Raw genomic sequence first — 111,300 nt, 5'->3', positions numbered from 1 at the left:
GTCAGATTTATGAACAGATTTCTTCTCAATATTACTGACACTTGAGAAAAATTGGAAACCAACTAAAGTCCAACAAAAGGAAAAATTGATGATGAACCGCGTGTGCAGCGGAATACCATTTGTCTATTTCAATCAGGATTTTAAAGGACCTGTTCACTCACTGAGTCGTGTCCAGCTCTTTGCCACCCCATGGACAACAGCACAGCAGTGTTCCTTGTCCTTCATTATCTCCTGGAATTTGCTCAAACTCACGTCCAGTGAGTCAGTCATGCCATCCAACCATCTCATCCTTTGTCGTCCCCTTCTCCTCCTGCCTTCAATCTTTCCCCAAATCAGGGTATTTTCTAGTGAGTCAGCTCTTCCCATGAGGTGGCCAAAGTACTGAAGCTTCAGCTTCAGCATCAGTCCTTCCAATGAATATTCAGGGTTGATTTCTTTTAGGATGGACTGATTCAATCCCCTTGTACTCCAAGGAACTGTCAAAAGTCTTCTCCAGCCTTTGTTCTCAGTTGCTCAGTCGTATCTGACTCTTTGCAACCCCATGGACTGTAGCCCACCAGGGTCCTCTGTCCATAGTATTTTCCTGGCAAGAATACTGGGGTCAGTTGCCATAGTTTAAAAACTTCTCCGTTCTTTAAAAGACTTTTTGATGAAAGTTAAAGTGAAAAAAAAGCAGGATGCAAAAATCTATAAAGGTATTACTCTGGATATGATTATTTAAAGAAAAAAAACATTTGTAGAAAAAGAAATAGATATCAAAGTATTTACAGTGACAATTTTTAAAACTATTTACTTGGAAGTGATGAAATTATAGTTTCTTTTTAAAGCATTATCTCTTTCACTTTTCCAGATTTTCTAGAACGAATTTATATTACTTCTATAACCAGAAAAAAATACGGTTCTGCTCTAGGGTAATGGCCAAAAATTCCTCCAGTTTTTAAGTACACGTAGAAGACACATTGTTTTCATTTTCACCAAAGACTTTATTGAATAATATATTCACCATTTTGTCCCACTGCCTTCTGCCATTTTTCAGGCAGCTTCATAATTCCATCTGCCCAAAACTTTTTATCTTTTGAGCCAAGAATTGTTCCAGGTGCCTCTTACAATCTTCCAGGGAATTAAAATCTTTTTCCATTAAGAGAATTTTGTAAAGATGGAATAGATGGACATCCAAAGGTGTGATGGCTGGTGAGTACAGAGGATGAATCAGAACTTCCCAGCAGAGCTGTAACGGGTTTTGTCTGGTCGTCAGAGAAGCACGCACTCTTGGTTATTCTGAGAGAAGATTATGCGTTTTCTGCTGGCCATCTCTGGAGGCTTTTCATCAAGTGCTGCTTTCAGTGGTCTAATTGGGGTTGGCGCTTGTTTGAATTAATTGTTTGGTTTTCTGGAAGGACCTCATAGCAGAAGACTCCTTCCAATCCCACCACATACACAGCATCACCTTCTGGATGAAGACCGGCCTTGGTGTTTGGTGATGGTTCGTCTCGCCTGCCCCCGATCTCTTCTGCTCCACGACAGTGTACAGTATCCACTTTTATCACTCATCACAATTGAAGAATGGAACATTTTCATTACGTTTTGAGTAGAGAATCACATGTAGAAATATGGTCAAGAAGGTTTTTGCTTACCTTGTATGGAACCCAGACGTCAATATGAGAATGTCACCCAGCTGGTGCAGATGATTTTCAGCGCCTGATGTGCATATTTTGAGTATGGCACTGTCTCCTGTGTGGTACAATGTTGATTGTTTTTTTATTAATATCTTGATGGGATTGCTATCAGCTTTAGGTGGTCTACACGACGTGGAGCACTGTCCAGGGAGAAGCCTCCAGCACGAACTTCACAAACTGCCTTTGACACGTTCCATCAGTCAGAGTGGCAGCCCCCACACTGCACAAGTCAGATACTGCGTCTCAGTTCCATTTTTACCTTTCATGAAATAACAAAGCGTAGTGTGCCAGAAACGTTGCTTTTTTCCTTCCATCTTTGATATTAAAATAGCTACGCAAAAATGCCCAAATTTTTATTTTTTTTTAATGCATGCTGGTATGATAGCTGTCACACTACAGCCTATCAAAATTGCTTCGACTGAAATTAGAGACAACTAAGCCCTACTAACAGAGAAGGCAATGGCGCCCCACACCAGTGCTCTCGCCTGGAGAATCCCATGGATGGAGGAGCCTGGTGGGCTGCGGTCCATGGGGTCGCTAAGGGTCGGACACGAACGACTTCACTTTCACTTTTCACTTTCATGCATTGGAGAAGGAAATGGCAACCCACTCCAGTGTTCTTGCCTGGAGAATCCCAGGGACTGGGGAGGCTGGTGGGCTGCCATCTATGGGGTCGCACAGAGTCGGACACGACTGAAGCGACTTAGCAGCAGCAGCAGCAAGCCCTACTAGAGCCATCTTACAGGAAAAAACAAATGACCATTTTGGTCAACCCAGTATGTCTGATTGTGCAATTTAGTGTGTTATTTTTGAAATAGCTTTTTAAAGTGGTACAAAAGTTACTGTTCTTACTGTCCAAAGTATCAGAAAGTACAGACAAGTATAAAAAAAGGAAGGACATTCATAACTACACCATTTCTAACATTTCTTGCTATATGACGAAAACGGAAGACTGAACTGCTTTGGAGCCTTTTTTTAAAAATGTGACTAAAGGTGCATGATATGAAATTGCTGTGATTTTGTGGTGCTAAGTGATTTCACATTGTGGGGCAACCCTCAGCACCATCTATTTTCAGATTTTGTCTTCTTTCCAGGCTGAGACTCTGCCCTCACTGGACACTGGCTGCACCTCCCTGCCCCCAGCCCCGGGAAGCCCCCGCTGCACGCACCTGCCTGCTTCAGGCACCGCGTTTGAGGGGAACCGCACAGTATTTCTCATCTAGTGACTGGCTCACTTCACTCGGCGTAATGTCCTTAGGTTCAGCTACGTTGTCACGTGTGTCAGAACTGCCTTCCTTGTCACAGCTGTATAATATTTCATCGTGTGTATAGATCACATTGTTGTTCTATTCGTCCATCAGGGGACACCTGGGGGTGCTTCTGGAGCGTTTTAAAACCAGCAATAGACATATGCTTCTTCCTATGCCAATAACGAAGCTTTCAAATTGTGGTGCTAGAGAAGACTTTTGAGAGTCGCTTGGACAGCAAGGAGATCCAACACATCCATCCTAAAGGAAATCAACCCTGAGTGCTCTTTGGAAGGACTGTTGCTGAAGCTGAAGCTCAAATACTTTGGCCACCTGATGTGAAGAACTGATTCTTCAGAATCAGAACTGGAAAAGACCCTGATGCTGGGAAAGATTGAAGGTGAGAGAAGGGGATGACAGAGGATGAAACGGTTAGGTGGTATCACTGACTCAATGGACATGAATTTGAGCAAATTTGGGGAAATAGTGGAGGAAAAAGGAGCCTGACACACTGCAGTGGGGTCACAAAGAGTCAGATCTGACTCAGCGACTGAACAACAGCAATGGCAGGTTGGCAGCCGTCATTTACAGGAACTGCCTTCTCTTCCCTACAAGTGGCTGCATCATAATTTATTTAGCAGATCCATTCCTGAAGGACATTTATGTGGTTTCCAGGTTTTCACAATCCTATTAGCTCGCTTCAGTTGCTCACCTGTGTCCAACTCTTTGTGACCCCATGGACTGCAGCACGCCAGGATTCCCTGTCCATCACCAACTCCCGGAGTTTACTCAAACTCATGTCCATCGAGTCTGTGATGCCATCCAACCATCTCATCCTCTGTCATCCCCTTCTCCTCCCGCTTTCAATCTTTCCCAGCACTAGGGTCTTTGCTAATGAGTCAGTTCTTTGCATCAGGTGGCCAAAGGACTGGAGTTTCAGCTTCAGCATCTGTCCTTCCAGTGAATATTCAGGACTGATTTGCTTTAGGATGGACTGGTTGGATCTCCTTGCTGTCCAAGCGACTCTCAAAAGTCTTCTCCAACACCACAGTTCAGAAGTGTCACTTCCTTGGTGCTCAGCTTTCTCTATAATTCAACTCTTACCATTCTATACAAAACTGCAACAAATCTCCCCAGTGGGCACATGTTTGTCTCCTTATTCTACAACTTCTTACAAATAAATGTGGAAAGTGAGGTATCTCAGTCAAAGGGTGTCATTAATTTGATATTCGTGGCCAACTCATTCTCCGGAGGCTGTGATCGGGTGGGAGCCCTGCCATCAGAAAGCCCTGTATCTTTCTCAGCATCGAGTTACGGTATCACTTTATAAAAAGTGATGCATTCTGGGGTCAGTTTTTGACAGGGATAGTTTTTTTTTTTTTTTTTCCCCAAAAGCGCCATTGCCCTAGCCTGTGCCCTCTGCATTCCTAGCACAGTTGAGTGTGTTTGGTGGTTTGATTGTTTCCCACTGGCAGGTGCGATTCTTTGTGCTCTGCCCGCTTCTGCCCTCCACTCTTGGGACCACACCACGCTGCTTCCTCCTGGCGGGTGTGCACGCACGTGTGTGCAGGGTGTGGATCCTGTGGTCACGGTGTGAACGCACGTGTGTGCAGGTATATGGATCCGTGGTCATGGGTGTGGCTGCCGTGGCCTGGAGATGCTGTCACGGACCCTGCCTTTGGTGGTGTGCTCTTGGGTGCTGGACACAGACTTTCCCAGGTCACCTCCCTGCACAGTCCCAGCCCAGTGTTTCCACTGGCCTCTTTATTCCGATGGAGACGCGTGAGGAGGAGCCCCCGGTGCCTGCTCCTGCCCTGTGGGCCTGGGCACTCTCAATCCACCTGTGGGAAGAGAACTCTCCTTCTCTGATGGGTGAGCCTGTCCCAGAGGGCGTTGCCTTCAGAAGAGGATTCCGGAGAAGCTACCAGGCAAGGGGTCAGACGGGGCCATTTTGGGCAGTGCTGCTGGCCCAGGTAACAGACGAGCCGTCCTGAGATGGGGAGCCAGAATCGATGGCCTCCCCACGGGAGCCCCACCACAGTCTGCGCTGAGTGATCACGGGAGTCCCGCCCGCGGTCTGCACTGAGCAGTCAGCAGAGCACCGCCCCCCGCCCCGAGGTCTGCACTGAGCCGTCAGCAGCTGTCTGCCCTGAGCAGTCAGTGGAGCACCCCCCCCAACCGAGGTCTGCGCTGAACCATCAGCAGAGCAGCCTCGAGGTCTGCACTGAGCAGTCACTGGAGCCCCGCTGAGGTCTGCGCTGAGCAGTCAGCAGAACCCCGCATGCGGTCTGCGCTGAGCAGTTACCAGCGTCCGATTGCAGAGCCAGGCCCCAGCAGGCCGGGGCACTGCGGCCTTAACTTCTCAGGTCGAGGGCCTCCTGGCCCATCTCAGCGAACTGATGGCCGGGATGGTGGGGAGGGCACCTGGGGCCCAGGTGGGCAAGGGGGCTGCGGTGTGGCCCCAAGGGTAGAGTGTGGCAGGCACCCTGGGAATGCACCCTGTCCAGCAGCACACGCAGCCACGTGTTGGACATGCTGTGTGCCCGGGGATGTGCAGTGAGCCGCAGAGCGGCGGGCCACAGTCCAGCCTGAGATGTCACTTTCCTTTTGGGCTTCTCTGGTGGCTCAGATGGTAAGAAAATCTGCCTGCAACACAGGAGACCCAGGTTTGGGCTGGTTCAGGAAGATCCCCTGAAGAAGGGAATGGCTACCCACTCCATTTTTCTATACTGGCAACAATCAGAAATTGACGTAGAACACCATTTATAGTCAGAAAAAAATACTAAACCTAAAAGTAAATCGAAGAGGCTAAAAACTGCAAAACAATTTTAGAGAAATGAATGAAAGAAAGGGAAAGCGGAGTTGTTCAGTCGTGTCCGACTCTCAGCAACCCCACGGACTGCAGCCCACCAGGCTCCTCAACGAAGACCCAAGTAAACAGAGAGATACTCTCTGTCATCGGTCGGAAGACTAGACACTGTAACATTTGTCCCCAGATTGATCCACAGAGTCAATGCAGTCTCACTCAGCTTCCCAGCCGGCTTTTCGTGGGCACTGGCTAGTTCCAGCATGCGTGTGGGAAGACCCCAGAGCTGGAGCTGAAAGCAGCTTCGGGGGCGGCATCGGGGCCTGCAGCTGCCTGGCTGCCAGCTCCTTCACGCGCTCCATTTCCCTCCTTACATCCTCCGTGGTGTACTACCTGTTCAAATCTGTGTCCAGCTTGTAAAAATTAGACTTCCGTTGTCTTTACTCCTTTGAGTTCTGAGCACAGCGGCAAGGCTGTGTCACGTGTTCAAGCCAGGCCCCAGGCCTTGGTCGTTGAGGCCCCCATGAGGCAGATGGCCAGGGGAGATGTGACTGCCTGGGCTGCTGTTAGCCCTTCTACTGTTTGAATTTTAAAAACAATGCCCTAACGTGTACAGTGAGAACATGTATGTGTGTGCGTGTCGCCCTTGTGTGCACTGTGTTTATGTATGTGCACGCACGCATGTCTACCTGTGGGGGCTGCGTGTGTATGTGTGCATTGTATGCCTACATGCGTGCACATGTGTGTGTGGAGGGGAAGGACCCCCACAAAGCCGCTGGCTGTAAGAGATGCAGCCAGGTGGCTCAATGGTAAAGAAACCACCTGCCGATGCCGAAGACATGGGTTTGATCCTTGGGTCGGAAAGATCCCCAGGAGAAGGGAACGGCCACCCACTCCAGTACTCTTGCCTGGGAAATCTTATGGACAGGGAAGCCTGGCAGGCTGCAGTCCATGAGGTCACAGAGAGTCGGACGCGACTGAGCGACTCACACTTTCACTTTTCACTTTCATGAAAAGGTACAGCGAGGTCGGAACAGAGGGTGCAGCTCTGAGACGTTGCCTCGACCAAGGAGGCAGGTCTCGCTCCTGGGAGGGCGCGCCAGAGGACACAGACCGGGGGCCGCGTGCCGTGGAGACGGTCGCTGTCCGGTGAAGGCTGAGAGCCGGGAGAAGCCAGGGGAACCTGGTCCTGGGAGCCTCGCTCTCCCTCCGGCTAGGCTCCAGCCAGGGAGTGTGGCTTAATCACTGATGCTGAGACGCGAGTCAACGTCTTCTTACGGACAGAGTCCAGCCAACACACGTGGAGCAGCGGGAGAAGACGAGGCGAGCCCCAGAGCCATGCAGCACACGTGCCCCTAGGGGGGCTGTGGCCCCAGCTGCCGTGGTCCTTCCCTAGCACGGGGGACACGCATGGTCTTGGGGTGCAGGGGGCTGGGTGACGGGCTGATGAGCAGGTGGGTTAACACAGCCCCCCGTCCTGGCCCGCTAAGGACCAGGACTTCCGGGAGCCCCTGCTGTCCTGAGGGTGCCTCCCGTCCCTCGATCCTGTCCTTCTGTGAAGACGCGCATTCCTGCAGCTCCTATCAGCCTGCAGGGCTGCCCTGCCATCCAGACACCCACCACCCTGAACGCAGCCCGTGGGCACACACGTCGGGGGGCGGGTAGCCGCGGATGGGCCTTGGGCAATCGTTCCAACTCCAACACTGTCGAAACTGTTGCGTTTCACAGGCATGGCCTCTGTGATGTCTCGGGGGGGCTTGTGTCATCAAGCACTGAAGCGTTGCTATCAACTCTCTGGACACTGAAGCGAATGCATTTTAAAACAGAAGAGAAGGGTGGAGGGAGGAGGAACGTCGACAGAGGCTCCCGGGAACAAAAAGACAGAGCGAGAATCTGTGGGTCCGTACAAAACCCTGGATCTGAGTCTGGTTCCTTTCCTGACACTGGTCCCCAGGCTTTCTTGCTCACCGCTTGCCACACACCCACTGCGTGCAGTTACCTTTGCACCAAGGCCCCCGGTCTGGTTTCACACCCAGAGAAGCCAAGTCCAGCCCGACAACCTGTTAGTGGGCCTTCGGGGGTGGCTTGCACTCCCTCCTGGCGGGGGCGGGGAAGAGATGTGGGTATCGGTCCGTCCTCCCAGGGCCAGAGAGCCTCGAACCCAGGGCAGGGACCGCGGGAGTCCTGGAGGTCCCCTGGGTGAGGCAGTGACCCTGCGTGGACCGGCACAGTGGGAACCCGGGAGCCCAGCATCAGCCCTCGGGGCTGAGGGTCCTTTCTGGGGACCCCTCCGAGGTCTCACAGTAGCCAAGATGCCTCATCCTCCCCCAGTCCCTCCACAAGGACCCCACCTCCCTCCTGCCACGCTCAACTCCCCACCCCTGCCTGCGTCCTGCTCAGCCCCATCCGGGACCCCTCACCTCTTGGAGCTTCTGCCTGGAGGTCCGGCCCCGGCCACAGCCGCTCTCTCAGAAAGCGGCCGCTTCCCTCAAGGTCACAGCAGGCCCGTGTTGGAACCCTGTGTTTCATCATGCACATAACCTTGGTCTCACACCAGCCGCCTACTTAAACATAGTTTTTTTTTTTTTTAAACATATTTACATAAAAGAAAAAGCCAGGGACTTCCCTGGACGTCCAGTGGTTAAAACTCTGCTTTTCACAGTTCCAGCCCTGGTAGGGGGAACTCACATGTCACATGTGGCATGTCTCACATGCAACAGGAGTCAGTCAAAAATTTTCTTCTAAAAGTCAGGATAAGGAAATGCCACAGGTCTCCCATAAATAGAAAACAGTGCTTTCCTAATAGACTGTAATATAAATAGGTAGCTATTAAAATGTAGAGGACCCCCTCCAAGGACCACTTGCCATCAGGACGCTTCTTCCCAGCACCAGTTTAGACCACACGTTCATCTCTAGGCATCTGTGTGAAACGCTGTGAACCCTCAGCCTTGTGAGGGTGAAGTAGCATGAGGGATGAAACACACCGAAGAGGGGAAAACGGTTTAGGAAGGGAGATGCCCCTGAGATGACATAAAGGACCACAGAAGACGAGGCAGTCGCCCTGCCTCACTGCCGGCAGCTTCTCCGCCGCTGGTCTGGGTTTCCGTCTGAGTTTTGAGTGGGAGATCTTTCTTTAAAATAATTGCTATTTATTTATTTATTGTTCTGAGGCTGCATCAGGTCCTGGCTGTGGCGTCCAGGCTCTCTGGTTGTGGCAATTGGGCTTAGCTGCCCTGTGGCCCTGGGATCCATTAATGGTTCCCCAACGAGGGCTCGAACCCTCCACTCCCCGGGATTGGCAGGAGGATTCTTAACCCCTGGACCGCCAGGGACGCCCCCCGTGGTCAGCTCCTTCTCGTGTTGGTCTCTCGTCACGGATGTCAACTCCTCTAGGGCAGGGGCTTTTCTGTCTGTTTTCACGGCTGGAGATGGAGAGTTGCTGCCTGGATGAATGTGGCGGGTTTTGTTTCTCTTCCTGTGTCGGCGAGAAGTTGGACGACCTCCTCGGTCCGTTTCTAAAGGGAAGATCTGTTTGTATTTATTGACACAATGAAGTTTTGAAATTTTTCTGGTCAAACCCGTTACCTTTTCCGTATTGTTTTAATCTCTGGTTTCATGTGTATTAAGTTCTTCATCACCCCCAAGATCACACAAATATTCACTGAAATACACATCTAGTGTTTGCTTGGCTTCATCTTACAGTCGAATCTTTAATCCGTCTAGAAACGCAGAACAGGAATCTTATTTTATTTCATTTCAAGGGGTTGGCCGTTTGCCCAAACTGTTTATTGAAAATGGCGCTGTCTTTCCCTGCTGATTCGAAAGGTCATCTTTCCATGCGTGAAATGATTGTGTAACTTCAGGCTGATCTGTAGATTTTTACATGGCTTTCCACTCCATTCTTCCATCAGGAGTTCAAGGTTTAAACGATTTTCATTTTCATCTCTGACGATCCCACCCACTTGCTTTCCTTTTCAAGTATTTCTGCTACAAAATGGACATTTGAAAAATAGCATGTCTTTCTCCCCAGGGCCATGCCTTTCTCCCCGTCGACTCGGTGAGTTTTATTTCTCAGGTGAGAGCGGGCGTCTCCTGTCCTGTGTGTTTCCTGGTTTCGTTTCTTCCTGGGATTCCTAATTTTTCATTGAATTGTGAATGGGATCTTTTCTCCAACATATGTTGTTATAGTTATTTTGGGGAGCTGGGCAAGCCGCAGGCTTGGTGTATTTATTTTGTAACTGGCTACTGGACTGAATTCTCTTTTCCACGGAACGGCCTCTCTCCAGCGGCTCCCCTGGGAGGCCACAGCCGGGCAGTGAGGATGGCCCTGGCCCTCGGAGGGCCCTGGCTTGGCCGTCAGCACCAAGGGGTCCGTCTCCAAGCAAAACGTTTTGTCTGTGAGGAAGCTTCTGTTACGTCAGTTGGTATTTCGGTCAGGAATCAGAGTGTACTTTGCGACAAGCTCAAAGCCCAGCGCTCTCTAAAACCAGGCCTTTTCCAGCAAGACTAGCAACAACGTGTTACTTTTCTCACACCTTGGACATGCAGGAAAATGTGTGTGCAGGGAGCTGGCCGCGTGCCCGCCTGGGGAAGGTGCCAGGCGAGATGAATGCGCTGGGCAGGGGCTGCACCGCGTCTTGTTTGCTGGACTCAGAAAAGCTGCTAAGAGTCCCTCCAAACCCCACGGGCGCCTGGGGCCTGGAGGGCGCTAGCCAGCTTCTCCCCAGACGGAGGGGCCTGGGAGAGGCCGAGCCCCACACGTTTCCCCGCTGGGTGTGCCAGCCGCCGTGTTCCATCTGTCTCACGTGCCCAGTGGGCACCAGAGGTAGGCTCCACTTTGCCCGTCTTGAGAAGAGGAGCCTCAGGCCCTCGTGGTAGGTATCTGCTCCTAGACGTTCAGAGACAGATCCTGGGTCAGAATGCAGTTTAAACAGGTGATTCTCAAACATCTTGGTCTCCAGATCCCTTTTTAAATGAATTAATTGGCTCCCTCAGTGGCTCAGGCTGTGAAGAATCCACCTGTGATGCGGGAGACCCGGGTTCCATCCCTGGGTCGAGAAGATCCCCTGGAGAAGGAAATGGCAGCCCACTCCCATATCCTTGCTTAGAAAATCCCACGGACGGAGGAGCCTGGTGGGCTACAGTCAGGGTCGCAAAAAGTCGGACATGACTGAGCGACTGAAACACACGATTTTCATGAAAAAGATTTTGAAGCGCAAGGAGACACGGCTCCATCGGCTGTTGGCGCTGAGCCTACACGTCAGCCTGGAGATGCTGGGGAGATCTCAGCAGAGGACCAGAGAGGAGGACAGCCTCCTGGCACCGCCATGAGCGTGGTTATCACCCCAAAGACCCCCCAAAGGAGGCTCGGGGCTGGAGCTCTCTGGACCAACCGCGAGGACCTCCGCGAGCAAGACCAGCCGCAGGCAGTCTCTGAACGGCTGAGGAGGGCCTCCGTGAGCACTGATGGAGAGGCTGGGCTCTGGCCCCGGGAGTCCGGGTTGGGGAGTCCACCGTGATGAGGGCCCGGGAGGAGAAGGGCTGGGGACCAGGGGAGCACGCATGCTTGCTGAGTGCCCCCTGCCACTGCCTCCAGTAACCCTGCCCCGGAGACAGCAGGACAACCGCTGCTTACCGCGAGGAGAGGAGAGACTGACTGGACAGTGATGCGCTGGAATGCCTGCCCAGGAGAAGCCCCACCCGGGGCCCTGGCTGATGATTGGCTGACTGAGCAGGAACCGCACTCCCCGCCCGCCCGCTTCCAGCAGCTCCACGTTAATCACAGAGCCTCCACGCATCACCGTTCAGGTTAGCCCGGGGGTCACAGAGCCCCAGCTGGATGAGACCTGCAGTGGACAGGTGGACGTCTCCCTGTTCTCTGACTTTGGGACTGGCCTCCGCTACCCACTGTCTGCCTGCTGCGTGAATCTAAGGTCCATCCAGTGCCCCCCAAAGAGTTCCCCGGGCCGGAGCTGCCCTGCCACCCGCCCCAACATTCCCCAGCTCCCCAAGGCCACCCTCAGACACTCAGCAGAGCCTGCACCCAAGCGGCCAGGGCCAGCAGGCCTGGGAATGGACCGCCTTCTCCACTTCAGCCCTGCTCCGCCCTGGAACGAGGCCACAGCTGTGCCCTCAGCCAGGGCTCCTCCTGCCCCCCACCTCCCTGTCCATCTGGAGCCACGATGGACTCAGGGCTTCTCTCCTGTTCTCGCTGCCACGGTCTCCAGTAGGGCGGTGGCCGGCCAGGTGGACCCCCACCCACAGGCAGGACTCGGGCCCTGTTGTTGGGGAAGGCATGGCTCAGCTGGGAAGCAAGACCACCACCCCACAACCAAAGGCAAATGGGACAGCACACCCAGGTCCCACCCAGCTAAGGCAGATGTGAGTATCAGGCAATCAAAGCTCCCCTGAACAAGCCAGGGCTTTGCAAAGGCCCCTACTGCTCTGATGATGCTCTAATGAAGGGTACAAGCTCCTTCATCTCTGAGCCTGTCTCCCCATCTGTAGAATGGGAGTAACAGCAAAATCCACGGTGGGCCTGCGGGGCACGATTCCCCGTGCTTAGGCCATCTGGGGCGGTCACTGCTCCGTGGGCCCAGGGCACCGCGGTGCTGGGTGCGACCGGTGAGCTCCCGCGGGTTCCAGAAGAGGAGGGCTCACGCGCTCCTCTCCTCCAGCGCAGGCCTGCGCCCAGCCACGCAGAGCCTCCTTGTCCCTCCGTTTAATCACTAACTCTGCGCCCGGCCCGCCCTCCCCCGCTCTGAGGACTGTTATGAATGGAATGTTCCGACTCCAGCCCGAGCGCGCAGGAATGCACCGACCTCCCCAGGGCGGGAGACGCTCCGCCCAGACTGACAGCGCAGGGCGGGCGAGGGGCGCCACTGCGGGTGGGGCTGAGCGCGCGCTGGGGGTTGGGATGGGGATGGGCGCGCGCTCTCGAACGCACTAAGGATACCGGCAGACCCTACAGGTGCGACGCACAGAGGTCTATACCATCCCCACCGTGCTCCCCACAAATACAGAGAGCAAGGGTGCTCGCACACACAGCCATGCACTCACGGGAAAGAGGCTTGCACACACGTGCACACACGCACTGCAGTGGAGGGCTCACGGAGACCCCCGCAAGCACACTTGGAGGGAGGCCTGGCCTGAGCAGCCTGTCTCCTGCGCAGACAAGCCAAAGGCAGCGGGCCCTGAAGTCCTGGACACAGAGGACACAGCCAGCGCCCCCAGACGAGGGCACCCCAGTTCCTCTCTGACCCAGCCCAGCCCTTGCCCCTCTGGCCTGGACTCGGGGGCCCCAGGCCTCCTGGGGAGAGCTGCACCAGAGGGGGTTGGGGGCCAGGCTTCTCAGGGGCTGCAGTAACTGAGGTTTTTGTGCTTGTGTTGAACCGTGATGGGGGGTTAAGGAGAGGCAGCCACTACCTGAAATGGAGAAACGGAGCGTCGGGGGCCCGGGTCCGAGCCCAGGGCTCCGACCTCCTGCCCAGCCTCTCACTGCCTGGCTGGCGGCCAGCCCTCAGGCCCTGCAGCTCCAGCGCCTCCGTGAACACGGCTCCGGCTGGACACCGTGTTCTCCCACGGGACATAGGGTAAACAACCTCTGGGCCCATGGGAACCGGGCATCCTGCCAAACCCTCACTCACCCGTCCGTCACCCATCCATTCATCCCCCCATTCATCCACCCATCCAGGAGTACTTGCTGAGTGCCTGGTCATGCTGGGCACCCCGCCCCTTCACTCGGGACACCCCAGCCCCCACCCCCCTCTGCAATGGTCCAGCTCCCAGACAGGCTGTGTTTGGCCTTGCTGTGGTTTTCAAACCTTTGATTTCCTAGAAAAACCCAGATTTCTGCCTTTTTGGAAAATGGGTAAAGTGTGAGGTAAAGCCCGCCCAGGCGCACCCTTCTGACAGCGCGGGGGGTGCAGGCCCCCCAGCAGAGGCAGGGACACCCCCGCAGTCAGAGCAGGGACATGTCCCCCGCAGTCAGGGCAGGGACAGCCCCCGGTCGCTGGAGGGACCGGACAGACGCCCCTAATTTGGAACTCTGGGCAGACGTGTTTTCACCGTGAGGCAGGCAGGGAGCCCACGTGCTTCGGGAGAGAAGCCAGTGGGAATCACGAGCCTCGGATTCTTCACAAATGACTGCAGCGTGAGACATCTCAGGCGCTGAGCTCGCGTGAAGCCACACGGGAACGCTGCCTTCTGCCGTCAGTGACGCTCCCCAGGGCCGCCGCACAGCCAGGCTTCAGATGAGGGGCATCCACCCCAGCGGCTCCAATCCCACGGAGCCCCGGGCACCGCCTGCCTGAGTTGCTGACGACACCTGCCCACATTTCTGTATTTCAGGTCATCCTCTGTTTTCATCAGGGGACGTCTGATGCAGGCTGAGGTCCGGAGCCCGAGTGAGTGACCCAGACACGTACCCCAGTGGTTCAGGCCCAGCACCTTCACGTCCGCTCGTCTCTTTGTTCTGATGATTGGAAAAAGTGCTACCAGAGGTCTGGACGCCTGCACAGCTGTCCTGCCCGCGGTCAGTGTGATGCAGCTGGGTGGGTCGGCTACGTCCCTCTCTCGCAATACAGCACCTGAAGAAGTCTGCCAGTTTCCCTCACGCCCCATGTCTGTGTCCTCACGCCTGGGCCACAGGCCCCTTGGAAAGTGGACGCGCGTCCCAGACGCCTGTGGTCCCCTCCCTCCCTTGGCCCTAGGGCAGGCCTGCCCCTCTGCCTATCTCATGATGCTCATGGGTGGTGTGAGACCACAGTCACGCACGCGTGCATCTTGGCCTCCAGGTTTCCTGAACCCACAGTCAGCGCCAGGATGAACATGGTGCTGACTCCCTCCCAACACACAGGGGATGGAGGAGGCCCCAGGAAGGGGAGGCGTGTTCCTGAACTGACGAGGATTCTGAGTAAGTTCCATCTGCTCAGAGCTTTGGTCTTCCCAGGAGTCACGTGTGGATGTGAGAGTTGGACCATAACGAAGGCTGAGAGCTGAAGAATTGATGCTTCTGAACTGTGGTGTTGGAGAAGACTCTTGAGAGTCCCTTGGACAGCAAGGAGATCCAACCAGTCCATCCTAGGGGAGATCAGTCTTGAATATTCATTGGAAGGACTGATGCTAAAGCTGAAACTCCAATCCTTTGGCCACCTGATGCAAAGAACTGGCTCATTGGCAAAGACCCTGATGCTGGGAAAGATTGAAGGTGGGAGGAGAAGGGGACGATAGAAGATGAGAAGGTTAGATGGCATCGCTGACTCAATGGACGTGAATTTGAGCAAGCTCTAGGAGACGACAGAGGAGGACAGAGGAGCCTGGTGGGCTGCAACCCGTGGGGTCCCAGAGTCTGACACAACTTAGCGACTGAACAACAACGATGGGAAGGGTAGAGTTTGCCTGATGAATCCCACTGAAGACCTGTGCTTCCTTGTGGACTAAGCTTCGTCCTGAACACGTGGACTTATCTCTAACTTTTCATTCCATCAAAACCTTGCTGATTTCACTTCTTTTACAGCACTGTACTCTCAAGCTTCACTCCTAATTTCAGCCTGGGGAGCTCAGCCCGCCCTCTGCACAGGCCCTTCTCTGCTCGGAGACTCTAGGGTTGGAGCGGGGACTGGCCGGGCAGCAGTGCAGGAGGAGGCAGTGGCCACAGGCACCGTGAGGCCAAAGCGAGGGCTGGGACATCTCAGGTCCGTGCTCCTGGCAGGAGGGTCTCCTCGGACCGCTCCCCCGCTGCCCCTCAAGCCTGGGAGACAGCCGAGAAAGCCCTGGAAATGCTGGTTCTCTTCTGGCCAGGCCCTGAGGTGATGTAACCTGTCTCTGTTGTGCAATGGGATGACAGGGCCTCCAGGGAGGGCAAGACATGCACGGTCCATCTGTCGGTCTGTCGAACGGGGCCAAGCCGTCAAACTCACTTGCAGGCGATGAGGCTCTGAGAGCCCAGGAGAGCGTGGCTGGGGAGGAGAGGGGGCACCCTCCTGAGTGCCCCTCCTGAGTGCTCCCCCTGAGCGTTCCCTGTAAGTGCTCCTCCTGAGTCCTCCTCTTGAGTCCTCCTACTGAGTGCTCCCCTGAGTGCTCCCCTGAGTGCCCCTCCTGAGTGCTCCCCCTGCGTGTTCCCTGTAAGTGCTCCTCCTGAGTCCTCTTCTTGAGTCCTCCTACTGAGTGCTCCCCTGAGTGCTCCTCCTGAGTGCTCCTCTCTGTCCACCACTATCTCTGGTGGAGCAAGTGCGGGCAGTGCCAGCTGGTCTCCAGCAGCAGGTCTCCATCCTGGGGGATCTGGGGGCCCCCCAGGGGCTCCCCTATGCTGGGTGGCACGCTGACCCATCGCAGAGGCATGTGCTGACTGAGCCAGGCCAGCCACTCGCAGGTGTCTTCCGTGGGACCTTGGACCTGTCCGCCCAGACCCTGGAACGTGACCCTGGGGGCACTGCCTCCCTCCCAGAGGTTTCCAGCAGAGCCAGATTCCGGAGGGTCTGCTGGGCGCCACTGCCCCCTTCTGGCCAGTCCGCCCGCAGGTCTGGCTCTGGTCCGGTCTGCAAGTGAGGGCGCGGGGCCTTCCCCGCGAAGGGATGAGGCCAGGGTGGCTTGTACCCCTCCGTTGTTATTTCTACGAGGGTCTTCGCAGGGGAGGCCCGTGCCCCACGCCCTCTCCCCTGAGCGCTCTCTGCCTTTCTCCTTCACCAGGACCGTTCTTGTGCTGTCCCGTGTCCCTGCAGTGTCTGGCGCTGAGGCCTCCCAGGGCGTTTCTCCATCTGTAACCTGGAGCTCCAGGAGTTGGTGATGGACAGGCAGGCCTGGCGTGCTGTAGTCCATGTGGTCGCCAAGAGTTGGACACGACTGAGCGACTGAACTGAGCTAAACCTGGAGCTCTTGGGCCGGGAAATTCTGAGCTCTTCTGCTGCTGCTGCTGCTGCTAAGTCGCTTCAGTTGTGTCCAACTCTGTGCAACCCCATAGACGGCAGCCCACCAGGCTCCCCTGTCCCTGGGATTTTCCAGGCAAGAGTACTGGAGTGGGGTGCCATTGCCTTCTCTGGAGCTCTTCTAGACGCTGAGATTCAGGGCAGTTGAAGAACCTTCCCGGCCTCCAGGAAAAGTTACACTGATGGGGTCTCTTCCGTTTCTGGAGGCTGGGAAGGACAAAGACAGAAAGGTTGATCCGTGTGGACAGGTGGTGAGGCAGAGCACGTGGGCAAGAGCCCCACGAAACCCACCACTCAGCCGGCCCCATCCCCTGGGGGTCAGAGCTTGCGTTCAGCGGCCTGGGCCCTGGATCCCCCGCTTTGTCTCAGCCCAGCCCCCCTCCTCCTCTCTGCTGAGCCTCCATCCCCACATGCGGGTCATCAGTCACCACTGTCTCTCCATCCACGCTGGCCATTCGCGCGAGTCACGGGACTGATCCCTCCCTGGAGCCAGAAGGTCCTACAGAGAAGCAGGGCCTGCACTTCACGAAAAGCATCCCTCTCGGGACAGTGGTTATAGCCATGGGGCCAGGGACAGGAGGCCACTGGTGACAGGCCACGTGCTGAGCCACAGAAGTGGCCACGCCTCACCCCTGACGAGTGTGGCCCCGAGATCCGGCAGCTGCTCTGAGTGGGGTGGGCTGGGAGCCTTGGCTTTAAACCTTCCAGGCAGTTACTCCCTGCTAGACCGAGGCCAGCTGAGGGCTGGAGCTGCCCAGGACCGAGGTGCTAAACTCCAGGTCGAGTGCTGTCTGCACCCCAGGCTGCCTCTGGCTCTGGGAGGACCCTCAGGGTCACCAGCATTCCTCAGCTCCCCAGACGGCTGCAGCCACCATGAGGTGTGCAGAGGCTCCAGAGGGCTTGAGTGAAAGCTTCAGTGAAAGCTGAGCGCCGAAGAATGGATGCTTTTGAACTGTGGTGTTGGAGGAGACTCTTGAGAGTCCCTTGCACTGCAAGGAGATCCAACCAGTCCATCCTAAAGGAAACCAGTCCTGAATATTCACTGGAAGGACTGATGCTGAAGCTGAAACTCCAATCCTTTGGCCACCTGATGCAAAGAACTGACTCGTTGGAAAAGAACCTGATGCTGGGAAAGATTGAAGGCAGAAGGAGAAGGGGACGACGGAGAATGAGATGGTTGGATGGCATCACCGACTTGACAGACATGAGTTTGAGTGAACTCCAGGAGTTGGTGACGGACAGGGAGGCCTGGCAGGCTGCAGTCCGTGGGGTCGCAAAGAGTCGGACAGGACTGAGCAGCTGGACTGAACGTGCACGCTTTTATTTAGTTTTATTTACTTTTATTTATAGTTTCTTTGTATCGTTGCTCAAAGAGACGTTTGTCCAGGTGTAAGCACTGCAGGAAGGGGTCCCAGGTGCCACCCGTCATGAGGACTCCTCAGGTGCTGTCTCAGCGGGAGGCACGGTTTGGGAGGGGGTGATCTGCAGAGAGGAGGGCAGAGGCAGGGGGCTCCTCACCCCGCCAGCTCCGGAGCCCCGCAGGGGAGTGGGTCCTGGACCCACGAGGTCTGCAGGCTCACGGGGCAGCCCCGGCGGGGACCTTGGCCTCATGGGAGAGCACCCCCACCAGGGCTCCAGCGAGGCGGGGGAAGCCGCCCCGACAGCCTGCTCTCCACCATCCTGGAAGCCAGCCCCAGCTGACCCAAGCCCCCGGAAGCCTGGAAGATATTTTTCTATCCTCCTCTTCTTTTTTTTCCCCGCTGTTCTGGGTCTTAGTTGCTACAATCAGGCTTTCTCTGGTTGTGGCGATCAGGGACTACTCTTTGCTGCGGCGCACAGACTCCTCATCGCAACAGTTGTCACTGTTGCAGAGCACAGGCTCTATGGTGTTCAGGCTTCAGTGGTCGCAGCTCCCGGGGGCTAGAGGACGAGGTAAATAGTTGTGGCACACAGGCTTAGCTGTGGCATGTGTGATCTTCGCTGCTCGGGGATCGAACCTGTGTCCCCTGCGTTGGCGGGTGGACCCTTAACTCCTGCGCCCCCAGGGAAGCCCTGCTGGCTTACTGTTTCTGGCCTGTGATCACGCTTACATGGCATCATCATCTTTTTGATGACTGATATGTGAGTTTTTATACCTAAATGCCACCAAGTCCCTGTATTAGTTTCCTGGGTGGGTGAGAACAACAGAAATGACCTGTCTCCGTCCTGAGACTAGAAATCTGAGGTCAACGTGCTGGCGGGGCCTGCGCCCTCCTCGCCTCTTCCTGCTGCAGGCAGGTGGCCGGCGACCTTTGGCCTTCCATGGCTGGAAGATGCAGCGCCCTGACCTTCCATCAGGCTGTGTGTACGCAAGCTGCTCCTCCGCGTGTCTGTCTCAGCATCCCATTTTCTTCTTTATAAGAACCCCAGGTGTGGGACTGGAGCCGGCCCTGTGACTTCACTTTAACTAGATTGCCCCTGTACAGAGCCCGTTTCCAAGCCAGGCCACGCCGTGCGGTGCTGAGGGTCACGCCCTCCGCGTGTGGGGCGACGCAGCCCAGGCACCGCACGCGGCAGTGTTGGTGCTGGTTGTGAGTTTTTTCACCAGTGACTTCGTCCTCTTTTAAGATTTGTGGTACTTTTTAGTGTGAAAATTCACAGTTTCTATAGTTAAATCTGTTTTTCCTTTCTGACTTCTGAGGCATGAAATGCTTTTCACTCTGTTTTTAGAACGATTACTGTACTTTCTGCTGTTGTTAAGTCATTAAGTCCTGCACAACTCTGGACTGCTGCTCACTAGGCTCCCCTGTCCTCCACTGTCTCCCGGAGTTTGTTCACACTCATGTCCATGGAATCAGTGATGCTGTCTATCCATCGCAACCTCTGCTGTCCTCTTGTCCTTCTGCCTTCAGTCTTTCCCAGCATCAGGGCATTTTCCAATAAGCTGGCTCTTCTCTTCAGGTGGCCAAAGTATTGCAGCTTCAGCATCAGTGTTTCCAATGAGTACTCACGGTTGATTTCCTACAGGATTGATGACTGGTTTGATTACTGTGTATCTTATTGAAATTATGTCTTAGTTTGTTGTGTTTAAACACGCAATCCTTCTAGAAATGAATGTGTGCATGGTACAGAAGTAGCTCTTGGCTAAGCATAGTCGCACACTTCATGACCAATGTCAGTTCTTGCCACCCTGAGGAAGGAAGCGGCTCCTAACTGCCTCTTAATTAGCAAGGAGACGGCCCCTCCAGGGACCCAGTAAATCTCACTATTATCTCGCCTGGTCTTTTCCTGCTTCCCTTTCAGGCTTCACAGCTGAGAAAGTGCCCACAGACCCCTTCCTCTGCAGGCGGCTCCCTTGGCAACGCAGGGGAAGCCTGAGAAATGAGCAGTCCAGAAAGCAGTGCATCGGTCAGCCAAGGGCCGCTACTGTCCTCGGCCTCCATCTGGGAGAGGAGGAAGGACGCTCCCATTCTCACAAGTGTTCACAGACACACACCCATGTGCACACGCATGTTACAGTCATAGATGAAACACCAAATTTAAAAAGTGCAACTGAAATCCATCTGCACGCTCTTATTGCTTTAAACGGACAATGGATAGAATGACACGTCCGTCTCCTTCCTGGCCCAAGGTTTTGCCTCTTTTCTTTGTCTCTTTGCATTATCTGAAATTTTGTGGGCAATGTTGATTGACAGCACTGGTCTTCAATACTGTATCTGCCAAGAATCTTCAAGTCTTACATAGGTCTGTGGCACACTCTTGGGGAAGCAAACCCTGACCTGAGCTCATGTCAGCTGTTCACACGCCTCAGGCGCACACCTGGGTGAGCACACCTGCCCGCTGAGGTTCCCATGTGCTTGATTTCGGGGTGTCCTGCCCCCCAGGGGTGCATCCTGACACGTGTGCACACAAGGTGGCCTTGAAGAACCAGGAGAGCTGCTCCCGAGGGTCTCGGCCAAGGGCCTCTGCACTCTCAGCTCATCACATGCCCAGGCTCTCTGGCTGGAGAGAGGAGCCTCAGCAGTCAGTGGCAAAAATTGGGTTGGGTTCTGGAATAAGGCTACTTGTCACTGAGCACTAACTCTGAAACTGAGCTTTCGTCTCTCTCCAGATAATCCCATCTCTAGAGCTGTGTCTTGCACAGGAGCTATTTCTGGCAGCATCTTTAGCTTTTTATCGTCTTTACGTTCTGGAGAGCAGCATGCTTCCTCCTGCATGCCTCTATCACTATTTCACACTCCAAATCCACCTGGTTCACGCTACAAATCCACCTAAAACGTACGGGTTTTGCGTGCTTGCTGAATTCCAGAGTTGCTCATCTCCAGCTACCTCCTGATCCCTTCAACCTAGAAGGTCTGATGCTGGAGACAGATGCCCCCCCTCCCCTAGCAGTGCAGCTGGTGAGCTGGATCTGCCTTACCCCACAGGGATGCAAGTTCTGCAGCTGTGCCCCACACTCGCTTTTCCAGAAAATGAAGAGAAATAACCTACACCATTTGGAAACCTCAAGACCATTTTGGAGGTTTGGCGACACATCTTGAGGTCTTTCTAGAGCTTTAAAAAAAACGTACTACGCTTCAGACACATTACCTTACTTGATATTCCTTTTTAAAAATATTTTACTTCTTGGTTGTGCTGGGTCTTCACTGCTGTGCACAGGCTTGCTCTGGCTGTGGCGCGTGCAGGCTCCTCTTGTCATGAAGCGCGGGCTCTAGAGGTGGGGGACAGTGCTTGTGGCGCACAGGCTCAGCTGCCCCACGGCACGTGGGATCTTCCCAGACATCAAACCAAGATCCCTGCACTGGCAGGCAGATTCTTATCCACTGCGCCAGCAGGGAAGTCCTTATTTGATACTCTTGATAGTCGTCTGACCTTGTAGCACCACCATGCCCACGGCGCAGGTGAGGAAGCTGGAGCACCCGGAGGCAGAGTATTGGTGATGTCTCACTGCTGGCCAGCAGGGGGACTGGCCATTGCTTCTGTTCACGGGCCAGAGCTGGTCACCGGCTTCTGCTGAGGACAAGAGGGCAGGAGTGGCTGTGGTTGGCAGAATGCGCAAATCCCATGTGGCAGGGTGATGAAGTTTTACACGTGCGTGGAGAGTTATGTGATGGACATTGGTGTGAGGGCACCCGGATCCAGGCACACAACCACCACCCAGGTGCCTGCACCAAGGGAACGGACCCAAACGTCCACTCCAGTCCACGCTGTGTAGATGAGTTCTGCTTGGCTTTGTATTTTCTTTAATGGGCTCCACAGCTGTTCTCACATAAGTGAGAATTCAAGACTATGCCTGTGTGTGAGTGCTCAGTCGTGTCCGACTCTTTGCGACCCCCTGGACTGTAGCCCAGGCTCCTCTGTCTGTGGGATTCTTCAGGCAAGAACACTGAAGTGGGTTGCCATTTCCTTCTCCAGGGGATCTTCTGGACCCAGGAATCAAACCAGCGTCTCTTGAGTCTCCTGCACTGGCAAGCGGGCTCTTTAACACTAGCACCACCAGAGGCTGACCACGCCTGTGAGGTCCACCCATGCAGAAAGGAGGAAGGGAGCGGCCTGGCCTGCAGAGCTCATCAGGGAAGGAGACGGCACCTCACAGGCCCAAGCGTCCCAGCCACTGAGGGCCCCGGGGATGGAATCTCTCCAGGACCCACAAAGGCCTTTCCCCTGTGGCTTAGACTCTGGAGCTCCCAGGCAGGAAGGCGCATGTCCTGGGAGACAGCCCTTTTGAAATTGGGGCAAAATGACTTTGGCTGTAGGCCCGGAAGCTCAGCCACATGGTGTGCAGGCAGACAGGATGGCGGGGAGCACGGAGTCGGGGGCTGGGCAGGGGGAGGTGCGGGCTCCGATGTGTGTGAGGGGTCATCGCAGTGGCCGGAGAAGTGGGCAATCCTCAGTCCCAGAGCAGGCATGCCTTGAAGGAGCCCTGGTCTCCAGGGGGCAGACTGTGGCAGGTGGTTTTGGGGGGCCAGCTGGGCCCCTCCCCCAGCCGCCCCACGTTTCCGGCCCCATTGTTTTTGCAGCAGGACAAGCAGGCTGTCCTCGGCCCCTCTGGGAGGGCGGCCGCGGAGGACCGGCCAGGGAAGCAGGACTCTCCTGCATTCAGATGAGCACAGAGCAGCTCGGCCAAGTCCTGCGTGAGTCTCAGCCCCAAGTGTGACTCCAGGCTGGGTTTTCGGGGCTGGGGGAGGAGCGCCGGGGTGGGGTGGGTGGCGCACGGCAGAGCCCCGGTGCTCCATGTGCCCTCTCCCCCTTTAATTAAGGTTTTGGAGGAGATTATAGGTTTACAAAGTTCAGAATCCAAAGGATAAGCGTGTGCACTTGCGAGGCCTGTTCCTCTGCGCCCCCTGCGGGCCCGTGATCGGCTCTGCAGTTCGTCCTGACAGGTGCCCACTGTCCTCCTGGTTCCCTGGGCGTGGGGGTGGGGAGAAACACCTCCGGCCCTGAGTGTGTCCACTGTGTTTTGCAGAAACAAACGCTGCACCTCAGGGGCGTATCCTACCGCACAGGAGAGCTAGTGTCGGGGCGCTGCGCGCACACGTCCTGCTGGAAGGGGGAGGGGCGGGCAACGCTGAGGTCTACCCTGGACTCCGGGAAGAGGGACCAGTCCTGGGGACTCCTGTGGCTCAAGGTCTGGGATGGTTAGGGTCAGGGTCAAGGAGGGCCAGAGGAGCTGTGGTGGGGAGGAGTTTTAACTCTTCAGATTGTTTCGAGTTCGTGCTGAACACATATTACTTCCGTGGTGAACTTGTAGCCTTTGTGTGACTTCTGTACAGATCTTCTGCGCCCAGTTTGATGGGGCTTGACAATTGCACAACCTGTGTAGCTGCCATTCCAGAGAATTAGGATGTTTCTATCATTCTAGAAAAGCCCCCCAGTGCCCTTCCTGCCAGTGCACCTCATCCCAGGCAGCCACTGTCTGACTGACCAGCAGAGGCTACAGTCCATGGGGTCTCAGAATTGGACCCCACTGAGCGACTGAGCGCGCACGCACGTGTGGCTGACACCGACGTCGGGACAGGAGGAACCATGCGCACCGGCCCTGTCCTGGTCCACCTGGCCTGCGGGTGGTGTCTCCCTGTCTGCTGCCGTCCGGGGCCTCACCGTGTCCCGTCTGTACTCTCAGCCACCCTGGTGCCCTCGTACCTGTGGCTGCCCATTCGGCTTCCTCCACTGTGCCCACTGGGCTCTCTCCTGACTGGCCCGGACCTGCTCACCTGCTGGGCTCCCCACCCTCCTCCTTCCCTCGCTGCTCTGGAGTCAGACCCGGAAAGACTGCATCCAGCGGCCTCTTGGCCCTGACCTACGGTCACCCAACCCGCAGAGTGCTGGAGGGAGATGGAGCATGTGAGGAGAGTGGCTGGATTCTCCAGGCAAGGATACTGGAGTGGGCAGCCATTCCCTTCTCCAGGGGATCTTCCAGACCCAGGGGTGGAATCCGGGTCTCCTGCATTGCAGGCAGACTCTGTACTGTCTGAGCCACCAGGGAAGCCCTTAGAAAAGAATTAATCCTGGTCAAATAACCCACAATGTACCATCTTAACCACTTTTAAGCATCCAGATCAGCGGCATTAAGCACGTTCACATTGTTGGGCAGTCACAAGCACCATCCAGCCCAATTAACGCTGCACTTTGTAAGACAGTCACTTTGTCCCCATTGAACCAGCTCCCGCTCGGCTCCCCCAGCCCTGGCCCCCGCCATGCAGCTTCCTGTCACTACGAATCTGCATGCTCCTGGGGCCTCGTGTAAGTGAGATCACGCCCTGCCTGTCCTTCCGTGACTGACTTATTGCACTACTGAGCATGGTGTCTTCAAGGTTCCTCCATGTCGTGGCATGTCGGGGCTTCCTTCCTTTTTAAACCTGAATAGTATTCTGGGAAATTGATTATTTTTCAGATGTTCTTACTTTGCAAAATAAAGAGTTAGCCACCCAATGTCAGTTGCCCAAATGCCAATGAAATGGTCCAGCCACCACTGGACCAAGGGGTAAACAGACTCCCCTTGTGTGTAGCTTCTAAGGGATCAGCCACCACAGGCGAGTCACGCTTCCTCACGCTTCCTGGAGACCACCTCGCCTCTATGCCCCGCCCCACGCCCCGCCCACATGCCCCGCCCCACTCCCCGCCCACACGCCCCGCCCACACACAGGCCTCGCCCCCACATGTACCATTTATCCCACACTCGAGCCCCACCCACACCCCTCATCTGCACTCTTACTTGTCTCTCCATCTGGAGCCTTGCTCTGCTTCTCTAACTGAACTCCCCCAAGTCCTGCCAGACCTTGTGCCCCCTGAAGACCCCAAGGGCCCCCGGCCCCTCTCCTGACCTTCTCCCCCCTCATCACAGCAACCCCCAGCTTTCGGTTTCTGTTCCCATCACTGGACCGACAGCACCTCCAGGAGGGACCCTGCGCCCCACCCCGCAAGCTGCCCAAGTTCTCATTTGTTCCCTGTGATGAGCCCTGGGGTGGGGGATGCACCTGCTGGCCGGGCCCTGTCCCAGACCCGGAATCTGACTCTCCAGAAGGGTCAAGAGGCCCCCATGCAAGGCCTTCGCAGGAGAACAGCTGTGCACTCTGCGTGCCTCGGCCCACTCTACAGAAACACCTGATTGCATTTCCAGGTCGCTGGGTGGATCCTGGTTCAAGCCTAGAGCTGTATGAAGGCTCCCTCCGATGTCATCTCTCTGTGCTATGGTTGAAGGGCTGTTTCCCGCTCCCCCAGTTCATATGTTGACTCCTAACCACAACTGAGGTTGTTTAAGCAGGGGGCCTTCAGGAAGTGACCAGGTCATAGAGTGGAGCCCTCAGAGTGGGATCAGCGCCCTCATATAAGGACCCCAGAGCCCCCTCGCTGCCTCTGCCATGTGAGGACACAGAAAAGGGCCCTCACAGGACCAGGCTGGCACCCTGACCACAGACCTCCAGGCCCCCGGCAATGAATGGATGCTGTTGTAAGCTGCCTAGCCTGTGGCATTGTGTCCCCAGCCTGAATAAGGCAACATGTAAAATCATACATTGCCCATCCCAAGGGAATATCGTGGGAAGCCATCCTGAATTATCGGTTGCCACTGGGGGCTGGCATCTGGTGCCACTGTGAGTAACTCACAAGTAGAAGCAGGGCTGGGAGAGGGGAAGGCAGAGGGGAGCCACAGCACGCCCCTGAGCAGGAGACCTTAGGACCCGGCCAGAGGGAGCAGCGGCCTGAGCTGGAAGGGAAACGGGTCACGCGGCTACCGTCCAAGGCCACACACCCTCCGAGTTAATGTTTCCTCCCAACACACACACGGCACTGGCTCCCGAATTCCTAGAGGACAGCTGAATCATCCTTACACAACAGAAAGAGCCTCCATCAGGCCACCCGTCCACCTGACTTGAGCCAGACTCTCCCTCTAAGCTGCCCCCAGACTGCCCCTCCCCCACAACGAAGGCTGAGACAGCCCTCACTGTACTATCCGTGCCCCCGACCATCCCTCCCGCCCCGGCCACCGCGGGCTGAGCGTCATCCATCTACGCTCACCGCTCTTAGATGCAAGCCCTACTTAGGGTTTGGGGTACACAGCTGAGACCCTGTCTCCACCTCAGGGATCTTCCTGTTGTGAAGAGAGACAAGCCTATGGATAAGTGCGTTATGGTGTGATCTGTGCTAACATTTAAAAAAAAGCTAGGATCATGGCATCTGGTCCCATCACTTCATGGCAAACAGATGGAAAAAAAGTGGAAGCAACAGATTTTATTTTCTTGAGCTCCAAAATCATTGCAGACAGTGACTACAGCCCTGAAATTAAAAATTGCTTGCTCCTTGGAAGGAAAGCTATGACAAATCTAGACAGCGTTATAGAAGCAGAGACATTAATTTTCCAACAAAAGTCTGTCTAGTCAAACCTATGGTTTTTCCAATAGTCATATATGGATGTGAGAGTTGGCTCATAAAGAAGCTGAAACTGAAAGCTGCTTAGTGTGTCTGACTCTCTGCGACCCCATGGACTGTAGCCCGCCAGGCTCCTCTGTCCATGGGATTCTCCAGCCCAGAACACTGGAGCGGGTAGCAGTTCCCTTCTCCAGGGGATCTTCCCAACGCAGGGATTGAACCCAGGTCTCCTGCATTGCAAGTGGATTCTTTACTGTCTGAGCCACCAGGGAAGCCTCAAGAAGGCTGGGCGCCAAAGAATTGATAACTTTGAAACTGTGGTGCTGGAGAAGACTCTTGAGAGTCCCCTGGACTGCAAGGAGATCAAACCAGTCCATCCTAAAGGAGATCAACCTTGAATATTCACTGGAAGGACTGATGCTGAAGCTGAAGCTCCAAAACTTAGATCACCTGATGCCAAGAGCTGACTCATTGGCAAAGACCCTGATGCTGGGAAAGATTGAAGGTGGGAGGAGAAGGGGGTGACAGAGGAAGAGATGGTTGGATGGTATCACCAACTCAATGGACATGAATTTGAGCAAACTCCAGGAGATAGTGGAGAACAAAGGAGCCTGGTGTGCTGCAGTTCATGGGGTCGCAAAGAGCCAGACAGGGCTTAGCAACTGAATAAGAACAGGAAACACCAGGCACTGGGAGCTGGGGATTCCTGTGGACTGTGCAGCGGGGAAGATGGTGGTCAGGTCATCTCTGAGCCTGGGATAAGCCTGTGGCTGAGAGGGTGCAGAAGCACCCTGAAGCTCTCTGTGGTCACGTGGTGAGGGGGGGGGTCTGTCTTAGTGGGTGTGTGGTTGGGGAAAGCTTCCCTTAGGATGTGACCTTGAAGTACAGGCCTCCCGAGGTACAGGGGGTCTCCCCAGAAAGACATGACAGCTCTGTGCAAAGTTTCCAGGCCACTGAGTGAACTTACGGCCTCTGCGGGCCACTGTCCTTGGATCAAGTCAGCCCTGCAGAGAACCGCGGCAGGCCCTTTTAGAGCCCGTGACTCCTGGAAGGGTCCTCCCTCCCCCTCCCCCTCGTCCCCGCACCCCCGCCCCCACCCCGTGGCTTCCCGCCAGCCCCGCGCCCCTCCCCTCTGGGGTTCTGGCCTTGGCCGGGGCTCCGGGACTGGCGGGGACCAGCCCCACCTCTCCCCACCGCCCAGGCCGGGTCAGCGCCAACGCCGTCCCCTGCCCGGACCTGGACTCAGAGGTCCCTCTGGACAGTCAGGCCTGCGCTCCTCCGTGGTGAGTCCCCTGGAGGGAGGCAGGGAGGCTGCCCTGGCTCTGCTCTCGCTCTGGGGCGGGGAGCGAGGTGGGATTCCGCTGGGGGCTGCGGAGTCTCCCAGCCTGGCTGGGGGTCCTTTGGCCGAAGGAAGGCAAGGCGGGGGGCGGGGGGAGGCGGGGATCGCGCAGGAGGGAGGGCGAGGAGAGAAAAGCGCTTCCCGAAGCCGCACAGTGGGCCGTGGGCGTCATCAGGGCCGTGGAGGCTGGAGGGGGGAGGTGACCAGAGGGTCCTGCCGCCTCCTAAGGCCCTCACCCCATTCTCGGGACTGGGGATGGTCCTACCTGATTGGCCAGAGCTGGGGGGCCCAGGCACAAGGACCTCTCGTGATTGGACAGCTCCAGTCCACCTGCCCTTGTCCTTCCCCACGGGGAGGGGACGGGACCCCAGACCCTAGCCGGGGTGAGGGTAGCCCCCTTTCTGGTCTGGGTGTTGCGTTACTCAAGCTGCTCACAGCCCATGCCCTTCCAGGGTCTGTCAGGACCCCTCACCTGCCACCTGCCTCGGGGAGGCAAGCACCCTGACCAGGTACCCCAGTTCTCCTGCGCCCTCAATTTTCCAGAAATCAGGCAACTTTCTTAAGCCCTGAATCTTAGTTTCTTGGGCTAAAATTGATAGGTGGTATAATAATAGCCCTCAGCGGCTGAGGCTGATTCTGAAAATCTGGGGCCTCTGCCTGCCACTGGCCGCGGACCCTCTGCAAATCTCCCCTCTGTGAACCTTCCCGATGGCGCTGGGAGATGCCCCTGTCCCTTTAGGAGACAAGGAAATCTTGAACCCAGGGCAGCTATGCGGTGGCCCATCCCCTTGCCCAGGACCGTGGGAAGGGTCGCGGATGGAGTGTGACCCCACAGGCTGATGGGGTCACGAGCATGTGGACCACCAGGTGCCCAGCTGGAATGACTGCAGGCACGAGATGGCTCTGGGCCAGCAAAGGGCAGCTGGGGACCGACGCCTGTGGCTGATTGCCCAGCTCAAGGGCCTTCCAACTGCAGCTCGGAACAGGGGCCCTGAGCAGGGCCTGGCCACTGGGCAGGGGGCCTGGGGAGCCCGAAGGTCCCCCTGCTGCAGGCGCAGCCTCACAGTGTCCCTGAGCCCTGCGGGAGGAGGGAACCGAGGTGCCACCAGGGGAGGAGGCCCCCTAGGGGCCGTGGGTCTCCTCCCTCCTCCACTTGCCGCCCCCCAACCTGACCTTCCCTGCACCAAAGCTCAAGGTGGGCTGCCCCACCCAGGGCTCCTGCCCACCAGCTCCACAGTGGCTTTCCTGACCCTGCCTCCCTGCTTTGTCCTCTTAATTTTCCACGAGTAATATACACCCAATATTTTCAAAAACAACATTCTGGTAAGAAAAAGATAATTAGAGCTATCAAAAGACTTCCAAACCCCCAAACCCTGCCTGGTGACTCTTAATATTTCTGTGCGGGTCCTTCTAGGCTTTACTCTGCCAAACACATGTGTGCAAATACATGTACCACACACACAGCACATACACCGTACACACAGATACACCGCCCATACACCACACACACATACCTCCCACACACACACCATTCTCACTCATTTGACAGCGTCTCAAGCGGAGTTTTTAATCTTGATGATGTCCAGCTTATTTTTCTCTTTTTAAATCATGCCTTTGTTGTTGAATCTGGAAAGCACCACATGCTGGGTGGTCTCCTCTGTTGTCCCCTAGAAGTTTCGTAGTCTGCATTTTACATTCACATCTGTGGTGCATTTTCGGTTACTTTTTGTGAAGACTGTTGATGTGTGTCTGGCTCGTCTTTCGCGTGTGGGTGTCTAGCAGTTCCAGGAACATTTGTAGAGGAGACTGCCTTTGCTCCTCTGTCAGACAACCGGAAGGTGAAGAGAAGGTGTGCAGGAACTTGGAGGAGGCAACGATTTCTTAAACAGGATACAAAGCCCATTCAGCATAAAGGGGGACTTTGGTGCGGGGTACTGTGCTCAGTTTAAGAACTTGGGTTCATCCAAAGGCTCCGTGGAGCGGACAGGCCCCAAGTCCGCAGCCCCGCGCTGCTTCCTGCTTGGGGAGCGCCCGGCCTGCTGCTGGAAGCCTTTGAGGAGCAGCTTCCTCATCAGCAAATGAGGAGACGGAAGCTGATGTGACCTGACTGAGGTCGCAGGGCTGGTTAGTTGCAGAGATGCGCTCGGATGACCCGGGAGGACACGGCGGCACACAGCGCTGGGTGCTGGGCTGGGGGCTCTGGGCATCGGGCGGGGCGTCCAGGGTCTGTGATCACACCCCGCTCAGCCCTGTGGCCTCCCCTTCCGCCCCTCAGGTGGACCACTCCCCGCAGTAGCTGGCCACCCAGGGTGCCCAGAGCTGGGCCCGGGGGTGGGGTGGAGCAGGCGGGCTGCGCCCTTGGGCCAGCGCGCCCCGTGGGACGCTGTGTCCCTTTTGCGCAGGTCCCCGCCGGCCGCTGCCATGAAGATCGCAGTGATCGGACAGAGCCTGTTCGGCCAGGAGGTCTACTGCCGCCTGCGGGAGGAGGGCCATGAGGTGGTGGGCGTGTTCACCGTGCCCGACAAGGACGGGAAGGCAGACCCCCTCGGTGAGTGGTGCCTGGCGGGCGGCGGTGGCAGTGGGACCTGCGGGCCTTGTGTGGGCGTCCCCGGCCTGAAGTGATCACACGCGGTCCACCCTGGGTCCTGCTCAGGGCCCACTGACCGCCACGCTTTTCTGGAACAAAGCATATCACAGCGAAGGGTGGTGGAGAAGGCTGGCCTGCACCCAGGACCCCACAGTCTGAACACCCCCAGCTCCCCTCTCCCTTCACCCAGGCTCCGAAAGGGCTGCCGGGTGGGAATCACCGCAGTCGGGTTCTTGGATGTGAGCGAGCCCTGCACCCCGTCTCCGGCAGGGGCAGCTATTGAGCAGAGTCCCCTGCCCCCCAACGCCCGGCCCCGGAGTTTCTGCCCCCAGGATGGGATGGGGCCTGGGAGTCTGCATTTCCAACAAGCTCCCAGAGACACACCACTTCTCCAGAAGGAAAATGGTGTGAGAATCGCTGCTGAGCTGGGGCCTCAGCTCAAGGGCTGGGCCTTCAGGCCCCCAGGTCCTCCTCAGGGCTGAATGTTTCAGAACGCGGGACCTGGCTCCGAAGGAAGAGGGTGCTCCCACGATGGAGCATCACAGGCCGAGGCACCACTGCTCCGCTCCTGCCCCAGTGCGGCCTGTGACAGTGACCCTTGCCTGGGGCTGCTGTTCGACCTGGCCTCAGAGGGTCACTGTCTAGACCACTCACGCCGACCCGCCTCCCTGCACACAGGGCAGAGGCCGAGGGTCACCAGGGTGACGCGGCAGCTGTGTGTGACGGAGCTGTCACACTTGCCACACCTGTCCCCAGACCTGCCAGGGAGCAGCTGACAGGTGCAGGCCGTGGAGAGAGCCCAGGGCTCGTGCCCGCAGGGGGCAGGGGGCGGTGGGGCAGACTCGGGGGGGCTACATCCTCAAACCTGGAGACGTGGGGACCGCGCATCGGAGCCAGGGGGCAGGGAGACACACTCATGGGGCCTGTAGGTAAAGAGGTCACAGGCCACATGGTGTCTGGGAAACAGAGGCGCTCAGAGGTCCTGGCAGTTGGCAGGGTCAGTCCAGGCAAAGGCATCCCAGAGGCTGGCCCTGGCTGGGGCCATGGCTCCATGCTGCCCAGCAGAGCCCGGCTGGGCAGTGGGGGTGCTGTGAGGGACAGGCCTGGAGAGGGGTGCAGGAGCCCCCCACCCCGCAGGCAGGGGCTCGGAGGCTGGGGGCGGACTCTCACCCGCTGTCCCGCAGGCCTGCAGGCTGAGCAGGACGGCGTGCCAGTGTTCAAGTTCCCCCGCTGGCGGGCCAAGGGGCGGGCCCTGCCCGACGTGGTGGCGCAGTACCAGGCCCTGGGAGCTGAGCTGAACGTGCTGCCCTTCTGCAGCCAGTTCATCCCCATGGAGGTCATCAGCGCCCCCCGGCACGGCTCCATCATCTACCACCCGAGCCTGCTGCCGCGCCACCGGGGCGCCTCTGCCATCAACTGGTGAGACAGGCCGGCCGCCCCGGGCTCCGTGGCTGCGCTCCGGGGCCCCCGAGGGCTCAGCACTGCCAGACGCCGTCCACCCCCGCCCGCCCACCTGGAGAGAGAGAGAGACGGACTAGAGACACCTGGAGCAGATAGCTCTAGATGAGAGGGCGAGAGTCTGCAGGGTGGAGCTGTTGGAGGCACCATCAGGGAGGCAGGCATCTGAGCCGGAAGAGAGGGCGGGCTTGTAGCTGGACCAGTTGGGACTCAGCCCCCTGACCTCCAGACACATCTCCTCGCTTCACTGGGCCTCAGTCTCCGCATCTGTAGAAGGGGCGTGCGAGGCTGTTACACGGCAGGAAGGATAAAGGAAGAAGCATGAGGGCTTCTTCCACCTGATACCTGGCACGCGGTCGCATCAGTAAACGCCATTTTCCCTCTTGCGTCCTCCCTGGGGAGGCGGGAGGGGCCCTAGCCCCAGGCCCCCTTTTCTATGGTCCTTCCTTCCGGACTCAGGCGTCAGTCTTCCGTCCCTAGGACCCTCATCCACGGGGACAAGAAAGGGGGGTTTACCATCTTCTGGGCGGACGACGGTCTGGACACCGGGGACCTTCTGCTCCAGAAGGAGTGTGAGGTCCTCCCAGATGACACTGTCAGCTCCCTCTACAACCGCTTTCTCTTCCCGGAAGGCGTCAAAGGCATGGTAAGGGCAGGGCCGCACACTTACCCCAGGGCTCCCCAGCGCCAGCTACTGCCCAGAGCTGGCTAGGATTCTGCAGGTGGGAGGGACTCTCAGTTCAGGGTTTCACAGAGGCAGGGTTAGAACATGTAATTGATGCTCTCGAACTGTGGTGTTGGAGAAGACTCTTGAGAGTCCCTTGGACTGCAAGGAGATCCAACCAGTCCATCCTAAAGGAAATCAGTCCTGAATATTCATTGGAAGGACTGATGCTGAAGCTTCAATCCTTTGGCTGCCTGATGCCAAGAGCCGACGCATTGGAAAAGACCCTGATGCTGGGAAAGATTGAAGGCAAAAGGAGAACAGGGCAACAGAGGATGAGATACTTGGATGGCATCACTGACTCAATAGACATGAATCAGAGAAAACTCTGGGAGATAGTGATGGACAGGGAGGCCTGGTGTGCTGCAGTCCATGGGGGTCACAAGAAGTCAGACACGACTGAGTGACTGAACGACAACACTGTTCTCTTAAACGGGACCTGCTTACAGCTGTCAGAACAACTCAACAAACCTTGCCCAAAAAGGCACATTTTGGGCTCCTTTCCGAGAGGAGACTCCAGACAGGGACATCCTCAAGCCTGGCTGAGCCCAGAGGCTCTGGCCGGTCGGGGGTTCTGTTTCTTCACCCTGATTCTGCCTCCCGTCTGATTAGCTTCCTCCTCAGGTTGGGCGCCCTTGGTCAGGAGGAGAAGTTGTCCCTGGTGGCTCAAGGTCCACACCTCCTGATTCCAGGGGACAAGAAACCCTCTTTCCCTAAGAATTCATGAATGGAAAGTCCAAGGAGGTTCTGAGGAGCTGGAGGTGGAAGGCAGACTCGAAGGGTTGATGTCGGAGCTGTTGTGCAGCCCCAAGGGGCAGCGTGTCCAGCAGGGGAGGCGGCGGGACAGGGGGCAGACGGGGTCGTCTCCATAGCACAGTGGGGGCCGCCCCTCAGCCCTGGGCCCTGCTTTCAGCCACGGATCCACCTGTTCCCAAAGCAGATCCCGTGGTGCCTGTCCCGAGCCGGGTGTGGTGCTGGGAGGGTCTACACAATCCCACAGCTCGGACTGTGAGCGGGGGCCGAGGGGAGGGTCCTGATGCCTCAGACACCTCTGCCCCCGCCTCCCAGGTTCAGGCTGTGAAGCTGATTGCCGAGGGCAAAGCCCCCAGACTCCCTCAGCCCGAGGAGGGCGCCACCTACGAGGGGATTCAGAGGAAGGAGACGGCCAGGGTGAGCGCCAAGGGACTGGGTGTCTGCACTCTCCCCAGTTCCTTTTTAGGGAGGGCAGGGGCCCCGGGAGATGGGCTGGCGGGAGGGCGGTTGTCTGCCAGATGAATTCCAGGAGGGCTTTGGGCTCCTGGGGGCTGCCCCGGTTGGGGATCCCGGGGGCCCAGGTCTGGGTCTCTGATCGGGGCTCAGGGGGTGCTCTCCAGGGACCTGGTGAGCCCTGTGGGGCCGCCCTAAACTGGGGGGTGGCCCTGTGTGTCGGGCCCTGGTCCTTGTGACCACAGAGCGTCATCTCCCTACAAACCATCCTGCCCTTCACATCCCATGAAAGACCGAGGGTCCATGCACACCCAGAGCCAGGCCCCAGGGGGAGGCTGGCCCAGCTCTGGGATTCAGAGGAAGCTAGGCTCCTCAGCCCCTTCCCAGGCTCCACCCAGCGTCAGGAGGGCCCGTGGGGAGGAGTGAAGGCCGGGGCTGGGGCTCTGGTGGTTGGAGCGCAGGGAGGGCCCGCTGAGCACACACGTCCTGCCCTGCAGATCGACTGGGACCAGCCGGCAGAGGCCATTCATAACTGGATCCGTGGGAACGACAAGGTGCCGGGCGCCTGGACGGAGGCCTGTGGGCAGGTGTGTCCCTGCGGCCGGGATGGGCCATGCTCCTGGGTCCCCTGCTGCTGAACTGCCGGAACGTGTGAGCTGCGTGATCTCTGGCCACTGGCAGACCCCAGCCCCAGCCCCCCGGGTCCTGGAAGGGTGGGGTCCGCACGCACGAGGCCTCCAGGCCAGGCAGCAGCTCTGGGGTCAGACTCTCACCCCTCGGCGGTCAAAGTTCCGAAACAGCAGAACTGAAAGCAGTGAATCACCAACGTGGTACTTAGTACCTATGTGCTGAGTACTCTCACAAAAGACGGTTTGGAGCCGGGAGCCCCAGACCATGCACAGTCTGCTGACGTGAAGCAGGCTATACGGTGAGGAGGCAGTGACTGGCTGTCCAAAGAGTTTTCTTAAATGATAGGGATTTGGCTAAAGGTCACTTAATTCAATCTTGAGGAACAGTTTAAACTTCACTTATGATTTCCAGAGACAAGCAAGGAGTGACTGAGGTCAGGCTGGTCTTGCGTGTCTTGCAAAAGAAGCTAAATTAAGCTCTGCTGTGTGACGGAGCTGTCTTGTCTGCTCCGGGCTTTCCAAGGCTGGTCTCCGTTTGACAGCATGTTAAAAAGCAGAGACGTTACTTTGCCAACAAAGGTCTGTCTAGTCAAACCTATGGCTTTTCTAGTAATCATGTATGGATGTGAGAGTTGGACTATAAGGAAAGCTGAGCGCCGAAGAACTGATGCTTTTGAACTGTGGTGTTGAAGACTCTTGAGAGTCCCTTGGACTGCAAGGAGGTCCAACCCGTCCATCCTAAAGGAAATCAGTCCTGAATATTCACTGGAAGGACTGATGTTGAAGCTGAAACTCCAATACTTTGGCCACCTAATGCAAAGAACTGACTCATTGGAAAAGACCCTGATACTGGGAAAGATTGAAGGCAGGATAAGGGGATGACAGAGGATGAGATGGTTGGAGGACATCACTGACTCGATGGACATGAATTTGAGTGAACTCCAGGAGTTGGTGATGGACAGGGAGGCCTGGCGTGCTGCAGTCCATGGGGTCGCAAAGAATCAGACATGACAGTAACTGAACTGAACTGAGCAGCCCTCAGAGACCCCAGTCCAACCCTGATTCGCCTTCGCCTTGGGGGTGAGGGGGCTTCAGCCAGGCCTTTTCGAGGACAGCCCTGTCCTCCACGAAGCCCCTGACCACCCGAACCGCTGCTCGTGGGCGGGCTTCCCAGACCGTCCAGGGTCTCTGGCCTTGCCACCACCAGCCCCTGTGCACCGCGGCCAGGGCGTGACCCATCCCCAGGCAGGCCCGCCCTCGGTGCTGGCTGAGCACACTTTCTGCAGGTGTCTGACCCTGGGGTTGGAGGTCACGGTCCCATGTTAGGTGGGAGGGGCCCCCTCTGGGGCCTCCCGCCTGCCCAGGTCTCGTCTGTGCTCCGGGCGCTGACACCTGGGCTGTCCTGGCCCCACGCCGTCACAGTCCGTCATCACCCGCCCGCTCAGCACTGCCTGGTAGGCTGCAGGGGCCCCCCTCTCATCTCCACCTTCTGGTTTCCTGTCCCCAACAGAAGCTGACGTTTTTCAACTCGACGCTGAGCACTGCGGGCCTGGAGCCTGAGGGAGAGGACCTGCCCATCCCGGGCGCCCACCGGCCAGGGGTGATCACCAAAGCGGGCCTCATCCTCTTCGGGAATGACAGCCGGATGGTAAGTGTGCTGCTGCGACTCCTGGACTGTACTGTGGGCTCGGGCCCCGCAGGGAGACTCCTGGCCATTCTGGAGCAAACAGGGAAAGGAGACCACAGAATCCAGGAGGGAAGACCCTCACCTGCTGGGTCGGCCACTTTTCCGTCCCAGGAAGGCTTGCCCTGGGCTCTTACTGGCCAGGTGCCCTGCCTGAGCTGGGGACCCTGGGGGGCATCAGAGTCAGGGGGTCTTGTCCAGAGTGCCCTGTGCCTGGGTGTAACTGGGGGTCCTGAGCTGGGGGCCCTGGGAGGCGTCAGAGTCAGGGTTGGTCTTGTCCAGGGAGCCCTGTGCCTGGGCGTAATTGGGGGTCCTGAGCTGGGGGCCCTGGGGGGCGTCAGAGTCAGGGTTGGTCTTGTCCAGGGAGCCCTGTGCCTGGGCGTACTGGGGGTCCTGAGCTGGGGGCCCTGGGGGGCGTCAGAGTCAGGGTTGGTCTTGTCCAGGGAGCCCTGTGCCTGGGCGTAACTGGGGGTCCTGAGCTGGGGGCCCTGGGGGGCATCAGAGTTGGGGGGTCTTATCCAGGGAGCCCTGTGTCTGGGCATAACTGGGGGTCTTGAGCTGGGGGCCCTGGGGGGCATCAGAGTCAGCGTTGGTCTTGTCCAGGGAGCCCTGTGCCGGGGTATAATTGGGGGTCCTGAGCTGGGGGCCCTGGGGGGCGTCAGAGTCAGGGTTGGTCTTGTTCAGGGATCCCTGTGCCTGGGCATCACTGGGGGTCCTGAGCTGGGGGCCCTGGGGGGCATCAGAGTCGGGGGGTCTTGTCCAGGGAGCCCTGTGCCCATGCCTTGTCTAAGCCCAGCAGAGTCCAGGTGCACAGAGCGAGCTCAGTTTCCTTCTCTTTGAACAGAAGTCCCGCCGCGCACATAAGCTGCTCTGACCCACTTTAGCAACTGCAGCTCAGGGTGACACCCAGGATTTATGCAACTGAATACTGATGTGTGCTTGAGAGCCACGCTCTGTTTAAAACAATTCAGTTCTCCCCACAGCTCTATGAGATCCATGTTAGCATTTCACCATTTTACCAAGTAGAAAACTGAAGCAAAGAAATTCAGATCCCTGTCTATTTTGACCCACACGCATCCGCGGCAGAGCTCCGCTCCGGCCCTGCCTGCTGGCTCCGGGCCTGCCACTCACCGTGACACTCACCGCACGAGGTGGTGGGCAGATGGCCTGGGCCCTAAGGTACCAGGGCCAGCGAAGGAGGGCAGGCAGGGGTGTTGGAGCACTGGGGGAACTTCAGGGGACTCTGCGGATGCTGAACACATGGTGGCGGCCGTGCAAACAGTCCCGGGCAGGGAGCAGCCTGGCTTGGACCGGTGAGAGCTCACTCTGGGTGCCTGTCCTACTGGCCCGAGGCCACCTGAGGGTTACAGCGCGTGGGTGTCCCTTCCTGGGTGGTGCTGCAGTGGAATGAGGGCATCTGTCTCGGGCCAGGTTCCCGCAGCAGACCCAGGCAGGATTACGGAGGAAGGCAGACTGAGAGGAGGACGGTGGTCACAGAGAGGCGGGCCTCTCTGCTAGCCGGGGCCAAGCTTAGCTGCCAGCAGCGGTGGAGGACGGGCCTGGGTGCAGGTCCTGGAGCAGCCGCCGGAGGAAGGCACCAGCCGCGTGGGTTGGGCCGCAATCTCCCCGACATCCCTGAGGGACCCCAGGCCAGGCGGCAGCCGTGGTGGCCTCGGCTGAGGGTCTTTCAGGAGCGTCCAGCCGGGCTTGCTGGGCTGGGGCTCCAGAGCATGCAGGGAGGCAGCAGTCGGTGGGGTGGGGGCAGTGAGCCGGGAGCCCCGCTCCAGTTCTGGGCGGGGGGCGCTCTTCACAGAGCGTCTCACCTGGCAGACACATTCTCTGCCGTGAGCGCACACGCTCCCCCACCCAGAGGGAGCCTCACGACCTGGGCCAGTCTCCATGCGGTTTCCGCAAGCTGGGTGCTGGGTGACTAACTGTTGTCTCCGTTGGCCTTCAAGGCAGTGGTGGGATGCCTTCCGTCTCACATGCAGGCATTGGTTTTATAGAATAATACAGCCATTGTTGTTGTGAGTCGCTCAGCCATGTCCGACTCTCTGTGACCCCATGGACTGCAGCCCGTCAGGCTCCTCTGTCCATGGGATTCTCCAGGCAGGAATACTGGAGTGGGCTGCCATTTCCTTCTTCAAATACAGCCATCGTGGGTTTCCAAGCCTGAGAGCATGCTGGGGTGGAGGACACGGGTCCCCCCGACCGCTGCCCGCACCCCCGCCCTTTTGGTCTCCTCACGCCCTGCCTGCGTCCGGGCCTGCCTAGGGGAGAATGGGGGCGAGTGCATGCCCGCCGCGGGGTGCCCAGGGGCACTGATGGCCCTCCCGTCGCAGCTGCTGGTGAAGAACATCCAGCTGGAGGATGGGAAGATGATCCCAGCCGCACACTTTTTCGGGAGAGCAGAGAGCAGCGCCCTGGAGCTGACAGAGGAGGAGCTGGGCACCGCGGAGGCTGTGCGGGTGGGGAGCCGTTGGGGCTGCTGTGGTGGGGGCATGCATGCACTGGGTGTGTGTTCTGGGGGGGCGGGGCGTGCACACCCAGAGTCCGTATGTCCTGGCCTCAGGCACGCCGTGGTTCTGTCCTCCAGGTGTCCCCTGGCCCTCCTTCCTCTGCTGGGTCCTACCGCCCAACGGCATGAGGGCCTGCGGCCAGGCACTGGGAGGGAGGTGGTCACCCAAGGACCATCCAGCCCTGGGTGCAGCAAAGCCCGGAGGGGACAGGCCCGCCTGGGGCCAGGCTGCACCAGGGGCTGCCTTCTGGGCCTGGGGGCTCGTTCTCACTGCCTGGCCCTCCAGGGTGCCTGGAAGCGGATCCTCCCCAGTGTGCCGGAGGTGGACGAGTCCACGGACTTCTTCAAGTCGGGGGCCGCATCCGTGGACGTTGTCAGGTGAGGTGGGGGTGGGGGTGGAGCCCCGGGGTCTCTGAGTCGGAAGTCACCCCCAAACTGAGGAGCGGGCACTGTGTGGGTCAGAGATCCAGAAAGGACGAGGGTGTGCAAGCCTGTGCCCATCCGGTGTGGGACAGCTGGTGGGCAGGCACGTCCATCTCCAGTGGGGTCACGGCCCCGGAGTGGCCACTCTGGGCCTGGACATGTAGCTGGCTGCTTACGGCTCTGCAAGCGGGAGCCCAGCAAGCAGATAGATGAGGACCACCGCCCCAGAAGGTCTTGGCAGGCACAGGGCAGGGCAGGGGGCCGAGACCCCCACCCTCACAGGAGGAAGAGCAAACTGTTTTGGAGCAGTTTTAAAGCAATCGCAAGCCTTCCCAAAGCAACTGACCACAAGTTAGCACTGACAGAGCCGGAACTTGAACCCAGAGCCTCTGAACCCTCAAACTGGGCTTTCAAGACGGATTTGAGACCAACACCCATGCTCTGGGTGCTGGGCAGAACCACCAGCTCTGCTAAGAGGAGGGCAGGACCCCGGGCCTTGTCCAGGCTCCCATTCTCCCCCTTCTGTCCTCCAGGCTGGTGGAGGAAGTCAAGGAGCTGTGTGACGGCCTGGAACTGGAAAATGAAGATGTCTACATGGCAACCACCTTTGGGGACTTCATCCAGCTGTTAGTGAGAAGGCTGCGAGGGGGCGACAAGGAGACCGAGTGCGCCATCGACTACGTGAGTCCCGGGAGCCCCACAGGCAGGCCTGGGCTCACGGGCTGTGTGAGCCTGCACACCCACAGGCACCCACACCAGCGGGTCCACGGGGACACCCAGGGAAGCCAGGACTCCAAGAGCCTGCCCTTTGGTGATCAAGCTCCCCTTGGTAACTCTGAGCAGCCTAAAGATGCCAGGCAGTGGGGCAGACTCTACAGAGGACGCTGTTGCCTAAGATTCAGGGCACGAAACGGTGTCGAGGAGACATGTCCACAGTGTGTCTCTCCCGCCCCCTTCTCCACTGGCGGTTTTCTGGTGTGGCCTCCAGCTCCCGTCCTGCACCTCCTGCTGACCCTCACCCCTCACTCGGGTTCCACCACCTCCTCCCTTCGTCTTGATTCAGCACTGGCAGCGGCTTCCTGCTGGGCTCAGCCTCCGGCTCTTCCATCACCCGGGCGACCAGTCACTGTATCAAAGGCCTTTGGTTGACACAGGAGAGAGAGAGACCAAGTGGGACAGAAAGAGGAATTGGGAATGGTTTCCCAAGAAGGGCTTCCCTGGTGGCTCAGCTGGTATAAAGCATCCTCCTGCAATGCGGGAGACCTGGGTTTGATCCCTGGGTTGGGAAGCTCCCCTGGAGGAGGGAAAGGCTACCCACTCCAGTATTCTGGCCTGGAGTCCATGGGGTCACAAAGAGTTGGACACAACTGAGCAACTTTCCCACTTTCGCTTCCATGAAGGAGAACAAACAGCCCTGTACGTTCAGCTTGTGTGTGTGAAGTGTGAGGAAGTAACGCAGACCTGTTTGTAAAGAAACTTTGCACAAACCACCCTTGGGGTGTCTAGTTAGGCTACGGCTCCTATAGGAATGGGCTTTGTGATGGTTTGTCTGGCTGGGAGTTGGGGACAAGGCGGATGAAGGAAGGAGAGGAGGCTGGGGTGGACCCCAGGCTGGCCTTGGGTCGTGGACTTTAGGGGAGAAGCCACCCCAAGGCCCCATGTGCGTGCAATGCGGCAGGGGCTGTGCCACTTCCTGAGTGTGGAGCCCAAGGGTTGGGGTTGGGGCCGGGGCAGCTTGGCCGGCAGGCTGGCCCAGCGTCCCTGTCTCAGCCGTCACCTCTGCCCTGCATGATGGCCCCGGGCAGCAGGGCTGGATCCGTGAGGAGACCCCAGGCCCCTACTTGTGTGTCGAAGGGTTGGTGGGGCAAGTAGTCCCCATGCCTGTCAGGGATGCCCCTGTAGCTCCAGCCTGAGGTCCTTGCCCCCCAGGTGGAAAAAGCCGTGAACAAGCTGACCCTCCGGATGCCCCATCAGCTGTTCATTGGGGGCACATTTGTGGACGCCGAGGGTGGCAAGACCTACGAGACCATCAACCCGACAGATGGAAGTGTGAGTGCAGGCCCGGACCCTCGGCCCCCGCCACCCTCCATGACCTCTCGGGGTCCTCTCCTGTCCACTGACACCCTCCCGTGTTGGGAGGCCCCCTCCCCTCCCTCTCACCCCCCGAATCAGGGCCCCCCTTCGCCGAGGCCCTCAGCATCCCAGGCTCTCAGACTCCTTGGCTGTGGCCATCGGGCATCACATCAGAGCAGAGGCAGTCAAGTTCACACACACACACACACACATTCTGAGATGGACACACTCCTACACACGCACACCTGCAGAGGACTGGGATGCAGAACGTGGGTCCTGAGGGGGTTTAAAGAGAGTAACAGGCGGGCTGTGTGGACCCAGACAAGGACCCCCAAGCGAGCCCGTCAGGGGCTGTCAGCACCTCCAGGCCACTGTTGGGGACCCCGGGCGGGAGGCCGTGTGGGCTCCTGGGCCGTGGGCTTGGAGACGCCAGCCTCAGCCCTACTCCCACCCCCGGCCCGTCTAGGTGGAGGCCTGAGCTGCAGGGCAGGTGGGCACCCTCAGGGCACAGGATCCAGGGGCTCAGGCAGGCTTATTAAGAAGCAGACCTCCCGACCGGGCCCCTCAGCATGTGGGCCTGCTCCTGCTCTTGGTCAAAGACGCTGAGCAGCAGTCCGCGTCTGTCGCCCTGTTTGGGGTCGGGGCGGCGAAGACCCCAGGGGACGTGGACACAGCCCCTCCTGCCGGCCGCGCCCCGCATGAGCCTGGCCTCCCCCGCGGGGCCGCCCGGGGGCCCGGAGGCTTCAGGCTCGGTGCCCCTGCAGGCCCTCTGCCAGGTGTCCCTGGCCCAGGTCAGCGATGTGGACAAGGCCGTGGCCGCTGCAAAGGACGCCTTTGAGAACGGACTGTGGGGGAAGATCAGCGCGCGGGACCGTGGCCGCCTCCTGTACAGGTGTGAGCCCCACCCCATCCCCGTTCCCCAGGCGCAGGGGCGCTTCTGGGAGGACTTGCGACTGCACAGCTGGTGGCCTCAGGGAGGACTCTCCCATGTCACGTCCCCTCCCGGTGAAGCCAGGTGCCAGCAGAAGCCCAGGGAGGACTTGGGGTGCTCCCACTCATGGCTGCTCAGCCAGACAGGAGCTGGGGGCTGCCTCCCTGGGGGTCCCTGGGGGGTCAGCAAGCTGGGAGCAGACTGGGGTGCTGGGGCCTGCCGGTGGCTGGAGGAATAGGATGGGTCAGCCACCTTCAAGCCTGAGGGCGGCTCTGGATGGGTGGTCTCCACCTGACCCCCCAACCCTGCTCCCAGAGGTGAGGCCTTCATATGGGGGGGCATCCCACCTCCAAGGAGCCCACAGCAGCCCCTCCAGATGATGACACTGAGGCCAGAGACTGAGTCGGGGGCAGACCCCCGAGAGGGCAGGCGGGCTGTGCCAGCTTGAGGCCCGCCCCCCCCCCTGCCGCCCCCTCCAGGCTGGCAGAGCTCATGGAGCAGCACCAGGAGGAGCTGGCCACCATCGAGGCCCTGGATGCAGGTGCAGTCTACACGCTGGCCCTGAAGACACACGTGGGCATGTCCATCCAGACCTTCCGCTACTTCGCTGGCTGGTGCGACAAGATCCAGGTGGGGCTCTGAGCACCTCAGCCATCCTGTCCAACTCCAGCTGGGGCTTCGGGACAGACAGTCCCGTCCCTCCCTGGGCCTGGGTGCAAGGAGCTGCCCAGCGGGAGGTGGCCAGAAACCCCCCAGTGATGCTACTGCTGCTTCATCCAGGGCTCCACCATCCCCATCAACCAGGCGAGACCCAACCGGAACCTGACCATGACCCGGAGGGAGCCCATCGGGTGAGTCATGGGCTGGGCACTTCCCAGGAATGCATGTGGGGGCGCAGAGGTCTCTTCCCGGCCACATGTTTATCAGACAGCTATTCCTTTGCCTGGTAGCTCAGACGGTAAAATTGTCTGCTTGCAATGCTAGAGACCCGGGTTCAATTCCTGGGTCAGGAAGATCCCCTGGAGAAGGAAATGACAACCCACTCCAGTACTCTTGGAAAATTCCATGGATGGAGGAACCTCGTAGACTACAGTCCATGGGGTTACAAAGAGTTGGACATGACTGAGCACCGAAGAATTGATGCTTTTGAACTGTGGGGTTGGAGAAGACTCTGAGAGTCCCTTGGACTGCAAGGAGATCCAACCAGTCCATTCTGAAGGAGATCAGTCCTGGGATTTCTTTGGAAGGAATGATGCTAAAGCTGAAACTCCAGTACTTTGGCCACCTCATGCGAAGAGTTGACTCATTGGAAAAGACTCTGATGCTGGGAGGGATTGGAGGCAGGAGGAGAAGGGGACAACAGAGGATGAGATGGCTGGATGGCATCACTGACTTGATGGATGTGAGTCTGGGTGAACTCCTGGAGTTGGTGATGGACAGGGAGGCCTGGCGTGCTGTGATTCATGGGGTCGCAACGAGTTGGACACAACTGAGCAACGAACTGAACTGAACTGAGCAACTTCGCTTTCACCTTTCATTCCTTGGCAAACCCCGCCTGCCAGACACCTTGTTACCAGATAAGGTCACCCCCTCAAGCAGGGCCGCAGGCACGACCCAGCCCTGGTGGCAGCAAGTCTCTGCAGGGTTTCAGCTTTGGAGCCTCCGGCCCAGTTCTCCTTCTTTCCCAGGGCTCTTGCCCTGCTCCCTCTCAAGCTCAGTCCCTCTGGGTCTGCTGGGTGTATCTGGGGTGGGCACCAGCTCTCCTAACCCCTCAGCACACCCACCACCCCCAGGAAGGTGTGTGGGCCCCAGGCTGGCCCCAGTTTGCACTGCACTCCTGCTCTGCCAGCCAAGTGGCTCCTTACTGACCTGTCTGCCTTGGTCTCTGAGCACCCTCCTCCCACTGCTGGGCTCAGCCAGGCTGTCGTTGTTCAGGGAACCATTCTCTGATGATGATGGAGAAGATGGTGATGAAAATGATGGTGAAGAAGGTGATAAAGACGATGGTGAAGATGACAGTGACGAAGACGGTGGTGAAGACGGTGGTGAAGACGGTGGTGAAGACAGTGGTGAAGATGACGATGGTGAAGATGACGGTGGTGAAGACGGTGGTGACGAAGATGGTGGTGAAGACAGTGGTGAAGACGGTGGTGAAGACAGTGGTGAAGATGACGGTGGTGAAGATGACGGTGGTGAAGACGGTGGTGACGAAGATGGTGGTGAAGACAGTGGTGAAGATGGTGGTGAAGACGGTGGTGAAGATGGTGGTGAAGACGACAGTGGTGAAGATGGTGGTGAAGATGACAGTGGTGAAGATGATGGTGGTGAAGACGGTGGTGAAGACAGTGGTGAAGATGATGGTGAAGACGGTGGTGAAGATGACGGTGGTGAAGATGACGGTGGTGAAGACGGTGGTGACAAAGATGGTGGTGAAGACGGTGGTGAAGATGGTGGTGAAGACGACGGTGGTGAAGATGGTGGTGAAGATGACGGTGGTGAATGATGATGGTGAAGATGGTGGTGAAGATGACGGTGGTGAAGATGATGGTGGTGACAAAGATGGTGGTGAAGAAAACGGTGAAGATGGTGGTGAAGACGACGGTGGTGAAGATGGTGGTGAAGATGACGGTGGTGAATGATGATGGTGAAGATGGTGGTGAAGATGACGGTGGTGAAGATGATGGTGGTGAAGACGGTGGTGAAAACGGTGGTGAAGACGGTGGTGAAGACGGTGGTGAAGACGACAGTGACGAAGACAGTGGTGAAGACGATGGTGGTGAAGACGGTGGTGAAGATGACGGTGGTGAAAACAGTGGTGAAGACGGTGGTGAAGACGATGGTGGTGAAGATGACGGTGGTGAAGACGGTGGTGAAAACTGACAGTGGTGAAGACGGTGGTGAAAACGGTGGTGAAGACGACGGTGGTGAAGACGGTGGTGAAGACGATGGTGGTGAAGATGACGGTGGTGAAGACGGTGGTGAAAACTGACAGTGGTGAAGACGGTGGTGAAAACGGTGGTGAAGACGACGGTGGTGAAGACGACGGTGGTTAAAATGGTGATGAAGACGGTGGTGAAGACGACAGTGACGAAGACGGTGGTGAAGACGGTGGTGAAGACAGTGGTGAAGATGATGGTGATGAAGACGGTGGTGAAGAAGGTGATGAAGACGATGGTGAAGACGACGGTGACGAAGACAGTGGTGAAGATGATGGTGGTGAAGATGATAGTGAAGATGGTGATGGAGACAGCAGTGGGAGTGAGGAAACGGCAGTTGCCTGGTGTTCGAGGGGCCCCCTTGGGGATGAGCTCGTCTCACTGACCCGCAGAGAGGGGCTGCCACCCCAGGTTTTAAGGGTCAGGAGGACGCAGGGCCACGTGGTGCCATCAGTAGTTCTGGGACGTGGGGGTCCCTCTGTGGAGACACTGCCCAGCCAGAGGCTTGTCTGGGACAAGGGGTGGCACCAACACAGGACACTACCTCTCAGGACACAGCGTGCAGGCTTCCTCAGGCCCCCAGATGGACCACATCCTTCTTGTTCCCATGGCAATAGCCCTGGCCTAATGCCCAGGAGGACCCTCATCCACACCGACCCAAGTGACGCTTGACCATCTCTCACATCCTCCTGCCCACACTCGTGACCTCTGACCCGCTCTTGTGGCTGCCTGTCCACCCCTGTGGTCCCAGACCATCTCCCAGGCTCTGCCTGTCCCCACCCGTGCCTACCTGCTGTCACCCTCCTCCTGGGGTGGCTCCAGGCTGTGTCCCTAGAAGGTGTCCCAGCAGAGACTGCAGCGTCCTCTGCCATCACCCCTCCTGGGAAGGGACAGACTGGGCACACCACCCTGCCCGGGCAGGCAGCTGCACGCTGGCCCTGAGCAGGGCCTGGCCTGGAGAGGAGGGAGGCAGCCATGAGGCTCAGGCAGGGCCTCCGGGGGCACAGACAGATGAAGACTGGCCTCCTTCCCCGACAGGGTCTGCGGCATCATCATCCCCTGGAACTATCCCCTGATGATGCTGTCCTGGAAGACGGCCGCCTGCCTGGCTGCAGGCAACACAGTGGTGATCAAGCCTGCCCAGGTAGGTGCGGGCGCGGCCCGGGGCCTGCAGGCTTGGAGGGCGTGGGCGCTACCTGGCAGGGCAGGGGCAGGCCACAGGCCCCTTCGACCCCCACACTCCCCCACAACCCCGCACGGGCGGGAAGGAGAAGCCTCTGCAGGTGAGAGCAGCCTGTGAGGGACAGCCCACAGGGCAGACCTGGTGTGTTTGGGTCTCGGGGCCAAGTCAGGCTAACCAGGATGTGCGTGCAGCCTCTTTGTGAGCATCTGTGTCATTTCTGGGGACACCAGCTCAGCCCCCCTGAGCTGTGTGCCCCCTCCATGTGCCCCAGGACCCAGCTCTGGGCTGTGAGCTTGGGGCGTCTACCATTAAAGCTGGAGCTTCAAACCCCAAACATCTGGGGGAAGCCCCTGTATGTCCACCAACTGGGCTTCTCAGAGAAGCCACGTGTTGGGGGTCCTTCTCAGAGAAGCCACTTGATGGGGGTCCTTCTTGGAGAAGCCACGTGGCACGTGGGGGTCCTTCTCAGAGAAGCCACGTGACGGGGTCCTTCTCAGAAAAGCCACGTGATGGGGGTCCTTCTTGGAGAAGCCACGTGATGGGGTCCTTCTCAGAAAAGCCACGTGATGGGGGTCCTTCTCAGAGAAGCCACTTGATGGGGGTCCTTCTTGGAGAAGCCACGTGGCACGTGGGGGTCCTTCTCAGAGAAGCCACATGACGGGGTCCTTCTCAGAAAAGCCACGTGATGGGGGTCCTTCTCGGAGAAGCCACGTGATGGGGTCCTTGCACTGGAGCAGCCTGTGCAGTGTGGCCTGTGGTGGGGTCACCACACGAGCCGCCGTCCTTCGTCTGGACCTCAGATAGATCAGTTAGGCGCGGCAGGGCTGATGCTGGGGCAGTGGGCTGGGGCGTCTCACTCCCTCAGCGCCTTTGGGGTGGTTGGGCCTCAACGGTATTAACATAATGAAAATCAGTGCAATGATTCTGGCTCACCAGAGGCCCACACTCAGGCATTTTAACACACAATGAATTCCCCACTGACTTCCATACACGTCTGCTCAAGGCAGCATCGCTGCAGCCCCAGAGGTGACCCTTAACTTCTCCCTTGAGGCTGGGGGGCTGCTGACAGGTCAAGGCAGTGGTCCCTGGAGAGCCCACTTGCCCAAGCCCCCAGGGTATGAGCACCCACCCAGGCACTGCTCAGCCAGAGGCCCAGCAATGGTGGGGTGGGGGGCACAGACCCCCGAACCAGGCTTCCCCCCAGACTGGGGGGCGTGGACGCAGGTTGGCCTCAGCAGCATCACACAGGGCGGGCGGGTGAGGCTGGGCACCAGGGAGCTTTCGGAGGCCAGCGGGCATGGGCAGCGGCAGAGGAGGGCTGGTGGTCCTGAGGGCCAGGGAGAGGAATGCCCTCGGCCTCTGGGCATGGCCCTGGCGCCCCAGGGCTTGGCACAAACAGGTGGAGGCGGGGGAAGGTGCAGGGGGCTCAGGCCTGGCGTCAGGCTGCAGGGGAAGCTGCTGAGGCAAGCAGCCTGGTGCCCGGCTCCCGCTGCCCAGCCCTCTGGACCTGACCACCTGTCCTGCGTCCTCAGGTCACCCCACTCACGGCCTTGAAGTTTGCGGAGCTGACCCTGAAGGCGGGCATCCCTAAGGGCGTGGTCAACATCCTGCCAGGATCCGGTATGGCTGGGGACGGGGCACAAGGCTTGCCGTGTGACGCGCCCCTACATGAAGGGGGCTTCCCTGGTGGGAGTGCTGCCTGTGGGAGCCCCAGACTGGGGGACTCCTGGATGGGGGTTGGGGAGCGTGACTGTTGGCTGCAGCCGCTGACTGCGAGGAGAGGCTGTTGACTGAATGGAGAACAGGGAAGGGGAGCGGGCCTGGGGAAGCTTAGGAGTTGAGTCTCAGATACGCTAAATTTGAGAGGCTAGAAGACCTCCCAGTGGAGGTTCTGAGCCCCTGGGGAGGACGGGGGTGTCTGGCCCTGGGTGGCTGGAGACGGATGACCAGGCTCCATGGCTGCCCTGATCCCTCCCCCTGCCCATCCTGCACAGGCTCACTGGTCGGCCAGAGACTGTCAGATCACCCGGACGTGCGGAAGATTGGGTTCACAGGGTCCACCGAGGTCGGCAAGCACATTATGAAAAGGTAGGTGGTGGAGCGGGCAGAGGGGCCAGGTACCAGGGTCCAGCCCCGGTTGGATCCAGGGATTCCCTCGGGAGGACGGCATCAGCAACTGAGAGAAATAGAGAAAGAGATAAGCAAAGAATTTTGCAGTTAAGAAAATAGAGGAGAGAAAAGAGGCTGATACTCCTTGGTTTACACAGAAAGCCAATAAAGCCCCAGCACAGGACTTGCTCTGTTCATGTAGGCCACAGGTGCCCTCTCGAATAGTTGAAGGTGCCCCACCTTAGGCACCTTCTCGAGGGGGTCTTAGAAGCCCAGGCAGGAAAGTGAATGCTGAGGGCCCCTGTGCTCCAGGGAATCAGCCTGAAAAGGAAAAGGAAAGAGAAAGAACGACATGGGGAGACCAAGCTTTGGTGAGCAAGGCCTGCACTTTATTTTCCAAAGTAGTTTTTATACCTTAAGTTGTGCATAGAGGATAATGGGGGGGTGGGGGGAGTCAAGCAAGGTCAGCAGTCCTGATCCTTATGGAAGCCAGGCTTTCTTTCTGCAAACTTATCATGTGCAAAAGCTTTAGGTGATTTACATCATCTTCTGGCCAGGAGGCCTGTTAACATTTTATGATCCTTTATTCAGAAAACTTATTTTTCTCTAAAGGTGATTTTTCTAAAGTCAGGCACCACCCTCTGAAAGCATTAGATAAAGTTGCATTCCTATAGGGCAAAAGTGTGGTGGGCTCTAACAAGAAAAGAATTAACTCAAGGGTCCAAGGTTACAAACATTAAAGCTACTACTTACATTTCTATATACCAACTATATTAATCAATACACCCCCAGGGACACAGTAGGTAAGGGATATGGAAACTTGGCAGCAAGCATTAGCTCAACAAAGAAATCCTCTACTAGTTCTATTCTAACAATTTTAACTCTCTGAGAAGCTCTGCATTGTTAAAATATCTTAAGCTTCCCGTGCCTCTCGTGGTTGGGAGGCTGTGAACAATCACATGTGTAGCTGCAGGAGTCCGAACAAACCTGTCAGGCAAGCGAGAAAGTCATCAGAGGGGTTTGAATTGAAACACTCCTATTATGCCCAGGAGAATTATTAACTAGAGCTCTAAGTTGATTTTCTTCAGAGAAAGGTGGTTGGGGATAGCCCCCCGTTAATGTCAGAAGAGTTGGTGAAAGTTGTGAAATAGTAAAACAGACAGATTTTGGTTTTGGCGTAGATGCTCGGGCAGGTCCAGGGGGCCTCTCGAGTCCTGATTCACCTTTGCATGTCAGGTCCTCTCTGCGTGACCTTTGTCATGGGTGGGAACTCCCGTGCTGGCTCCCGGCAGCCAGGGGTCGCAGGCCAGTGGGGCTCCAAGACCTCCTTCTGGGGTCAGCCTGAAAGGAGAGAGGGTGTGGGGGGTGGGGGTGCCACGAGAGCAAGGCCTGCGCTGGGATGGTGTGGGGGAGGCGGGGTCGGGGAGGGGAGGAGGTGCGGGCCTGGCCTCATAGGGACCCTCCAGCTCAGATCCTCGGCTGCTCTTCCGAGTGACCCTGCACTGGAGCTGCCCTCAGCCCCCGTGTCCCGTGTCCCCCATCCTGTGTCCCATGTCCCCATCCCGTGTCCCATGTCCCGTGTCCCATGTCCCCCATCCCATGTCCCATGTCCCCCATCTCATGTCCCATGTCCCCATCCTGTGTCCCCCATCCCATGTCCCGTGTCCCATGTCCCCCATCCCATGTCCCGTGTCCCATGTCCCGTGTCCCATGTCCCATGTCCCGTGTCCCGTGTCCCATGTCCTGTGTCCCGTGTCCCATGTCTTGTGTCCCATGTCTTGTGTCCTGTGTCCCATGTCCCGTGCCCCATGTTCCATGTCCTGTGTTCCATGTCCCACGTCCCGTGTCCTGTGTCCCATGTCCCGTGTCCCCCATCTCATGTCCCATGTCCCCATCCCGTGTCCCCCATCCCGTGTCCCATGTCCCATGTCCTGTGTCCTGTGTCCTGTGTCCCGTGTCCCCAATCCCATGTCCCCCATCCCATGTCCAGTGTCCTGTGTCCCATGTCCCACGTCCCGTGTCCTGTGTCTCATGTCCCGTGTCCCCCATCTCATGTCCCATGTCCCCATCCCTTGTCCCCCATCCCGTGTCCCATGTCCCATGTCCTGTGTCCTGTGTCCTGTGTCCCGTGTCCCCAATCCCATGTCCCCATCCCATGTCCCATGTCCCGTGTCCCATGTCCCCCATCCCATGTCCCATGTCCCCCATCTCATGTCCCATGTCCCCATCCTGTGTCCCCATCCCATGTACCGTGTCCCATGTCCCATGTCCCGTGTCCCATGTCCCATGTCCTGTCCCATGTCCCATGTCCTGTGTCCCGTGTCCCATGTCTTGTGTCCTGTGTCCCATGTCCCGTGTCCCATGTCCCATGTCCTGTGTCCCATGTCCCACGTCCCGTGTCCTGTGTCCCATGTCCCGTGTCCCCCATCTCATGTCCCATGTCCCCATCCCATGTCCCCCATCCCATGTCCCATGTCCCATGTCCTGTGTCCTGTGTCCTGTGTCCTGTGTCCTGTGTCCCGTGTCCCCAATCCCATGTCCCCCATCCCATGCCCCGTGTCCTATGTCCCATGTCCTGTGTCCCATGTCCCATGTCCTGTGTCCCATGTCCTGTGTCCCCCATCCCATGTCCCCCATCCCATGTCCCGTGTCCTGTGTCCCATGTCCCCCATTCCGTGTCCCGTGTCCCCCATCCCATGTCCCATGTCCCGTGTCCCATGTTCCCCACCCCGTGTCCCAGCCCATCTCTCCCTGTCCCTTTCAGCTGCGCCCTGAGCAATGTGAAGAAGGTCTCCCTGGAGCTGGGTGGGAAGTCACCCCTCCTCATCTTCGCGGACTGTGACCTGGGCAAGGCCGTGCAGATGGTGAGCACTGCGGGGGGCGGGGGGCTGCCCCAGGGGTCGTAACCCAGTGCTGTTCTCCCCTCCGCACAGGGTATGAGCTCTGTCTTTTTCAACAAAGGCGAGAACTGCATCGCCGCCGGCCGGCTCTTTGTGGAGGACTCCATCCACGACCAGTTTGTGCATAGAGTGGTAGGTCCCGTCACCGGGCTTGGTGCTGCCTGCTTGCCAGCTACAGGGCATTGGGGGCCAGGGAGGGTTGGGCAGTGGAGTCCGGCACCAGCCACTTGGGTCCCAGACCCCTCGGGGAGGCCGTGGCAAGTCTTCCCTGGACTTTAGTATTTCAGCAAGAAGCAGCAGCCCCACGGCTCCAACCCACATGCTGCCTCTCCCTGCCCCCTGTCCTGCACACCTGCCCTCCCTCCCTGTACACCTGCCCTACTCCCCGCACATCTGCCCTCCCTCTCCCTGTACACCTGCACCATTCCAGCTCCCACACCAAGCCCAGATTGCTCTTGAACAGAGGGTGCTTTGAGGCTTCAACCCAGAAGGCAGTTTTGGAACCAGAACATGGTTCCAGAGGCCAGCATCTGGCGTGCGGACTTTCTTCAGGGCCCAGTGGTCGGTCACCAAAGATGTGTATGTGGGAGGCGGGTCAGGCGGTGACCGCGGTCAAAAGCCCAGGCAACACTGACCCTGAGGGCGTCTGCAGGTGGAGGAGGTGGGGAAGATGAAGATTGGCAATCCCCTGGATCGGGACACCAACCATGGGCCGCAGAATCACCTGGCCCACCTGCAGAAGCTGCTGGAGTACTGCCAGCGCGGCGTGGAGGAGGGGGCCACGCTGGTGTGCGGCGGGAAGCAGGTTCCTCGGCCAGGTCAGAGACCTGCGGACCGGGCAGCAGGTGGCATGGCCTCTGGGGCAGTGTCTGGGGCCCAGGCCCCTGCAGTTGGGCTCCCAGACTTCTGCTCTCCCATCTAGGATCTCAGGGGTGGAGAGCTTGGCTGTTGGGACACCTGCCAGACCAGGTGTAGGGCCTGCATACAGCCTCCTCCCAGCTGGAGGTCAGACCCCAGCATGCAGCTCTCTGTGGGGCGGCAGAGATGGGTGTGAGCAGGATGGGGTAGCAGGGTGCAGAGACTGGCCTGTGGCGCTCCAAGAGCTGGGGGGCACGTTTCCTTTGCAGATGAGTGGATACAGGCCACACCCACACCCTGTGCGTCAACAAGCGTCCATACATGACACACGGTTAAGAATTATAATTGCTGTTATAATTTGTAAATATGTACAAACATGGAATATTTTATTAAATTAACAGGGGCTTCCCTGGTGGTTCAGAGGGTAAAGATAGGTTCGATCCCTGGATCAGGAAGATCCCCTGGAGGAGGGCATGGCAACCCACTGCAGAATTCTTGCCTGGAGAATCCCAGGGACAGAGGAGCCTAGTGAGCTACAGTCTATGCGGTTGCAGTCAGACGCAACTAAACAACTAACAACACTATTAAATTCATCTTTTTGTTGTTGTTCTTCGAAATAGTAGAGAGAAAATTTCAAGTCTCTTGATTTTCCCTGAATTGTGCCAAATTCAATCTCAGTCCAACGGCTCTCAGGGCCCACGACTCTGTGTCCAGAGGTGAAATAGAGAAAGCCTTTCTGACACCAGAAACATTTCTGTGGAGTGGCTAGGGCCTGTGGGGTGGTAGTCGGGATGGGAGGAGGTGTGTCCAGCTGACAGCACTGGCCCCTGGTGGTGGACAGAGCAGCTCCGTCATTGAGGTGTGTGGTTGAAAGTCCCCGAGGCTTGTGGCTGGAGTGCGGTGCAGGGGAGACACTGGCGGGTCTCGAATCCCTCGTCTCCCCCCAGGCTTCTTCTTCGAGCCGACGGTCTTCACAGACGTGCAGGACCACATGTTCATAGCCCGGGAGGAGTCCTTTGGGCCCGTCATGATCATCTCTCGGTTTGCTGATGGGTAGGGGTCCCACTTAAGCCTCTTGAGAGCCTGTCCTGGTCACCCGGGTCTTCACGTGAGCTGCGGGGAGGGAGCTCAGACCGGTGGGGCTGTGGACGCAGCTGGACCCCCACAGAGTCCTCTCAGCACAGAGGAGGAGACCCCGGCTGGGGGTGGCTGCAGGGCTTCAGGCCCGCCGGGGGTGTCCTCCGCATCTCTCCAGCTCCACAGCGCGCTGGCTTCCACCTTGAGTCCCAGTGGCTGCGTCGTGAACTGACCAAGCCTCAGGGGCGCGCACAGCAGTCATTTATGTCGCTCGTGAATCTGCAATTTGGTTGGCAGGCCTGGCCGTTCTCGGCCCTGTGCTGTGTCGGGCTCCGCCTGGGCCGGGGGTGCAGACCTCCTGGTGCTCCCCGTCCAGGGCTGGCCCCTTGCCTTCCTCAAGGAGGCCCTCCTGGTTTTCCCTGCAGTGACGTGGACGCGGTGCTGGCTCGGGCCAATGCCACGGAGTTCGGCCTGGCCTCTGGCGTCTTCACCAGGGACATCAACAAGGCCCTGTACGTCAGCGACAAGCTGGAGGCTGGCACCGTGTTTGTCAACACATACAACAAGACTGACGTGGCCGCTCCCTTCGGGGGGTTCAAGCAGTCAGGGTTCGGCAAAGACCTGGGTAAGCCAGCCACACCTCCTTTCATTTATTCATTCAACAAACACCCGTTAGAGGCCGCTCAGCCCAGGGGCCAGGGTAGAGCTGATGAGATGCCACTTACTTCTTTTTGGGAGCCGACAGGCCGGTGACCAAGGCAGGGAGTCAGATCCTGCTAGAAGCTGTCCAGTGGTCTGAACAGGAGGCTGGACTTGGCTTTAGTTGGGGACGGGATGGGCCTCTTGGAGTGGGCTGAGACCCAAGCGACTGGAGGAGCTGCTATTGGAGCTACAGAGAGAGGCTGAGTGCTTAAGTGGGCCGGGGGGCGGGCAAGGGCAAGATTAAGGGGGCCTGGGAGCCCTAATCAGGCTCAGGCTTCATCCTCATAGAGGGAGCCCGTGGGGGGCTGGGCGAACCCGAGAGGATGACGTGAGTGCCAAGGCAGAAAGGGTGGCACTGGGCCCAGCCTTCCTGGGGAAGCAGACCTCTTCCCGATACCCCCCTTCCCCGGGCCGCTCCATGACTTGGGGTGGCTTCCACCCCAACTCTGCCACTGTGGAAGCCAGCAGCTGGGGCCTGGATCCTGTGGGGGATCAGCTCTGGTGCCCAGCTTGTTGGGGGCACAGCAGCAGGGCCCCTCGGAGCCATGGAAGAAGGGGGTCTGGGAGGTGACATGGAGGGGAGGTTCTGAGATGACCACAGCGCTGGACATGCCAGCGCTGCCCGCCAGAGCAGCTGCTGGGACTGTGATGTTGCCCCTGGCACGGCGTTTCTTGCAGGAGAGGCAGCCCTGAACGAGTACCTGCGGGTCAAGACGGTAACCTTCGAGTACTGAGGAGGGTCTCAGGACCGTCCCTGGCTGTGGGCTCGACCCTGAATGCGGTGGAAGCCTCTGGCCTGCACCCCTGTCCCCATCTGGGACCCCCACCTTGCCCAATCCGTGTGACCTCCGGCTCGGCCAGGAAGTGACCCCATGTGAATAAGGGTCCTGGCCAGCACCCATGTCCCCGCCTGCCCACGAGCCCTGGCTCTCGGGCTCTGTCCTCTGCCTGGGGCTGGTTGTGGAGACGAGCCTTAGAGGGGACCCGCCCTGTCTGAGGCGGTGTGACCTGCCTCTCCAGCCCTGTCTCCCCTCTCCGGAGGATGGGGTCGGGGCAGAACTGAGAGCTGGAGCTCCTGGTTGCGGCTGGGTCTTTCTGGTGAGCAGCCCACCCAGAGCCCCCAGAGTTCCCAATAAACAGATGCTGCTGGTGTTCCTGTCCCTCTGGGCATGGCAGGGGCTCGGGGGCTGGCTGCCAGGACCTGGGGGCAGGGGCCAGTGTGCAGTCTATTATCTCACAGGAAGGAGCACAGACTGAGTCCTCTACATCTGTCTGCCTTTATTCCTCCTTTCCTAACTCCCAGATTTTATCTGGGCTCATGGATGCCTGAAGGAGGCAGTTCCCAGCCTCCTCTGCGCCCGGGGGGTGGTCATGGCGCCCCGTTGAGTGGACAGAGCTCCAGGGGACATGGAGCCTGCCCGTCCCAAGCCCGGCTCTGAGGGGAGTCAGGGCTCAGGCCGTCCCCCGCGGGGTGAGCGTGGACCCCGTGATGGGCGTTTTCCTAACAAGCAGGTGTGGCTGTGGCAGGGGGCTTGGGTGAGGGGGAAGACACCACTGAACACCCGCAGGCACAGAGGGGACCCGCTGGCAGCCTGTCCTGGGGGAGAGTGAGCCTGCCCCCACTCTGTATGATGTTTACATGTGTTTATCCTCACGGGGTTAACAGAAGCATTCCCGGCAGTTTAGAAAAATAATTCTGTTAAAATACTCAGGAGTGAACTAGGGCAGAGCGTGTGAGGGGACGGTGTGCAGGAGACACCCACGGGGAAACTCAGCCTGCTTCTAAAGCCGGAGAAGCGTCAGAGGGTCCCAGCTGCCGTGAGGAGGTGGAGACCTGGCCAGCGAACTGACCCACGGCGTCCGTGGGTCAGAAACAGACTCGCTTTTCTGGAGGAGAGAAAGAAATTCATCTTACGAGTCCTTCTGAAACGTATTAGTCCTCCTAAAATTGTGGTGACCACCGTCTTGTTGTAGCCACGCGTTCTGGGAAACGAACTCACTCAGAAGGACAATGCAGACAGTGGAGTGCAGTCTATTACATCGGCGGGCCCGAGGCAGAGTCTCCTCTTAGGCGAGGACCCCGACCAGCATCTGTGAAAATCTTTCATACCCCACGTGTACATGTCTGAACCCACCACTCCAAAGTCCTTGAGACTTTCATAAACCAAGGAAAATACAATCCCAATAACCCCATCATTCATGTGCTATGTGCTCATGGGCTCAAATAGTCAAACAATTAGCCAATAATCAATAAACCCGAGGTTACACTCCGATAGATACAGAAAAATTTATGGCCTGTCTGGAGGAAGGGGTGATTAGTGTATGTTTTCTCTTGGGCAATGAGTAACCTAGATGCGATCTTCAAGGTTCCCCTGTCTGGAGGGGGTCTTATCCTTCTGTTGTTGTTTTCATAGGCACTAAACACAGAGTTCAGAGTCCAGTGGAAAGGTGGCCGAGCATGATCAGCATGAACAGGCCTAAGATGGAGTCCAGGCCCTGTGAATTCCTTCTTCATTCCCCCCTCTTGATGCTCTTAACTCATATTATAAGCATCACTCATAGGGATATATTGCACCCTGGCTCTCCGACCGCCAATCTGGGAGAACGACACCAACCTTCGGGTTACAGAGTTCCTAATACATTGTAAAATGCAGGGTCCACAAAGCAGAACCGTCACGGCAGCTGTAACAGTGGTAAATAGAGTCTTCCACCAACCGCCCTGCGCCCAGGGTAGGACCGAAGTCCAGGAAGGAGTGTTTTTATTTGACGGTGCTTCTACCTGGTTTTCATGTCATCTAAGGCAGGCGATACACTGCCAGGTAAGTCAGGAATGTATGCACAACATCCAACCTTGGTTATAGCACAGGTCCCTCCTTGAGCAGCTGTGAGTATGTCCAAAGCCATTCTATTACGAATTATCGCTTTTCTCATTTGGATTTGCTCTTCATTTAAGGCTTGGATGGCATTTGTTCTATCTAGGAGGGCCTGTTTTGTGAAATTAGTCAAGGCCTCTACTTTAATCATGACATCTGTTGTCCCTATAGAGGGTACGAGTAAGGCAGCAATATACTCATACCACTGAAACACGGATCTTGTCCATCTAGCATGTAAATAAGGTAGAGTTACTGAGGCTTGTTGTAGGTTAGGCTTTTGTTACACTGGCATTATATCCAGGGCAACCCCATGACCCGAGTCTATTGACTGTAGGTCTTACGCCAAGAGAGCAGGGAGAGGTTATGGTTGACAAGAGAGAGGAAAGTCTCTTTTTGTCGTCCCAGAGAAGAGCAGAGCGGTTTAAAATCTCCTTGGCAGAGCGGTGACACCCACCAAGGAAGTCCCTCCATCACAGACAGAGGCATAGCCCCACACACCCAGCAGTTGGAAGTGTTGTGGAAGTTTGCGTTGGAATGTGCCCCTGAGATGAAAACATGGCCCTGAGTTGAAACGGAAGTTAAATTCAAAATCACGTTGATGAGGCCAAGCGGCAGGAGTTGATTATGAGGCTTCATCCTGAAGGGGCTCGTCCAGGATCTTCTTTTCCTTCTTCTTAAGGATGGTCTTAGTCTCTCGAGGGTCAGCGGGGTCCCTCTGTGCAGTCCACTCAGCGTTTTTGGGGTCTGCGTGGTATGTTCTCTTCACCCTCGTATGATGGATCCAAGGGGCAATACCTGCAACTTTAACTGCAGTAGGGGTAGTTAGAATAACATAAGGGCCCTTCCACCGAGGGGCTAGTGAGTCATGTTTCCAATCTTTGACCCATACTTGGTTACCAGGCGTAAACTCATGAATCTGTTCCCCAAGGGGCAACGGCACCCTTTCTTGTACAAACGTAGTTACCCGATTTATTACCTTATCCAGTTCCATCTGCTGTGAAATCATATCCCCCCTTACCTGAGGCAAATTTGTTGACACCTGTTTTATTATGGGAGGGGGCCTCCCGTACACAATTTTGTGTGGAGAAGAGCCTTGGAACTGTGGGGTCATCCTGAGTCTGAGCAGAGCCGTCGGAAGCAAGTCCACCCAGGAGCAGTCAGTCTCTATGATCCACTTGGAGAGTCTCTTTAATGTCCGGTTGGTCCGTTCCACCATCTCAGAACTCTGGGCCTATATGCAGTGTGCAGTTTCCATTTGATGTTTTAAGTTTTGCTTACTTTTTGTACTAAATCAGCTACAAAAGTCGAGTCTTTGTCTGAACCATTGCTGGTAGGAAGTCCAAATCTGGGGACTATCTCCCTAAGCAGGCACCGGGCTACTTCTGACGCTCCTTCAGTCCCGGTAGGAAAAGCTTCTACCCACCCCAAGAAGTACATACCGTGATCAGCAGGTACAGTAGTGTCGGTGAGGTTTCATTTCAGTGAAGTCCACTCCCAGGTGTTCAAAGGGCAGCATGCCTTTCCGCTGAATCCCCGGAGGTTTTTGCCTGAACACCGAGAGGCAGCATTGACCTGTGGGCAGGCGGCATGGCCCAGGTGGGTCGCTTGGTGTGTTTGGCTTACCAGAGTGTGTGCCAGCTCCTCCGGCACCAATAATCTGCCACCTGGCAACTCCCGCCGTCCCTTTTCAGTCCTGGTGGCCCCTCCCGCTTCGGCTGACCTGACGGCCGCTGTCCTTGTTCTATCAGGCTAGTGCCATCAGTGTACAGGACCCAACCAGGGTCTGGACCCTTGTGTCCTTCTTTAAAACAAACCCCAGATGCCTGACCGCCTCCTTGCAGAGCTGCACCTTCTTCTTCGACACCCGGTAACCTGCTTCCATCAGCAGCTGGAGCAGTGCTTTTGTCCCTTCCCAGCATTTTCCCTTGGTCTCGGCAGCCAGCAGCAGATCATCCCCATATTATAGGAGCCAACTCTTCCAGATGGAATGAGTTCAGGTCAGAAGCCAAGGCTTCCCCAAAGATGGCTGGGGAGTTCTTACAACCCTGTGGGGGAGTCCAGGTGAGCTGTTGCTTGGTGCCCCCGACTGGATCTTCCCATTCAAAGGCAAAGATGGGCTGTGATGCTGGGGTGAGGCGTACGCAGGAGAAGGCGTCCTTGAGATCTAGGCGAGTATAAACTTTAGTCCTCGGCGGGAGGAGGCTAAGTAAGGTATAGTGATTTGTAACAGTGGGGTGTAAAGTCACAGTAGGCTGGTTGACTCACCTGAGATCCTGTACAGGCCTCCAGTCCTGTCCTCCTTCCTTTCTGACTGATAGGATCAGCATATTCCAAGCCGACTGGCACTCTACTAGAATGCCCGCTTGTTTCAATCTATTGATGTGGGGCAGTATGCCGGCCCAGGCCTCTGTCAGTAGCGGGTACTGGAGCTTTCTAACCAGGATGGTGCCTGGTTTCAGTTCTATTATCACTGGGGCTTGATGTTTAGCCAGCCTGGGGGAAGGCGGGGTTGTCTTCCGCCCAGACCTCAGGGAATAATTGAGTTAGCTCTCTCATGCTCTTCCAGAGAAGGCAATGGCACCCCACTCCAGTACTCTTGCCTGGAAAATCCCATAGATGGAGGAGCCTGGTGGGCTGCAGTCCATGAGGTCGCTAAGAGTCAGACATGACTGAGCGACTTCACTTTCACTTTTCACTTTCATGCATTGGAGAAGGAAATGGCAACCCACTCCAGTGTTCTTGCCTGGAGAATCCCAGGGACAGAGGAGCCTGGTAGGAGGCCGTCTATGGGGTCGCACAGAGTCAGACATGACTGAAGCGACTTAGCAGCAGCAGCAGCAGCAGCAGCATGCTCTTCTGGCCCACCCGGCTCTGCCTTCGGAGGCTCATGCAACCTCCACTCATCTTGGGGTGGTATTGAGAGAGAGAGCAAATAAGTCATAGTGTCCACCCAGAAGGTGGGCCTCTCCTCAGGGGAGAAAGTCACCTGTGCTCCTAGTTTGGAGAGCAAGTCTCTTCCCAACAGGGGTACTGGGCACTCGGGAACACAGAGGAATTCATGAAGCACTTGGTGCCCCCTCATCTGGCATTTTCTGGGCTGGCAGAACGATCTAATCATGTCTTCTCCCGATACCCAGTTAGAGCGGTAGTCTTTTTGGACAGTGGTGCCACAGGTTTTACTGCCGACAGTTCGGCTCCTGTATCCACCGTGAAGTCAATGTTTTGGTCCCCCACTTGTAAGGCCACCGTGGGCTCTCGGGGACCTGGTATCTCTGAGCCCCGGCAGCCCTATTTAATTTCCAAGTCAGCAAGCCCCACCACTGCGGGCGCTTCCTCTGCCTTCCTTGCCTCCGGCGTTCATTCTTCCAGTGGCCAAAAGCTCGGCACCAGGCTCACTGGTGTGGCTGTAACGGGGCCCAGGGCTTCTGTTGGGACCGGTTGAAGGGCTGTCCTGTCCCTGGGGCAGGAGGCGGTTTTCGGGAGGGCCCGAGATAGACTTTCGTAGTGCAGTGGCTAGCATTGCAAACCTCTTGTCTGTTCTTTTTGCCGGAGTTTCCCGGCCAATGCGCCAAATGTAGCCACGCGTCCCGGGAAACGAACTCACTCAGAAGGACAATGCAGATGGTGGAGTGCAGTCTATTACACCGGCGGGCCCAAGGCAGAGTCTCCTCTTAGCCGAGGACCCCGACCAGCATCTGTGAAAATCTTTCATACCCCACGTGTACATGTCTGAACCCACCACTCCAAAGTCCTTGAGACTTTCATAGACCAAGGAAAATACAATCCCAATAACCCCATCATTCATGTGCTATGTGCTCATGGGCTCAAATAGTCAAACAATTAGCCAATAATCAATAAACCCGAGGTTACACTCCGATTGATACAGAAAAAATTATGGCCTGTCTGGAGGAAGGGGTGATTAGTGTATGTTTTCTCTTAGGCGATGAGTAACCTAGATGCGATCTTCAAGGTTCCCCTGTCTGGAGGGGGTCTTATCCTTCTGTTGTTGTTTTCATAGGCACTAAACACAGAGTTCAGAGTCCATTGGAAAGGTGGCCGAGCATGATCAGCATGAACAGGCCTAAGATGGAGTCCAGGCCCTATGAATTCTTTCTTCAGTCTTATATGATTTTACACAGGGTGGTGGTGATGAAAGCAAATCCACATTTTAAGGCAAGACGAGAAAAATGTAAACAAACATCACCAGCATCAGAACACTCTCATCTTGTGATCAAGGAGCTGAGCTGTCACTTCCGCCAGGAGGGAAAAGGCCCACGCTGCCCATCGCAGATCTGTGCGTGGTCGCTACACAGGATACAGCACAGCCCAGAACTTTCAGAAACCCGGGTCACGGCGCCACCCTAGCACAGTCCCGTTACAGCATGCTTTGAGCGTTCTTGCTTCCACGCTCAGAGGTTCTGCAGCCAATATGTGTGGAGGGCGTCCCCAGACACCGGCGGTTCTCAGACACAGTTGGGTCAGCTCAAGCCAGTCCTGACTCCATCTCCCTGGACGCAGCGAGACTTCGCCCCCAAGAGACTCCCACTTCAGACACCAGCTGGGGGTCCTCAGTGGAGCTCTGTTCTGCCACTGTCTCCCTCAGGTTAAGGGTGTGGTCCTGAGAGGCTCTCCCCGCCCCCAGCCTCAGGTGGGCATGTGTGGTCCTGACCCACCAGCTGCAGAGCAGAGCGACTCCTGCCACCCTCGCCGACCACCCCGCCACAACCCTCTCTGCAGGTCCAGTTACTTTGCCAGAGGAGCTCACAGAATTCAGGAACACTTTACTTGCTAGATCGGAGGTTTTTTCCTTATATTAATAAAAGGGTGTGACTCAGGAACATGCAGGTGGAAGAGACACAGTGGCAGGTGGGAGGATCCCAAGCTCCCACACCTTCCCCAGGCCCCCCCTTCTCTCGCAGTCTCCCCCCTGCGGAGGCTCTCTGGGCCCCTCCTTTGGGGCTTCCCTGGAGGATTCCTTCCCGAGCATAACTGACTTGCCTCTGGCGACTGATCACACCTCCAGCCCCTCCCCTCCCCGAAGGCCAGGGGCTGGGACCCTCTTCTGAGCTCTGGTCACATGGTGGCTCCCCTGGCAGCCGGTGGCCCCTCCTCTTGGGTAAGATTTCCGGAGTCACCTCATCTGCAGGACAAAAAACACCTTCATCCTGCTCACCAAAGGGAATTCCAAGGGTTTAAGGAGCTCTTTGCTGGGAACTGCAGACGAAAATCAAGTGTGTGTCTTACAAATAAATCACACTGTCACAGATGCTGACACTGACGATGTAGGACAAGCCCACTTGGCATTCATCTTTTTAACACCCTGCCAACCTCCACACCAGGGCATTGCCTTTGGGGTGGCGCCAGGGGACAGGCTCTCACTGACCCCAGGTCTCCTCCTTTGCCAGCCTCTCTGCAACACGAAGTCAGCCAGACCTGTGAGACTATTTTTAGTGGCAGCTCTGTCACCTCGATCCTTCAGGTCCAGGGCCCTGGGGTGTCTTCCCGGCAGCTGCTCCCTCCGCAGCTCCCCAGGTTGGGTCCTGGGAGCCGGACCATCGCTCCTGACACCCCAGCTCGAGGAGGAACCTGCAGTTCAGCCACACCTGAGTCCCTGTTACTGCTAGCAGGTAAGTCCTCCTGCTTGGGAATTGGCCTGTAGGGTGGAGAAAACCCCCTGCCTGCCTGCCCTGGGAAGCCTTATGGCAGGGGCAGGGGTCCCCCACCTCTGACCCCCCCCCACCTCTGACCCCCCCACCTTGGAGCCAGCACCGCGGGATGCTTTGGAGAGCAGGCCTGTCTCCTCATGGGTGGAGGTGGGAAATGCGAGGGCCTTGACATGTTTTCAGGGTCATCAGAGAACAAATTTCATTCCTGAGAATTTTACTGATTCATATATACATGTGATATGAATTGAATACCAAAGCCAGATAACCCACGGAGCAGTCACCTCTCAGCTAGACCCTGGGTGACCAGAGGGTGGTCCTGCATTTGCTCACCTAGGTCCTGAATTTGTCCACAGAGCTGGCGGTGGAGACAGCGGTCCGACCTGCCTCTGACTCTCCAGGCGTGGGCTTGGGCGAGTGCAGTGACTCTTCCCGAGTTTCTTTATCAGCTCACAGAGGGGCCCTGGGGGTCAGCGGTGATGTCCGGAAAGCACACACCATGCCATCTGCACCTCTGCAGCCGGCCCATGGGACCTTCGGGGATTCCCAGGAGGGCTCTCTGCTAGGGGGCAGCCACCTACCTGCCTGGCCTGAAGGTCCAGGGCACTGCAGTCCAGTAAACACCAGCCCTCACTTAGGGATGAGCAGGATGGGAGCTGTGCGGGGCCTGGGGTGGGGGTACTCTGAGGCCCCCAGCATCCCAGCAGGACAGGGCTGAGCTCCGGGGGCCCACGGCTGCCTCCCCTGCCTGCCCAACCTGCACTGTCCTACAGGGATTCCTGGGACCACCTCCCAGATACTCTCATTGCCAGGTCTTTTCTGGAGGTGGGAAACAGAGGATGAACCCACAGAGTCCCCTGGGGAATTCACAGTGCGAGAGGCAAAAATATCCTCCTTAATATAGCACAGGGACGTGGCCAAGACGCCTCCAAGGAGCTAGGAAGGCCGAGGGCGAGCGCCTGACACTCCCCGGGTCCGCCGAGCCTTAAGGAGGTAGGGCAGCCGTGTGCTCCGGGGGTCGGTTGAGCAGCGGCACCGAAGGGCAGGTGGGCTTCCCGTGCGAGCAGGTCCGAAACTCCAGTCCCTGAGGGAGTCACTCTGGGGCCGGGCTGCACCCTTCCCCTCCCTGAAGAGGGTAGCCCCATTCTGGCTCCACCCTGAGCATGCTCCCAGGAAACCCTGCAGGTGAGTGGCGCCTGAGACCCCCCTGAGGCGGAGGGCGTGTCTCACCCTTCCTCCTACCTTGGCCAGAACAAGCCAATGGTCAAAAGACAGTTCTGAGTCCATCGGGGAAAACTGAACCGCTGGGTGCTGTCAACTTTGTCAATATGATGCTGGTTTTATGGGGATGTCTGAGAAAACTGGCCTTATCCACTAAAGACTTAAGTACGTACAGGTGATGCTGGGAAAGATTGAAGGCGGGAGGAGAAGGGGACGACAGAGGATGAGATGGTTGGATGGCATCACCGACTTGGACATGAATTTGGGTAAACTCCGGGAGTTGGTGATGGACAGGGAGGCCCGTCGTGCTGCGGTCCATGGGGTCTCAGAGTTGGACACGACTGAGCGACTGGATTGAATTGATGTACAGGTGTAACATGTCTGCTGGATGCTTTAAAATGACTGTTGGAGGAAAAACAAAAATGCGTGCGGGGGCGGGATTCAGAGGGGGGAAAAGGGCGCAGGGAAGCGCATGCCCAGGCCTCCCGAGCGCTTCCGGGACGAGCCGGCGGGGACAGGCGGGCCCTTACGCCCCTCCCCCGGGCCGACCGGCTCCCCGCGTCCGCCCCGGCCGAGCCCCTCCCCACCCCCGCGCTGGGCGGGTCTCGGCGCCAGAGTCCCGAGGACCCGGCGTCACCGCTCGAGGATGGGGAAGGCGCTCTGCGGCCCGGCCCTTCCCCAGCTCCCGCCCCGGGGCCCGATCCTCCCCCAGCCCCCGCCCGAGTCCTGGTCCGCTCGGCCTGCGGGGCAGGGCGGCACCGGACCAGAGGAACCCTGGATTGGGGCGGGGGCTCAGGTTCAGGGGCGGGGACTCCGGGTCCTGGGCGGGGCGGGGGCGGGGACTCCGGCGCGGGGGCGGGGACTCTGGGTCCTGGGCGGGGCGGGGGCGGGGACTCCGGTGCGGGGGCGGGGACTCTGGGTCCTGGGCGGGGCGGGGGCGGGGACTCCGGTGCGGGGGCGGGGACTCCGGGTCCTGGGCGGGCTTGGGTAGACTGTCGCCGTCCCGCCTTCTCGGTGGCCCAGGCGGCCGCGCTGCTCCTCCTGACGAGCAGCTTCCCGCCGCCGCCGAGGGCATCCGGTGAGTGCGGCGCTGCGCCAGCTGAGCCCGGGGCGGGGTGCACGGAGCGGGCAGCAGGGGACTCTGAGGCCCGGGGCGGGGCGCACGGAGCGGGCAGCACGCGGGTCCAGGCCCGGGGAGGGTGGAGCAGCGCGCTCGCGGAAGAGGCAGGGCTGGGGGCTGCAGGTTCGGTCCGCGGGACCCGGCCAGGGGAGGCGAGCATCCCCCGGCTCGCAGCGGGAGAGGGGCGCTGTCGTTCGGGCAGCTCTGAGACCCGCGCCCCTCCCCCGCCGCGGATCTGAAAGCGCCCGGGTGGGTCTGGCGCCGCCGGCCTTTAAGGGCCCCCAGGCGCTCCCCTGAGACCGTAATAAAGAGCGCTGACCTGAAACCGCAGAGCCTCCGAGAGCTTGTGCCGGGTGCGGGCAGGCCACGTGTCCTGCGATGCAGGTCATCTTATTCCCTTACCTCTTCGCCACCCTGTGGAAGCACAGAAATGTGACTCTTCCGAGGACACGCGTGTGTGGGGAGGAGGAGCTGGGATTCCGGTCCCCGGGTTCCAGGGCTCCCTGAAGCAGAGGCCAGCAGGGTGGGAAGGCAGCTCCTGGGTCCAGTATCTCGCGCCCAGTGAGTGGTCAGGAGTGGCCCTGCCCCCCTGCTGTGGACAGCACCAGTGAGTGATCCGGTCCCAGACCTGATGTTAGTGCTGGGGGAGCTAAGGGCAGGGCACCGAGGTGTGGGCACTGGTGGGGAGCCGGTGTTTCAGAGAGGGGCTCGGGGTTTGGGGAGGCTGGGGGCGTTCTGCTCCTTGACCTTAATTCGTAAGTGATTCATATATACTTTATGCTGAGACGTAAAATCACCCAAAATCTCCCTTTGAAATGTCCAGTTCAGGAGGACAGAAAGCCCCTGTCCACACAGCGACTTGCCCGAGAATGTTCAGGGCCGCATTAGCCCCAACAGCCGGAACGAGGGGCTGAGCAATTTGTGATCCAGCCACACGATGGGATGTTACTCAGCCTTAAAAAGGAACGGCGTGCTGACTTGTTTATCAACATGGAACACCCTTGAAAATGCCACCCTCAGTGGCATCTTCCTGTAGTTTTGTTCTGCATTTTCCAAACAGCTAGTGCTGAGCATCTTTTAATGTGCTTGCTTATGGCTGCTGTGTAATCTTCTTTGGGGAATTCAGTGCCAGAGTTAAGTTGGGTTTATTGTTGTGTTCTGCTCATTTTGTATTCTGGAAACCAGACCCTGATCAGATATATGATTGGCAAATATCCTCTCATTTTGCGAGTGGTCTTTTCGCTGTCTTGATTGAGTTCTCTGAAATATCAAACTCTGACATTTTGATGAAGCCCCATTCTACTTAAGTTTTCTTTGGTCTCTTGCACTTTGAACGTCACATCTAAGGAACCAGAGCCTCATCCAAGGGCCCTGTGCTCTCACCTATGCTCTCCTCTGTTTCACGGTTTTAGCTCTTAGCTGAGGCCTCTGACCCACTCTGAGTTAGTTTTGTGTATGCTCTGAGGTAAGGATCCAGACTCATTCCTGTGCACGTGGCGTCTCAGCACCGGGGGCTGTCGAAAAGACTTTTGTTTGCACATTGAATAGCGCGGGCCTCCTTGTTGAAAACCAGCTGACCGTAGGTGTGTGGCTTTCTCCAGGATCCTCAGTTGGGTCTCACTGACCTTGTTTCCAGTCTTACCCTACTGTCGTCTGGACTTTGCACTGTAGTTCACGGTTCAGTCTTGAACTCAAGTGCGTGTTCTCTAACTCTGAACACTTTCCTCCAAGGCTGTTTATGCTTCTGGGTCCCTTGCGTTTCCACATGAAGTCTGGGATCATCATGTCATTTTCACCAAAACTGGCCAAATTTGAACAGGGATTGCCCTGAATCTGTAGATCAGTTGAAAAATACTGCCCTCTTAGCAAATATTAAGTCTTCTGACCTGTGAACATGGAATATGTTTCCATTTGCTGGGTTTATAACATTTTCTTTCAACAGTATTTTCCAGTTTCCAGGGTCAAAGTTTTACACTTCTTTTGTGGAATGTGTTCTTACGTAGCTTATGCTTTTGGATGCTATTGCAGATGCAGCTGTTTTCTGAATTTTTGGATTGTTTGTTGCTAGTGTATAGAAATACAACAACTTTTTTCTAACCATTTTGTATCCTACGACCTTAATGTGCTTGTTTATCAGTTATAATAGTTGTGTGTGTGCATCTGTGTATACATACGTGTGCATGTGTGTGTGCGTGTGTATACGTATTCCTCAGGGTTTTCTATGTACAGCACATGCCATTTCTACATGGAGGTAGTTACACTACTTCCTTTTCAACCTGCGTGCTTGATATTCACCACTGAAGTCGTCTGATCTTGGAATTTTCTTTATGAGAGTATTTTCATGACTAATTCAGTCTTTTGTTATAGGTCTTCTACATTAAAAGTTTTGTTTTAGTTAGTCTGTATGTTTCTAGGAATTTGTGCATTTCATCTAGGTTTTCTAATTTGTCAGCATACCTACGATTCCCTCATAATTATTTAAAAATGTTTAAGTTTGGAAGTAATGTTCCCTCCTAAAGACCTGAGTCTGTCTGTCTTGGTCAGCCACAGGCTTGTTGACTTACCCATTCTCTCCAACCTTTGCGTCTGTCGCTTGTGCCCCCAGGTTGAGGCTGTCAGGGCTCAGCTGTGCTCCTGTGGCCGCCATGGAGACCCGCCAGCGCCGGCCGGAGGAGCTGGGGCTGCTGCAGGCCCTCGGTACAGGGAGCCGCCCCGACAGCCAGAGGGCGGCCTCCACGCCCCCGGGGCCCGAGCTCAGCAGGGAGACCGCCTGGTCCATCGGCAGCCAGGTGACCCTGCCCTTCCTGTTTGCAGGCCTAGGGCTATCTGGAGCAGGCATCCTTCTGCACTATTTCCAGGTACGAGGGGACAGATGGGGGTGTTGGGGGTGAGGCGCTGTCCAGTGCCCGCCTGGAGAGGAGGCGCTGCGCACTGTCCAGCTTGCGGTCAGGGGCGGGGCCTTCTGCTCTTGCACACCACTTCTCTATCATTTGGGCAGGAGTCTTTCAGTTGCGGACGACAGAGATGAACTTTGACCCAGGGTACACTTTAAAAGACAATCATTAGCTCATATAATTGGAATAGCTGAGGGGTTGGATTTCAGGCCTGGCATGATCCAGGTGCTTAAATGGTGTCAGAGTGCCGCCTCTTTCTCTCTCAGCTCTGTTTCATGTTCAAGCAAGATTCTATGCTTAGAGGGGAGGGCGGCCTTTGGTGTCAGTGCTTTGTATACATGCTCTTGAAAAACAAGAGACTTGTTCGTCAACCCATTATCAGCCTCCCCAATTCTTTTAAAACTTAATGTATTTAATTAGAGGATGATCACTTTAGAGTGTTGTGATGGGTTTTGCCATATATTGGTGTGAATCAGCCATAGGTATGCATGTGTCCAGGCTTCCCCGGTCGCTCAGCTGGTAAAGAATTCGCCTGCAATGTGAGAGACCTGGATTCGATCCCTGGGTTGGGAAGATCCCCTGGAGGAGGGCATGGCAACCCACTCCAGTAGCCTTGCCTGGGAAATCCCCATGGACAGAGGAGCCTGGTGGGCTACAGCCATGGGGTCGCAAAGACTCAGACACGACTGGGAGCACTCACAAACCCTGAGCCCCCGCCTCCTTTCGCCCCATCCTGGAGACACGACTGTCCCCTCCACCCTGAGCCCCTGCCTCCTCGCCCCCATCCTGGAGGGCGTCACAGCACGTACCCGTGTCCCCTCCACCCTGAGCCCCTGCCTCCCTCGCCCCCATCCTGGAGGGCGTCACAGCGCCGGCTTGGGGGGCCTGCTCTGTGCGTCACCTCTCGCTGGTTTCGTTTCACGTGTAGCACTGTGTGTGCTTTGGTGCTTTGCTCTCAAATCATCCCACCCTCTCCTTTTCCCACTGGAATCTCTCAGAATTGACCCTGCCATCAAGTGTCCGCTCCTGTTCTGATTATCACTCCCTGAGGGCTGACGTTTCTTGTGGTCAGTCTTTGAGGGGAGGCAGGGCCCTCAGTTTATACCCTAACAGACCACCGTACAGTTAGGAACCAGACTACAAAGTAGCCAACGCGCCACCCCTCTCTTGTTCTCTGACTGTCAGAGCCCCGTTCCTTCATCAGTGCAGTCTCTCCCTGGGAGGGCGTGGTTCCTAAGGATCCCTGAAGCCGTTAGCAGCCAGGTCATTTCTGCTGATTGGAAGGAGCTGAGAACAGAGACCATCTGGGATGGGTGGCCAGATGGGGCGGGCTGGCCCCTGCCTCCTGTTTGTGGCAGGGTCCCTGCCCAGGGAACCCGGGCCTGCGTGGCCAGATGGGGCAGGCTGGCCGCTGCCTCCTGTTTGTGGCAGAGTCCCTGCCCAGGGAACCCGGGCCTGCGTGGCCAGATGGGGCGGGCTGGCCGCTGCCTCCTGTTTGTGGCAGGTCCTGCCCAGGGAACCCGGGCCTGCGTGGCCAGATGGGGCGGGCTGGCCCTGCCTCCTGTTTGTGGCAGGTCCCTGCCCAGGGAACCTGACCTGCCTTTCACTGATTTGGATCCAGGCGGGGTTTGAGTCCTAGTCTGCGACTTAGCCGGTGAGGCTGGTGCTTTAAACTTTTTTAGTTCAGTTCAGTCGCTCAGTCTTGTCCGACTCTTTGCGACCCCATGAACCGCACCACTTCAGGCCTCCCTGTCCATCACCAACTCCCAGACTTTACTCAAACTCATGCCCTTTGAGTCAGTGATGCCATCCAGCCATCTCATCCTCTGTTGTCCCCTTCTCCTGCCCCCAGTCCCTCCCAGCATCAGGCTCTTTTCAAACGAGTCAGCTCTTCGCATCAGGTGGCCAAAGTATTGGAGCTTCAGCTTCAGCATCAGTCCTTCCAATGAACATTCAGGACTGATCTCCTTTAGGATGGACTGGTTGGATCTCCTTGCAGTCCAGGGGACTCTCAAGAGTCTTCTCCAACACCACAGTTCAAAAGCATCAATTCTTCGGCGCTCAGCTTTCTTTATAGTCCAACTCTCACATACAAACATTTTTTAAACCAACACTTAAAAATCAGGAGGTGCCACATAAAGATTCAGACCCCTGTTTGCTCTTGAAACCTTGGCAACCCTTCTTGATGCTGGACCCATGTCCCCTCGTGGCCACAGTGATTGGTCACTGCCTTCTCCGGGGCCACAGTCCCCACTGTCCATCCTGCGTGCCCCCCGCTTCCCTCCACTACCTGCTGTCCCCACCACAGGGGTCTCAGTGGCCCTTCCGGGCCCTGTCCAGGTCCCCATGGCAGCCAGCTGCCCCTCAGACTCCTCGTGGAACTCGTCAGGCCTCACCAGGGCTTCTGTGATGCCAGAGTCTCTGCCCCCGGCTGACTCAGCCCCAGACCCTCTGCCCTCTCCTTCCTTCCATGACCTGGTGCCCTCCAGCCCCACATGCTTCTCACACCGGTGGTGAGTCAGCACCAGGGGGCGTCCACGCCCCGAAGCGCCCCCCAAGGCCTCCCCTGCAAAATCCCTCCTCCCCACGCCCTGCCGCCAGCCTCTTCGCCTGCCCTGCAGTCTTATTCTCTATCCCAGATTTTCAAAAAGCCTATTTCATCACGTGTTCATACCAATATAATATCATCGAGCAGGTACACGCGCAGGTGTGCAGATCACGTACATATGTGTATTTGTACACGCGTGGATGCACATCTGTATGTTCACACACACAGATGTAAATCCCTTGCACACACGCCAGTTTATAAGTTGTACTTGGAGCCGCAGGTCTCAGACCACCCGGGTTGTAGTGCCGTGCTCATGTGTAAGAACCTACCCCAGAACCATAGCTCCACAGAGAGACTTTGACACCCCTGTCGTGTTCCTCTGGCCCGTCTCAGGCGCCCAACTGGGTTGCTACAGACCTCCCCAGGCTTCCCATTACTGTGCCTTCTCTGCCACCTCGTGGGTAGACTCCAGGCCCTGGATCGCCGCGAGCACCTGACTCCCGCCGCTGTTTCAGGGCAGTCTCAGCCGCGGCAGGTCCCAGGAAACCCGAGCTCATGTGGGCAGGGTCAGAAGGAAACTTGGCGTCTCCCAGAATGCGGTTTCCAGGGCAGGGCAACTGCGTGGGCGGACAGTGGCGTCACCTCCAGCTGACGACACGTCCGAGGACCGGCATCTTCCCATCGCTGGCTGGTGGTGACGCCAGAGGTGGTGGCAGGCCCCCCGGGAGATGCGGGCTGACCTTGAGAAATGAAGGGCAAGACCCCGAGAGGCTGTTGAGCTGGGCACTGGGCAGAGCGTGGACACCGCACCTCCAGCAGCAGGCACACTTAGGGGTTGCCGTCTGGGGGGTCAGCGTCTCCCCAGTCCCGGGTGCTGGGTGTGGGCCCTTGGATGGAATGCCAGCTGCAGGGTTGTCATCGTCCACGGTGAGGCTGTCTGTTTTTGTCCAGGACTAAGAACAGGCCACACCAAGCTCTCAGAGGGAGGGTGGCCACGCAGCTGGCCTCCGTCCCGGGGCCGTCCCAGGGCCTTCACCATGTCGGGATCTCGTCAGTCAGCGGAAAGCAGCTGGGTCAGGGTCAGGGCGTCCCGGGGGTGGCCGCCCCCCCACCCTGGGCAGAGGAGGTCTTTGTTTCTCAGCCACACTCCCCAGGCCTGGGAGGGTCCTGCCTGTGAGAGCTGAGCTCAGGAGTCTGAGCTGCCTGGGGGGCAGGCTTGTAGGCATATGTGCCCGGCTCCCCCGAGGGGTGACTGGCCCGTCTGATGCCACGGGCTGGTCGGGGTCCGGGCGGGGCCCCTGGGCTCCGGGGGAACAAGGGGGCGGAGCTGGGTGGCGGCAGCCTTGTGGGGGCGGCTGGGTGGCCTTGGGCAGGGGGCCGGGGGAGAGGCCTCGGATGAGGGAGTAGGCCGCCGGCATGCTGGAGGCTTCGGTCCCGCGAGTTCACAGGTGGGCCAGGCTGGCCACGGCGGAAGCAGAAATGAAGACCACCTTCCTGTTTGTTACTGAAAACATGACCGCCTTGACCACTGGGTCCGCACGGACTGGGGGCATTCAGGCCTTTAAGAGTGACCAGTTTGCTCAGAACCAGTCCGGGCTCAAGGTGACCTTGAGGACGGGAGGCTGTGGGGAGGCTGTGCTCCTGGGAAAAGGCGGTCCCCACTGAGGACCCCGAGACGATCGCCCTCGCTGGTGAGTCGGGGGCGGGGTGGTTCTGACACGATGGCTCTGGGCCCTTGGGGGCTGGGCTCCCGTTTCTGGGAGGTTCTGAACAGAGGGGACTGAGACCCTCCTGGGGGGCTGGGGCGGCAGTCTGAGGCCCAAGGAGGGCAGGACCCTTCAAGGTCACCCAGATTCCTCCTGCTGCCCAGCACCACCCGGAGTCCAGCTGAGCTCCTGCTGGAATTACATTCCTGGTTTCCTGGGTTAGGACACGTCTTGTTCCCAGGCCGCCCGGGAAAGGAATAGCTCCCCGCACACAAGGGCTCCTTTCATTTGTGTTTAGTGGAGTGTGTGTGATGGTTCCTAGAAGCCAGCAGCCACGGTAGATGCGCAGGAAGTTATGAAATAAGGTCACTCAGGGTCCCACCCCCAAAGGCACACCCACTTTTAGCATCTTGGTGTATAGCCTTCTGAACTGTTAACTGCTTGTGTGTGTGTGTTCATTTCTCATTATTTTTTGAACAAAAATGAGAAGCGTTGTTGTAACGATGTATAATGTGCTCCCTTGGGGGCCTCTTCCTGTAAGAAACACGCAAACAGCTCTTTTTCCTCATCTTCTGTCCTGATGGGAGTGGCTCAGAGGCCCACGGTGCAGGATTACAGGTGGATTATGACGCTGGACCATGGTCAGAACTAGAAAGACATCACAGGAGGTGCTAGGGCCAGAAGTGGTCACTAGTGGCTGCGGGGGGCCCGGTCCAGCTGCCGGCCTGGGGACTGGGGCGGCCAGTGTCCAGACAGAGCCCGCCGAGAGGGGTCTGTCTTGAACACAGTGGCCTCACACTCAGCCCCTGCCCCGCTGTCCTTAGAAACGTGCCGCACTCTCAACCCCCTGCCCATGTGGACACGCTGACCCTCATCTCAGAGGCGGTCACCGGGGTCGGGGGGCACCAACCTTGGATGAGGGTTGGTCCCCCTGGGCTGCTCCCTGGGGGTGGCTGTGGGCCAAGCCATCTCAGGGCCTTTGGAGGCCGTGCTTTCTTGGCGGGCGTCCCGGGGACGTCTTGAGGGTCTGGTAATGGACGGGCTGTGGCCTGTGTGCATGTGAAGGGTGCGAGGCGTCGCCGGGGTCACGGCGGACCGTTCACCCTGCGAGTCGCGGTGCACGGCGTTCTGTCCTCGTTGCGGTCACGATTCCACTCCCCTTTCCGTGGCGTGGGCCTGGCTGGCCCCGGGGACCCCTCTGGCCAACATCAGGCCTGCCGTGGGCAGGTCCAGGCTCTGTGCCCTGTGGCCTTGACCCTGCTGAGCCTGCCTCCAGGCCTGGACGCTGCCCCGGCCCCTGTGGGAGGCACGGCAGACCCTCATTCTCTGCATGTCAGGACCCCCTTGCCCTCAGGGTCGGGGTCGGGGTCGGGGCTGGTCTGACCATGTCAGGACGAGCCTGGGCCCTGGAAGCCCCTTCCGGGTCTGCATCCCTCGGGAGAGCAGGGCCACGTTCCTTCTGTGAGTGCTGCCTCACTGTGGCCTTAAGCCCCGGACACGGGGGTTGAGTGGCCGTGGGATGCGGCCTCTGGATCTTGAGGGGTGACAGGTCTCAGGGGCTCGGAGCTGCCTGGGGGGCGGGTCCCGTACGCTCTCAGCCAGGCTGGCCTCACGTGGCCCAGCTCCCTGGTGCAGCCCCGGCCAGCGTGGGCCGGGCAGCTGGCCGCCATCAAGGTCGCTCCGGGGGGACAGGGAGTGTCTGCGTGGGCGGCCAGCTCGGGGAGGCTGCCGTGGACACGGCGGCCCCTGCAGCGGGGAGAGCCTGGCCCGCGGAGGTGCACGGCAGGAGCGGCCCAGGCTCAGTTGCCGCCTTTGTTCCCCACTCGTTCACTCCGGGTTTGGCCGAGGGGTGGTAAGGACCACCCCCGAGGCTGGCAGCTCCGCCCGCGTGGACCCCTTGGGAGACACAGCCTGGTGTGGGCGCCCCGGGTGGGGAGGCTGTCCTGGCCTGGCCATGGCGGTCACCCGGCTGAGCCTGGAGCTCCGCTTCCAGGGCGGGAGGCTGAGAGGCGTGCGCTGCGAGCTTGCCCGCTGGCCCCGGGGGGCGCCCCCTGAGCCCGCTGCCAGCATCGTGGGCCAGGTCCTGGTGCCGGTGCTGCTGTCCGGCCTGGGTGTGGTGGCAGCCGGGCTGCTCATGAACCGCGTGCAGGTGCGTACGAGGGGCGCCAGGCGTCAGACCCCGCAGGACAGGCCCAGGGCCGGGCAGGGGGACCGGGCTTGGGGGCGGGCAGGCGGGTCCTCCTGGGGATGCGGGCACCTGACGTCCAGAGCTCCTGACGCCCTTGCACGGTCGGCCTGCAGGGACGCCCAGCCTGGAAGCTGGAACTGCTTGGATGCGGGGCCTGGGGGCTCAAATCCTGCCTCTGTCTCCTCTCGAGGGGGATCAGGCGTCCCTGCCTCAGCCTCTCCGCCTGTGAGCTGGGCAGGGTCATGAGGCTGGCCTGGTGGCCCGAGGGTGCCGGGGGCCTCTCGGGGCAGGGGGGCGGGGTGCTGAGCATGGCAGCGGTCCAGGTGGGACAGGGCATGTGGAGCTGGGGTCTCCATCAGGAGTGTTTGCTGGGAGGCTTGGGGGTCTGTGCGCTCCGGGTCAGCTCCAGGAGCCCCCTTTGGGTCACAGAGGCAGGGAGAGTGTGTCATGGAGACACTGGGCATGTCCGTGAGGATGTAGGGTGGGGATGCAGGGTGGGGGGGTCACCTCTCACCTTGGGGGGGTGGCGTGTGCATGACACTGCATTGTGTGCACAGACGCGACTGGGGTTGACACCCAGTCACCCAAGGGGACATCAGGTGGCATCCCATCTCCCTGGGCTGGAGGGGCATCTGACGTCCCCCCTGGGGGCCCCGGCTCTGAGCGAGGCTCTCGGGACATCCCCACCGCCCAGCCCAGTGCACGGTGCCCACTGGATGGTGCCCTTGCTCAACTGCTGCCAGCTGGAGCTGGGTCCCCACCACCTGCTTTTCCCTGGAGCTGCCCCCCAGGTCACCCTCCCAGGTCACCCTCCTGTGGACGCTGGAAGAGCCCGGCTGGATGGCAGGACAGCCCTCCCGACTCTCTGGGGTCCCGTCCAGGAGGAGGCCCAGAGCACAAGCCCTCAGGAGGGCCAGCGGCCCTGGAGATCACAACCTCTGCCCTCTTCCCGCTTGGCAGACGCGGTGTGTGAGGGCTCCCTCGCTCCGCACTCCCTGCTCATCCCCTCCCCCGGCTGCAGCCTTGGGGCTCCCAGGGGGAAGCCCGCGTGGTGGGGGGTGTGCCTGGCTCAGCCCTGGGATGTGCAGGCTGTGCTGCCTGGAGCCACGCACGCCCGGCCTCAGGCCTGACAGCCGGCCCTGTGGACGGCCCCCAGGTGGCCATGTGATGGGCCGGGGCCAGGGTCACCCGCGCCATCTGGGGCCAGGAGCCCGTTTGGGGGTCTGGGGACTGAGGCCTGTGAGGGGCTGGAGTGTCAGCTAGTATCGTCCCAAGACTGTTTCCACCCAAGTGGGGAGTCGGCGTTTCTCCCCACGAAACGAGGTTAAGCCCTGGCCACACCCCTGTGGGCCCCTTGCTGCCGATCCTGTGGCCCCTCCCAGACCTCCCTGGGGCTTACTGTGCACATGGGCACCGGGAACCCCAAGGACAGTGTCTGCCCTTCTCAGATCCGGGTGAGCCACGTGCTGGGCAGGTGGACGAGGCCACTTGTGGTCGGTTCCTCCAGCGTATCTGGTTGAGCCCCGAGCAGACGGAGGCCTCCCCACCGTCCTGGCGTCTGTGTCCTGGCTGCTGGGCGCCCTGCAGACACAGGGCAGCGGGGAGGCGGGGAGGGAGGCGGCGGGTGGGAGACTTGGCGGGCGCGTTGCTGGGCCTCAGGGTGGTGTTTCTGGGGGGCGTGAGCAGCAGCGGACACTCCAGGTGAGGGACCCTGCGTGTGGACAGAGGGGAGCGGGCCAGGGCGCCAGGATACAGACGCTGAGGGCGAAGCCTTCTTGACTCCGTCCCGGCTCTTTGTTCTAAAACACACACATGTTGCTTCACGGGCACCAGCACGGGAGGGAGGCGACTGCAAGGAGCACCCAGTTTGGCGAGCCAGCTGAGTTGAGAGATAGCCCGGGTTCCCCGCCCGCCTGCCTGTTCCTGCGTGTGTCCATGGGACGTGAGCGTGTGTGCACAGGACTGGAACCGCAGGGAGGCGGCGTCAGGGCTGAATGACTCGTCCTGCCAGTTTTCGGGCCCATGTGACCCGGACGTGCGGCTGAAGGCCACAGGGCGGCTAGGGGCTGGAGGCGTGGAGCCCAGGGGGACTGGGGGCCCAGGGGATGTCTACGGCCGGGGCAGGTGTCAGGCCACGGGGCAGGTGCCCTGGGGTTGGACAGCAGACCCCCGAGCTTCCAGGGTCCCCCTGGGGGTCTGCAGGCCAGGCAGCTCCGAGCCGGCCCCTCCCCTGGACCCAGGCACCCGGGGCCCTGGCCTTCCATCCTGCCGGCGCCTGGCGTCGCTGGCTTTGTCCCTGCACAGCCCCCGGAGGTCACCTGCCCAGACGTGTCTATACCCCACTTCCCGACCCTCCTTGGCCGCGTCCACCTCCCGGTCCGGGTGACCCCTGAGGGGAGGATGGGTCGCAGCCGACAGCTCAGCTCTTGCTCCCCCTGTGGGGTAGGGGGTGGGCTTGGGAGGACTGAGATCCCCAGCAGGAGGGGGGTCGGGGTGGAAGGTCACGGCCTGGGGGCGCTGTGGCCCCAGGTGGACAGGGCAAGTCCCCGCAGGGCGGGCGGAGGTGGGGACTTTCACGGGGGGCTGAGACGCCTGCGCCCGTCTCAAGGAAGAGAGGTAGTTATTAGACTTCGCAGCTTTCCTGCCTGGGGGAGGAAACAAGTCCCTTCGATTGTAAACTTGTAGAAGGTCGGGAAGGGGGTGGTGACACGCAGGCCGAGCCCAGTTAGGCTGAGAGCGGACATCCGTCAGACGGTGGTTACAGAGCAGGAACGCAGGGCTAAACTCTGTCCCCAGGGCATAGACACAGCGAGGGGCGGGCTGAGAAGCAAGGGCACTGCCGTCACAGCAGGGACTCAGGTCTCGAGCGGGTGACTCCCCGGTGCTGAAGCGACAGTCTATGTGAAATAAGCCTTCAGTAGATGGAGCACCTTCCAGAAAAATGCAGTAAAAGTCCCGCAGGAGGACCAGCAGCCCGCAGCGGGGCCGCGGAGCACAGTCTGAGGCCCGGGAGCCACGTGGGGAGAGGGGGTGCCCCGGGGTGGGCCCGGGGCAGGGACGCGCGCTCCGCGAGCCTGGACTGAGCCCGGCCCGGCCCCGCAGCACTGGCCGGTGTTCACGGAGATGAAGGACCTGCTGACCTTGGTGCCGCCCCTGGTGGGTCTGAAGGGCAACCTGGAGATGACGCTAGCCTCGAGGCTCTCCACCGCGGTAAGCGACCCTGCCTGCCCGAGGGGCCAGGCTCTGAACACCCAGTGGGGTCGGGGGTGGTCATGGAGGTCGCTCGGCGGCCACGCCCACGTCTGGGGTCGGGAGGGAGGTGGGAAGCTGGGCGGTGCAGACACGCAGTCACGAAGCTGGGGGCTGACCTGCGGCCCATGAGCCGTGAGTCAGGGGAGGCCGGGCGATGGGGGTTTGGGGGGCTCTCACGAACTCTGGAACTCTAAAGCCTCAATTTATTTGAAAATAAAACCCTGAAAGGATCCGAGGAAGGAGAAAGACGGTTAAGGTCAATCCTTTCTCAACCTGGAGTGTTTACTGGGAAGAACAGACGAGTGAGAAGTCAGCGTTCAGTAACTGAGCTCAGTACACAGGAACCAAGAGATGCAGTTTCTTTGAACCTTTTCTTGTCTTGAATTTGGCCCGCAGAGGCCATGACGTTGGGAGCGGCGATGGCTTCTCAAGGAGGGAGCACGTCTCTGACCTGAATTTTTTATCACAAGAGAAGAGGGGCTTGGGTACATCTCCTGAGCAGGACACTTGGCCCAGGTCGGGGCAAAAGGCTCCTGGTCTCCAGGGGCCCGTGTCCCCACCCCTCTGCCCGAGTTGCCCTCTGACAGCCAGCAGGACCATCTGCTCTGGCGGCAATGAGGGGGCCCCTGCTGACCTGCCGGGGCCTCCAGGGAGGGGGCACCCCTTCGGCCGCGCCCAGGGGACTCAGGTAGGCTCCTCTCCCCATCCAGGCCAACACCGGGCAGATCGATGACCCCCGGGAGCAGTACCGGGTGGTGAGCAGCAACCTGGCCCTCGTGCAGGTGAGCCTCCCCTTGGCCCCTGAACACTCCACGCTCGTCACTGCAAACCCGTGCATCTTCCTCACGGAGGGGTCGAAGTCTCTGGCCGGGGCGGGCTTTTGTGCCTCTGGACAGGATGCATCTGTGTCCAGTTCCTCTGGCTGGGGCAGCCTGTGGCCACACGCGGAACCTGGAGCAGGACCGCGGGCCCGCAGGCGAGGCCGCCCCCTACCCACAGGCTGCCTGCCCCATGCACGGGGAGCTCCATGGCTGGGGCTCAGCCTGGGTCCCCGGCTCAGGGCCTAGGTCGCAGTTGCCTCAGTGACGCTCACTGGCTCTGCTTTCCTGTTTCCTCCTGAATCCTCCGTAACCAGCATCCCATCTGCTCCTGCTCCAGGCAGGCCCTAGGTGGGCACGCGGTCCCAGCACAGCGTGGATGCAGTCCTGCCTCCTGTTTTTCTAAAAAGCTTAACATCAAAGCATAAAGGATGCTGTACACTGCATAATTAAGCTTTTTGGATAACTTCAGCATATCCTATCAGAAAAGTATAGAATCACATTTAAAATTCTTGACAACTGGCATTTTGACAATGGTACGGCCTGGAACGTCACTGGCAGACAGACGTGCAGCCGCTGGGGACCGGCTCTGCGGGGCCCGTGCAGACCCACCCGGCCAGGCCCGGCTGCACGCACCCATCACCCTGGGCGGCGGGGCGGGAGGCGGCCTGCACTTCCAGGCTTCTCTGCACTGGGTGCTCTGAAGAGAACTCCCGCAAGTTTACAGGGTGAGAACCGTCTGCAGCTCTAGACGTTTCCCGGGAGGATCACAGAGGGGATCCGATCGTTGTTTCTTAGCCTCGCGCGTTTCCTTTCCATGAGTCACCTGTCCTATCGCTTGAGCATCACCCTATCAGATCCCCCTTTTATCGTGATGGTTGGTTTTGACTTGTGAGACGGACTCATGGTTGCATCTCAATGAGACGTCTCAACGAGTTCTGGATGCGGATCTTTTTTAAAACAATTACTGGGCTGCACAAGCTGTTCGTTGTGGCATGACATGGCTCTAGCTCCCTGGCCCGCGCATCAGGAGCACGGCGTGCACCCCTCGGCCAGCGGGAAGTCCCTGGTGGGAGCCTTTCGCCAGTTCCGTGAGGGACGTGGTTTCTCCCAGTCTGTCCCGGTCCTTCTTTGGTGCCGTCTCTTGTCACACAAGTCATACTTGGCACTTCACATACATTTTATCTGTAGTTTTCTTTATAGGTTTGGCATGTTGTAGGAAGGAGGAGGCCTTCCCTAATCCAAAAGCTGAAACGTACTATTCCATGTTTTCATGTCTCGGCTTAGGTTTTCCTGTTCAGGTACATGTGTGTGAATGACGAAAGTCAGAATCGTTTCCTTTCCCCAAGCAAATGTGTGGTTTCTCTTACCCTGTTTACTCCATCCTGATGGGAATGCGCCTTTATCACAGTGAACGGTCATGTACTCACGAGTCATTCCCCAGACCCTGCTCTGTCCTGCCAACCTGTTGGTCTGTTTTCTGCCAAGCCACCCAGGTTTCGTTCCTGTAGCTTTAACACACATACTCATAATGAAAATGCCAAAATGAGATGCCACTCCATCTTCTTTCTCAAAACTCACAGCTGTCCTGGCACACATACTCGTTTTGGTGACACTTGACTGTAAAACGAGCTGTCGGGTGCCATCCTGGAATGCTGGCTGGAATTCTGTGTACGAGCCAGGGCATGTCCTGGGGCCCCAGGGGATGGGGGTGCTTCTGGAGGTCAGACCTTCGAGAGGGGAGCTGACCCAGGATAAACACGGGACGCTGGGGAAGGTCGGGGCGGAGGGCCGGGCATTGGGCTGAGGTGGGTGCTGGTCGCCACTCCCGGGCGAGGGAAGGGCCTGCCTCAGCCTGGTCCCCGCCCTTAGGTGCAGGCTGCCGTGGTGGGGCTCCTGGCGGCTGTGGCCGCCCTGCTGCTGGGCCTGGCCTCGGGCCAGGGGCTGGATGTGGTGGAGGCCCAGGTGCTGTGCGCCAGCAGCGTCCTCACCGCCTCCCTGGCGGCCTGCGCCCTGGGTGAGTGGCCCTCGGGGTCCTGCAGGGGATGGGGTGCATCTCGGTCTTCACGCCCACCGTGACCTGGACCCGCACATCTTGGGCCTGGGCGGGGTCTGGGGTCTGGGGCGGGGCGCAGTGCAGGCGGCCCCTGGAGGGAGGGGCGGGGACTGTGGCTGCGGGCTCAAGACCCCTCCCTCGAGGCCGTGGCACCTCCCAGGACCTGCGTTCGGGTCTTCCCCGAGGCCCAAGGTCCCCAGGGGTTTGGAGCCCCGGAACCACCTGCCTGACGCTTCAGGGATGTCCGTGTTGGGGCTGCTCCGCTGTCAAGCGCAGGAGCTACAAGGCAGAGTCGCAGCCCGGAGGGCCTGACCCTGCGGAGGAACGGCTGGGTGGGCGTAGTGAGGTCCGGGCGGCCTCCACCCGCTCACCGCCCCCGCCCGCAGGGACGGTGATGGTCTGCATCGTGGTCGGCGCGCGGAAGTTGGGGGTCAACCCGGACAACATCGCCACGCCCATCGCGGCCAGCCTGGGCGACCTCATCACACTCTCCCTGCTGGCTGTGGTCAGCAGCTTCTTCTACAGACACAGAGGTGCGCCCGAGGCCTGAAGTCCCGGCCGGCTGAGTGGGTGGTGGGAGCAGGCACCCGAAGTGCCGAGGTCAGCGCTGGCCGCGGTCAGGAGTGGGGGCAGAGTGCAGGCTGCAGCCCCCAGGCTCCGGGGAGGTGGGGGCAGAGCCGTGAGCCGCCCGCGGGCCGGGGCGGGGCCCACCCCAGCTCCGCCCCGCTCCCCCGCAGACAGCCAGTACCTGACGCCGCTGGTCTGCGTCGGCTTCGCGGCGCTCACCCCCGCCTGCGTCCTCATCGCCAAGCAGAACCCGCCCGTCGTGAGGATTCTCAAGTTCGGCTGGTTCCCCATCGTCCTGGCGATGCTCGTCAGCAGGTGCGCCTTCCTCTCTGTCCGTTGCCCCGGGCCGGGCCCCAAGACCGCGGCTCTGTGGGCGCCGTCCCCTTGCATGGCCGCTGGTGGGCCCCTCAGGGCGGAGGGGTCCGCGCCCCGGGCGCCCCGCTCCTCTCTGACGTGCGTTCCTGGCTGATTCGCGGGGAGGGGAGCGGAGGTCGCGGGGTCGCAGGCCAGGCCCTGGCAGCGTCTCTGGGGAGTCAGCACATCCAGGCCCGCTCGGGGGCCTGGGGTGGGTCCGGGGTGTTCTTAGGGGGTGATATCTTCCTTGGGCGTCCTGGACAGGCGGGACTCGGGACGCAGGTGGAAATGCACACGGGGGTTCAGAGGGTGCGGGAGAGGCCGGGTTGGGGATGACGGGGCGGCCTGTGTGCTGAGGGTGGGGGGCGCCCGTGCCGCTAACCGTCTGCCGTCTGCCCGCAGCCTCGGGGGGCTCATCTTGAACAAGACCCTGTCCCAGCCGCAGTTCAGAGGCATGGCAGTCTTTGCTCCCATCATGTGTGGTAGGTACTGTGGCCATCACTGGGGCTTGGCGGCCAGGGGCTGGGAGAACGGTGACCACGGGGCTTTGGGTTCGGCCCTGAACACAGCTGGGAGGCCAGGCTGCGGTCCTCAGGGGCTCCCCTGGGGCACTGCTGCCCTCGGAGCACCAGGGCCAGGGCTGAGTCCATGCCTGCTGGCCATCACCCAGACCCACCTGCTGGCATCTGTGGCCCCACCTGGCTTCCCTTTTAGATTCACTGATGGCACTGAAACATTTTCAGACATTTACAATTAAAAGCCCAGGTTCCTGTCTTCTCCTTGCGCAGTGAGGCTGCGATGTACCGGCTCACATCCTGGAGGCCCCCAAGGCCCCGCTCAGCATCTGCAGGGGGCCAAGCACCAGGCCCCACCGGGAGACAGCTGGGCAGTGGGGAGCAGTGAAGGGCGCAGCCAGTGCACATGGGCTCCATCTGCAGGCGCCTTTGCCCCAGCCGTCCTCGGAGTCCTCCGGAGCAGCCCAGGCAGTGGGCCTCCACCCTGGGAGGCCCGGGGAGGGGTCCTCCAGGGCTGGTGCGATAAAACAGGGGAGGGACCGTGGCTGGGGGCCAACCCCGACCTGCGCCCGCAGGAGCCCAGTGGCCTCTGGCCCCGGCACGCTCAGCTTCCGGCAATGCCAGGAGCCCCTCAAACTCAGTTCAGCAGCGTGCACCCTGCCCCGCCCCGCCCCGTCTCCTCTCCTTCTGGCCCTGATGTTACCTCAGACGTGCCCGCGGTCTGGATCCTTCCTCCAGCAGCTCCCTGAGACCACCCCTCCCTCCCTCCATCCCCACCCCTGCACCTGGCCATCAGCCACTGAACCCCGAGGCTGCTGGTCATGCCCCCTTCGCTCAGAGGCGCCCTGTCAAGGGGACCCTGCTGCTGCCTGGATGCCTCCCTCGCGAGGTCCTGGCCGCCTAGTCTGCAGCCAGATGAGGCATGTGGTCAGGTGTGAGGCAAAGAGAGGAAATCAAGTGCTGGATTGGCTTCCTGGAGAAGCTGAACTTAAGGGACAAGCTCCGAGACAGACGTCAAGGAGGGGAAACCGGGCTGCCTTGCAGGTGTTGGTGGCAACCTGGTGGCCATTCAGACCAGCCGGATCTCCACGCACCTGCACCTGTGGGGCACGCCCGGGGTGCTGCCTCTCTGGATGAAGAAGTGCTGGCCCAGCCCCTGCTCCACGTTCTGCAGCTCAGGTGCGTCCGGGGCCTTCCAGGGACCACGTGGTCATCTCTTTCAAGGATGGCATCACTGGAGTCTGTGTCACCAGGCCCGACCCCCAGCGCAGGGGAGGCCCCTGCGCCCCAGGCATGCTGTCCAGGCCCCTAGGTGGGCCGTCTGCCCCCCCCTGTCTGACCAGCCACCCGTGCGCAGACGTGCTCCCAACGCCTCTGCAGGGACCAGCACTCCCCGGGGTGGGGGTTGCCCTTGGGGGGTCACCCCGTAACCTCGTCACCTGTGACTCCACCCCTGGGGGTCAGGGCACAGCACAGAGCTTTGGGGGGAAACATGTGTAGCTCTTAGTTTTCAGCGCATTTTCCTGAGTTTTTACGCCATCTGCCGATAGTAACACCTATCTTTTCCCTTTGTAAGTTTTTTTTTTGTTTTAAAGATCCTTTTTAACAATCATACGGTTAAATAAGGCTTATACATAAGGCCTCATACGGTTTGTCGCTGTGGAGAGGTCTGGCGCAGCCTCTCCAGGGTGTTTCACAGTTGCGTCTGCGCAACTGTGCTGCCCTCCCCACCCAGCTGATGAGACGCCGTGTTAACTCGGTGCAGATGGAGCCTGGCCCTCACTGAGGCCCCTTTCTGCCCGACACGACCCTCACATTACGGGCTGGCTCTACAGCCTACAGTCTTGGCAGGAAAGTGTGTCTCTCGCAGCCTCAGAGCCGCGCGCACAGCTGCTGAGGACCGTGCCGAGGGGGCCCCGGCCGTGGTCCCAGTGCGTCCGCACGGTGGCCTCCGGAAGCCGCCACGTCCACCTCCCCCTCACAGCGGGTCGCGCCGCCTCCTGGTCGGCCTGCTTGCTGCTGTGGCTCAATCCTGCTTGTTCTTGCTCCAACGCCGGCTCCCAGGAGTGCTGGCCGCACCCGTGGGGAGGACACACAGCAGCTCCGTGACACGTGCGGCGGGAAGTGCGCGTGGCCACTGCGCTGCAGGCTCCCGCCCGGGCCTCTGCAACCGCCACTCAGCCACGGCCCTGCCTCCCGCAGAAATCAACGCCACGTCGGCCCGCGTCCTGCTGGCGCTCGTGGTGCCCGGCCACCTGGCCTTCTTCTCCATCGTCTCCCTGCTGGAGAGCCAGTCGGTCCCGAGCGAGAGGACCTTTGTGCTCCTGTACCTGCTGGCGGGCCTGGTCCAGGTAAGGGGCGCCGTGCCCCACCCTGGGAGGGGTCCCTGGACAAGCGGGACGTAGCCCCCGCCTCCCGGAGGCTCGGTCAGCTGGTCCGGCCCAGGGGCCGTGTCCAGAGGCACTGCTCGCTCCTCCCCAGCAGGGTCAGCACAGCGGCAGAGGGTGGGTCCCGCGATGGGCGGGGCAGGCCAGGGGCTCCTACAGGTGCCTGTGGGCTTCTGCTGGCAGCCCACGTGCCCAGGCCCTGGGGGCAGCCCCATGAGGGTGTGCCGGCACGGTTTTGACCCCAAAGGGCAGGCAGGGAGCCCGGGAGGCCGTCCAGACTGGTGCCAGGGCAGGACGGCCTGGACAAGCGGCTTCAGGGCCTGAGGCCTGACCGCGCGTAGGGCGCCTCCACACAGGCTCCCGGCGAGCCTGAGAGGTAGAGCTAGCCTGAGGCTCCAGGCGGAGACGCACCTTGGGCCAAGGGGAGCCAGGGCTGGCATGGGGCCCGGGGCGCCACGCCCACCCAGAGGCCCGCGGCCCCTCCCGCACAGCCGTCACCCTGCCTGTCACCCCGCAGGTGACCGTCCTGCTGCACCTGGCTGACGTGGCGGTCCGGCTGGCGTGGCGGCGGGCCCTGGACCCAGATGACCACTGCATCCCGTACCTCACAGGGCTCGGCGACCTGCTGGGCACCGGCCTGCTGGCACTTTGCTTCCTCGCCCACGGGCTGCTGCGGACTGGGATGCGGCCGAGCAGCCCCCTGGACCCAGCACCTGGACCCTCCTAGGGGCCCAGGAGCCCCCTCCCTCGCGCCCACAGACCTGATGCGGCTCCTCTGGCCGGACCCCGGGGCTGGGGCGGCCTCTGTCCTGCACACACGTGCAGGGGGCGGGGCGCGCGGGGGGCAGGACCCTCAGCCTGCAAGGCCGTCCTCCCCCCTCTTCCAGGGATGGGCCTGATCCCCTTTCTGCTCCCAGCATCTCTGGTCATCAGCAGAAACCTGTGCTTAGATTTAAACCCCCAGAGGAGGATAAAGGTGAGACCATACCCCAGGCCCACCCCAAGGGGAGGGAATCGGCCCCACACCACGGTGAGGAGAGGACGCGAGAGCTGCAGTCGAGAGAAAGAACGCCCGGCTTCTGGCTCGGCTACAAAAACTTTTATTCACTCGCACGAGGAGCTGGGCCCAACAGCAGCAGGGACCTCAGTGCCTGGGAAATGGAAGCCGGTCCTGAGCACCTCGGGGGACAAAGGTCCAGCCCTGGCCCGGAGGCTATGTGTCCAGGGCACTCTGGACAAGCGGGGAGCCGAGGTGCTGGTGAGGCGGCTGCGATCCACCTACAGTGAGGATGCAGCCCCCACAGGACACCGGGGGTCACCGTGGAAAGCGGGGTCATTCCCACAGGCTGAGGCCCCCGCCTCAGGAGACAAACAGAAAGCAGAGTGGGAACCACCACCGTCTAAACGACACCTCTCACCTGCAGAGGCACAGGGACCAGCTCCGGGGCCCGTGCCCAGGCCCCCAGCGGGCAGTACCTCGCGCATGGTCACAGCTCGCGTCCTCTCGCAGGGCGGGCCGCGCACTGAGAGCCAGCACACGCCCGCGTGCACACCTGAGCGGCCCCGGGCCAGGGCCAGGGCCCGGCATGCGCCCCAGTGCTCGGAGGACAGCCTTGCAAACCGCTGTCGGCTTCCACGAGGTACCGACACCAAAATAAAAACTAAGAAAGCTCACTCTGTGAGTTTAACTCGACACTCGGCCGGTGTGGGGGCTGCAGTGGGGCCTGGGGGGGCCGCCTGTGTCCTCGGCCTGTCGGCTGGGGGCCCCTCGCGTCCTCAGGGGCCGCACTCGGCGGAGCAGTGAGACCAGCACCTGCTCTCGCAGTCGGGGTGGGAGGCCCAGCCCCAAGCATCCCTGACAGAGTGGAGCAGAAACACTCAACACTGCCCCGGAGTCGCTGAAGAACGGGCCTGGCCGCCCAGCGGCGCCCCCGGCCCAGCGGGGCAGGTCACGGCCAGGCGCGCAGACCAGCCGCACCTCCCGAGCACGGCAAGTCCTCGGGCACTGCGGCACCTCCGCCCGCGGGCAGCACCTCCTGCAAAGCAAGCACAGCAGTGAGCTTGCCCTCCCCCAGTGTAGGCCCGTGTCACTTCAAGGGGAGGCTTCCACACCAACAACACAGGGGAGCCGAGCTCCATCCCCACCGCAATGTCCTCACAGGGGGCTCCCCGCCCCGCCAGCCCCGCGGGGACGGGCTCCATTCTCCTCAGAGGGGACTCCCTGCCCCGGCCGGCCCTGCGTGGACGGGCTCCATTCTCCTCAGAGGGGGACTCCCCGCCCTGGCCGGCCCCGCGTGGAGGGGCTCCATTCTCCTCAGAGGGGGACTCCCCGCCCCGGCCAGCCCCGCGTGGACGGGCTCCATTCTCCTCAGAGGGGACTCCCCCCCAGCCAGCCCGTGGGACGGGCTCCATTCTCCTCAGAGGGGGGACTCCCGCCCCGGCCAGCCCCGCGTGGACGGGCTCCATTCTCCTCAGAGGGGGACCCCCCCCCGGCCAGCCCCGCGTGGACGGGCTCCATTCTCCTCAGAGGGGACTCCCCGCCCCGGCCAGCCCCGCGTGGACGGGCTCCATTCTCCTCAGAGGGGGACCCCCGCCCGGCCGGCCCCGCGTGGACGGGCTCCATTCTCCTCAGAGGGGGACTCCCCGCCCCGGCCGGCCCCGCGTGGACGGGCTCCATTCTCCTCAGAGGGGGAACCCCGCCCCGGCCGGCCCCGCGTGGACGGGCTCCATTCTCCTCAGGGGACTCCCGCCCCGCCGGCCCCGCGCGTGGACGGGCTCCATTCTCCTCAGAGGACTCCCGCAGCCAGCCCGGGGACGGGCTCCATTCTCCCTCAGAGGGGGACTCCCGCCTGGCCAGCCCAGCGTGGGACGGGCTCCATTCTCCTCAGAGGGACTCCCGCCCGCCAGCCCCGCATAGACGGGCTCCATTCTCCCTCAGAGGGGGACCCGCCCGGCCAGCCCCGCGTGGAGGGGCTCCATTCTCCTCAGAGGGGGACCCCGGCCCCGCTCCCATTCTCCTCAGAGGGGGACCCGCCCGCCGGCCCCGCGTGGACGGGCTCCATTCTCCTCAGAGGGGGACTCCCGCCCCGGCCGGCCCCGCGTGGACGGGCTCCATTCTCCTCAGAGGGGGACTCCCCGCCCCGGCCAGCCCCGCGTGGACGGGCTCCATTCTCCTCAGAGGGGGGACCCCGCCCCGGCCAGCCCCGCGTGGACGGGCTCCATTCTCCTCAGAGGCGGGACCCCGCCCCGGCCGGCCCCGCGTGGAGGGGCTCCATTCTCCTCAGAGGGGGACTCCCCGCCCCGGCCCCGCGTGGACGGGCTCCATTCTCCTCAGAGGGGGACCCGCCCGGCCCATTGGGGGGGCTCCATTCTCCTCAGAGGGGGACTCCCCGCCCCGGCCGGCCCCGCGTGGACGGGCTCCATTCTCCTCAGAGGGGGGACCCCGCCCCGGCCGGCCCCACGGGGACGGGCCCCGGCCGCCGCCTCCAGGGAGCCACCCTGGCACCGGGCTCCAGGCCACCACGGACACCAGTCACCGCCCACCCCCTGCCACCCTAGGAAGGAGCCCAGGACGAGGGCCACCCCGTGGGAGGAGGGATGCCGTGAGGCCTTCTGGACGCTGCGACCAGGGGCCTCCAAGCTCCATCCAACGTCCACTTCTAACACCACAGCCCAAGTTGAACATAAGAAAACCAAAGTTACGTTTTTGGTTTACACACATGTAAAAGTCAAACCACGTGTCTGACTTTTACATACGTGTTTCAAATCTGATAAAGTGCAGAGATCACCCTCACCTATCCAAATCTGAATTACCCACTGCCACCCACACGCAGCTTAAGCCCTGACTCCAGCAACCATTTAACCTGTCTGGGCCCATCTCTGCAGAGGCTGAAACCCGGCCAGCCCAACTCTCACAGGCCTGAACACGTGAACTTGAATACGTGAAACCCCACCTCACCCACCAAGACGTGTGAGCCTGAGCTGCAGGCTCAGCCTTTACTGCTCAAACCCTCACCCCCTTCTCCGGAAAACACCCTGGCCACTTGGCCAGGGGACCCGGGGTGAGCCCACCTCAGGGACGAGCCTGGGACAGAAGCTGCGTGGGGCTAGACCAACCCAGAGAACAGGGGCACCGAACCTGGAGGACACAGACGGGCAGGTCAACAGCAAGCAGGGGCTGGAAGGCAGGAGGCTGCGGGCTGAGTGCCAGAGGCAAGACCCCATCCCCTGAGGGTTCGTCCTGCGGAAGCAAAAGCACCATGTCAGGGACCCTGGCCCCAGGAAGCCACCCCCCAGATGCGGCAGCCCCAGCCCAGCCCATCTTCCAGGGAGGCCCGAGGCCCACGCTGACGGGGGCCGGGGGTCAGCTGCCTGCCCTCCGTGCTCCCACAGCCCTGCTTAGCCCCGAGGCCCACAGCCGCGGACACAGGCGCTCAGCGAAGACGTGCCGGGTGTCAGAGCCGCGCGTCCTCGGAGTGGACGCCTCTCCCCTCCCCATCCCCTGCCAGCCCCAGAAGGCAAGGCTGAAGGTGCCCGCGTCCCGCCAGATGCGGGAGCCCAGATCCTGACCAGGGAGTGTGGACACCGGGGCGCGACAGGAGGGGCGTGTGGGGTGCTGTCTGTGTCTGTGTGTGCGTGTCTCTGGGTGTGTCTGTGCCTGTGTCTCTCTGGGTGTGTGTCTGTGTGTCCGTCTCTCTGTGTCTGTGTGGCGCGAGCTCTCACCTGCAGCAGCTGCACCTGGACACACGGCAGGGCGCTGGGCACGGCGAGGCTGCCCCACAGCCAGGCTCCCAGGCCGGCACAGACGTCACCGTCCCCCGGGCTTGGTGAAGACTCCCCAGTGGCTCCTGAAACAGAGCATGACCTCCTGTGTCCTCCACGCACACGTGCTCGGGCCCCCGCCCTCCGGGGCGGACCCTGCCTCACCCTGCACACCTGCCAGCCAGGGGTGCGCGGGGTCCCTGACACGTGGAGCACAGAGCTCTCGGGAGGAGGACGGACTGAAGCTGCCTCCCCCTCCCCCACCCCCCGACCCTCACAGCTGCTAAGCGGCTCTTTCGGTACAACTTCCTTCACAAAAACCATCACTGTCTTGGTTTTATAACAATACACTTAAAAAACATTGACCAGAAAGCATTTCCTAACCCAGAAAGGGTTTCTCTGACGAGAACACAGCCCCACCTGGCTCCACTGCCCACTCTCCCTGACCCTGGACGGTGGGGCAGGCAGACACGCTCAGGTCCGGGAGTGCCAGGGCGAGGAGCCCGGGCAACTGGTGGACACGGGCACAGAAGACAAGCCTACCCACGGGCGTGGCCGCGCCTGCGGGGCTCACTGCAGATGCCCCGCCCCGGCCTCGTGCAGCCTCTGGGTGCACGTTCTGGCCTCCGCTGGAGTTTCCGGGAGCCCCTGGCACGCCTGCAGGTCTTCCAGCACCCCAGCACACGTCCTGCTACAAACGTGTCCATAAATGGGAATTCCACTTATTTTTAAAGTTTATTTAAGCACACTTTCTAGGAGTGAACGTTCTTCATCGGAAGCTGAGGGGCACTGCAGTTATCAGCAGTGCAGACACATCGAGAAGACGCGTGAAACGGCAACTACGAAACGCCAAAGGGGAAGCCCGCTGGCGCGGCGAGGGGGGCACTGCCGGCGCGCTCCCAGGCAGCTCGTGTCTGCGTGCGCTTGGAGACTCGTCGAGACCATTTTTTAACAAAAAGCTCACGTGCTTTAAATATACCTTCAACCCCACTCTGCAGCTGCAGATTCAGCTCGCGGCGTTGGACGAAGCCCACGTGGTACAGTCAGACACAAGCTGATGGGGGTCTAACTCCACTTCACGTCCAAACGGGCCGCCTGCATGCCAACTTGCACTTCCAGGCCTATCAAGGAAGCCCGTCACGAGACCACTGTGGGATGAATGGAGGCAGGCCCCAAACAGTGCATCTTTTGAAGTTACTTTTAAAAGCAGACAAGATGTGGGGATGTCTCTGGTTGTTAAGAATCTGCCTTCCAGTACAGGGGGTGGGGATTCAATGCTTGGTCGGGGGACTAAAATCCCATACACCGTGGAGCAGCGAAGCCTGTGTGCAGAGCTAAGACCCCGTGTGACCCAGCTAAGACCCCGTGTGACCCAGCTAAGACCCTGTGTGACCCAGCGAAGCCCATGTGACCCAGCTAAGACCCCGTGTGACCCAGCGAAGCCCGTGTGCACCACAGCTAAGACCCAGCACGGCCAACTTTTTTAAAGTAGGCAAGGTTTACACGATGTGTGTCTCCTACTCATCACCAAGTTACATCATAAAGATGCAGTGAGCCTGAGCCCCCTCTCCTTGACACTGATGACACGGCGCGAGCCGAGCCGTGCTACCTGAGACCCCAGCTGGGATCCAAGCTCCGCCTTCACGCACAACTGTGTGCGCGCGTGCTGCTTAAATGGGAGAATAAAGGGAAAACCCGCGCACGCATCAGAAATAAACCCCCTCGGTTCTTCTAGATGTCGTGACCGAGTGCCTGTTTCACACCTGGTGACGGACGGGTCCACAGGGCTCAACACCAGGCCAGTGTTAGTGAGCGACTAGCACGTCTCTGTGTGTTCACGAGCTCAAGCCCGGTCAGCTCGCCCGCCAGGTCAGCACACACTTAACTAAGCGAAGTCACACAAACCCTCCTTTCAGTGCGCCTTCAGCCCGCACGAGGGCCCGCGTCCCACAGTCACCACCAGAGGAGCCACCACCACTGGCACGGAGGGCGCTCAGCTGGGCCCCCTTTCCCTCTCTCACCTGGGGCGACCCTCTTCCGTCTCTCACCTGGGGCCCCCTTCTCCTCTCTCACCCGGGGGCCCCCTTCTCCCTTCTCACCCGGGGGCCCCTCTCCCAGGCAGAGAACATCCGAGCCATCAGTGGACCACGGCCCGGCCCTTTCCGAGCCGTGTAGACATGCGTGATCCCAAGACGGGTCCACATGGGGGAGGCGACGTGACGTGTCGGGCACCATGACCGGGGACAAAGCACAGGGAAGCGTTTCTACATGCCTGCAGTTCCACCAAAATCAGAGCTCCGGGGAAACGCACGGCTGGCCCAGGGCTCTGGAAAAGGGACAGTGGGCACGTACTTACGCTCCTCCTCCTGCTGGCTGTCTCGGGCCTTGAGCTGGGGGTGGGGGTAGGGGTGGGAGCCTTCACACTCAAGGAGATGCTCCCCCCGCCTCATATGGGAAGCCTGGACATTTGGCAGGCTCTGTCTGGAAAGCCAGTACAGTGCTTGGATCACCGAGCAGGTAGACATGCCCGCCCACCCCTGGAGGCGCAGGCAGGCCAGCAGGCTGCTTGTCCTCACACGGGTAGATGCGGGGACACCTCTGCTCACCTTCCTGAGCGAGCACAAGTCTTCTAGCCAAAAGTGAGTGGGGGGGACGTCAGCGTCTTCTGCAGCCCTGAGGAAGTGGCAGGCCCACAGCCCAGGCCTCGGGGGCCGGATGGAGCCCCCAGGCCCAACTCGCCAGGGCACAGCCTCCAGTCGGGTGGTACAGGGACCTGCACGCTGACAGGCCCACCGGCCCATGGACACACTGCCCCAACTCTGCAGCAGGTGCGTGCACGCGCACGCACACACGGGGGAGGGACCAGGGTGAGGGAGGGGTGTCGCATGTGGGAGGCCCGAGACACAAAGCCTCCCCGGGCGACACGAGCACACAGAAGCACAGACGTTCACGGCGCTTACGACTGAAAACTGGACACGTGCTAGACGCCAACTTGAAAGAAAAGCAAGCTGGTAACGTCTAACCAAGTGATGACCCCGTCTGGTGTGTTTCTAAGTGTCCTGACTTCTAAAAAGATGACGCTAAAGTATTAACAAAAACAACAAAGAAAGAAAACCGCTCTACAGACGCCGCCCCAGCAGCTCCGTCTCCACGGGCCCACCCCGTCTGTGCCCCCGCCACCCCGGGGCTCGAGCACCGGGAGCCTCGTCCCCCGTGAACACCAACCACCCGCAGACACCACGGGGCAGTGTTTCCGTGAAGAAAGCCGACAGGAAAGAGCACGTCATCGTCATTCAAAGGAGACACAGACGGACGACTGGACGCGGACCCTACACTCCTCTCGATACTTTTGAAATAAGCTGTAGTTAAATACTTTACGTGGTGCTTTTTGAGGAAGCCGGCATCAGCCTCACAAGGCACCAAGAGCAGCCGCCCCGGACAGACGGACGAGTTCACAAACCAGCGTGGAGTCCACTCGGCGTGTTTTAGAAACTCCACAAAGCGCTGACGTCTTAAAACTCGAAGCGCCCCGCCCGGGGTCCCCATGCCGCCCCGGCCCGGCACACGCAGCCTCACCCGCGCGGCTCCCGGAGCCTCTCTGCCTCTTCTCCTTGGCTCGGTGGACGGACTGGGAATCAGTTCTCGCTGAGCCTCCACCTTCCTGAATCCAAAAAAAAGGCGTCATCAGTCGGGACCCAAACAGCAGGCGGCAACTGGGCACAGGGTGCGTTTCATGGTCAGAGACCGAGCACCACGTCGGGCGCCGGGTCACAGCTGCAACAGGACTCTCATCCAGAGAAGCAACACTTATTGCTCCGGAGTCTAAAACATATGAAACACCTCACAGGGAAACCAGCCTGTCGTGAGCTGAAGACCCCTCTGCTGCCTGAAACAGAGCCCGAGTCCTGGTGACCAGGACCTGACCACCGCCCCACGGCCTCAGCACAGCCCTCCACCCGCCCGGGGCCGCGGCTGCGCGGGGCCTCAGCCGGCGAAGCGGCCGGTGCGCCAGGGACGGTGGGACTTCCACGAGCGCCCGGTCTGTGGGCACGGGGCTGCGAGCGCCATGAGGGACCCGGTCTGCGGGCGCGGGGCTGGGAGCCCTGTAAGGACATGGCCGACCCTCATCCCCGGGGGGCTCGGGCCTACCTGCGGGCCCCTCTCCATGCGCCTTCTGGGCTCCCAGACGCCGGGCCGACCCCAGTCACACAGCTAGCGAGAGAACGGACAGGGTCGGGTCAGCCTCACGCGCCGCTGGCCCTGGGCCTTGGCCATCTCTGCGTCCCTCACGGTGGACGGTGACTCCACAGATTAGCTCTTCACTAAATCGTGGCCAAGTAAGATTTAACTTTTTGAACATAAACATCACTATCGAATTTAACCTGCACCACAGAGAAACCTACTTGACTGCTCCCACCCGAGGCTGAGGAAACAGACCGTCCCGAGACTCTGCTTAAGTCACTCTGAGTTACAGTGAACTCGTAACTGACGTGAGTGCCGTGACAGCACGCCAGCGTCAGGCCTCGCAAGTGGAGAAGCGTCATGACCCTCCAGAGACAGAGCTCCCAGACCACTCTCCTTCTCTCGTCCGTTCTAACTGGTAATTTTTTCCTGCTCTTCACGTCCATAAATCTTTAGACACCATCGATGTCGCAATTCCTCTCAGTCAGGAGTCCGTCTGAGGACCTGCCATTATGTGATACGCTCAAACGCCAGGACATTTCAACCTCATGAACATCCCAGCTTTTCTCAGGAAAAGACACATTATCACCAAAACCACAGCACTCGAAAAGACCTTAGAAATCGTGTCGAAGCCCCTCATTTCAGAAATAACTGAGAACTGAAGGCTCAGACAAGTTAAGTGATTTGCTCAAGGTCATAAACACTAGTCCGTTCCAGATTCGAGACAGGAATTCAGGTTTCCAGACTTGTAGCCAGGGCTCCATGCTCTCGCAGGCCCCTAGGAAGAGTCTGCAGTAGACGGTCAATCCAGGACACTGCACGGCGGGGTAGGAGCCGAGCTAGGAGCCAGTGACCCCAGGGCGCTTCGTACCAGGTAGAAGCCGCCGGTCCCTGCCGTGAGCCCGGTGTCTCTCCGAGGACTGCACTGCTCTGTGGGGCTGGACTCTGCAGGCCGCGACGCCCCTTCACCTGGCTCCTGCTGCCAGCCGGGCTGGGCACGGGGGGGCGAGTCTGGCTCCACCTTGATGGGCACCAGCGGCTCCAGAGTGCTGCTGGCTTCCCGGGGGCCACTCGGGGTCAGAGCCTGGGGGTCCTGATCCAAGTTCTTCACGGGCACGGCCACCAGACAGCCCAGGGCCCCTGTGCCCATGGCTGCCATGTCGTCCGCGGTGAGGCTGCCCTGCTGGAAACCTACGGCTGCCGTCCCAAGGACAAGGGGGCTGTCTGGGCCAGGCGGGACGTCGCTGTGGGCCACCAAGACCAGCGGGTCCATCGGCCCAAAGGAAGCCTGACCAGCAGGGAGGTCCCCTCCAAGAGAGGCGCCCGCAGGAGTCACGTCGACGGTCAGGATCCCAGCACCCAGCGCCGCATCGGGGGCCCCGGGGGCGGCACTGCCGTCGGCCGGCGGGTCGGAGAAGAGGACCGCAAGGTCCACGTGGCTGAACTCGCCCTGCCCGGGGCTGTCAGGGTCACCGCCGGGCGTCAGCGTGCTCGCAGCCCCCAGCGGAGGGAAGAGGTCTGAAAAGGAAGGAACACTGGTGACCGTGGTGACCAGAGACGGGAGGGCTGTCTGCACTTAAGATGTGGACAGGACACACTGAGGGGACACGGATGCCCCCCCGCAGCCCCTGCCAACCCCCGAAGGTGCCACACTCTGCAGGAAGGAGCCGTGGGGGACATGCGGGTGCCCCGTGTAGGGGCTCAGAGCCTGGAGCCCCTGGGTCTTCCCCCAGCCACTGACGCTCCCCAAGTAACAATAAGAGAAGGTTTCACCCTGAGTCTTTCAGGCTTCACACCCTTCACTCGCATGGCCCCGTGGAGACCAAGCCCCTCACAGAGCACGAACCACCGACCTCAGGCTGCGCTGACCCCGCAGCTCGGGGACCCTTCTAGGTTCAGCCGCATCAGGCCACCTCTCAGCCTGGTCTCTGCCTCTCCTGAGCTCAAGGGGGAGGACGGCGGGGACCAGCTGGCCGGCCGGCCGGCCTGCAGAGACACACGGTAGGCTCCGTGCACTGAGCCCAGGCCCCAGCCCCCTGGAGAGAGCGGTTCCCAACAGGCTTGGAGAGCCGCCCTGTTCCCGGACGCCCCCGCCCTACAGCAGGCACAGGCCCGGCCCCCAAGCAGCCTCCCGTGACGACAGCGGCACCTGTGCCCAGCACTCGAGTAACTGCTCCTCGGTGAAGGAGTGCCAGCCACGAGGTCACCCTCGGGAGAAGGGACGATGCCGACATCAAACGATGTCACTGAACGCTCATGCTGGAGTTCAGACACAAGAACACCCACCATTCCAAATCCTGGTGAGCGCTCGCCAGGCGCCAAGCCACCAGGGAGGCAGGAGCACGAGAATCCTGCAGAGGAGCCAGTGGGACTGCGACAGGCCTCTCTTGCAGCACCAGCACCCCCAACCCGGAGCGAGCCCCAAGCTCACACCGCCCTGTGGACGCCGCGGCAGAGCAGCGACGAGGCTCCACTGGGGACCCAGGGAGGAAAGCTGCCAGACGCCGTCCCCAAGCCAACGAGGACAACCACGCAGAGAGCCTCTGCCCGCGGCTGTGCTGCTACGGAGCTCAGACGCTGGGCCGGCCCATCGGGGCCTTGACGATCACCCAGCACCAGGGAACATTCTAGAGAGACGGCAGGGCCTCTCTGAAGATGGTAAAAACGGAAACAGGTCTCTTTCTCAAAACTTTCCAGTTTCCTAGACAACCTTGCTGATTCAGCTCCCTATGAAAAAATCAAGAACGATAATATGGTTTTTCCAGTGGTCACGTATGGATGTGAGAGCTGGACTATAAAGAAAGCTGAGCACCGAAGAATTGATGCTTTTGAACTGTGGTGTTGGAGAAGACCCTTGAGAGACCCTTGGACTGCAAGGAGATCCAACCAGTCCATCCTAAAGGAGATCAGTCCTGGGTGTTCATTGGAAGGTCTGATGTTGAAGCTGAAACTCCAATACTTTGGCCACCTGATGCGAAGACCTGACTCATTAGAAAAGACCCTGCCGCTGGCAAAGATTGAAGGCAGGAGGAGAAGGGGACGACAGAGGATGAGATGGTTGGATGGCGTCACGGACTCAATGAACATGAGTTTGGGTGGACTCTGGGAGCTGGCGATGGACAGGGAGGCCTGGCGGGCTGCAGTCCATGGGGTCGTAAAGAGTCGGACACGACTGAGCGACTGAACTGAACTGAATCCAGGCGAACATCAAGAAACACCAACTTGCTCATAAATTTCCTATTTAGCATTTTGTTAACTCTATAAAAGTTTACTGGAGACCTACCACGTGCAAGAGCCAGACACTCACAACCCGTACACAAGCACTAACACGGACCACATGAAGGCAACCAGCTCCCTCCACACCAGCACTGCCCTGCCTCACCTCCATGTGGTGCGACCCCGCTCAGGACCACCGTGAGGGGACCCAATCCCTCCAGGGCCAGGCTGGGTTCCTCCACGACAGACATACACTCCCCAGCACCTACAGTCACGTCAAGCTGTGAATCCCTGCCTGCTCACAACAGACTCCCTCACCTACCCAACACGAGACCACGTCACCTCACAGACCTGGGACGTCCACGCCCGAACAAGACCACATCACGTAACAGACCCAGACATCCAGGCCTCACATGAGACCACGTCACGTCACAGATGTGGACACTGCCAGACCCCTTCCTGACACATGCCCTGCGTTCCAGTTCCCCTCCCAGGATCACAGAGCGGGGCGGGGGCTATGCCCAAGGCGGGCAGGCAGCCCTGAGCAGTCCAGCAGCAGCTGCTTGGGTGCCTGCAGCCAGGACTTCACCCTCGAGGCGCTGCAGGAGCACCACACCCACCAGGCTCCGGGGAGCAGGCGGCCGGATGGCTGCGGGGAGAGGCCGCTGTCGGTACCCAGCCTCTGCATGCCACACCTGGGGGCCTGGGCTCACGGTCAGAAAGCCAGGCTGCTCAGCGCCCAGGAGGCAGGACGGCCAGGGCCATGTGCAGAGTCACCGTGGGACCCGCCACGGTTTGCACTCTGCCCCCGTGCTCATCCAGGAACGGTCTGTTCTGTCCCCATGGCTGTCCGGGGCAGGGCCGGACAGGAGGGGCTGGAGGGGCAGCTCGGCACACAGGGCGAGGTCAAGGCCCGCTTCAGGGGCCTCACTGCCCAGGCCAGGTGGGGGGAGCCCGCGGCTGCCAGGGGCCCACCTGGGGGCCGGCGGTGCTGCCTGAGCACATGGGCCTTCATGCTGTGCTTGGAGGCGAAGAGCCGGTCGCAGCTGGACACCGGACACCTGCTCTTCGGGGCAGCCACGTCCTGCAGGTGCTTCTTGGCGTGGATGTAGAGGCTGCTCCGCGCCGAGAACCTGGCGCAGCACCCTGGGGAGAGAGGACAGCTGCATGAGGCACCAGGGCCCCCGCCCCGGGCAGTGCCCAGACGTCCCGATGGCCACACGCACCCCGGGTGTGACACGCAGCTGCCCCCCCAGCCTCAGGGCTACGCCAACATCTCCCGCCTTCCACCGCCGAGCCACACCGACCACCTCTGCTACGCTGCTACTGGAGGAAAACCCACGACCCTGAGACATCCAGGCTACAGATCGTCCCCACTGACGCCAGAAGCAACCTCCTCCCGTGTCACCACTGAGAAGCCGCTGCCAGGTGGGTCAGGCAGACGGCCGGGAACCAGGAGGAGGGGCCTGGAGCTGGGCCTGCCTGGCTGGCGGCCCATGCCCACCAGGGTCTCAGAGCACGGACAGTGCTGGGACACAGGGAACCAGCAACCCACAGAGGCCATCGCCCAGCCGCCACGGCCCAGGCCCCAGCACCGGAGGTCGGCATGGCGGTAGGCGGCCGGCTGCCCTCGCTGAGGCGGACGGCAGCCCACCAAGGTGGACAGGGCTGGGGTGCCCAGCACTCTGGGCCCGAGGGCGGCGTCCGCCTGCGGGGCAGGAACAGGTGTCAGGAGAGACGTCACATTCCAGGTGATGAGGGGCAGGCCTGTCAGAGCCATGAAGGCCTGAGGCCGAGGGTCTGCAGTGGGGTGGGAGGGACCTGATGGCCCCGCGTGTGCTGTCTGTCCATAAAGCAGGGATGGGACGGGGGTCCTGGGTCAGGAAGGACAGCTCGAGGCAGGAGGGGTTCTTGCAGGGAAAGAGGCTCTGGAGCGAGGACACAGCCGCAAGAGCCAGGGTCGGCGGCCTCTGAGAAGAGTTCTGAACTGAGGTCATTTGCAAACAAAACTTCAAACCGGTTTCCTGAGGTCAGACCCAGGACAGGGCACTTGGGAAACACAACAGATAGCAGAGACCCCTCTGGCCTCCGGCCAGGGGTCCCAGGGCGAGCGTGCTGGGTTCCCACCCGCCAGCCAGGACCCTCACAGAGGCTGGCCACACGGCAGGGGTGCTGAGCACACTTTCGGTCACACCGCTCTCCTGAGGACTGGCCTGACCACAGCAGGGACATCCTCCCGGCTCCTGCCAGAAGGCAGCTTCCGGCTGTAGAAACTTACGAATTCAACAGAAAACAAGATGTCGGGTGGCCAAAGGGTTTGTTTGACCTTCTCCCTAAGATGGCTACAGTAGCGCTTCGTTGTCTGTTGACTTCATCCAAACAGTTTTGTTAGATTGTATGGTGACAGCTGTCAAATCGGTGCACATAAAAACAAACAAAAAAGGCACCAAGGCTGGTGAATTTTCTTGTAGCCACTCTAATACTGAACATGGAAGGGAAAAAGTAACAACTCCAGCATATGGTGCTTTGTCATTTCAAGAAAAATAGAAATGCAACTGAGACACAAAAGGAGCTTTGCGCAGCGTGTAGAGACGGTGCAGTGACGACCAAACGCGGAGACTCCTGGCCGGACAGAGCCCCACGGTTGGGAAGATCGGCTGAAGTTGAAGCAAGCGAACTCAAACACTGAGGACAGCCAGCGGCGCAGCACGTGGGGGCAGCAGCACACTCAGCACACCCGCCCGCGCGCGAGGCGTCGGCGCCGCCGCGGCCACCGTCACTGCTCCGAAGGCTGGGCTTCACTCAAACACACAAACCTTTCTGACCGTATTCTACATGGATTCTCTACTGAAACGTAATGAAAACTTTCCACTTACAAAGCACACTGTGACAGGCGATGACAAGTGTGTGCTGTACGAGAAAGTGGCGCGGAGGAGCTCGTGGGGCCAGCGATACGAGCCGCCACCCACCACCCAAGGCTGGTCTTCATCCTAGAAGGGAGTGTTGTGACCGTGGTGGGACTGGAAGGGAGTCCTCCGTTACGGGCTTCTTCCAGAAAACCAGACGATTCACTCCAACGAGCACTGCTCCCAACAAGGCCCACTGAAAGCAGCACCCGAGGAGAAAGCGTGTGGAGTCGGCAGCAGCAAACACACGCTCTTCCCTCAGGACAACCAAGACCGTGCGCTTCTTCAATGACCAGACAAAAACTGTCACAGCTCGGCCGGGAAGTCCTGACTCACCGTCCCTGCTGACCAGACACCACACCTTCAGAGGTCCATTTACCTGATCTGCACAAAACTCTCTCAGTGGAAGACATTTCAATTCCCTGGAAGACTACAGAAGGCATCTGGAAGAGCTCTTTGCTCAAAAAGATAAAAAATGAGCAACTGGAATCCAACAACACATTAAAAGGGTCACACACTACGATAGTGGGATCCTTCCCGGTGACGCAAGGATTTCAGGACCCACACGTCAACCAGTGTGACACACCACACCGCAAGTGGGAGAGTAAAACCACGCTTATCTCAATGATGCAGAAAGAGCTTCTGACAAGCTCAACATCCATTTATGAGAAACACTTCAGAAGGTGGGCACAGAAGGAACATGTCTCAACATAATAAAGGCCATGTACAACACACCATCACTTTACTCGACACACCAACACCACACTCGGTGTGGAGGCTGAGAGCATTTGCTCTAAGACCAGAGCGAGACAAGGATGTACAACACACCATCACTTTACTCGACACACCAACATCACACTCGGTGTGGAGGCTGAGAGCATCCCCTCTAAGGTCAGAGCGAGACAAGGATGTTCACCCTTGCCACTTTTACGCACCACAGTTTTGCAAGTACGAGCCAGGGTCATCAGGAGAAAAAGCAGCAAAGGGAATTCAAACCCGGAAAAGAAGAATGCAAACTGTCGCGGTTTGCAGAGGACACGACACTGCACACAGAAGGTCCTACAGATGCCAGCAGAAGGCCGCCTGAGCTCGCCTGGGGATCTGGCGAAGCTGCAGCTTAGAAAAGTCACGCACAGCGACCGGCTACACTGCCACAGACTGACATCGAGAGACCAGAAAGGGAGACTCAAGAAACAGTTCATTTAGCATACTAGAAAAAATAAACTACGCAGGAACAAACCTACCTAAAGAGACGAAAGATGCATATTCCAAAACCTGTAAGATACAAACAGATATACCACATCCACGGAGCAGAAGAATCAATACTGTCAAAGTGACAAAACACTGCCCAAAGCAATCCACAGATTCAGTGCAGTCCCTATCAAACCACCAACAACAGTTTTCACAGGACTATAACAAAAAAAATTTTTTAATTTGTACGAAGACACAAAAGACCCTGAATCATCAAAACAATCTTGAGAAAGAAAGACAGAGCTGGAGGACTCAAGCTCCTTGACTTCGCTTCTCCCAGCCTGGGAGTCTGTTCCTGGTCTGTGAGTGAGCGAGTTTGTACCAGGACTTTCTCAGACCCCACATATGAGGGGTCATGTGATATTTCTCCTTCCCTTCCTTCACTCGGCAGGAGACTCTGGGTTCTCCACGCTGCTGCACGTGGCATCGCTTCATCGTGTTGAGTGGCCGCGTAGTAGCCCACGATGGGCACGTCCCACGTCTCCTTCATCCACTCCTCTGTCGATGGACAGCTCACCTCCGCGTCCTGGCTCTTGCAGACAGCGCTGCAGTGAACACTGCGGTGCATGTACCCTTTTGGATCGTGTTTTTCTCCGGATACGTGCCCCTGAGTGGGCTGCACGGTCGTGTGGTGGCTGTGTGTCTAGTTGTTTAAGGGCCTCCACACTTGGAGAGCGGCCGCACCGTTTACATCCCGCCACACACGTGAGCAACCAGGCCCCACTGCACAGCACACGGGGCTCACAGGCTTGGAGAACGAGCTTATGCGTGCCGGGGCAGGGCAGAGCGGGGCGAGGAGCACCCTGCACACACGCTGCGTGCTTCACACACGTGAGCAACCAGGCCCCACTGCACAGCACACGGGGCTCCGCTCAGGGTCACGGGGCCGCCTGGGGGGCTGGGGGAGAAGGGACGCGCGCGTGTGTGCACGGCCGGACCCTTCATCATATACCCGAAACCCTCACAATGCTGCTAAGGACCAATGAGGTGGTCTCCAAGACAAAACGGAAAGTTAAAGAAGAAAGAACAGGGGGCACAAGGAAATGCTGGCCCGCTGATGGGACCACACCGCGAGAATGGAATTCTGATTCACGAGAGTTGCTGACACGAGCGGCTTTCCAATGACCCACCGCCCCTTGGACCCAGTGGAAGACTGAGCGCGTGCAGAACCTGAATGAAGACGCGCTGAGAACTCTTCTGTTTGGTGTTTGGATGGAATGAGGCTACTGTAGAATGTGGGAAAACGGGTTGCTCCAGTTTCTAAACAAAATGGAAAGAACTGTCCAGCTGCATTTGTTTTGACGTTCTTGTTGCAAATAAACCAGAGAGTATGGCTGGAGGAGAATACAGGGCTTCCCCAAACGCTGTAAATGCCAGCAACCGTGTTCTTACTGGGCTACGAGACCTTGAAATAAAGAATGCTACGTGCAGGGAAAAAAGTCTGGGGAAGATGGAATTATGATGCCAGCTGAGAAATGCACAGGGTAGCTGAACAAGATGGTGAGGAACTCAATAGGGTTCTTGATGAACGTGAGAAACGTGTCTTTTATTTTTACTTAAAAGCTGAAGGAAACTTTTGGCCAGCCCAAAGGATCTCACTTTCGCCCGGGTTTCCTTGATGCCCAGCAGCACGCGCGCGTGTCCACGTGTGTCAACGACCACCTCTTCCCGAGTGTAGCGGTCTACCAAGACGCGCGTCACCTCTTCACAAAGACATTCCCACAGTCCTCAGGCTTCTACCAAGCTACCCCGCCCAAGGGAAAGGCACCAACGACCCTCTGGTGACAAACTTCTCTGCGCACCCCAACTCCCACCCACCTTCCCAGGGGGCCGCACACACTTGCACCGGGAGAAGCCCCGCCAGGCCCAGGCCGTCTTCAGCCTCCCACCGGCACTTCTGTCTCCAACCCCTCCCCGGCCCATCCCAGCACAGTCTGGGTGACTGCCGTCACGTCCCCAGCACCCCACACACTGGCTGTGCGCCTGTGGCCCGCCCCCCGACTGGAGCCCTGCAGAGACGCACGTCTGTGTCTGGTTAGACCACCGGGATACCTTCGCCACATTCCAGGGAACGCTCAGCTTCAGGTGGGTCTGCAGCGTCTCCTTTGAACAGCACTTTCCCCACAGTATGACGCCAAATCCTCACGAGCGTCAAGCCAGCGGGGATGCGGCCAGCGGGGACTCGGCAGAGCCACAGCCCCAGGCCCAGGCCCCAGGTCCAGCGGTCCGACTCTGCACCTGCTTGCTAGCACTCTGCTCCCAAGACGCACGCCCCCGGCTAAGACCAGCCGAGCCAACCCACGGCCCGGCCTACTTGGCACCTCAGACTCTTCCACCCGCAGCGCCAGGCGGCCGTGGGGCTGCTCACACCCACCTTCCACAGGACAGGCGAAGGGTTTGGTGCCCAGGTGGGTGACGCTGTGGCCCTTCAGGTGCTCGGCCCGGGTGAACGACTTGCCACAGCCCTCGACGGGGCAGGGGAAGCGGCGGTCATCGTCATGCTTCCTGCGGGACAGACGGCAGCGAGGGTGACCACGCGAGTCACCGCCGCGGGCACAGCTCTGCAAGATGCACCCACCCACGAGCTCTCCGCATCACAGGGGAAAACGGCACATCTCAGAAGAGCCTGGATTTGGTCCCTAGCCCTCATGGGCAGAAGCCCTCCTTCCTGATGGAGCCGACCACAGTCAGACTCAGCTTCCACGCAGGAAGGAGCAGCCGCCTCCCCCATTCAGCCACCCGCTACCACACAGGCTGTCCCTGCGGCAGGGGACCTCGCCTGACGTGCACACGGTCTTTCTCCGTGTAGATGCCCTCAGCCCCAGCTGTGCAAGGACAGAACGCCTCCCAGCTCTCTGGGTCCCCACACAAAACAGGAGGACAAGCACTTCAGCGTCAGAGCTGCTGGGAGGCCGGATGCGGGACAAAGGCCAAGGGCCACCTGCACGAGCCCAGCCCTCAAGGGGCCGCCACAGCACGGAAGTGACGATGGCATGAGGGAGGCTTAGTCCATAGCCTTACCTTTCTAAAAATCAAGCTGAACGTTACGCATACTAACTAAACTTAAAAACAAGTACACACAAAAAACTAACTTTAAGTGATCAGATTCTGTGTGTTTTTCTTCTTATAAACTTTCTGAATTTTCCAAGTTATCCACACTTGTTTTTCATAACTTAAAGAAATCCACAGATTATCCCATCCACAGGCTTCTGCTACTGACCAATAACTCACTCATTTTCAAGACGAAGAATTCAACCCAAATGTAAAGGTTACCTCTTGTGCCTCAAGAGCTTAGACATGCTGGTGAAGGTCCAGCCACAACTGTCAGAATCACAGATAAACGGTCTTTCACCTTAGGAAAGAAAAACCACACCTCGTGATCACAACCGGGAATGCACAGATGGCGGGCGGGGGCCGGACGGCCCGGGCTGGTTACCTGTGTGGCTTCTCAGGTGGATTTTCAGGCGACAGGCTTTGTCATACTGTTTGCTGCATCCGGGAAAGGAGCAGGAAAAGAGTTCTTGTTCCCGGAAGTGGGCCCGGTTGTGGGAAAACAGAGCGCTCACGGTGATGAATGTCTTCTCGCAGCCTGAACAGAGAAACACAGAGCCTGCTCACTGGCGGGGCAGAAGGCACGTTACAGAGCTAACCCAGTCACCCGCCAGGCACCGCTGGCACCGGGGCACGCAGGAGGAGGACGACTCCAGGGCCTCCCTGGAGGCCGAAGTCGGGGCGGCTCGGGGCAGTTCACAGGCCACCTGCCCCACGTGGCCACCTGATCGTCCTCCGATGCACCCATCAGCTCCCGGCTCAGCACGACAGACCCTCCAGGTGTGGCAGGAACTCAACGACCCATAAACCCAACAAGATGAAGCAGATACTAAGGAACCAGATTCTGTCTGATCAGGCTGAGCCTGAAAGGGCTGCCAGCCACTGCAGTAACGCCTGAGATTCCCCCACCTGCGGAACCAGGCACACCCCCCATCCCTGGGCACGCCCTCCCAGAGGCAGACCGGCCCCTGCCGTGAGCTCCTCCTCCCTCTGGCCTGTCTCCTTGGGGTTTCCTGCTCTGTCACAAGTCACTGGGCTCATCCGTGCTTTTCCCATCTGCATCTTCAACCGGGCTGACCCACGGGACTTCAAACATCACTAAGCTCTCCACTGGGGAGAGCTAGAAGCCATCAGCTCCTTCCCTGGTGGCTCCCTGGTAAAGAATCCACCTGCAGTGCAGGAGACCCAGACTTGATCCCGGGATCAGGAAGATCCCTTGGAGAAGGAAATGGCAACCCACTCCAGTATTCCTGCCTGGGAAATCCCATGGACAGAGGAGCCTGGTGGAAAAAGTAGGCTGTCCATGGAGAAGCAGAGCTGGACGCGACTTAGCTACTAAACAACCAGCTCTCCTTCGACAGAAAAGGTCAGTGCTCACACCAGGCAGAACCCACGAGGCTGCAAGATGCCTGTGAGCAGTGGGCGCTATGGCCCCTCTCAAGCCCTCCTGGGGCCGCCACGGGCACAGAGCCCGTCGCCCCTCCTCTCTGCAGTGACAATGAGCAGGGAAACGCTCATCTCCCCAAACGGCCCCCACCCCTCCTCACGTACACTTCTGTCCCTTCCCAGCGGCCCCCGCCAGTCCTCACTTTGGGCTGCCCCTCGGTCAGGTAGACACATCTAAACAAGCAAAGTCGGAGTCTGCCTCAGCAAGACACACCCTCCCCTGACCGACTGAGAAGCCGCGGGACCCAGCGTCTCAATCCTCCCCAGCTGGAGCCGCTCAGGGACCCACAGCCTCCACCTGGGTCAGCCCTCAGGCCCCTGCGGTCTGGAACACTCCACTCCTCCTTCCATCCACCCGGGACAGACACCCCACAGATCATTCACCTCAAAATCCCCAGGGTGACCCCGTGCCCAAAACAGGTGGATCCCTGATCCTGCTAGCACTTTGCTCAGATGGACGCCCTCTGAGCTCTTCACTAGAGCTGTCTGTAAGCCGCCCTCAGGTGCCGAGTGTGGAACAGAGAGAGAGAGTGCCCTCCACCCAGGCTCTCCACGGAGACGGGGTGCACAGGACCGGCCAGGGCACAGGGGAAGATCAGAGAGAATTCCCTAACAACTGACATTTCTTCCGCCCTTTCAAAATCCCTCATTCCAGGACACTTCCGTAACCTGGACACTATGCAGAGCGCACTCCCGGTCCACAACACATGAACCAATTGCCGGGCGCACACTCCAACTTCTCTTTTACGGAAGGCCCTCCAGAAGCCTCCCACCTGCCCACATTCCCTGCCTTGGCTCCGCAGCAGGCCCCAGCCCCCCAGCCCCTCCTTCGCAGGCACACGCCCTCCGCTGCTGGAGCCGCCTATCCGGGCGGAGAGTCCACGGACACTCACCCACCGAACCCACCTCGCCGGGAGTCTCCATCTGAAGATGAAGACGAGTTTCAGAACTTCACACAACAATGAAGTCCAAACGAAACAAAAGTCTTAACGGCATAAAAAGCGGATGCGCCGCACCGGGCGATAATCCCCTGGGGCGCCCTAATGTCTCGCCCCGCTGTACGGCGGCCCAGCGTTCCTGCAGCCCGGGGTGCGCGCCCGCAAGCCGGACTGAGCGTTTCCCAGTGACCAGACCTGCCTCCGGCTCCGTCGGTGGGAAGACGCCTTGTGGTCTCGCTCATCGGACGCACCCACACCTGGGGGACGGCTCCGAGATTCCCCGAGCTATTTCGCGGCCAAGCGGGGTCTGGGAGCCGCCGCGACCCCGGGTCGGAAGGAGAGGAGACACCGCGCCCCGCCCGCGCCGCTCACCGGGAAAGTCGCACTTGTAGGGCCTCTCGGGCTCGAAGTGGCTGCGCTGGTGCGAACTGAGCTTGGCGTGCGTGGGGAAGCGCTCGGCGCACACCTCGCACTTGAACAGGCTCTCCTGCTCGTGCGCCTTCATGTGCGCCTTGAGGTTGTACACGGTGGTGAACTTCTTGCCGCAGCCGCCCACCGGGCAGCCGAACGGCCGCAGCTTGTCGTGCGACTGCAGGTGCCGCTTGAGCTTGTAGGACGTGGTGAAGGCCCAGCCGCAGCCGTCCAGCGGGCACTTGAAGGGCCGCCGGCCCTGGCCGCTGCCGTGCGTCAGCAGGTGCACCTGCAGCTGGTGCTTCTTGGCGAAGGCGAGCGCGCACTGCGGCTCGGGGCATCGGTAGCCGGGGCCGGCGGGCGCGCGGCGGGCCTCGGCCGGGCTGCCGGCCTCTTGGCCGGGGGGCGGGCCCCGCGACGGCGCGGCCAGCGCGAGGACGCCGCGCTCCAGGCGCACCAGCAGGTCCTGGGGGCCAGCGGCCCCGGGGCCCCCGAGGGGCGCGGCGCCGGGGGCCTGCGCGGGGCGGCCGGCCGGGCTCGAGGCGGCGCGGGGCTCGGGCTCCGGCTCCCGCCGCCCCGGGGCCGCGGCCGCGCCGCGCGCCACGTCCAGCAGCACCACGAGAGAGTCGCCGCCGCCGGCGGCCGGCGGTCCGGCCTCCCGCAGCGCGCGGGCCCCGCGCGCCGCCCTCGGGCTCCCTCAGCAGCAGCAAGCGGCGGCGCGCGGGGCCCGGGGCTCTGCGGGGCCGGCCGGGGACACCGCCGAGTTGGGGCCCGAGCGCGTCCGGGGCCGCGGAGGCAAGCAGCGCCGGCGCGTCCATCTTGGGCCGCGGCGCGTCCAGCCACCGCCTCGCCGGAAGCACCGCCCCGCACGCACACCCGCCGAGCGCGACGCAGGCTGGCCGCCGAGCGCGACGCCGTGCGCGACGCAGGCTGGTCAGCGCCCAAGCGCGCGGCAGAGTGCCCCAGGCGCGCATGCGCGGACGGCGGGCGGTGCCCAGGGCCCGCCGGGAGCGTGACGTCACACGGGGCGGAGCCTGCCTGGAGGGGCGGAGCCGTCTGGCCACCACTCGCTGAAGGCGGGCCTGCCGCCTGGCTTGTCGTCCAACCCGGCGCGTCTAGGGCGATGACCCCGCGGCCGCCGCGCCGCCTCCCTCGCTTCCCTCGCCGGACGTCCCGCCACCGCCCCACCGCCCCCCACTCCTGCGGGATCCACGCAGGGTCTGTGTCCACGGCGCCGTGGTGTTCTTCGTCCCTTTTCCTGTGCGGCCCGTGAGGACGGAGACTCTGGGGAGCCCTCCACAGCTCACCCCCGAGGCCAGCACTGGAGACTCCGCCAACGTGTGATGCGTTGGTGACCGCTTTATTATTAAAATGGCCTTAAGAATAAGGGACTTCGGGAGTTCCCGCGATTAGGACTCCGTTTCCACAGCTGGTCAGGGAACTTAAATCCCCCCAAACCCCAAGGTGCAGCCCCCCCAAAAGTACGTCAACAATATTGAAAAGAATAGGAAACACACCTACATATGGTTTTGAACTGTGGTGCTGGAGAAGACTCTTGAGAGTCCCTTGGACTGCAAGGAGATCCAACCAGTCCATCCTAAAGGAGATCAGTCCTGAATATCCATTGGAAGGACTGATGCTGAAGCCGAAACTCAATACTTTAGCCACCTGATGCGAAGAACTGACTCATTGGAAAAGACCCTGATGCTCGGAAAGATTGAAGGCTGGAGGAGAAGGGGACAACAGAGGATGAGATGGTTGGATGGCATCACTGACTCGATGGACATGAGTTTGAGTGAGCTCTGGGAGTTGGTGAAGGACAGGGAGGCCTAGCGTGCTGCAGTCCATGGGGTCGAAGAGTCGGACACAACTGAGCCACTGAACTGAACCTACATATATATCTATGTTTGTGCCAAAAATAAATTGCTCCAAGACCATTCAATAAAGGCAACAGTCTTTTTAATAAATATGCTGGGATCGCTGAATAGTCACACACAGCAGAGAGGGTTTGGACCTCTGCCTGTGTACCAGACACAAAAAGAAAGTGGATCCCAGGTCTAACCTAAGAGAGCTGTAACTATAAAATGGCTAGAAGAAAGCATAACTGTAGATCTCTGTGACCTTGGATGAGAGAATGGCTTCTCAGATGTGAAAACAAAAGCACAAAGAAGTGGGTTTCGTGAAAATTAAAAAATTTGAGTCAAGAACAGGAACAAAAAAGTGAAAAGATAACCCATAATATGGGAGGAAATTTGCAAATCATGTATCTGGTGGGGATCTACTATCCAGAACATATTTTTTAAAACTGTAAGTCAATCAGAAAGACAACCCAATTTAAAAATACACACAGGATCTTAATAAACATTTTTCCAAATAAGAACTAGCCAATATGCCCATGAAAAGAAGCTCAATTTCATTAGTCATCAGGGAAATGCAACTCAGAACCACAATGAGATACCAGTTTGCACCTTCTAGGATAGTTACAATTTTTTAAACAGAGAAAAAGTGTTGGTGAGGGTGTGGAAAAATTGGAACCCTCCTATATTTCTGGGGAGAACGTCACTGTGTAAAAAAGGTTGGCAGTTCCTCAAAAACCTAAAGACAGAATTTCCTTGCGTGCCAACTCACTTCAGTACTGTCTGACTCTTTGCAACCCTATGGACCACAGCCCACCAGGCTCCTCTGCCCATGAAATTCTCCAGTCAAGAATACTAGAGTGGTTGCCATGCTCTCCTCCAGGGGATCTTCCCAACCCTGGACTTGATCCCATGTCTCTTACATCTCCTGCGTTGGCAGGCAGGTTTTTTACCACTAGCACCACCTGGGAAGAACTTCCTTATAACCCTGCAGTTCCATTCCCAGGAATGTCTTGTATATATATACAAGACAAATGAAAACCCATCCAAAGCCCATCCCAAAACTTGTATGTGAATGTTCACAGTAGCATACTGATACCATTTTAAACACGGAAACAGGTAAGTGTTCACGAACAGACAAAGGGCTACACGAGATATGGCCTATCCGTACAAAGGAATATTATTTGGCCGTAAAAAGGGATGAGGTACTGATGCATGCTACCACACAGATGAACGCTGAAAACACACCAAGGGACAGAAGCCAGACCCCGAAAACCACATACTGTGTGATTCCATTCGTATGAAATGTCCAGAATGGGTGGACTTTTTGGCCAACTCAAGAAAGTATGATTATGGATTCAACAGGTTATTCACTATTAAAAAAGAAGGAAATGCTGACACACGGGACAACGTGGATAAACATCAAGGATCCTGCGCCAAATGAAATACTGGCCGCCCCCCCCCTCCCTGGAGGCTGGGGTGGAACACTGGAAACTCACCCCTCCGGTCATGAGATGGCCTGCCCACCAGTAAGAAACAGAAAGCTCCTGTCCAGGAATAAACAACAAACACACTTCGCCTTGCCCCTGCGGGACCACAGACACTGGTGCCATGTGCGTGAGCGAAGTCGCTAAGTCGTGTTCGACGCTGCGACCCCATGGACTATAGCCCACCAGGCACCTCTGTCCATGGAATTCTCCAAGCAAGAGAACTGGAGTGGGTTGCCATTTCCTCTTCCAGGGGATCTTCCCGACCCAGAGATTGAGCCCATGTCTCTTCTGGCTCCTGCACTGGCAGGCCGCTTCTTTACCACTTGCGCAGCCTGGTTAGCCCCAGAGGCTGCCGGGGACTGTGGCAAGTTGGATAAAACAAGCCCAGGCCCCAGGGCCCTCCAGGTGATGACTGAGCAGGGGTGGTGAGTGCACGCTGTCACCTAAACTCGACTTTTAAGTAACTCAAAATCTGGATTTTTTTTTGAAAGTGGAATTTCCCAATAACTAAAAATTGGTGACAAAGTCAAATTTTAAAGGTGTGTGGGGCAAATAAAACACAACCTCAAGTCAAGTCTGGCCCCAGACCCAGGATAGGGGTCCCCTCTGGAAAGCCCAGGGCAACAGCACGGAGCCCTCGTGCCCTGGCCTGGGCTGGCTTGCAGGGAAAGTCTGTCCTGAGCAGTCCTAGGTGCCAGGGAGCACAGGCCACCAGGGAGGGCCCTGAGGCTTCCGCAGTTCTCAAGGCAGCCGGGCCTACCCCCACCAGGGCCAGCTGGTTCCTATCTTCATCGTTTCGATGAACACATTGCTGAGTGAACGATGCTCCCCTGCTTTCTTACTGGCAGGAGGCGGATGCAGGTTGTGGGGAGTGGAATCTAAGCTAGTGGCTTTTAGTGCTTTCCTAACTGTGGTAAGAGGCCAGAACCCGGGTTCATAAACAACTTCTCTGGAAATATCTTACTGAGGGCCTGCCGCGCCAGTTCTCCCGGAGCCCGGAGAGATGCGTCCTGACCTTCGCCCTGAATGCTGCGGGTGTGCTGAAGGTTAGTGGCTAGGGACTCAGTCACTGCAGAGCCGGTGGGGGTGGCACGCTTTCTTTGGCACCTCCACAGCTACCGAGTCTGTGGTCGGCTGCTCCGCCGCCCTCCTGGGCCCGGTGGTGGTGGCAGCCATCCCTTCTCCCTGCTGGCAGCAGGGACGAGGGGGTGGGGGGCCATGCTCACTGGTGGGCTCAGTGGGAGCCCAGGGAGGGTCTGGAGCCCTCGAACGTGGCCACAAGCCTCCTGAGACCCTGCCCTGAGGCTGGCCGAGCCCTGGCCGTCCTGAAGGACTCAGGGTGCTGGGCAGAAAGGATGACAGGAGGTCCTGGTCTTCAAACTGAACACACATTTGTTTCCCCCGAGAAACAGGGAATGTTTGTGCAGATGCACACAACAGGATGACCTTCAGTCACGCTTGTATCAACAAGTATCACTTACTCTCCTGACTTCAAGTAACTCAAAACCTGGGTTTGTTTTTTTAAGTGAAATTTCCCAATTTCTAAAAATTGGTGACAGAGTCAAAAAACTTTAAGCGGGGGGCCAAAAAAATCTTCAACCCCAGGACTCTGGCCCCAGACTCCAGGATAGGGGACCCCTCTGGAAAGCCCATGGTGAGAGAGTGGAGCCTCCTCCACATCTGGACCCCACGCTCGCCGTGTGCAACAGAAGCCTGCGAGGGTGGCTTGAGCAGGTGAGGACCAAGGAGAGGGGAGGCGCCCAGGACTAGCTCAGCAGCACCCAGGCTGCGAG

At 59.1% G+C, this 111,300-nt stretch overlaps 3 protein-coding genes across 13 annotated transcripts; 2 read left to right on the top strand and 1 right to left on the bottom strand.

The window, feature by feature from the left end:
* Positions 1–27,758: 27,758 nt before the first annotated feature.
* ALDH1L1 (aldehyde dehydrogenase 1 family member L1) lies at positions 27,759–55,184 on the top strand. Its single transcript, XM_070359008.1, has 23 exons — positions 27,759–27,783; positions 30,242–30,387; positions 31,611–31,845; positions 32,365–32,530; positions 33,677–33,778; positions 34,312–34,401; positions 35,954–36,091; positions 38,470–38,595; positions 38,932–39,023; positions 39,602–39,749; positions 40,998–41,117; positions 41,906–42,033; positions 42,552–42,702; positions 42,853–42,923; positions 46,047–46,152; positions 47,724–47,811; positions 48,186–48,279; positions 51,065–51,164; positions 51,234–51,332; positions 51,853–52,018; positions 53,006–53,111; positions 53,561–53,760; positions 54,516–55,184. The coding sequence occupies exons 2-23, from the start codon at positions 30,261–30,263 to the stop codon at positions 54,569–54,571; spliced, it is 2,709 nt and encodes a 902-aa protein (XP_070215109.1). The 5' UTR covers positions 27,759–27,783; positions 30,242–30,260; the 3' UTR covers positions 54,572–55,184.
* A 7,016-nt stretch (positions 55,185–62,200) lies between these two features.
* Positions 62,201–85,673, top strand: SLC41A3 (solute carrier family 41 member 3). 11 transcript variants are annotated; one of them, XM_070360069.1, is made up of 12 exons: positions 64,559–64,672; positions 67,320–67,411; positions 67,529–67,572; positions 77,153–77,260; positions 78,013–78,084; positions 79,993–80,137; positions 80,563–80,709; positions 80,914–81,058; positions 81,500–81,579; positions 82,657–82,791; positions 83,815–83,963; positions 84,517–85,673. In XM_070360069.1, exons 2-12 carry the CDS (start codon positions 67,360–67,362, stop codon positions 84,724–84,726), a joined length of 1,287 nt encoding a protein of 428 aa, XP_070216170.1. In that variant the 5' UTR covers positions 64,559–64,672; positions 67,320–67,359; the 3' UTR covers positions 84,727–85,673. The 11 variants fall into 11 exon arrangements, with proteins under 11 accessions (XP_070216171.1, XP_070216168.1, XP_070216172.1 ...); XM_070360067.1 differs by lacking the exon at positions 64,559–64,672 and adding an exon at positions 62,202–62,337 and having other exon boundaries at positions 67,320–67,572; XM_070360068.1 differs by lacking the exon at positions 64,559–64,672 and adding an exon at positions 63,293–63,558 and having other exon boundaries at positions 67,320–67,572.
* On the bottom strand, positions 85,084–107,007 carry ZXDC (ZXD family zinc finger C). The gene is given in 11 exon segments (XM_070360065.1): positions 85,084–86,035; positions 88,138–88,239; positions 88,722–88,846; positions 92,337–92,421; positions 93,814–94,460; positions 97,134–97,304; positions 102,690–102,820; positions 103,589–103,667; positions 103,752–103,904; positions 106,123–106,802; positions 106,804–107,007. Coding segments are annotated over 11 exon segments (2,436 nt in total). The 5' UTR covers positions 106,980–107,007; the 3' UTR covers positions 85,084–85,948.
* Positions 107,008–111,300: the final 4,293 nt, after the last annotated feature.

The sequence above is a fragment of the Bos mutus genome, chromosome 22 (genome assembly GCF_027580195.1).
Source record: "Bos mutus isolate GX-2022 chromosome 22, NWIPB_WYAK_1.1, whole genome shotgun sequence".
In the NCBI taxonomy this organism is placed as follows: domain Eukaryota; kingdom Metazoa; phylum Chordata; class Mammalia; order Artiodactyla; family Bovidae; genus Bos; species Bos mutus.
Note: the sequence above shows the minus strand (reverse complement) of the source record. Positions and strands in the feature narration are given on the sequence as shown.

What these genes read in the sequence shown, in the direction of transcription:
- ALDH1L1 (XM_070359008.1), top strand. Translation starts at nt 30,261, where the DNA reads ATGAAGATCGCAGTGATCGGACAGAGCCTGTTCGGCCAGGAGGTCTAC. An exon ending in GCTGGTGCGACAAGATCCAG is followed by an intron (nt 42,703 to 42,852) that starts GTGGGGCTCTGA and finishes TGCTTCATCCAG; the next exon opens with GGCTCCACCATCCCCATCAA. An exon ending in ATCTCTCGGTTTGCTGATGG is followed by an intron (nt 53,112 to 53,560) that starts GTAGGGGTCCCA and finishes TTTTCCCTGCAG; the next exon opens with TGACGTGGACGCGGTGCTGG.
- SLC41A3 (XM_070360067.1), top strand. Translation starts at nt 67,360, where the DNA reads ATGGAGACCCGCCAGCGCCGGCCGGAGGAGCTGGGGCTGCTGCAGGCC. An exon ending in GCAACCTGGCCCTCGTGCAG is followed by an intron (nt 78,085 to 79,992) that starts GTGAGCCTCCCC and finishes CCCCGCCCTTAG; the next exon opens with GTGCAGGCTGCCGTGGTGGG. An exon ending in TGCTGGCGGGCCTGGTCCAG is followed by an intron (nt 83,964 to 84,516) that starts GTAAGGGGCGCC and finishes GTCACCCCGCAG; the next exon opens with GTGACCGTCCTGCTGCACCT.